Raw genomic sequence first — 136,911 nt, forward strand, 5'->3', positions numbered from 1 at the left:
AAGCCCCATCTTGTATCACCTCATTTAAAATTCAGAGCCACACTAAAAATTAGGACTCATCCTCAATTTATACACAGAGAACCAAGAGTCAGGTGAGTTACTTGCTGAAGATTTTATATATTCAGAAAGTTTTTATACCAGGTATCTGAACTTGGGTCATTTTGGCCCCAAAATGCCAGTTGAAATTCCCCAGTGGTTATAAAGGCAGGTCACAGCGAAAATCCAACTCACTCCACTCTATTTTGGGATGATGTACCTCTGAACTCAGATGGCAAATTCCCTATTTAAGTTGCAGAGATAACACGTGACTACTGTGGAAACCTGCAGTTTATTATTTCTGTCCTGCTCTAAAACACATGGTAGCCATATTAGCGGGAAACAAATGGGAGGTGATCTGGTCCTGGGAAAGTGAGCAGCCATGTAATTAGCAAAGTTAATATTGTGCAGTTTCCATAAAGAATGCACAGCTTACTTTTGTTATTAAAAGACATTTAATATGAAAAAGTGTAGGGGGGATCTGAAATAGCAAAATAAAGATGATCTGAGACATATGTTACGAGAGGAAAAAACTTATTCTAAGAAATTACATCTTTATTTTTGGATGACCTTTATATCCTTAATAATAAATCCTCCTTAGGGTTTCCCTCAAAGGTTGAGGACTTGATTATTTGTTGCATCGGTCATGCAAATGGTAGAGTAGGACTTCCACCTGAAACCTGCCTACAGAGAGGGCAGCTTTTTATTATTATCCAAGACAGGAAGTCTCATCAAGATTCCTCCCCATAGGGTCTGAGCTGTGGCAGAGGACTGAAGTATTGGATCATGCAGCAAGTCCCACCCAGGGTTCTTGGAAATGGCACAAACCATCCTTCAGCTAGACATTGAAGTCTTCCCATACTTGCTTCATTCCTAACTGCCTGGGTCAAATTCATTTTCTCCTTACCTACCTTTTCTGGGAATGCATTATTCAATAGTTCTGTTTTGGAAGTACTATCTTTCTCCACTCTGTGGCTTTGCTATCTAATTTCAAGCATAAATCTGCTAAGCAGGTTTGACATCTAATTCTAGGGTCTGTCCAGGGGACTATAGACATTCAATGAATGTTAAATCACGATGACAAAAACAATAGACTCAAATAGCAATGTGATCACAGCGAAACACTTTATTTTCCCAATGCACGAGCTCTGTAAAGTTTTGACCCCAAAACAGCTTTATACACACAAACACATGCACAAATGCACACACACACGTGTGTTTTTATGGTTTCTGTTTCCATAGGAAGGGTTTCCATTTTGTCCCATTATATGTTTATACAATACCTCATTGCTATGATCTCTAGAAACATTGCTTAAATTAAACGAATAGGAAATGTCATGGGAAAAGAAAAGGATTAAAATAAAGGAAGCTGAAAGAGAACAGAATTATAGAGGGTAAGAATGGGTGATGATTTTTAAAAGCAATTATTTTCTAAAAATAATTCTATTCTGACACAGTTCTTTAACAATACATATTTCATTGGGCATTGTGATTCTCTCCTTCCACTTTCACCCAACTCAGAGGTATAGAAAGGAAACTGTATTTCTTAGTCTTATGCTATTTCTTAGAAGGACATGGAGCCCAGACCAAATCATGCTATATATTTCTCAGCCCAAACACCATTGCACAAATGATACATGATTGAAGAACAACCTTGAAATAGAGAAATTTTCATGAAATGCATCCCCCTAAAACAATGATGCAAACCAAGTGAGTGTAGCTTCGATGAGAAGAGTAAACCACGCATACTGATTACGTAATTGCTGATCAGGAGCCTCAGCTCTTTAGCAGCATAAGCTGGTCATCCTGGTCCATAGACCCTGTCCCCTGCTTCTATCCCAGCTAGAATTCTTTGATTCTCTTCCTCAATTTCTAGGACCATTGCAGACTGTAAGCTAAAAGTTTCCCTAGTTCTCTAGCCCCACTTGCAGGAGCCTCCTTCAAGTCACACTTGGTACCAGCCCAGACCTGGTCTTCTACTTCAATTCTATAATCTTCTGATTTCCCTGGGCTGGAGTACCAGTCTGTACATCTGCTTAAGGCCATGTCCTTTATGACTGGGTCCTCACTTGTCTTTCCTCTTCTGATTTTCTTCTCTATCTGTGCCACGCCCATTTACACACCCCTCATTTCCCCATGACATGCATGAACACACACACACACACACACACACTGGTGGATTTCTGGCAGATCCTCCATCATTTAACACAATCACCAAATGTTTACAAATAGCATCATCCCATATTGCCTCATGGTGGGAGAAAATGTATTAGCACTAACCCTTCCTGCCTATTGTTGGAGATAATGTTCTGCCAAACTGAACTTCCTCCACTCCAGGGGAAGGATGCATTTCAGCTGCCAGCCCTTCCAACTTGGTCCAATCCTGCTGCAGGGAACTGAGCCTCTAGACTAGATATGAGACCATCTACCTCCTTGCCCAACAACAGCACAGACCTAGTTTGACCACATCCTCCATTTCTAGTCCAAAAGCAACTGGTTTGGACTAGAAATGGTTCTGCTCACTCATAATCTGAATCTGTTAAAAATTCATATTTTACTTTGACACATAAATATTTTGATATTCTGTTTACCTCATTAAAGGTTCACCACCTATCAAGATACTTTCCTAAGTACAAACAGAATCGCAACTTGGAATTCTGGTGATGGAGATGAGATCTAGGTTAATTCTCCCAGAAGGAATATCCCAGCTGAATCAGCACTTTCTACAGAGTGGTCCTGAGACTTACAGATCAGCAAGCTAGCTTTTTCAGAACACTCAAAGCTGCTTGGGTGATGGACTGCTCTGACCCAAATTCCCAGAAAAATGGCATCTAAATCAAATTTTAACTTTAATCTGTTGAAATATTATATCTTTGCAGTAGAGATACCTGTTAATATTAGCAGTAATGAAACAAGTTAGCATCATGTGCCTCCTGATGTGATGCACTGAGAAGAACACAACATTGCTTCAGTGTTATTCCTGCACAAAGTGCATACTTCAAACCAGTCATGAGGAAACAGCAGACAGGCTCAACACTGAAATATAGTTTGTAGCTGACTGATACTCTTTTAAAAATCATCAAAATGCAAAAAAGACAAAGATTGAAACTGTTCCGGACTAAAAGGGACTAAAGAGACATGATAACTAAATGCAACATGTCATCCTAGACTGGTCCCTAAACACCACCTCCCCGAATATTTTTATCAGGACAATTGGTGAAATATAAATAAAATCTATAAATTAGATATAAGCAATGAATCAGTATTAATTTCCTGGAGATTATGATGTAGTTCTGTAAGAGAATTTACTTCTTCTTAGAAAATATACACCAAAACACTTGATAAAGAGCCATTGTGTCTGAAATTTATTCCCAAATGGTTCATAAAATATTAAGTATCTATATGGAGAGAAAATGATTTTTTTTAAATGAGGTAAAATGTTAACAACTGGGGAAGTCTGGGTGAAGAGACGGGAGTGCTTTCTACTTTTCTTGTAGCCTTTTTGAGTGTCTAAATTATTTCAAATAAAAAATATCCCCCCAAAATCTAATCATCTATAGTGGAAGATTGTCCTTTTCTAGTTCTTGGAATGCCTGCATGGCCTACACACAACACTGTCCATTATTAACAAGGCACCTGAGAGGCAATTCAGTTCAATTCAGTTCAATTCAACAAGAGCCAATTGTGTGACTAAGAGTCCCTTAGTTCCACTGTTGGTAAAACTCCATGTTCTTCTTTCTACATTTAACCTTCTTTCTTCCCATTCTCCTCCTATCATCTCTATCATTCACTCAACCAAAGGTGTCATGTTCAAGGAACTGTACATTAATGTTATAGAGTTGGTGCAGTGCAGTGGATAAGAGCATGCTGTTAGAATGTAATTCCTGGCCGAGAAGCTTGTATTTTTAGTAGCAGTGTGTCCCATGGCAACTGTTTTTTTTTATCTCATCTCTAAACAGAAGGTGATAATAGTACTTACCTCATGAGGTTGTTATGATGATTAAATAAAATTAAAATGTAAGGTGCCTGCCACATAGGACATACTCAACAAATGTCACCTATTAGTCTTACTAGCTCAAATATACTGAGAAGCTTAAAGAAATAAGAAAATTTGAGTTTAATAAATAAATAAATTGGTACTATCCATGTGTTCACATCATTAGGATACCATGGAGCTAGAATTCAAAAGAGAATGTGAATTCAAGCAACTATACAGCCATGACGGAATTAAGAAATGCCCCAAATCCAAAATAACAGAAGACATGAGCATAAATAAGCAACTTAATTCCATTTTAGGGCTGTGACAAATCTAAAACAAAATGGAAATTAAAGGCAACAGCTTAAGGAAAAATGAAACCAGCAAAACAGTACTTTGCCTCCCAGTGGGGGACTTTTAAAAGATAGGGAAGAATATTTGATTATGAGACAAAAACATGTGTAACTTTCTCATTTCCTGCTCACGAGATGCTCTGGCTGCCACTATTTTAGCTGTGTTGAGTACATATAATAAGAGACTAAGCAGATATAAATGTTCAACAGGACGATTCTTTATGGCTCTTTGGCACCCCATGCCAAACATTAATAAGGTTTACGAGAAGCCAGTGAGCTCTGTAAATTGCTCTCCTTCTAATTTGAATCATGCTGCAGACTTCATTTAGTTCATGCATGCTGATCTGACAATGAGAGATAAATCTGATAAAGTTCTTTAACTTGGAAAGAGATTTGTTTTCTGTCCAGGGAATCTCTCTCTATGAAGAAAAGGCTATTGGGCCTGGAGCCACGGGCAATAATATGTGTACCTGAACCGCCCTTTTGATATTCACAGCGCTGTCACACAAGATCCTTTGCTTATTCAGCCTTTTTAAATGGTCCTGAAGGAATGTTTTTGTGCAACCCCTCAGCCGCAGACTAACCTGACGTGGTGATTTAGGACCGAAATGTCATTAAGCAAGCCGTATTTTATCAGCAAGGGCTGGGTGGCCATCATTTTAGATCCTCTGGCACCACCAATTCCATCGCTTATTTAAATTTTTTAGTATTTAGGGGGTAAAGAGTTCCAAGACACATACTCTAGTTCAATTTGTCAGGGTTTCCTGTAAACAGATCAAAGAAAAGAGAATGGACTTCACCTTGATTTTCGAATATTTCAGACTGCTTTACATGCTGCCTCTGAAGATAGTCTTCATTAAACAGTAGTGTGTTATAGTTGCACGTAAGCAAAGTCAACTGACAGCTGCTGGAAAGGAAATTTTCCATGGTGTGGAAAAAAAGTAGCAGGCGCTTCTTATACAGCACCTTAGTCTCATTTTTTCCAAAAAGCCTGGAATCACAAAAACTATTATTTCAGAATAACAAGAGATCCAAGTGACACTCTCCATCCAAACTAGTGAGGTTCTTTTAAAAGAAAAGAGTCTTTTTAATGGTTCTTTTAATGCAAGGAACTCAAAAAATACCCTGAAAAACTAAAGAAATGGCTAATTTAAATTACAATAAATTTTACATAGGACTATAGTTACATTGCCACTACAGAATCTGAATTTTAGCACAAAAGTAAACACTGTAGCAATTACTGATGTACCAACATAACTAATAATAATTAAAAATAAGTCATAACTGTTACTGAATATAGTAAATATGTCAGGACAGGGTGAAGAACTTGGTGTGGATGACCTCTTTGAATCCACACTTCTACCCTGAGAAATACGTACAGTTATGACCCCCACCCCCATTCTACAGATCAAGAGAGTGGAGCTAAGTGGGGAGATGAAGGGGAATATTTTACCCAAGGTGAAAGTGCTTTTAGGTATACATCTTAAAAGCACAGGTCTCACTCCAGAGCTCAGACTCGGCCACTTCGCCATACCCCTCCTATCTTCTAATTCTGACCTGTTTCTGTAACAGCAAAACTCTTTCCAAGACTGTAAGTACTCGTGATGCCATAAAGCTAGCAGTTTCTTAGAAGACCCATCTGGAGTTCCCAGGAGGAAAAACACTAGATACAACAATAAAGATGTCAACTGGATAAGAAACGGACATAGGGAAATTCCAACGTCCTAATAATGGCAAGTAGCCCACTTACTGGAAATACAACAAGTATGTATCAAGCAACTACTGCATGTCTGGCACTATTCTGGGCACTTGAGTTAATGGGGGTAACATACCTATGATTCTCTGTGTTCATTCAATGCTTGTATCAGAAACCCACATACCAGGTTCCATATATTAGGAGAAAGGCTTTCCAAGTCAGGTAAGATGCAACCCCTGGTTTCCAAGCCCTCAAAATCCAGTGCAAAAGTGGCAGACGAGAATCAGGAGAGCCTTGTTCTCTATTACTATCATGCTTTCTCTCCTTTCCTCTAAAAAATGAGATTTAACCACCCATACCCAAAATAGCACATCAAACCTTTCAGATTATCTTGGTTTTCCTAACTACACTTTAAAAGAAGTTGCACTCCAAGAAGCATCTCCAAAGAGTAGAATGTGTGAGGGCTAAAAGGAACTTCAAAGATTACCCATCTGCACCTGCGGGTGGGAAACTGAGGCCTGGGTATCACAGGAAACCACTGGCAGATCCATAGCTCTAACCCACGCTTTTCAGCTCCAGGGACTCTGTTCTTCCCCAGTGATCATGCCGAACTACCTCCCAGGTAATCAGCTCATGTCCCTTCTGCCTGCCAGAAGAAAATGAAAGGTTTTATTGTTCATAATTTGGGATAAGTTGAAATATTGAGGGTTCATATAAATTTGCACACAAATCATACTCAATAAACCCCAGTGAGCAATTTAAAGGCATGGTACCACCCCCACTCTTGCTGGGAGGGCAAGGTGATGATGGAGCAGAAGGGAGAATAGGGGAAAGCTCATAAATCATGGGAAGCCAAGGAGTGATTTCATGAAAGTGCCAAGCTCAGTCCATGGAATGTTTCAATTGTATAAAATTTATGGTTTTCTGAGGGGGATGATTTACGGACCCTAATTTTCCACAATAAACAGCTCAGTGGGGACTCTGTGAATGAAATATCTTTTTAAAAATAAATAAAAAATGTAATTTGAATGAGGGTCAATGGTGCCATGTCTGGAGAATAACTCCTTCTCGGATCAGCTCCAAAAATGAGTCATGGGAAACAGAACCCATAAAACATGTGTTATTTTAAAAGACATAGGAAGTTGTATAATAAATAAGTAATATGCAGAAAAGTGTGTCTGATCCCATTTATTCACTTGAAAGGATTATATCTTTATCATTAGGTTTTGGTGAAAAAAAGAAAAAGTGGATAGAAATCTAAGGATTTTAATGAAAACTAATGTGTTTAAAGAATAGAAGAAGAAGAGAAAAGAGAAATGTTATTAAAAATAGTAAAGGAGATGTGCCTTACATCCAGGGGAAAACAAAATGTAAATGTGTATTGCTTCCCACAAATGCATCAATATGGAATCAGAGCCTAGATTTCTTGAGATAACTGTCAGTCCCTTTCTTCAGTAGGGCCTTTCACAGGGAGTCTATTAAAAGCCTTCTCTCTGCCCATACAGGCAGCCAAACGCGAGTGAGACAGGGATGGGCCCACTGAGTCACAATCTGGCCTCAACCCCACCTCATGTTGATCCATTCTTCATAGTTGTGGACCCGTCTCAGCTTCCTGCTACCAACTGAATCTCTCACTAGGCTATATCCCTGCCCTGCCAGGCTGAGGTTTTGACAAACTACCCAGACCTTTCAAATTTATTTCTCTGAGACACTGAACGAACCCAGACCATAAAATACCCAGGTCTTTGCCACCCACTCCCAGTAGATGGCCTTGTATCTCAGGTCCAGGAAGAGTCAAGTTTGAGCTGACCAACTTACTTTGGACATTGACTTTTCACAGCAAGTTATCTCAACACGCACACCTAGTTGATACATCCCTGGGCTCTATCTCCACCAGCCATAACTTGCTGCATAGCCGAGGCTTTCTTACTATTTATGGAGATCATTTAGCACTTAGAACAAGAAGCTCAGAACTAGGTTTCTGAATTCTGTTTCAAGTACCACTATTGATTTGCTGAATGAATTTGATAGTTTCAGATATGTGTGCATTTCCTGTTTCTTTCTCTTTTGTGGTGGATAGACTCTAAGGTGGTCCTCTCTTGATCCCCTCTTGTTGTTTAAGCCCTTGTATAATTTCACTCCCTTGAGAGTAGGCAGGATGTGTGACTTGTGGATAACCGGTAGACTATGACAAAGATGACGGGATGTCACTTTCATGATTATGTCATACTATGATGGACTCCATCTCACTAACAGACTCATTCTGCAGACACTCAGCTGCTGGCTTTAAAGAGGAAAACTGCAATTTCGGAAGAAAGCATATGGGAGAGAAGCATGTGCCTGGAGCTGGGGATAGCCTCAAGGAGATGAGTGCAGCCTTCTGTGTGACAGCCAACAAGAAGCTAGAGCCCTCAGCTTCACATGAGGGCTCTCCATATGGAAATGACTTCTGTCAGCAATCTGAATCAGCTTGGAAGCAGATCCATCACCACTTGAGCCTCCAGATGGGAGCTAAGCCCTAGCTGCCACTTTAATTGCAATTTTGCGGAGGATCTAGTTAAGACATGCCCAACTCGTGACCCACAGAAATTGTAAGATAATACATGTGCGTTAAGCAGCAATAGATAGCCAACACAACTTTCATTCAAATAAACACAGAAGAATTGATTACAATGTGCACAGCAGTGGATGCTACAGAAGACTTACTTTTAATCCCGAAGACAAAGCCACCAACATGAAGGATTTTATAATCTGGATGGAAAGATAAAGCAAAGTTAGACAATATTGTATGATAAGTGGTAGTTATTCAGGGCAGTTCATGATCAATTGCCAAATAAATGAGGCAGGCATATGCATTCCAGGTGCTCTGTGGGACAAGCTGACTGGGTGCCAGGAAGAGCTTATGATGGGAATTGAGCCAGTCCCACAGTTCTTACAGGACGGATGGGGCTTGCTTCAGCAGAGATGAAGAGCAATACATCTGTGACACAGGTACGCCTCCATTAGAAAATGGTTAGTACACCGAACCTCTGTAGAATGAAAGTGCAATTTTCTGTGGTAATCAAGAAATTTGTGACCCTACAATTATATGACCTTGGCAAGTCATTTTATTTTCTAAACCTCGGTTCCCTCCACTGTAATAGAGGAATGAGAATCTTCCTCATTAGTTGTTTTGAAAGCAAAACAAGAAAAAATGATGTTGGCTCTAACAATAAGATTACTGATACTTGCTAGAAGAGAGTGCAGTTCAATAGAGTAAATTCCCTTTTCACCAAATCATTTAGCCAGCTCAGAGATAAGCTGAGCATCTCAGCCTCTGTCCCAGTATGGCACCATTCCAAAGAAATGCTGCCTCCTACTCCTGCTTCCTGATTTGCATTGTCAGGCACTTTGATGATGATAGAGATTACTTACACTAAACCATCAGTGACTTGAGGACAGAGGCCTGTCTAATTTACCTTCTTAACTCTAACCAGGTCCAAAACAAAGCTTTGCATGTAGTAAATCATTTTTGGTTTTGTGTTGTGTATTTGTTTTTCAATGATTAGGAGACATCTCTGGAGGCTGATGGGAGTGGGGAAGGGTTGGAGACATTTCTCAAAATTCTAGACTCTATCTAGTGTCCTTTGAAATATTTTGCTTGAGGCTTCAGCATTTAATCCCATCCCATCCAGCCCTAGGGGAATTTTCCTCACCTAGTTAGTATAAGTGGTTCAACCTTTCATGTATTTTAACATATCTGTTGCCTACCACTTGCACATTCTTCTCTTCTTTTCTTTCAGGATACATCTTGAGAAATGTTTCTTACTTGCAATTTTCTCCACAATAACCAAATGCTATGATCAATAATGACAGTAATAACCTGAGGCAGTCCGATCAATTTGTATTTTTGCAAGCTGTCACTGCCACCATGGAGAGAGCATGCAACAACTCTATCATACTAAAAAGTCAAATTTAGAATGCATTACATCTATTGGATATTTATAACTATGAGGCACATGTGAGTCTTCTGGTTAGCTGATGGAATTTACAGTCTTCCTGTTGTTTAGTGCTGACACTGGAACATAAGTCCCCAAGAGTTTACTGGAATATTCACATATGGTCAAATATTACACATACATTTGGAATCTTGGTTTATTTGAGAAGCAGTGTGTCTTCACACAGACAATTGGTATCTGGCTTAAATGTTGAAAAATATAGAGGTATCATCTGAAAACCCTAGGAGGCTTAAATAAGCCCAAGAAGAGGCTTATCTAACATTCAATCCAAAGCATGCAAAAAGCACCATCGGTTGGCATGGCCCCTGGAAAGAGGGGGAAATTGCTAAGCAGTGCTACCCCCTTAGCACCACACTCCACCCAGGCTGCCCAGACCTGCCAGGCACATACTCAGCCAGACCCTTCCCAAGTCCCCACTGCCCAACAGGCCCCATGCCCAGACGGGTGCATAAGTCCGTCTCTTCCAGATCCATAACCACATCTTTCTTTCCAATCCCAAAGCTCACCTCAGAAGTCTGATTGCTTTCCTTTTCAATAGTTTGGATTTTTTTTAAAAAAGGCTTATTCCACTTCTTTTCTTGATTCTGGAACTACCCATGTACCACCTTCTGTCATCCTACCTCTTTACCAGAGTAGCAACCTGCTCTGTCTTCCCTCATTGAAGTGTCTCTACTTTAAGCCTTAAGCCTAATTATCCTTCTGGAGAGCAGGAATTAGAAACTCCTCTTATGTCTTACATCTTGAGGCTTGTCGCCCTTCTAGACCATAAGCTCCTTGAAATATGGGAAAGGATTTTTAGTTTTCTTTATGTCAAACCATACCCACCACCACCACCATCCAATGCCTAGCAAAGTGCGAGGCCATATGCAGCTCTTAAACGTGTTTGTCAAATGTGGAACTGCATGAAATTCACCAAAGAAGAGAGCCTGTTTGGCTTGGCCATCCCTCCAGCAGTCTCCCAGATGATGCCATGTGGAGTTTGCTCTTCATGAACCGAGGTCAGCTCTCTTGTTGACCTGATAAAGGTATACGTTATGCGACCTCCCTTTGTTTTTTACAGAAGATGAGAACACAGAAGCATGAGGAAGCTGGTGTGTGGTGGACTCATGAACAGCCATATCTATTCACATGATTTTCAAGCAGAATTAGGAAGGACAACTTCTGTGCTTCCTTTTTGATAACATATTTTCATTCAGGTTTGACCCTCCATGTATCTATTTCATCCACTCTTCTTACCCAAGGAACTTTGTTACCATCTTATCTTTGGCCTTGGTGTCTTCACTGTAAGCAAAGAGCTTAAAATAAAAGATTGGATCATATAGACATAGACATAGACATAGGATTCTTTGGACCTGATGTAAAGTTTCCACATCATTTTACCTCTGTAAGTCATTACAGTTAAGCTTCAGAAGTGACAATTCTGGAACTTTAATATGAACATGAATATAAACCAAGCTTGCATTTTTCCTCTGAAACCAATCTTCAGAAATAAGAGAATCACTGTATACTGAAGTCCTTACATAGTCCTCATATTACAGAGCCCTTTCCCAGTGGTTTTAGTTTGAACAACAAAGTAACATTGACTGAAATTACATCAGATGATGTTTATACAGTTCATCCAAAAGAACTGATTTTTTAAGATGAGATAGGAGGCAAAGAAATTTAATACAGATTTAATATTATAAGCAGGCCTTTTGAAAATATAGTAAATGATTATAACACAAAATTACAAAAAGAATAAAATTCCCAGTGTCTCAGCATCAAACACAAAATCAAGCAATGTAACTCAAATAGGCAAAGGTAAAGATGATGTTCTTTGGAAAATTTGATCAGTCATTAAAAAGTTCTAGTAATAAGAAGGACACTAATGTTGAAGAAATGTGAGACACTTAAGTGAAATTGTCTCAAGAAATATAAGGGTGGAAAAAGGAGTAGTTCTGAATCAATATATTATTTTGCATATTATTTCATATAAATATATTGATTCTGAAATCAATATATTATTTTATCTCAAATATGTATACATAACTAATTAACCAATCACATCATATTATAGGCACAAATTACCTATTTTACCTATCCCTAAAAATCTTTATGTATTCAAATTGCCACAAAACTGCTTTTAGTATTTTCTCATTAGAGAAAAATGGTCTAATACTAGGGGCTGCTTCATATGCAGATATATACAGATTTAATAATACCTACATTTTTTTACTAAGGTCTAATCCCTGCCCTCTGAAGATGTGGGAGGCTTTTACAATCCTCAAAGTGTTTTCTTTTCTTTTTTTCTTCTTAAAATATACCCAGAAAAAATTCTCTTACTGTACACTTATGTCTCAGACACCAAAGAAGAATTTGATTTTTGTAACACTCTCAAATAAGTCTACTAGATTTGATTTATCATTATTAGTTAGTCTAAGTTTCCGTCTTTTAAAATGCAAAATAGGGAAAAATAAATGGAACCATCCTCCTAGGATTGGCATAGTATTAAATGAAATACTGCACATAAGAAGACCCAGCTCAGCTGACTTCAATAAATTCTAACTGCTGTCATCATAAAGAAAGTACAGGGATCCAACTTGCCATCCATGAAGTTAATCAGAATTATCTGGAAGATCTTGTATTAAGTCACAATTAGCAATACACAGAAAGTCAATCATCAATTCTCATGCATGTGGACAAGTTTTGAGTAATGCATAGAACTTATTTTCATCTTAACAGGGAATATGTAGAGTAAGAATCTAGACAGAGTTTTGATGAACAGGTGGTGTGATTGGATATAGAGACATGCAAGGGAAGCCAAGAGGTTTAGTATTAATGCTATGCCAAAGACTTCACTGAAATCTGGGGAAATTTTCCCTTGTGAATTCAAAACACAACACATTCAAAACAGCATACACTAATGCAATATATTCCTGAAGAGCAACCAAATGACAGACACTAATAATGACTAATTTAAGGATGCCATCAACTTTCTAGCAGTGAGAAGTAACTCTCAAGAGGGAAGTTGGGAAGCAACATCTTGGTAAATTTAATCCTATGTGAACAGCTGCCTACTTTATTTATATACTAAATGTGTCTGGCACATAGGAGGTAGTCAGTACATATTTGTGGGATGAATGAATGTTGAATGCCTACATTTTCTAAATTAATTAGTAGTTTAAGCCCATAATTTTAACCCATTCCTTTTAAAATAAATCCACTTTTTGGAAATGTCTTAAACTACTGAACCATGAAACAGCAAAATGGCATAGGCATCTGTTTACCTAAGCCCATGTGACAAACAGGGAAACTGATCATCATGGAATCACTAGAGTGAGGGACTGGCATCCTTAGTAGGCTTCGATTAGCTATACTGTTCTCCACCCTATAATGCCTCATCCCCTTCAACCTTATTTTGCAGATTTCTAACAAGAAAGATAAAAAAAGGAGGTTACTGCAACCACGTCTGGGGAAAGACATAGAATTACTGGTGGGAAGAGAAGGAGGTTGGGACAGGACTGGAAAAGAGCTGTGCAGTAAGTGTGGCTTATCTGGAGTGATACAAGTCACACTTTTAATAAGTTCAGACCCTATAGAATCCAAGGTAAACACCACTGATTTCCTTACATCACAAGAATGTATCAGAAACATACCTTTAATTGAAAGGCAAGTGTGTCTAAGAGAAGAGACATGATTCACACTGAAAAATTCTTTGAAATTTAAATAGCACCTGAGACAAAAAGAAGACAGACTGTAAAGAGGGTGAGGAAGTTCGGGGTGGGCAGGACTGGGAGTCGGCATTATGGAGAGAGCTTGCCACTGTGGGAACCAAAGGCAGGTGGCTCCAAGATGTGCCATTTTGGTATGAAGATTATTTTGAGCAGAAAACCATCAAGGCCCAAAAGACTCAGGAAGATACTTTTACTTTCTTTCCTATATAAGGAAGAGGTTGGAGGAACTGCTCTAGGAGGACAGGCATCACCATAGAAAACTATATTATAAATGTAAACCAGGGGAGATAGGTGGAAAGGAATGCGACAAACTCTGTTAAATTATCTCTCTGGGCTCCAATGTTCCTTTGTGGCCCATCAAGTATTTTGTTTACACAACATTTATTCTTTCATATTTGTGTAAATCATTTCTCTACACCCTTCTCCTTGGTTCAGATGACATATATACCTCATTCTCCCTGACTATTTTTGGAACCCATATCTAAGGCTTCCCCATAATTAAACTTGGGTTTTCTTCTGCTCTTAATATGTCTCACATCTATTTGATTTTTCAACCAGCTAGAAGAACCTCAAGGGAGAGAGGAAATTTCTTCCTCCCCAACACATAACCTTGTTAGGAACACCTGTCCAAGGGCTGCACCTGACTGAGGAAATGAGGGCAGAAGCAAAGAAGACATGGAGTGCAGCAGAGACAAAAAGTGAGCGGGCACCAAATGAGACAGGGACGGTGGGTGTAGTCAGAGTAGGGTGAGGGCCTCCGGGAAAAGCAGGGTGGAATATTTACAGTCAGAGCAATGTAACAATGGGCAAAGAAGTCCCCATTGAAACTCTGTTAAGCATTATGCAAAGTCAAGGTCACACTAATTCTCTAGGGAAAGATACCTAAGAATATAGACATCTTCAGTAAGATCAGTTAAAGGTCAAAAGGCCAAGAGCAACTTGGCCTGGAATGCTTGAGTGTTCTGCAAGGGTATCAGCATAATCCGTGACTCCCCTGTCAGCCCTGGCAATCAGACTGTGACCCAGCCCACCTTGAGGACAGGGCAGGTGATGCAAGTCCACACCCCTAAGATTTTTTCATGTTCTCGAAAAATCCTCAACTGCCTATAAAACCCCCTAGACAACACACCACTATGGGCTCTCTTGTCCCCTCCTAGCATGAGCCGGGAGCTCTGTCCTTTCACTTTATCTCTAAATAAAAGCCTGTACCTTGCTCTCCTACCTTGACTGTTTGTGAAGCTCATTCTTCAGCTTCGTGAACAAGAACCCCGGCATCACAAATACAATCAATAATTTCCTCAAAAGGGAACAGTGGGGGAAAAAAGAGCTATCTGGCTCTTCAATGAGAAGAAAGAAGGCCGTCTTCTCTGGGGTGGCCTGCCGAGTCTAGAGGTGTGACCTGTCCAGAAAAACTATTGGGAAACTCCACACTAGACCACACGCCCTTCCATTTAGTGTTCTGGAAGAAATTTTAAATAATTCCTCAGGTCATTAAAATCCAGGGAAAATTTCAGGGAAATTATCCTACCCAGCACTTTGTAAAACCACTTACCATAAGAATAAACAAAGAGTTTGGAGATGTTTCTTTAAAAGGGTAAGAGGCATTTTTAAGTGCTTTTCTCCACTTCCTCTCCTTCCTGCCCACACCCCCAAAAGCCCTTGCCCCAAGAACACACACATATTGAATTGTAAAGGAAAGAGTTCAGAAATAAAGAGCTTAAGCAAATTTTACTCTTTATAAGCCAACTAAATCTCTAGAGGCAAAAGAGGTAAAGATGAGATGAAGAAATCTTAGTTCAAGTTCAGATTTTTTTTATTTCAATTGATTAAAAAGGGTGAGAAAAACCAGGTTATAAAACACTTTTTTAAAGATTCCTGAATCATGCTTCAAAAACCATTAAAAATAAAGGGAAGTTTCACACTCAATATATGCATGCAATAAAATAAAAATTATGTCATATTTCCCAGACAAGCACCATAATATATTATTGCCATAAGGTAAGAAAAGTTAAAATTATGTAAAATGTTCCTTTTATTCATCAGCTCGTCACATTGAAATTATATTCTCTGGAAGTTTTCTTTCTCTTGAGTATTTGTGGGTAAAATTAGAGCATTTCCAGAATCTCTTGCCTGGCCTTAGTGCATCTCCGTATCAATAGGTGTTTCCAAGGGGTGGAGAGAAGTAGTCCATCTCCATATCGATAGGTGATTACAGGGTGGGGAGAGCAAGGGCACATCTGGACTGGAGAGGTTGGGTGCGGTCCCTTTCTGCAGCCAGGACACGAGAGACACAGCCAGCAGAAGTGGATGACTGCTTGTAAGAAATAAACAAATTTCTCCCACTTTATTTCTCCCTTTGATTTCGGCTTCAAAGGTAATTTTTCCCAGGCTGGGAACATATTTCCCCCCCAAGGAGTTACAGCATAATTTAAAATAATTAGCATTTATTACTATATGGTTTTCTTAATATAAAATGTAAGCCCTGTGATGTAAGCATTATTTATTGCTGCCTTTTAGCAGCTAGTGGGACACCAAGAGTGCTGACAAAGACAAGAGGCATAGGCGGGGAGATTACCTTCCCAAGAGATAAAGTCGTTTTCCAATCTAGGTATGCTATTAGAACCCTAAAGTTAATAACTTTTCCCCCCACAATACTATCAGAACATTGCTCTATTTCATAACCATCACCACGAAATCACACATTTGGGGAAAATATAAACTCACTAGTTATAGTAGGTGGATAGCCAGACGTGAGCAGGGAGGGGTTTGGGGACTTTGGCTGGTGTTTATATTCAGTTAGATGCATGTTTATATTCTAAACATTCCATGTAAACTGTTCTCATGGGATGTGGGGAGTGAGGGTATAGATACCAGACCTGCCAAAACTGATTGGTTCCAACATGGAGGAGTTGACCCTGACTTCACCTCAAAGTACATTATATCATGCTCTTTAGCATACTAAATATCACACCCCTTGGCACCATGATAGTTTTGAGGAAGACCATCTAAGGACAAAAAGAGGGTGTCACCCTATTTCCCAGAAATCCCCCCTATCCTGAGAAAACCCCATGTAACCTGATGAATATTCCATCCCTGCTTAGACTCCAGCTGTAAAACCACGCAACCTGAACCCCACTGCACTGCTCACCTCTGGAGCACACCAGCACTCCCTCCTTGAATGTGCACTTTGCTATATTAAACTACTATTTTGCTTGTACCTGTTCAACATGCTCATGAATTCTTTCTGTATCAGAGTCAAGAACCCTCCCAAGCATTGAGGTCTCATCTAGCAGGCAGGGAGATCTCCCCAGATTGGCCTGCCCAACAACACACTCATTTGTGATCTAGACATCTTGAGTTTTGATATATTAAAATCAAATAAAAATTATGCTGCTTGAGAGGAAAACAATGTCTGTAGGTTAGAAGAGTCTAATGAAACAAGTAACATGCCCTGTGATTACAAAGGATCCCAGCCTCTGACTGTGGTTATAAACCTCATGCATTTATCTGCAGCAGTGACTCACTGCCCTGAATTCTGTTCTCCAAAACATTTTAGCCTTTCATAGCTCTGATATAATAAGCTTCTTCATATGGAAATTCTCCAATAAAGTTGGATTGATTTAAATCAATTTCACATTAATAGATAACACAAAACAGCAAGAGACAGATGCCAGTTGCAACCAAACAATTATGGGAGAAATACGATTGTCAAATCATCATTCAGTGAAGAATGTTTTAGCTCCTATTACATGCACAAGACCAGTCTAGGCATGATGGAGGAATACAAAAATTAATGAAACCCATTCTGATTTACAGAGGTTTAAAGACCAGGCCACAAACAACAACAATGCCCTAATGCCCATGATCACCATGCATCTAAAGTATTTGATTCTTAGGAAGAAGAGAGTGAAATCTAATTTATCTGGACTTTTGAAATTAGAGGTAGCATGACCCAATGACATAAGCAATTGGCTATGACTAAGAGAATCTGGAGTCTTAATATCAACCTGCTGCCAACTGAGAGCTAGAGATAAGCTGTTTAAGGACACATAGGAAACATCACAAAGGTATCCAAATAATAGTATTCCATTGTGCATATACAGAAAATACAGTTTTCTGGAATTACCCAGAACTGATCAAACCCCAATAGAGACTGAAACTAGTAAGACTTAAAAGAGACTGAATGGTAAACTAGAATAGCACTTTGCCAGTTTGTACTGATGAATCAGGTAGTTTCCAGTGAACCTGAAATTCTATGGGTCTACTGGCTCAAAAGAAAGACTACACCAAAAACCAAAATACTCTCCTCTATAACTTTCAAGAGTATTAGAATTCCCCTACTAAGCAAACTCTTCTCCTTCCACTGGCTCATCATCCTGTGCAGAAAAGCCTTGGCCTAGTACTCAGTTGACATCAAGCTGACAACTGATGTCAGCTTGACTCCCTTTTTATCTCTTCTTCCTCCCGGGCATATCCATAAGTCCCCAGAACTCAAGCTCTAATCACACAAAATCTACTCCAATCAAAAAATTATTTCCTCAATAAGCCATGCATTTTTATACCTCAATGCCTTAGAAATGGCTAACCCAATGTAGAGAGTTCTCTCCTCATATGGCAAGACTTGGATTAAGTGTCACTTCCCACTAGAAGTTTTCTCATTCTTTCCTCTCCCCCACTTAAATTTGGACCCAGATGAGTTAGTTTCTCCCCTTACAATCTGGTCATATCTGCTGTAGTAGGTATCCCATTCTAAAATAACCTTTTCATACTTGGTTTCTCTTCCCCTTCTTCACCCCAAGGAGACCATGTACCCCAGGGACATGGACAAGCCACATTTCTCATTTCAGAATGTATAGACCTAGCACTTAAAAGACTCAGAATATGTTTGCTGACTGAATAAAATAAATCTAGATTGCAAGCCAAGTTGGTATCAGCAGGATATATGGCAAACAAAGGGAAAAAAGCAAGGGAATTAAATATTCCTAATAAAGAGGGTCATTCAGTAATTCTAGCATTATGCAGTCAACTCATTCTAGGAAATTATCTCCCACAAGGGCTCAATGGCCATAGCTTCCTCTCCCTTAGACTATGTTTAAAACCTTGAGAAATCCTACAAATAATTTAACTCTTGATCAGGCTTAACTGAAGAAATTGGTTTCCAGGTCTGTACTTCTCCGTGAAGACTTGATACTTAAAAGATCACACTGGAGGGCCAGTCTCATCCATTACATGTTGATTATTACTAATATCCATTTCCAAACTTTACTTGTATCTGACATTCCCAGCATGTTGTCCCTAAGTTATAGAGGTGAATGTTATGAACTTAGAGCCAGCCCTCACTCCAAGGAGAAGTGTGACTGTGAAGAAAGAACTTAACCTCCTGTGTTTTATGAGCTTATCTTTATGTAGAGTGGAAATAATCAGAGTCTCAGAGGCATCTCATTTTGAACATGAGGACCTTGAGGCCATAAAAGTAGTTACTAGAATCTAGATCTGATTCTCAATCCAGGCTTCCTTCACTGTTTCAAAAAACAGATCTCCACCTGCCTTACAAAATCATTGTGAGGGTAAAATGAAACTGAATGTGTTGGTGAAGTAAATACATGTGAAGGGTCTTTGAAAAGCCTCTGTATGACATACTTGTTATTAATCAAGTACAAAATAGACCACAGTTAATGTGACCTGCAATGTTCATCCCAAGAATGTTCTTGAACATTCAGCTCACACATTGTAATTAAAAGCTACAGAAAGGAACCATTGTCTTGTTACTTTCTACATTCAAACCCAGGCCAGGACTAGATGAGATCCCTGGTATTCTCCATGCTCACCAACCAGGGGATGAACTTTCCTCTGACGTGCCTATTGTATTCCATGGTTTGGGCAAAAAGCTATTGGAAGACACAACAGACCAGAGGTTTTCTATTTCTCTATGGCAAATTTGCAAGTATTGAATCCATGTGACCAGGGCATTAATATACATATATATATATATATTTAGATCCTTGAGACTATGTCAGCACTGACACATAAATTTACCAGTATATACATACATATATTTAAATAAAATAGTCCCATATAACATTGCAACAATTTTAAGGGAAAAAATTTCCCTCCCAAAGGAACTTCCCTCTCCATCCAATCGGATATAAGCTCTTCTTTGACAGAGGTTCTACCTCCACAAAGGAGGTAAGGACAAAACCATGCTCCGAGTGACACGTGAGATTTTATAACTCAGAAGCACAAATAAAATTAAAGGAATATGATCTACAGCATCTTAATATGCTGATGGACAGTGACTGCAATGGGGTGGGGGGGACTTGGTGATGGGGGGAGTCTAGTAAACATAATGTTCCTCTTGTAATTGTAGATTAATGATACCAAAATTAAAAAATTAAAAATTAAAGGAATATGAAAATGAGAATACTCTCCCCAGGCATATTTCACACACACACAAAAAAAAGTAAAGCCACACTCAATAAGACAGTTCTACTGGTTTGTGTAGTGACATCCCTTGTATACAATCACCTTCTCCATTCTGCCACTTGGCTTAGGTAACCATGGATCAAGGACCAGTGGCTCAAGAACACACCACTCGGAAAGTCAGCTTAAGAACACAGTTTCAGGAAGCATTTAGTCCTCCTGCTGCTCAGATCATACTTGGGAAGAACTCCAAGGGCTGAGTGAGCATCCTGGGTAAGTCTACCAACTCAGAAGAGGTACAATTAGCCATTGTCAGTATTTAGAAATGTAATTTATTTTTAAATATTGACTTTATGTCCTATGAACTTGCTAAATTAACTTACTAGCTTTAGGAGATATATCCATATCTATTACTCAAAGTGTTTGGTTAATTGTACTCTGGCTAACATGCTAATTTCATAATTTAACTTTCTAAGAGAGTTCATCTTATTATTTGTTTCTAATTTCTTGAGCGAGTCCTAGCACCCAACTAATCAATCAGTACTAGGAAGAAAATATGTTGTTTTACTTGCAGTAGGGGACCGCATGAAACAGTATTGGCCAGTGTACTGAAGACTGAAGCAGCAGCATCTCTAGCTTGTCTGGAACCCTGTTGCACACATAAGAAGAAAGCAGTTAAAGTCCCTTCTACTGGTCTCCAGACATCTCATCCTGCATACTTGTATTGGAACTAGTTATCCTTCTAGTCAATTTATCTTAACATACTATATATATAGCATATAGAGAGTGTTAGTATATAAATTAAGCAATGTGATGGAGTTGACATGTTAGGAGAAATTACTCATTTGTTATGTGTTTTTATCTTACTCAGATTTATGACCAGCCAAATGTGAAAATAACTCTTATAAAACTCTCAAAATTATGCTTGGACTTGTAAGGAAATAATTTAGTACCTTCCTAGGAAAATATTTCCTCTTCCCACCTTCATTAAATAAGCAATGTGGAAAATATTTCATAAGTAAGAAACAGTTCATGGGGTAGCTTAAAATATAAGAATCCTTTTCACACAGGCAAATTCCAGCACATGAGATTCAAATGAGGGGTCCAGAGTACACTGAGGCAAACTTAGAAGTTTTGCATGATTTCCAGACCTGCATCATTTGCCTCCACCAAGACTGGCAGAGCTCACATACTTTCTGAACCACAGATTAAGAATGTGTTCTTTTTGCTTATTTGTGAGAATTTCAGTATCCAATTGATCAGCTAGGAAGTAAATCTTTGGAAGCAGAACAACTGGATTGGTCAGATCTCCTGAAATTTCTAGAAATCACCAAGACCAATGCGGTTCACAGTCACCTTGGTCTCCAAACACAACAAAATGAACATATGAACCAACAACTAAGAAGAGCAAAAGGCCCCAGACTGTGTTCACTATGTTCTCCAGGTCCTCCTTCTGACAAAGTTAGAAAACCAGGTGTGGAATTTGAATTAAAATTAAAACTAAATCTTCACAGAGAACTTAACCACTATAAGCAAGCATTTATGATTGATCATACCAAATAAAGTCTTTATTAGACTAAACCTGAATTATCTGAATAATAAAAACTACCTTAATTGGCCATTTCATATTTCTTGCACAGCTTCTTAAATTTTGAAATCATATGATTGCATACAACTTATATGTTTCTTAGGACTCATAAATGTAGGTGATGAGTTATTTTCAACTCCTCCCTTCTGAGTAATTTGAACACATGGGATATGTATTTACAAGTTAAGAAGCCAGAATGTGAGCAAACTGAAAAGATCTCAAGAAATTGAATTAATTTCCATATGATCATTGTAAGGTCAGAAAACACTGAAGGAAAACAATTAGTATGCCATCAAAATGCACAACTTTTTTTACACTGAGAGATAACCATTTGAGTTTTTCCATTTCAACACAAAAGAAGGTAACTTATGCTCCCTAAGTTTTTATGTAAACAATCAAGTTGCCACTCCAGACCACCATGTTCTCTAGGGTTGAGGACCCTCTTAGTGCCAGGCAGATGGGACCTGGCCCGGTGCACCCAAGAGACATTGCCCCAAATATCCCTCTTCAATATGAGAAAGTGCATGTGTTTCAAAGAAAAGTCTTGAAGAAAAAGAATGGATTCAGATACTGTTTCCCATATTGACAAACTAAACCCACACCCCACATGGATGGATTAGTTCTCTCCCAGTGTGGTAATTTTAGTCACAGAAATCCCACAGATGAAAGTCAGGTTCAACCAGTCTTATGTACTAGCACCAACAGTGATATAAGGATGTCTTGATATATCAAATTTGAATATTACATAGAATATCAAATTTTCAAAAGAGATAACTGGCTACATGAGAGCAACACTTATAATCATCCATACCCACATACATAAACACTGCTACCAATGGCACTGTATATCAACTAACTGCTTTCAGAGAGGGCCTTATCTTTGCCCAAGAGTAAATGTGTTTGTTTCTATGGGTACACCTATGTTTCCCTTAAAACTTTTTGGGAGGCGACAGGTTTTCAAATGGAATAGAAATCTAATCAGATCAGGATGAACACTGTGCTCAACTTCCATAGAATGTTCTCTTAGGTAATTTCAATCTGTGCAAATCATAATACATTCAAAAATTCAATCAACAAACTATTGAGCACATACCACATACTAGGCACTGGGGATTAAGGATCAAGAAACAGTCCTGCCTCAATGAAGCTTCCCACCCTCACAGGAGAGACAAGTGAGAAAGGATTGTCATGGAAACTGTAGAAACTATAACAGAGCAAGCCAAAAGGGAGACAAAGAAAAGAAGTTATTTAGTGCCAACCCCCAACTTCCAGCAGGGAAGCGGCAGTAAAAAAAATTCAACAAAACAAAAAGATGCTCAAAGTGTTGTGTCTTGGAGGACTGGCTGGAATCTGACAAGCAGACGTGATCAAGAGGAGGGAGAGTATGCTAAGTAGAGAGAACAGCATGCACACATTCACTAAGGCATGAAGCAGCACAGCATGTTCTAGAACTGGTAGTTGGACTGTCATTGGATTCAACCATTAGAACGGTTGTATTAATACATTCTATAATTTCCTTATAAATCAACCATGCATAAAGGCACACTGCTGCCCTTTCCCCATCTTTTAATACTGGGGGGGAAAAAATCCCATGAATTTTCTTTGATATTTACAAGATCATCCAAACACATTCTAGTGGAAATTTACAAACACAATTACAGCAGACAGTAAAAACAAATTCATAAATGACTTACAGTTGAACTTAAATGAAGAGGAAACGCCTTACAATTTATTTCTTTTCCATCACCCTTGGACTTCAGGTTAAGTATCTCATTCAGTACTTTTCTCAGCAGCACCAGGTGGGAGAAGTTATTCCTGGAGCACATGTGCAGGTTAAGAACTTTGGACCTGCACAGACCAGGGTTGAATCTTGCCTTGGTTTTCCAGTAGCTATGAGACCCTGGGTGAGACTCTTGTCTTCTCAAGACTCAGTTTCCTTGTGTATCAAACAGTGTTATTGAAGCACAAGCCTCCAATAGTAGCCTGATAATTAAGAGCTTTGTTGAAAGTCTGACATGTAATAAGATGCAAACAAAACTAAGAGTTGATGGAATTATCCAAATAATTGAAAACTAATTCTCATTTTTTAGTAACAACTAGGTATTTTAGATTTTTAATATGATGTGGGTTTCAGATGAAATGGTTTGAGGTTGATTTTTCTAGGAAAATAATTCAATTCTCTTTTTTCCTATAAAACCAACCTAAACTTCTGTTCTCATCAAACACCCTGAACTACTTGGTCTTTGGTTGTCCCATTTTACTCACTAGTTAAAAGTTGCTTTTATTGTTTATTATAAATGTATGAGTGAAAGAAAAGTACCTACACACCAAAGAAGGTTAAGAAGCCCAAAAGCTCATAAACAGCATGACACACTTTAAATAGAAGAAGCCCAACAAGAGCAATTGCCAAGGATAGCCTTAATAGGTTAGTGCTGTCAGGTGACTGACTTGTCAGCTGATGGGAGAGCAAAGTGCTTTTCAACCCTGGCTGCATATTGAAATAACTTGGGACCTATTTAATGTCGCTTATGTCTTCTGGTTGAACTGGTCTAGGAGGCAGCCTTGGCATCTGTATTTTTTAAATCCCCCATGATTCAAATGTGAATCCAGGATTGAAGACTAGTGGTGTAACATAACGCCCACTTATAATTTGGAAAATAAGGAGAAAATGTTTGTTGTATACAGGGACCCTTGAAGATGGTCACATTCTGATTTTTGTTGCTGTTAATAATTTTGCAAGGGGAAAATAACATCATAAAATTGTCCTTGGCTTAATTTAATTCAACTTAACAATAATGTTTACTGAATGCTTGCTAGGTACACTGTACATTGTGCTAATAAATGTCAGGAATATTTTGAAAGTCAATGGCAATTCTTGGCAAAGGGAATAATTTGATTAGGGAGACAATATTTACACACAAAAACATAATTAGTGATAACTTTAACACAATAATATGAACAAATGAATAGTCTGATTTTAAAGCTTTCAGGGAGGTCAGGAGAAACGATCAAAGTGACCAGATCTTTGGGAGATTTTAAGGAAGCTGGGAGAAATTGAGACAGGTCTTAAAGTGGTAAGATTTGTAAAAACAGAGAGGAAAGGGGAAGGAATTTCAACATATCCTTTCGGGGATGGACATTAGGAAGAAACCAGTTTTCAAGTTATCTTTCTATCTGAGCCTATTTATCGATACCAAGTTAACAGCATGCACAGCCTGTGCCTGACCTCCTCTGAGGCTCACCTTCTGTCATAATTTTGTGCCTGTGTAGGATGTGAGCAAACACACACCATGATGAAATGATAGCTGTAGCTTCTTTCTGCCAAGGAAAAGTCTTGGAGATCAGCTTACAGGGAAAAACAAAACCAAATACTATGGAACAACCCTGCAGAAACTTAGTCATCTTAAAACTCCTAAATTTCATTTTCACTCATTGTCCACGTGGGCTTCCCGATATTTTAAGTTCTTGGTGAATGTTCTTTAGTTTGTCATTTGTCTTCATCCTACAGTCTTGATCCCTGGATTTGGCTGTGTCTTCCCTTTAAAAAGTCAGCAGTATTTACTTTAAAGTAGGTTTTAATATTGGTTGAGGAATTTTCTTCTTTAATTTGCAATTTGTGGTTGGGAAATGATCTGCTTTTTATTTCACTTTGTTTAATGTTTTCCAATATAATATTCTCTCTTGCACTCCAGAGGGTTCATTTACACAACATTTAATGTCATTTGTGTCTTTGAAGAACAGTGTCTTTAGCTAGAACAAAAGTGAGTTCCTGCACAGAGCTTGGGATGGATTATAATTGGAAAACTACTAATTTGACTAGGTTTGTGAACTAATAAAGATTAGGAAACTTTTGGATGTTTATTCTTTTCCTTTTGTTCATTAATTTGTCCACTCATCAAATGTTTATTGAAACCCTCTCTGTGTCAGGGACCATGGTAGACACAAATCAGGCTCAGTGTCTAACTCCAAATAACTTATAATTCTTTAAGGGGTAGGGAGGAGACAGCAGAGTAAAGAGAGAGCTAAAATACAATGTGACAAAGGTACGTACAGGGAGCTATGGAAGCCCAGAGGGAGGGTAATCCATCCCTAAGTGGTGTGTCAACTATTGTAAAAGCAAAAGGTTTTAGCTGCACAAGTAAGAAAGGTAACCTCAGGCAGAGGAAGCCATGTGTACAAAGGCCTAAAGTCATGAGATGCAATGAGACTTAGCATATGGGAGAAGTGACCCAAGATAAGACTAAGAGATGAATGAGAGCCATGTGTAGAGGATCTAGTATGTGACATCCGAGCATGAACTTCATTCTATAGATAATTGGAATACTTCAGGTAAAAAGATGAATGATCTGGCTTACCATGGCTGTGATGTGGAGAACGGTTGGAGGACAGCAAGAACAGATGAAGCAGATGCGGGTGTCTGAGTAAGAAATAATGAAACTATGAACCACGGTAGTGGAAATTCATATGTAGAAAAAAGGATGAGTTTAAGAGGCAGGAAGAAGTAGAACTGGCAGAATACATGGGATGATTTGATGACGATAGATACAAGAACAGAGAAAAGGCAGTCAAGCATGTCTAGGAGTCCAGCTTGAGCAGCTACGTGGATGTGATGTCACTAACTAAACATTTCTCTCTTACACTCATTGCGGCTTAAGTAAATTTTGCCCACAAATAAGCCCAACAAATGTACTGAATGCAATAATGGAAGTTTAAGTAATCCATTCACAATTCAATAAATAAAATGGGCAAAATTTCATTTGTGGTTATATTTGGGTGGTATCTGAATTGAGTACTTCTTAATTTGAATCTATTACTTTTAAATAAATCAGCACAGGAATTAGAAGTTAGAAAACGTACCCTTTATGGTGAGTAATAGACATCTTCTTCCAGTTACTAAAACCACTAACTTCTGATACCATTTCTCATTTATTTGTTTAAACTCTGAGTCTAAAAAAGAGATAACAGGCAGGCATCAGCTTGAACACAGTCAGGATGTCAACTGACTGAAGAACTCCATTCTGTCAAGGATTGGCCTGTTACAGCTTACAGATTCGACAGGCCTTCATGAGTACCTGGAGGACACTGAGTCACATTCAGGGGCACAGGAAGCAGCCTTCCTCATATTAAATATGTTATGCTACCTCACATTTCAAACATTAGAACATTTTTCTAACATTTGATATCTTTAGAAGATAAAGGAATTTGAAATGGCAGCAGACCAAATGAAAATGTTAAAAGGGCCTAGTCCTCATATGAAATAAGAACAGGTAACTATCCATTTCATGAATAACTAGTGAATCTAGAGCACTTCCTGACATATGTTAGCTGGTACCATATGTCAGGAACCAAATAAAATTTCCTGCCCTATGGAATGTGCAGGCTAGTGGAAGATAGATATTTAGACAATGATGAAAGTTTGCTGAAATTCAGAAAAGGAAGGTACAGAGTACTATGGGGGTAAACAGCAGAGGACTTCATTTTAAGGGATCAAATCTAGTACAAAGGGTCACAGAAATATCCCAGAACCAAAGATGTTCATGCTTAGACTTAGGTGAATGGGGGCCAGGGGAAAGGGAGAGTGCTCTAGGAAAAACCGAAACTACTGTTGGTAAGTTCAACAGTGGCACCTGGCATCACCTGATTGAGAGAAATGGTGATGGGCCATCAATTGGGCAAGGACTGAAAGTGTATCGCAGAAGTGCAGCTCTCCAAATAAGCTGAGGCTTCCAAAAATAATGCTTAGCAAAATCAGTGGCTAAAGGAAAAGTGAGATCAATGGATTAGGGTGAATCTTTGCCCCTGCTTCTGGATTATCTGCTGAAAACTGTGATCACTGAATTGAAACCTAGAGAATAATTTAAATAAGAGGATATGAAATTCCAAAATGGTAAAAACAAAAATGAAAAAAGTGTCCCCTCGCTCATTTCTAGAACACTGAGAAAGCTGATATAAAAACAGATAAAGTGGATAATAAGGAATTTCAGAGAATAGAGAACATGGCTTAAAACTAATTTTCAAAATAAAAAGCAAATTTGTATACAAAGTGAACATGATGATAATTTGGGGCAAGATTCTACAGGTTGCCAACCCAGTCTTCAAAGAGGAGAACACATAGTGAATGGTTAATTGATATTATGTTATTACACATAGGCCATGATACACAATTGATACTACATTATAATATACAGTATTGAAATTACAACAAAATACACAATAATATATTAATAATATATTACAATAAATTATATCACAATAATATCATCTACTGTAGAATATACATATATATATATATGAGTCATCCCTACATAGGGCTATGTTAAAGCTGTCCACTTTTGGTGGTATTGGCACAATATGCAAAACTATCTGCAAGCTAGGTTCAAGATTTTTCTTCCTGATTCAGTTGGTTGTAAGAACTGCAGCAGAGATCTTAGGAATGAACTGAGGGCGAGGAGGCAATGCAGTGGAGATCAGTTTCGAAAGAGACTGAATTTCCCGCTAGATCAACTTATTAGTAACTTTTAGGCCTGCCCAAGCTCAGGGTCTTATATATCATCTCCACTTGATGATAACTTGTGCTGTACACACCCAACCTTTTGGCTAGGTGGGTCAGAAAACATCCTGTGCATGATGGGAAGCTCAAGTCACCCAGTCACTTGGCGTTGTATGGTTAGACCTTCATTCTCTACATGGTGCATGAACAAGCCAGAATTATTACATTATAATATTCAAAAGAATAATTACATACAAAGGAAGGCATAGATTGGCTCCACAAGCCTAGAGATCAGCTTGCCAAAAGCTCCACACAGACACCACTTCTGTTTCCTGGGCGCACATTATCACTGGATCTGCTGGATCATAAGTCTCAGGTGGTGGAGCGGCAGGCACTGAGGCCGGATTGCTGCAGAGCCTTCTCTTGTCTGGTTCACATTTTAAAAAGGCAGCATTACAGCCACTCTGCACATACCTAGTGTAGCACACTCAACTTGGTATACATGACCTCAAAACATTCTTTAAAAACCGCATGCCAAGCACTGCACCTCCGTTATCCTGGTAGATGAATCAAGGTGCAGCAACTCATCTTTCATCTTACTCCAGACTCTTGAACCCCCAAAAACTTCACTGAGATGGTGGGCCCCTGAATTTTTGTGGGATTCATGTCTCACTCTCTTGTTTACATATTTCTTACTAAAGCATCTGATTTGCTATTTTCTGCTGATCAGATCCAATCAATAGAAAGGACCAATGTGATGTTTCACGCAATGTCACACAATCAATTTCTCTGCAAACTGTATTTTGCAGAGAGCAGAACTGACATAGCCTTGACTCAAAGAGTGTGCAGTTCTACTGTTAGCTGTGCCAGAGAAAAGCAAACTGCCTCTGGTGGTCCTTGCAAATTGGAGGAAAAGGTATTATTCACGTCAATAGCTGCATTCTAAGTTCCAAGGCCTTGTTTGTTTGTTCCAGTGAAGATATCATATTTTGGATAGCAGCTACAATTGCAGTTACCACCTGATTAAGTTTATGATTCACAGTCATTCTCCAAGATCCAGTCAATGTTTGTGCAGATCAAATAGTCAAGTTAAAATGGCATGTGATAGGTATCACTCTACATCTTTCAAGTCCTTGATAGTGGCACTAATCTCTGCAATTTCCCACAGGGATGTGATACTGCTTTTAGTGTACTATACTTGTAGGAACCAGAAATCCCAGGGGCTTGAACCTTGTCCCTCCTGCCATAATTGCCCTTACTCCATGGGTCAGAGAGCCAGTGTGGGGATTCTGACTGTTGTCAATTATTTATTCCAATTTTTCCACTTACACATTCAGGAGCCGGGGAAATAACCACAAGTCAATTGACTAACTGGGCTTACCACCAGTTAAACTTGGGCTCAGACTTCATCTACCTTCTGATCGCTAAAATACCCCTTTGTAACTGGTGGGCTACAGTGGGTAGTTTAGGTCATAGGAATTAACATAATCTCGAGTCACTATCTAGTAATTCCTAAAAGGGTATTTCCTTTTCGACAGTGCATAATCATCCATCCAAAGGCTGTAGGTCCCTTTGAGAAAAGACTTGCAGGAAGATTCATGGTGTTCACTTGACATAGTAACAGCATCCTTCCTCAAGGGCACCTAGCTGTTCGTTCAATCAAGAGCTTCTGAAGATGTAAATTAGTTTAGCTCAAGTGACTGGTAAGTGCCTCTTACTCTTACAGTGTGGCAACTCAAGTCAGGTTTTTCTCCATCCACCGGTTCTAGAGGTTTTCTATTGCACAGATCAAGCAGGACTTGAGTAAACTGTCCATCTTTCATTCCTGGGGACACTGTGGTCACTTAGCTACCACCAAAGATGTCTGCAGCACAATGCACTCTGATGATTGCTATGTACCTGTTGCCCTCTACATAAATTTACAGCTTCAGTGAAAAGAAACCCCATGTGATGGGGAGAAAAAACAAGGAGCTTACTTACCTTGTCCTGGGATTTTCATGGTAAAAATGATTCTCTCTGAAGAAATTGTTCTAACATAGGCCTACCTCATGCAGGTTTGTGGTTCTGGTTTATTCTACGTTATGGTGCAGGGATTCCCCAGTTGAGAAATTTACTAATAACTATTCCTTTCTAAGGTCATCCTTTGTTCATCTGAAAGATGTAAATAATAAGATTTACCTCATTCAAGGGGGTTTTGTGAGGATTAAATGGGACAATGCATAAAAGCACATTGCATAATGCAGAGCATGTAGAAAATTCTTGACAAATATTAACTGTTACTATTATTTTAAGGGAGAAGACTATTTATTACACATCAGTTCTATACACAAAAGTGCACCTCAGCCACTATGTACTGTCCAGAGTAGTAGGTCAAGAGCACACAAACTTCAAAATATTCCAGGGTCAGGATTTTGCCACTTGACTTTGCTGAAGCAGCTGCTCTCCCTCAAGCTGACTGAGCTGTATACCTCTGGTGACTCTGGCAGGGCTACGTGCGTACCCCGGTGCCGGCTGAGTCTGTCCTCCAAGCAGCTTGACTCTCTAACCTTAAGTAAACCCCACAATCCGGGGCCTATGACAAATGCACAGTTAGGGTGACATTACGACAGAGTAGCTGCTTGATTTATTGGGCCTTATGAAACAGAAACCTCTGCACATCATGGGAATTAGTGATGGAATTTTCAAAAGAATAACAAAATGAAATCAGGAACAGAAGAAAAAAAATGCCCAGGTCCGACTCAAAACGAAAAAAAAACTTTCTAATAAAAAATGCAAACCAGATGCACTTAGAGATGACTGATAATTAAGGATGATAAATGGCTAATGTTTTCTATTGAATTATCCAGTGCACACTATTGTTTCTACATGAGGGAACAATTTACATATGGCTGCTGGGCTATCTTCTTACCTAAATTTGATTTCACAGGCAATTCTCACAATCCCAATGTGCCCTCTCCATCACTGAGTCCTGTACTTCCCTCAGGAAAGTGACTGGCTTACCTTTCAAAGATGTCTTTTACAGGAATAAGAAAGAGTGGGATAGATTAGCAGTAAATATTCTTGCCAATGAACATAAAATTTGTTCCAACAACAAAGCCAGCATGAGGAGCGTATAAATGCTGTCTCTTTGGTGGGGATGATGCATTAGCACGGAGCTACCCATGTGCCCAAACCAGTCTATCTTATGACTAAGGGTGTATATTTTACAGGCACATCTAGAGGGTGAGGTGCACAGTCTGTAAGTAAACCTTTCTTAAATCCCAGAAAATCCCTTACTCTTGCTCTCATTTATCATGACTGCAGCCGGCTTTCTGATCTCCTAAAGAGTTTTAGTCTATATCACATATCATAGTGTTTTAAAGCTATGGTGCTTTTTTACTAATAACCATTGTTTGTGCTAAGAGTGGGATAGATTATAGGTCAATATTCTTGCCAATGAACATAAAATTTGTGCAACAAAGCCAGAATGAGGAGCATATTATCTCACCAACTAGATTGTGAATGAGTTAGGGACTTGATCTGCTGCCCCCATTGACTTAATACCATGTGAGCACAAGTATCCTCAAAAAATACTCAATGATCAGTTGACAAAGGAGGTTTGCTCCGTCATTAGGATTTTGTCTACATTCAACTGGAACAGCCCGCTTCAACCCAGACTTAGTTTATGTAACTTTAGGATTTTTTTAGACATGAGGTGATCATGTTAACCACACAAGAAGGAGGGTTTTAATGAAGAACAGGCTAACAGTCAAATGATCCACCTCTTTCTACCCCTAGAGAATCCTACTTAAAGTTTAACATTAGCCTTTCCCAAAGCTGCCATATATCAATTATTGTCATTTGAAATTGCCAACTGAGTTGTTAAATCTTCACTCTAACATAGAGAAGAAAATAGTGTTTACTTTATATATGTTGGAGGAAAAACAGCCCTAGTCTGGGAAGAAAGGAAATGTCTTCTAAGAGGAAACTCGGTTCCTCCCACTCAGCCCTCTAGGGCCAGTAACACTTTTTATCTAGCCAGTAAGAGGATTTTGCTTTAATTCACCTTATTGCCTAAGGACGTTCTATGGGGAGGGATTTAGGGGGTTTTTCATGTGGATTCTTATTCAGTTCATTTAATTATCTCGGATCATAAAACTTTCTTTACATTTGCTGTCTTGCTTGTGAAAGACAAGGAATCCTGCTTTCCAAATAGAGGTTTCCAGCAAACTTTGACAGAATCAGATGAAAAAAACTACACAAGAAAGGAAAATGATCTGTTGGAGCCTCTTATCTTGTTTTGGATGTCCACGTGTCTTGTTTGATTTCCTAATCACACTCTTCAAAGCCCAGATGTTACACATCTGGAACAGAGCAGGTTGGACACTGTGGTGATGACAATGTTAAAGAAAAGTCACTCTTCAGTTCCACGTCAGACAGCCAAATTGCTCTGTTAGTTTTAAATTTAAAAATTGGCCCCAGCTGCTCCAACTTCTTTTGGCTCCTGGTTTAGAACACTAAATAAAGACAAATAATTAATCAGCCTATTGGGAAGAAAGTAAGCAAATGTCATGAGATTTAGAGCGTGAGGTTACGACAGTTTGGGTCACCAGAAAGTTATTGCTTATCTTTCCCAAGTGTTGTGCCAAGTCCCCCGACACACACTGCCAAGCTTGGTTCTGGCTATGGGGCCAATACCCTCTTGGTGCCATGGCCACAGAGAACAGTAAGCTGATTTGCTTTAGGTATTTGCAAAACATTCTATAGATCAGTAACCTGATTTTTATAGACGTGATAAGGATGGAGGGGAATTTCTCAATATTCTTGAAGCTGATTTAAATATTTGATTTGCCACAAGAGGAGATGATTAACCAACGCTACCAAACCTATTTTGATTCAGATAGTAATCATCCCATGAGCAATTATGAGAACTGCTAATAATATTTCAGCTAGGATTAGAAGAAACACATAGGGACAGGTCACTCCTCATTTATATGGTATCTGCATTAGAAAAGCAACAATTATGCAATGTAAGTGTGTAGGTTATAATTATCAGTACCTTCTGAGGCAACTGCTAGTTATTTGAATTCCAAGACAAAGGAGTATAAGGATGTTGTTTTAAAGTTTTGTAGAGTGATACCTGCCAGTTCTTCTTTTTTAGTTACCAGATACTGAAACTCAACTCATCCTAATTCCAACTAAGGGAGTCCCTGGCTTGCATCACTGGGGATGTCAAGGCATAAACTGGCCCTGCTTGCCACAGGAGTCCTATCAATGTCATCCAGATTCTGTGTCTTTTCTCTTGGCTCTACAATTTCTTTCTTTGGCTCCATTTTCAAGCAAGCATACCCACCAGTGGCACAATGTTGGCATAGCTATTGGCATGGTAGGCAACAGAGACCTGAAGCTAGAGCGGCCTGCAGCAGGGCTCTCCCGTCTCGCGTCTGTCTCTGCTTGGTCAGGCGTGGGGCACATGCAAGCCCTGGAGGGGAAGGCAAGGTCAAGCCAGAATGATATGAGCTGATATTGGGAGACAGGTGGTTCTCATAAAGAAATGTGGGTTCTGCTCCCAGAGAAAATAGTAGATACCCACTACAGGTGTCCTCTTGTCTCATTTCCCCCCACCTTCTACTCCCCATCCCATCATCTTTGGTAGCTCACTAAGCAGGCAGGAAAAAGGAGGTGGGTAAAATTTGATTGCCCAAGGATATTGTGACAGAAGCAGTAAATGCTCACCAACCATCCATCTGCTCACATGCATGTCTCAGCCTCTCTTGCAGTTATCTGAGTCCCTGTGACCGGGTCTGGCCAAATAGACTCTGAACTATAGTGATAGTGTCACCTCTAGGCCAAGACAATTAAGGGCCATGTGCTTTCTCCATCTTCTTCCTCCTTTGCAACAATGAACTTGGAAACTGTGGTGCAAGCAGGATGGACCACATAGAGGAGGGCTCCCCAACCCAACTGGATTCCATGTAAGCAAGAAACAAAATTTATTGTATTAAGGTACTGAGACTTGGGGATGTGCCTGCTGCAGCACTAGGAGTAATCACCCTAATACATTCCCACATCTCAGCATCTCCCCACGGAGAGAGGAGAAATCACAGCTAAATAAAGTGTTACTTACTGATCTCACATAGTCATTTGCTCTCACAAAAGCCATCATTTCAAAGTGTCCTACATGTGTCTCCAAGAGCAATTTGCTGACAGTGTTTTCTTCATACAGAGCACTTAATTGGCATTTGGACTTACATTTAGGAACCTTGATTCTCTAAACAGAGTGTTCAGTTTACATTAAAATGACTTTTGAGATTTTATTGAGACCCTTTCTAAAATGTGTTATTCTGGATAGCCATTATTTTTAAGAAGTAAAGAAATGTTTGATGCTAGAACATCATCATGAAATTCAATTACTTTTATATACTTAAATAAATGAAGAAATGGATCAAATGAGAAAGTACTTTGGATTTTCCCTGGCAGCTAGTATTGAAAATAATTCTTTAACATTTTGCTCTTTGTATTTGCTTTTTTCCCTAAAGTCTGGTTCAGGAGTGATCCAGTTATTAAGGATTCTGCCTACTTAAGTTCCTACTTACCTATGTTTCATTGACATAAGACAATGAAAAAAGTTGTCATTTTGAATGCATTTTCCCTATAATTGAGGAAAAGAACAAGTAAAAAAAAATTAATTCTTAAGAAAAAGAATCAGTGAAAGACATTTTACTCTAACAGTAAAGATAAAGAGGCATTGCCCCAGGGGCATAACAACAAAAAATTAAGTGCTAACTCCTAAACTCTCATGTCTTTTCTCTCCAATATCATGTTCCTTCTGATAATTTCCTTTAGCCATAGGCAGTATTCAAAATATTTTAGCTTATGTATTCCTATCCCTACTCAAAGAAGTCTACTTTGATGAGAAAAATATATCATTTATTTTTCATGAGCAATGTATCATTTATTCAGTCAACAAATAGTGTGCTTGCATGATAAATAATGAAACCCATGGCCTGCGCTCAAGGAGCTTGCAATCCAAAGGAGCAGCAAGTGACAGGTGATTTTGGTGCACAAAGTCTGAAGTGATGTGTAAGCCATAAGCACAGGAGCACACGGAGCGGGAGTGGGGAGAGGGCTTTCCCAGGAAGAGATGTCTTAGCTTCATGAACTGTTTGAATACTAGGCAAGTAACTATTTCCAAAATGGTTTTATGTTGTGACTTACTTTGTCATTCATGTGCCCATTTGAGAATGGATAACAAAAGTGGGTCATTCATAATGTCCCATTAGAGGACTTTATTAACTAAAGAAAGAAACTGACTTGCCCTGACATTTAAAAATAGAAAATGCAATTATCAATATGTATTTGGTGTGCTGAGTCCAGCTATGCAGACTGTACTTTATGCAGAACAGCTTCCATAATGTCTCACTGTATTCCTCACAACGCTGGAGGCTCGGGGAGAGCACCCATCTTCCCAGGCTCAGAGCAGGCAAAGCTCCCTCTGAACTGGTACTCGGCTGGGGCTCACAGCATTTCTGCTACAATACAAAGCTGCATTTTCTACTATGTTTGGGAACAGGCCATCAGTGGCTCTGAGGAAAAAGCTTTCCAAAGAGGCATGAAGCAGAAAGTTACTTCTAGAAATCCTGGTTAGTGGCACACTAACACTCCTCATGTAGGATCCTCCACGGTCTGAGCTCCAAATGCTCTATTATTACATTCAACTTTTATAAAGACTGAAGAAGACAGGCAATTTGTGCTCCAAATTGTTTATAGATTCTAAGTCACACACAGTGTATAAAATTCTAATTATTTCTATCTACTCAAAGGATATTATTTTACAAATGAGCTCTTGGCACCAAGTTTAAATTTATAATTCAATGCTTCAACTCAATATGCATTTACTGAACACCTACCAAACTCAAGACATTCTATTAGATGCTGTGGAGTATACAAAGACAAGAACACAAGCACGTGATTTTCAGAAATAAGTGTTTTTTTCCAAAATATAAGTGCTGACAGTAATGATCAGGTTTCATGGCACTATGTTCAACATCTCAGCTTCCACATTCATCTGAGGATCAGACTCAGGGGCAGGCACTGCATGACCTTACACTGAAAAACAACATTAGTTCATCTTCAGAGCTCCCCAGAAACAGAAAATCCACCAACATTCCAAGCAAGGCAAATCCCAAACTGGGAGAAACAATGAAATAAATATTTTTATCAGCTGGGATCCCAGATGTTCCAAAACCTGCTCTAGACTAGGGACAGGTGATTCAAGGAAAAAGACACTAGGAAGTGCTCAGGTCATAGCTGGTTAACACTGAGCTGGGACTGGATGTCAGACTCTCAGAATTTGGTGCCTGCCCCAGCAGCCGCATCACCTGAGTGCTTGTGTGCCATGCAAATCTCAGAACCCACCCTACAGAGACCTACTGCATCAGAAACTCTGGCCTGGGACCCTACAATCTGTGCTGTGACAAACTCTCCAGATGATTCTGATGCATGCTGAAGTTTAAGAGGCACTGATATGCCAGGATATGGAGAAAACTTGAACTGAGACTTGATTTTTCCAGCTGTGGCCATTATGTTCTGAACCTGTTCTGACGCAACATCTTAATACTAAAGGCCAATTATAATGTGACTTCTAATCCCATATTTGTCTCCCTAGCTCTTGGAAGCATCCACTTTAGCTTCTGAGAAGAAAAAAACAAAACAAAACTTTTTTTCTCCCTCATGGATCAGGATGCCAGCTTTTATTCTTAGAACCAGGCCTGCACTGAATTATCTGCAAAGATCTCAAAGATCTTTAATATCCCACCAACACATGGGAAAATAAAACACTGACAATGTGTCATTGCTTGCTTTTTTATTTTGCTTTGCTTCCCTGAGCTCTGTGGACTTTCAGGAGATCTTGTACTAAAATGTCATAAAGTCAGATCTAGTTGGGAAAGGAAAATAAGAATTTAAGCTATCACACAAAGGCTCAAGTGGCTTATGATTAAAAGATGACGTCAACTTTCATGATTTTTACAGCTAATTAGAAAGATTTATTGGGCATCCAAAAGAAGTCTCCAGAGGAAACAGGGCTGCATGCAATGATTAATGATAACCAGTTTCTACTTAGAGTGGAAAACTACTAAAACTCCAAACACTCATGTATGGCAATGAGAATGACTATTCCTTCTGAAGGCAAATAACTGATCAGAATTGAGGGCATACTAAGGCCATAAATGACCTCACTTGCCCACTTCTTCCATATATTGTTGGCCAACTCAAGTCCCATCAACTCTACAAAGTTTCCCTCACTAGTATTTTATTTCCTTCTGTTACAACCCAAATTATTGGAGATTGTAAGGCACAGGGCAGGGCTGAATTATCAGAGTGACTGTAAATCACACTAGCTTGACCCCTCCACTTAGATGTGGGTTTCAGGCAAGCTCTTAATCTAAGCCTCAGCTTTCCATCTGCAGAAATGTGAATGTAACTGCTAGCATCACAGAATTGTTACAAGGATTAAATGTGATAAAGCATATAAGATGCTTGGCACATTGTTTAAGTAAATGCTGAATGGTACTATTTTGTTATAATTGTTGTTCAAATTCCATTTATGTGTGATGGTGTTGCCAACTAGAATGTAAATTCCTGGAAGACATGCACTAATTCCTGACTTCTGGGGGGAAAGAAGGGTGGAAGGGGAAAAGATAAGGAAAGAGAGAAACCCATGTAAACTCTCCCATCAATTGGCTGATTCCTGGAATTCTACCTTCAGACTTTCATTCCTTTATTTTAGGTTTCTGATCTCATGAATCCATCTGATTTTGCAAACATCCCTCCCTTTCTTGGAATGCTATTTGAAAGTCATTTTTTATTCAAATTTTGGAGAAAGACAACATTCTTGCATGCTTCCAAAGTTCTCTGGACTCCAAAAGTTAGCAGCAAACTGGAAACTACTATGGACACCAGCATATCTCTTGATTCTGATATGGGAAGCCTAGAGAGAAAGCAAAAGTTCTTTTTTCTCTGATAGGAAGGGCATCTTGATCACTGTCTCCAGAGACTGGTCTTTCTTCCCTAATTACACTTCTATCCAGGGAACTCAGAAAAAGAAAGAGAATCCGTAGCTATTACTCATGTGTCATCTTTGTGTTTGGTTTTATTTTGATTCACGTGGTTCTGATTTTGTAGGTCACCCAGAGGGACCAGTTTGGAAGTAGCTGTATCTTAACTCCTCTATAAGACTCTTCAAAAATAGAGATAATTTTAACGGAGCGGTTCTGACAATCCTTTTCTGATTCAATGAAACTGAGAAGAAACCTCTTTCATCTACAGAAACCAAAGACTATTGTCAGTCTCTCTCTTCAAGTCCACAGTTATGGCCTTCAAAAAACAAAAGAAAAACTGTTCCTTAAAAGTCTCCCGTAACCAGAGATGATGTCTCAAAATGCTGGCAGGTCCGGGATGACAGGTTCTGGAAACAGAGACACCGATGGCAGCAGCAGGGGGAGAGTTCCTAGCATGAATCTGTTAACAAAGAAGAGTCAGGACACAGCAGCTTCACAGCGTGATGCGTGCTCCCGACAGCAGAGCTCTGACAAGGACCCAAAGCAGCTAAGCCAGCAGGAACACCTGGGTGTAATTCAGTGTTGGCGTTTTGTTGTTTTAGTTAGAAGTTTGCTTCATTTGAAAAAGAAATAGGTAGAAACCAGAAACCCAAGTGATTATTGATTTGGGGATGTTTTCAGAATTCTTCCAGGAATAGTAAATGTAAAGCAAAACACAGTCAACACAAGTTTGGCATTTTAGTGGTTGCTCATGTGTCTTTGGCATCACAAACAATATGTCTGCTCGAAAGGAATTCCCTGTCTCTGATCACGGACTACCAAGCCATTGGTCTACTGCTTCTTTAGCATCATGTCTGACATTTACAGCTGGGTCCTGCTGTGTGCTCAGTTAAGCACAGCTTTACAGGTAGTTCAGGCAAAGCAAGGGGAGGGAAAAAGGTAACTCATGAGCATCTTCTATGACTTGGCATTGTTTTGGAGCCAATAGAAACCCTTCACTCTTTTAGTCATCATGGAACCAGAATGATTGGATTTCACTACCTCCCGTAATACGACACACCGTAATACCTTAAATTATAATGACTCCAAATTCTCCCCCCACATGTGAGCAGACTCTTGTCTTTTGCTGGAGTCCCCTTTCCACATAGGCAAGAATCTCCAGATATGCCGACTCACCTCCTAAATTAGTCCTGGCCTTCCCATAGGTCAGGAACTTGGAAGCCCTCGAGACAAGAGCACCTCACCTGCTGGCCCGGAGGTTGGTTCCTACAGAAGCCAGTGCCAGGCTGCTGTCACACCCATCCCAGCTGTCGTGTACCTGAACGTGGGAGGCCTGGAATAACTGTCACTCATAAGGTGAAAAGAAATAGTTCTCCTGGGACTCACGTGGTAAAAATAGAGACAAAAAAGAGGGAATGAAGAAAGTCTTCCAGTCAAAATTCTAACAGACATTTTTGTGGGACCTTAAGGCTGTTAAACAAATAATTAAGAGGTGGAACATAAGCCACTGGGCCTCCTAACTTCCATGATTTTTTTGGCCTACAGAAACCTTGTTTTGGATCTAGTGTTTGCTCTCAAAACAGAGTTTGCACTTTATGGCTTATTATTATTATCTTTTCAGAAGTTGTCACAGCTAACGAAATACACCATTTCAAAGGATTAATTTTAATTTTAACTTCTATTGTAATAAAAATTACAACTTTAATTCACTGAGCAAAACCTTTTATAGCCCTGGGCAGAAAGCTGAGAAGACTTGAGCCTTCTCAGTCTGGGACTTGAATGTAATTACAATTATAACTTTAATTGTAACTTTTATTATATCTTGGAGGCAAGTTAATTTTTTATGAGATTGCCTTTTCAGCTCCAGAATGCAAGTCAATTGGGAAATGAGATCTAGTAGTTCCTGCCTCGATTTCTCCTATACAGCCTCAATCCAGGAGCCCACAGCTTTGGGCTACTCTAGCAGCAGTATATTAAAGGTTCTCTAATTCCCATTTTGAGAAGAGAAAGTATTAATCCTTCTGGAACTGTAGACATGTTCTTAAAACAGGTCCATGGAGCTCTGGTTTAATCTGAAGTGTCTGTTGGCACACAGGCAGATTGTCAGAGACATACCAAAGGTCAAGGATCCCAACTTACTGCCTGGCCCCTCTCTTCCTCCACCAGACAGACCCACTTTTGTTCAGGAGTCAGCACCAACATTCAGACGTAAACACTACCTTCTCCCCCACCCCCATGTATCTTCCCCTAAAGGATCCTCTCCAGAGGCTGCCAACATCTCTCTCTTTCTAGTCCCCTGAGGGAAGGAGCCAGCACTGGCATCTTCAGGAAAATCATACCAATTAACATTGTAAGGAACAGCCGTGTCAGTGGTATGGTCTCCCTCCTCCTGAGGTCCCCCTTCCACCCACCTCCCTATGTCCTGATCCAACAGCCCATCCCTCACTCCACTCCTACACCTCTGACCTCAGCTCCACTCTGATGAAACATTCAAGTCCCAGGCCCAGAAGGCTCAAATCCTCCCAGCTTTCTGCCCTGGGCTGTAAAAGCTTTTGCTCAGTGATTGTTTATTTTTCCTTGGCTCAGAGTGATTTTCAACATCATTAAGAATGACAACTTCTATCTAGAGACCCTTGCCACTCAAAGCATGGTCCATGAACGAGCAGCACCCGGCTCCACCTGGAAGCATGATGGAAGTACAGACTCTCAAGCCTCATCCCAGACCAATCCGCATCTTTACAAGATCCCAGGGGATTCATCTGCACAGCAAAATTTGAGAAGTTCTGGTCTAGAGAACAGAAATGTCTGTTATGACACAAGTTTAATTTATTCTTTTTTCTTTTAATCCCCAAATGCAGGACATTTTTCCAAAATTAAACAAAACTGTTACAGACACATCTTAAGTTCCATTTATTTTGGTTAATTAAACATAATAACTAATAAGACTTTTCTCACATTCTCAGGAGTATTTAGTATTTTTCTATATAATTTCTACATGATTTAACAAGGTTTAGTCTAGATACCTAACCCTTGACCTATCTTCCTGTATGAATTTACGAAGTCACTGAATCCCTAATATCTTTTTAACTAAATATAATCTTTTACTTTTTCCATGTTTTAAATCAAAACATGTTTTTATAGAAAAATTGGGAAGTAAAATTGGAATGAAAATAAACCAACAAAATAAAGTAAGATAGAATAAAACTACCCAGAGATAACCACTGTAAGACATTGGAATACTTCCATTTATATGTAACATTATTATGAATAACAGATTATAAAATACAATCACATATATACCCTTTTTCCATTTCCCAGTATGAACACACATGCAACAAATATTAATCTACAATATTTTTTAATGGCTGAAGAGTATTGATTATTTATTTTGGACATTAAATCTACCTATATTTGGTCCAGGATTTCATTTTTTCTCTAAAAGAATTTTAAAAATACAGGTTACCTGTTAGTTATCTGCCAGGCTTGATTCAATTGATTATTTTATAAGCAGTATTATTTATTAATTTGACTAATCTGTGTCACTTTCAGTCCTTTGGGTGCACTAATAAAATTAAGAAATTTATTTATGGAAAAGGTATGTGAATTTCTATGCAGCTCTATGAATAGATAAAACTAAGATCTGTCAGCTAAGTAATATCCTTTGGTGGTCATTTAGTGGATTGGTCTGTACTAACACTACTGTTTACCATGTGGTAGACTGATAAATTACACATGTGTTCTTGTCCTCTGGTTAGTTTTTAACTTTGGATATACTGAGATCATCTGAAGACCAAAGTCCTAAGTTTAAAAACTAAAAAACACACTGAGGTTAAAGTTGAAGTTGCCACAAAAGTATCAACTACCTGTATCCTGATGATTATTGATGAACATCAGCCTTTTCAGACACACACATTTATTTAACAAACTACAGCAAGGTAAGGGAGAAAAATCACAACTAACATTTGAACAACTTAGAAGTCTTTTATACCTGGCTGTAGAGTACAACCCCATCAATGAAACAAAAGTGGAAAGTTTCAGTGATTAAGTGCTTTCTCTCCTTGTTAAGAACAAAATTGGTTTTCCTCACCATGAACTACATTTAGATTTCTTTGCTCTGCTCTTTGGTTTGAATAAGTAGAAAAGAATTCTGGCTACCTTAGGCAAATAAAAATGAACTGAACTGTAAGAATACAGAATCACTGTAGAAGAAAGAGCTGAACACCCAGGCTTCAGGCAGGACAGCAATCAAGAAGCTCTGGGATCTAGGCAGAGTGGTCCTTCTGCCTATTCCAACAGAATGAATGAGCTTCATTCAGTCTCACAATCAGAGAGCATCTGTCATGGTCACATGCTAACCCCTGGCCACTGGAGGGGAGGGGACCTTGACTGACAGCCCCTCTAACCCACAGACACAGGACAGTGCTACAGGAAATGAGGGGAATAGGTGTCTGGGCAGGACACCTGCATATTCAAAGGTTGGAAACGCTTACAGACATCAATGGCTAGAAGAACTGACCAATCCTTAGTTCATTCTAAGAATTGTGCAGCATGTTGAAAAAAATTTTAAATGCCTGTGATTTACTGATGCACAATAAATGGCTTGAGAGAAGGCAGGCCATTTCATTTTAAATAAACAAATGATTAACCTTGATAACAAAAGTAACAACTATGTTAATGACTTTAGTAATCTTCTCTGCTAGCAGACAAGAGTTGCAACATATGTGGTATTAATGGAAATTTGTTTTGAGTTTGGAGCAGTGCTTATCAAATTTTAATTCCATATAAATCATGCAGGGATCTAGCTAAGATGCAGTTTCTGATTTGGTGGGTCTGGCACGGGGCCTGAGATTCAGCATTTCTACAAACTCTGGGTCCAAGCTGATTAATAGCCAAGTACCAGAAGACTGAGCCTCCCCATACTTTGCAAAGACCTGTGGCTATGATTCTCCTGTCACATCACACAGTCCCTTATTAGCCTCTGCACTTCTCACTAGCCCTTTTGGTCATAAGAGGCCACTCACTCTTTGGCAACTTTTAGAAGATCTGGTTGGGAAAGAGACTAAAACTTCCCACTCACATGAATCTTGCAGATTTCATTCAGCCCATTTCACACAGTATAATGGACTAAATGTTTGTGTCCCCTCAAAATTCAGAAGTTGAAATGCTAACCCCAGTATGATGGTATTGGAAGGTGGTGCCTTTGGGAAGTTCATAGGATTAGTACCCTTATAAAAGAGACCCCAGAGAGCTCCCTTGCCCCTTCTGCCATGTGAGTACACAGCAAAAAGACAACCATTTATGAAACAGGAAGGGGCTCTCACCAGACACTGAGTCTGCCAGAGCCTTGATCTTGAACTTCTCAGACTCCAGAACTATGAGAAATAAATTTCTGTTGGTTATAAGCTACCCAGTTATGGTATTCTGTTATAGGAGCCCAAAAAGACTAAGACACCAAGTGATCCCATTTCCCTGAGCACAGAAACTACACAAACAATGCATTTGTCCTCTGATCTGAGGACAACAAGCAGTCTATTTTGTGTTCTCAAAATGCTGCTCAACTCAGAAATCTAATATACCGACTTCCCCCAGCCCTTAAAAATGGGGCATTGTCTGTCATTAGAGTCAGGGGCTTCATTTCCCAATCAAAAGAAAAAAGGGAAACTTTGAAATGAACCTATTGTGGGCTTGCTGGACAGAGCCCAGGACTTGTCCTCACCTCCAGCAGTGACTGGCCACATCCTGTGAGCAGGGCCAACCCAGACCTGCTGGGTGCTGTGAGGGGCTTTATCTGCACCTTGTCACAGATGCACTGAGTGACTGGAGCACAGAGTGAATGGCCTATTCTCTCTCTTTAGAGACTCAAAGTCAACAGCATTCTTATACTGCACTTGGCCTTACTTGCCTGAAGGAGAGGTGGGGGCACCACACACACCCTCTCTGGCATTTCACTTCCCTTGGTGGACAGCTTCAGTTGGAGAGCCAGTGATAAGATAAAAGCAAAACAGAACAGTGGATGTCAGGTTCTGAGGTGAAGCATTATTTTTAGAGCCTATAGGTAATGGAGTAGCTAACCCTGAGGGTAAAACAACTTCTCAATTTTTAAATCTGAGTTCTTGACCTAAGGTTCTGAATTTAAGAACTATAATAAAATCCTGCAACCAGGTCTAGGTTGGGTCCATGGCATGAAGACAGGAAGAAGAAAACAGAACCTGTTCCTGAAGAGTAAAAGTTACAATGCATTTGAAATAAATGCATAGGGTTTACATAATCTTTAAATATATTATATATATGTTATACAATCTTTCTCTGGTTCTTGGTGGTCCTTGTCTGCTCCTTTTCCCTAGGATGCTGGTTAGTGAAGACATTATGGTCAGCAGAAACAGTTCTCTCCCCCACTTCCATTGACCATGACTTTTTTTTTCCTTCCTTTCTTCCAGATAAACATTTTCTGAACATTTTCTCAGAGCTGCCTTTCGACAGTATGCTATTCCATGTCAGTGGAGGACTTGTAGTTTTGTGAAAGGAGGATTTAATTCCATATAGCCAAGATACTATGTTCAGGCAGTGAGAACACCAAGAGGAATGGGCCAAGGCCTTACCCTGGAGAAACCTACAGTCTATGGGAGACAGGAACTAATGTCCATTGGTAGCAACACAAACTGGTCAGAAGTACAGATCTTACCAAACCCCACCAGGTTCAAATCCCACCTCTAACATTATTCACTATGAACTTGTTCACTTCCTTTAAAATCTATAAATTTCAGTTTCCTTATCTGTAAAATGGGTATAATTCCTAGAGCATAGATTGGTTATGAAGATTAGGTATTATACAAGGCACCTATCACAATGTCAGCCTATTAAATATTTAGTATGTACTAGTAATTATACAAGTAATTATTATCATCAGTATTGTAGCTCACTGAATTCCCTCACTCACAGCCTCTGCCTACTAGTCACTAACTGCTTTTCCTACTGTCCATGTTTTGGTTCTGTTTATAAGAGCTGTCGATACTCATTTTAGCCACATGATGCCTGGTCCAAAATATACTGAGAGAGTAAGAGGGGTACCCCAAACAGTGCAATATACTTCTGGCTTGCCCGCCTCTGGGATCTTTCTGGGTCTAGAATATTAGAAGTGAACAGAAACTTAGAAATCCAGTAAATAATCCAATTTAGAGTAGAGCTGTTATCTGCCCCATGTTCGTCCATCAAGAAGGAGAAAGAGTGGCCATCAGTAGAGAGCAGAGTACAAGGGGACAGACCCACAGCAGGATCTTAGGCCTGTCGGAGGTGCAGTAAGAAAACCAGCCAGCACGGTCACCTGCACTGGCCCCATCCTTTTGAAACACGAGCTGCAGAGCTAAGTCTCCCAATCCCCACCTGCCCTTTAGCAAAGAGGCTCTGGTAGAAGACTTTGAAGACAACCAAGGCAATAAGGAGGTAATCTCTTAGGCCAGCAGGTCTTGACCTAGGTTCCCGGAGTCCCACTGCAGTCATAAAGCTAAAACCACCCAGCACACAGATGGTGGGTGGTGTAAATGACACCTTTTCTTTGTTTTTCTTAAAGACTAATTGCTGCCTGGGCAGAAACATTCTAACTATCTATTTTAATTATTACCAAACCCATTTCAAAGTTTTTGGTGTCTGTGCATTTTAAGGGACTTACTTAACCAAGCCTGTTTTGTTCCTTGGTCACTGTGATTTATCCTAGAATTAGAATTACAGCGTTCACAGTTCTGATTTATATTCAACACTGACCAAAAAGCCACCAATCCCTTCCAATCATTAGGGTCTCCAAATTTCTCCAGAGATGCCCTAATAGAACAACAGAATCAGTGACCACCCAGACATTCCCATGTAATTCACCAAAACACTCTGAAAAGTATCAGCTATTTCCCTAATACATGGAAGATAAGTAACTTCCAAGATAACCAAAGACTTAAGACTTCAGTTCCCAGTATCCGGAAGTCAAGACAAGCATAGACCCATCGGACTGTCATCGGTGAAGGAAATTTAATTCTTTCCCCAGAGGAATGGAGAAGAAAAAAAGAGGGAGAGAGGAGACAGCAAAGGCTCGCCAACCTTGGACACTCTCCCAGGCATCCTGGGCCTTGCCTAGGCTGCTCTGAAAAGGAAAAATGCACTCAAAACAAAGTTACGTTTACTGAGTCTATGGAAATTAATACTTGTCTCTTAAAAAAGAAAGAAACTTACAAAGGGCATAAGCTTAGGGTTCCTTTGATAGAACTGCCCAAGTCACCAACCAGAGGACGCTGGTCCCCTCCACCTCACTGCAGGGCTCTCTGGCACGACACAAGACCCAGCGGGCTGACCCGGGGTTCCTATCTGCACGAGACACAGCCCTTTGGGGGCCAGGTGCAGGCACACACAAGTGAAAGCCTGCCTTATCTCCACTCTCCGCTTCCTATCTCCTATGGATAAACAAGGGCTCCAGCCCTGCTATCAGGCCAGTCCCCCCTTCACACGTGCACATTTAACTGCACACTGGAGTCTGCATTCCTTCCCCAAGTGCAGCTTCCTCTGAAGTAAACGGCAAGCTTTGCCTCAGGGAGAATGGTGCCATCAGGCTGAAGTAAGAGCCCTCCAGCAGTCTGTATTTTCTCCCAACTCACATATTTTTCACACTGACCATATCTTCCATGACTGGAAATCACTCTACAAGCTACAAAGAAATCAAGCAGCCCACGAAATAAGGCTTTGCTGACCCCAAAGGCAGCTGGATCAGCAGCTACAAAAGAGTCACACTCTTTGCTTAGTAATGCATCCAAAAGAGGCCATCGGCCTGCTCAGAGACGGGAGAACTTGAGAGGATTTGAAAACTGACAGGAAGTAAATCCACCTTTTATGCTTCCCTGTTGGGCCCAACAGCCTGTTCACATGCATGTCTTCACTGGAAGCTTTGAAATCAAATGAGTTTCTTGGGCAATACCCTGGACGATTCAACTCCTTCCTCTGACAAACCTGCCTGACGGGTTTAGCTTTAGGCTCTGGGTTTTCTCTTCCTTTATAAAAGTTTTTTCAAAATGCATTTGTATGCATAGTCTCGGTGGATTCTCAGTCCAAGGGAGACAGTAAGGACACACTATTATTATTTGTATGTTAACAGCGAGAAATAAGCACAGATGAACACAGTGCTGTCCTGATGGGACCCTGGAACTCCAGGTCCTTTGTTCTTGCCATTGTTCCACAAGGGTGTTGCAATTATGGCTTCACATCTGAACGACCCTGTGCCGTTTGACATTGAGCTAAGCCATCTGTGACAGTGGTTGTCTCCAAGGCAAGGAGCTGGGCAGCTGAGAGATCCGCTGGGAGGGAAAAAAGGGGAGAGAGAAACTGTTCACTGGGCATACCCTTTTGAACTGTTTTGAATTTTTAAACCATGTAATTTATTGCCTATTCAAAAAACTTACATTAAAAATCTTAAAAAGGATTACAGCACTTTATAGAGGAAGCATGAAAAAAGATGGCTGTAGCACTTTATAAGAGGAAATATGGATACTTAAATGAAAATGGTTAAGGCATAAAAAGAAGTAATATATGCTAAAGGAGAAAAATTTTCGATTCCTTTCAGATTGACCATATTACCCCTCCCCTTCCTCCCTACCATTCAACCTCACTAGTACTTCACCCAGACTCTAGTATACTGAAAGTGGTAGTCTTGTTTTTTATTTTTTTTTTAAGTATGAGAATTTGGGATCCAGAAAAGTATGATTTTTTAATAATTTAACAAAAGTCAGTTGAAACAAAGACAACGTATATAGCCTTTCAGCCTAAGAAATGCACCTTGCACCGTCTCTGTGTCCAATGTGGTTGGGACACATCGGGTGTGCAGCAAGTGTTGAAGCAGGCTGGGAACAGGGAGGAAAGGATGGGCTGTAAGGATTCCATCTGCCCTCCCTCTCTTCCACTTCACTGATGGGTTTTTAAAAGGCCAGCAGAATATGGTGACCAAAATAAAAAAGGGCTAGATGTTCTTGGTAGGCTACTTCAAGATGTGAGAGACAGATTCCAGGGTTCTGAGCCACCTTCTTCCAGGGAACACTCCACATCTTAGACACAGAACAATGGACCCCCAAGTAAAGTTCTGAAATAAGTGTTGGAATCACAAATGGTTTTTTTATTTATGACAGAGTCCTTGGGGTTGATCAGTAAAATATCCTTTATTTTATATTGTTAGGATTTCATAATCATGACACTTCAACAGCTCACTTGTCTTGGACTAGAGAAACAGCTCTCAGAGACAGGGTTTGTTTGTCCCTAGAAATAAGGACAAACACAAGCTGGCAACCCACGATCTTTACTTTCATCAGCTTGTTCTTCTGCAGGCCCACACTGCTAGCACTGCGATGAGCAAAATCAATAAAAATCATCTCCTTCATTTCAGGAGGCCAACTTGAAGCTGTTTCTTGGCTCTGGAGCCATTATCTGTCAGTCAGGGTCAGGGAGGTTTCTGTTGCATTTATCCAGAAAATCTCTTACACAGTGTAATTGGGAAGTTAAGAAATCTTTAAGATGAAGACACTGAGACTGAGGTGGGAAGGCTTTGCTTCAGGCAGCCTTAGGAGTGTGCCTCACCCAACTCAGAGGTCATTAACTGAAACACAGAACCAAGACATAAACAGACTTTCATGCAGTGGTAAAGCCACAGACCTCAGAAACCCTCTGTCCAGGAAGTCAAGCATGTTAACCACGGGGCACCATTTTGTAAGAAGCTAAAACTTCCTTAATAGCCTTGACATTATCTTAAGGAAACTTCTCCCAGACTCCATCCAGTCCACACTCTGTAGCAAGGCATGTTAAGTCTGGCCCTCATTTCTTCTCCAGCTTCATTTCTTCTCTTCATTCAACACATTGAACTCCACGCACAGGAATTTTGAATTGTTTCTCCAATGTGCTTTTCCAGATGCTGATCCTTTCACCCAGAATGCCCTTCCCACCCTCACACTTCACAGCACTGGCCACTTCCACTCTTTCTTCAAGAGTCTCTTAGATGTCATCCTCTCCCATCCCTGTTTTAAAATGTTCATTTTGATTGTTCAGGTATAGTGAGACCAAAAGATCAGAAGACAATTGCCTTTGAAAAGACAGTTTGCTCCTTGAAGTTCCCAAAGGAAGAGGACATGCCTTTGCCATGCAGGGCTACACAGAGTTGGTCAGGAGGCAGAGGGGAGCAAGGGGATACTGTGTGCCAGAGCCTTTATGGGGGTTCCCATAGGAAGGAACAGGCAAGGCGTGGCAAGCAGACTTGGGGTTAGCTAGTTTGAAGTGCCAGTGGGCTCTGGGGTGTCTGGCCCTGAAGTGGTTAGGAGGATAGTGGCCCAGTGCCTAAGAGCTAGAGAGAGAAGATAGTGGAGTATACAGTCTCTGGACTGCAGTTTGCATATGAAAGGCATATTTGCAGGCCAGTCCTCTACTCCCTTTAGAAATTGGCTCACCCTGTAAGGAGCCATCTCTCCAGGTTTTCTCCTGAAAACCAAAATATCTGAAATGCATGATTTATACACCCTACCACAGAAGTGATTAAGAGCTCCTCTCACGCTCATCCTGGGCTGTCCCTCTGGAAAGACTGACCACTCTTTTATTGACCACTTACCTCTCTGTTAACCTTGCCCACCCCAGCACCTGATCTATACACTGCATTAAGGACAGGCTGTATCTTATTCATTGTTGAGAATGACGGCCAGGTTCACAGAGACCAATTTGATAGGCATCAACATTCAGCTTCGGGTTCTGATACACAGCTCTTGGTTCTGACATCACTGGCTGTAGGGTTGAGTATCCTGAACCATTTACTGCCAGGAGAGAAATGTCATGTCTTTGCCAGAAGCCTTATTCATCACATAGCCCTGGTTTTCCCCTTCTTTCCTTAGGAACCCACTTAACATCATGAAAGATCTTCTCTTCAGGCTGAGAAAGCCAGAGTGAAGGAGAAAATGAAGTTCTATTGTGTTCGGGCTCTTGATGTGTTTCTCCATAACTAAGAAAGAAAAAAGCTGACAAAAGCAGAATCAAAAAAATAAATTTTTATTAATTTATTTTGCTATAAAAGATAAGGGTGTTTGCTGAATTAAATGTCAAGGGACCTTATGACATTTCCTGGCAGAATTTATGCATGAAGCTTTCAACCAGTCAGTTTAATCCAAATTAGTAGGAGCTTCAGAAAAGGCTTTTGGACTGTCCACAGCTGGAAAGAGGTTTTGTCATGAACTCTGCCAAATGCATAAGGACACATAAAAAGGGGGTAAGGGAAAATTGGGATTTTTGGCCTAACATTTTTTAATAAATGAAAAACCCCCCAATTTAATTAAAATTTCCCCCATATTCTGACCTACCCTGTAATTTTCATGTTGCTGCCCAAAAGCTATTATATAGTTACTTAAATGAGAAAGGAAGGGGAAGTATTTTTAATTTTAAAGAAGGCAAAGAGAAAAAATACTCTTCTGAGTTTTTCTTTTTCCACATCCTGAGTCCAAACATTGGTGCCCTGGGTGTTTTTCTTTAGCAGGATTTTCTTAGTGGTACTAACAGGTCATCAAGTTTACACCAACTCACACAACAAATGGAGTCAATCGACCAGCCCAGTTCAGGCAGGCACTGATCACCCAAGGCCGGTGCTGCTCTCTGCTGCTTCTGGCAGCACAACGGAGTAGTGTTACCTTCTCGGTAATGCGAGTACAACTCTCTTGTGAGAAACTTGGAGCTGCCGGATCCAGGCTCCTGAGCATTGGGTCATACCGATTCCATTTGCTGAACACACGTATCACGCAGGTGCACAGGGCTTCTTAACTCCGTGGTTATTTATCCCTTACAGGGATCTTTTGCTCCTCACATATGCAATCACTGTCTAGCCCAACAGCCTGCTGTGCGGTTCGTGCCCATTCCACAGGCTTCTCGCATTCAGGACCAAAACACATTCTCTTTCCGCCATTTCCTATTCCATTTTGTGTTGTGCCATCCACAGAGCCACCCACCTGGAACCCTGGACATCACTCCTCACTCCTCATCCCTGTGTCCAGTCAGTTCCCAGGACCTGCTCATTTCACCTTCTAAATATTCTCCACTCAGCCCCTGCAGCACTGCTCTTGTGATCCTTACACCCCTAACCTGGATGACTGCATCAACATTCGGACTAGCATTCCAGCTTCTCGCTCTCTCTCCATTCCAAACCACTGCCAACAAGGTGACAGTCAGACCGAGCCTGCTACCGCCTTCCCACTGAAAATCCTGAGGTAGCTCCCCTTGGTCCCCCAGAGCAGGAAGAGGGTAGATAGAAGCCTTCTAGCCATACTCTCCAGTCTTATTTTGTTGATTACCTGTTCACTCTTCCCACTTCTGCGATTCTGAAAGATATGTAGTTCTGCTACACACCAGGCTCTTTCTTGGCCTCTGAATCAACCAATCATCAACAAGCAAGCATTAGAACATGTGTAACAAGAAAAGTAGAGTAACACATACGACTTGTATAGGGAACAGAGGTTACCATTAAAATAAGAAAGAACACATTTTTTTCAACATGTTTTGGGATATGGAGGAAAATGTAAAGAAAAGAAAATTAAAGATAATATATCAGCTAGAATGTTGACTTTCTTGCTTCAACATCAGCAATAAAGCATACCAGGTAGAGTCCTTTAGGACCACATTGCCACAGCTCCCTCTTTGGTGCTGTTTTGGAAAATCTTCACAGCTTGAGACTCAAGCTATTAGCTATTAATCATCAATTGTCTCTGAGTTGATATCCACACCAATTAAGACTTTGGTGCCTTGCCAAAGACAAAACACTGCAGTACTCACAGTTAATTTGAAGCAATGTATTGAGCCTTTCTGAGGGGGCTTGGTAAAGGACTGCCAGAGAAAACACAGAACAAATGCAGAGAAAATTTCCAAAGCTCAAAAATTACAGCTGCCTGTGGATGGTAAGGGAGCATGGGAAGTCTATCCAATACCTTGACTATCAGCCCATGGTTGAGCGGCTTTTGCAATAAAAGGGATAATACCATTATCATACCAAATGGTCCTGAAAGCCAAACACTTGACCCAGATTAGTTTCAAGGGCCAAAGTGGTGTGGCTGGAGTTAACTGATCAGACTGGAACAGCAACACTGTAACCCGAGAAACTGTCAAAGCAGTGACACACAGTGTCTGAGTGGGGGCAAAGACCTGAAGTGATCAATCTGCAAGAAGCAAGCTGGACCACACCCCACGCAATGTGGTCTCCTTCACCACAAGGCAACCAGGTCAGCTTTTGGCAAGAGTCCTAGGTTTGGAACCAAATGGCAGTCAGCACCAGAAACCCAGTCCTTCACATTATGTCCTGTCTACGGGTAAATGTACTGCCATGTCTGGGACAACGGATCCAGGCAACAGTGACGACAACCTGGGTGGTGCCAGCTCAATTAGCAGCTTTATTCTTCTAGTTGGGCACATCAGAGACTGACCCAGACAGTTCTGTCAGCAGCCACAATCTGTTTCCACTGTCTGTAACCACTAAGGATGGGTGTCTTCAATCTGCCAATCTGTAGTTTTCCAAGTGACAGACCAAACCATAGGTCATTAGCAATACCCTGAGAGTCAGTAAAAGTATAACAAGGTTCAGCAAGGAAGGTATTAGCTGGAATTATGAAAATGGCTTTTGAGTTCAGCCCATTGACCAGGCCAACCACATCCACTTTCAGTTCTGTATACCTGGTGCTGAGATCGGGCAGCTTTAGCAGCCCACTGAACACCACTGGGTTTTAGTTTAGCCAACCCACCAGTGAAGGAGGCAGCAGGCATTTAGAGCAATCTTCTAAATACAACCCAAATGTATTCTTAAACCTCTGAAATGTAACCTTCAGAAATCCAGGGTTCCACTGAGTCCATGCCTTTGTTTCAGGCAATGAATGAGGGATAAAGTTTTCCCCAGACAGCTGCCCATTTTTCATGTAATCCAAGATGCAGTGGGGTTAAGCCAGCTAAATTCTTAGATATACCAATTCCATCCGACAAGCGAGGCTTTCTGGGCTCTTCTCACCGTGGTAGTCCTGAGTGTTTGATCCACCCTACAAGGGAAGTATCAGGTCAGATGGCTCAAGTGTTCAGTTTTGACAAGGGTCCAGTAGTTTGCTAATAGTTGTTTTTCAGAAGGGGTTGGGGGTAGGGGAGGTAGAGGCACTCTTTCTTTCAGTGGGGCTTACACATCCCCAAAAAGACAGTCTAGGCCACAGTGGGTCAGCAACTCCTCAGAAACACAGAAATGCAAGACATCCATGGAGAATTGTTTCCCAACAGGTGTAAATTGTAGAAAAATGAAATAATGCCGAAACATTTTACTTGTTGTGCTGGAAGCACTCAGACTTGTGGTGAGATACTCCAGGCTATGATTTATAAACAAATAAATATTAAGGCATTTTTACAGGTTTCTAAAGCTCACCAATACCAGCTCTGACCATCTTGATCCACTTCACAAACTTATGACACATTAGATGAAATAACTGGGCAATCTATCAAAGCCCAACTCAAATACCATTTCAATTTTCAATTTTAATTTTCTCCTCAGTACAACCCCCCCTTTTTTTATTTAACTAACTTCACACATAAGCCCAGATAATCTTTACTGCTGGATGTTAGACGAAACAGAGTTCTTCCGATAAGCCCTCAGGGGAGCCAGGAAAGCTTGATTAAAGGAGAGAATTTAAAATCATAGAGGTCAAAGCTGATTCCTTTTTAGGCAATTCAGTTTGGCATCACTGCAGTGTGATTATCTTAGGGAGAACATTCAAATTCTAGAACAAAAAATATACTAAGCACATCCTAAAATCCTAAGAAATAGGGCAAGTAGTTACATAAAGTGAAACTGGCTTATCTTAACATTCATCTATTAAGCCCCATTTTGTTCCATGACCTAGGCTTCTTAAGAAATGGCACGACAATTTAGCTTCCATCCCTCTAAGAGCCTGTCTACAATGGCTTATGAAGGAAGGGATAAGAGCCAAATTCCAGGTTGGTCTCAGTTGTGTCTAAATGTCAATTTGCTTATCCCACACAGTGAAACATACGAACATCCTGAGGCAGACCTCTTTTAAGGGATAGGGTCAGGTTCCCTAGTAAGTTCTTTCATCCCGAAGGACAGACAAGAATGTGCTGTCTCTATGATTCTATGGCTAGATAGGATCACAGATATGTTTATCATTCCATTACAATTCTTCACACTCTAGACTTTATGTTCTCAAACCACTCTGTTTTAGAGAAGATCTCAATGTTTTAGTAAAGTACAAACATCATCAGTCTAGTGTTATTGTGTTCATGTACATGTTCTGGATTAAGGCACTTTTTTTGTTTGGATTACAAGCCACATTACTTGATAAATATCTGAGAAAAATGGCAGTGGGTGAGTTGCAAATGAAAGTAGACTTCACTTATTCTATGAATACAATCCTTCTAAGAAAAAAGATTCTTACAAATGTTTAGTTTTCTAAATAACTTTATAATGGAGCAAAACCATACTCTTGTAAAAAGAGCCAAGGTCCTTATTCTGGTATAATTTATTCCCCTTTGGTAAAACAGGAAAATCAACAATAAGGTCATCAATTTTCTAAGCCACACCCACCTCCATTTCCACCCCTATGCTCCATTAATGAAATTATTTATTGATGCCCTGCTTTATCTACAAATAGCTTTGTTTTCTTTTTTCTGTTAGAACCATTAACATCAGCTTAGTTCCACTGTGCTTTTTCAAGGGAGATTTATTAAAATGATGTAGAAAGTTCATTTCCCAAAAAAAGTCACCTTCAATTTTGAACGCATAAACATTACATTCTATTCCATATCTCTTTGGATTAGCAGTACTTGATAATACTACCAGCAGAGGATGTCAGCAGTTCTTCTAACCCCAAACAACTAAGGCCTTTGATTCAAGAGCCAGACAGATTTGCTTATACTGGCATCTAGATAACAAAACCTTAACATCTAATTTCTAATATTAAAAAAAGTCAAATCATTGCTTCTTTAAATTACAAAAAGAGCATAAAGCATATTACATAAAAAGCTATTTCTGTATCTCCAATTTTCAAGGCACATTTTTCATCCAATAATATAAACACATTCACTACAGTGCATCTGGCATGTCCACTCATATCTACTTTCCCCTACCACACTTGAAATAAGGTTCTGTTAGTTGTAATCATCACTCTTCTTAAACATGTAGGGAAACTCAAATTTTTCTCCATAAGGAAATGGTGGTAACACAGACTTACCTCCCAGGATTTAAATAGCTTAAAATGTTTTATTTGCTCAATCTTTGTATTTAAAGAATTAGTCATAAGGAAGTTAGTGGTGAGCTACCCCAACATAGGTCACTCTGGGCAGGAAGTGGCTGAGAAATTAAAATTTTTTAGAACTGCTGGCCACTTTGCCTAAATACACCAAAGACCACCTACTCTACTATTCCCTCCCAGCTATCACAGCAAAAAAATATCCCACCAGAATGGCTAGGAAGGAGGTTACTTCTGATGCAATACCAGCAAGATAACTACCCAGACTTTATGGATATTTAATATATGCCTAAAACAAAATGATAGATTTTGTCATATTATAAACATTTAAGACACCAGCCAAGGGACCATCCAGGGTCCACTCACAGATTATACTGTTAATTCATACTATAGGGCCATCCAAAATGCAGGCATTCCACTAGATAATATTCCTGCTGGAACATGTATGAGGAACATACATAAAACTAAAGCAAACCTGGAAGTGATCTGCTAAAACTTAATGCAGAAAGTACTATGATCCTGATGCCAGAAATTAAAGTCTCTTTTTTTAAATTAAGAGGATTTGAGACTTCTGTGCTAAAATCGAAATTGGCTAAAAGTGTTCAGGTTTCTTTTTCACATCTGAGTACCAACTTTAAAATATCCAAACAAACTGACACTCTCGGCCTAGTGACATTTCAGGAATGGGAGACTGAACTTACCAGTAAATACGAAATACGCTTCAAAATAATGAAGAAGAATTAAAGATTAGAAGACCTCAATTAGTGGTAATAATAAATAATCAGAATTTATTTTTAATGCTGGATAATTTTTAAGGGCAAAGTGATTAAAATTAATGTTGTAACTTTCCCAGAACTCTTCGGACTACCTTTTGTGACAACGAAAAAATGGGGCAAGGCTAAAATCTCAAATTCCAAATTCAGTCAGCTACAAAGTTCCAAATTCACCCCCATATAACCTCAAAAAAATTTAAATAAGATGGTTTATGATGGAAATACTGAAAATAAATCATCCTTGAATACTTTTAGATTTTCCCCCAGAGTACCACAAATCACATCCAGAAACCCAAACAAAACAATCACTGAAACATTTGAGAACTACACCGAAATTCAGAGCTACAGGACAAGAAGAGGGGAGAAAACTAAGCAGATGGTTGGTTCCCTCTTGGCTCGGGCAGCACTGGTCTTTGGAGGTCCTAAGCCATGCACATTCAAACGGTGAGTCTATAAAAGCCAGCCGTAACACTAAAATAATAATAATAGCATAAATAAAAATAGGCTCTGGTCAGAGGGAGAGGATACGTTTACTCCCACCCTGCTGAGGTCTGTCTGACCGCTGAAAGCAAGAAAGCAAGCTACTAGCATCCTGAACTAATGGGTAAACTGGTTTTCTGACAAGAGACATTTTCATGATGGACACAGTGAAGACTCGGCAAAGCTTCTCCTTCAAGAAAAATATAGTTCCTATTTCAAAGAGCTCTGATTAGGCTTAATACCATTAAGGGAACCATCAAGGATTTGTGTTGTTACTTGCTAAACCAAAACTTGTGGGTAGTTAACTTGACCAACAGTCAAGGTTTAGGAATGCGGGAGCCAATCCAGGATGCAGGCGAGCTCTAGGCGTGGACAGGCCTCAGGGGGCCTCGGGGTCTTTGCAGGTTGGCAGCTCTTTGCTTTCTCATCATCACTGTTATCACTGTTATCACTTACTTATCTGGAATTCATAAATAAAAATTCAGTTATTTCATCACATCCCCCAGGAAAAACACTGAATACTACATGAATTTAGGAAACCTCAGTGAGTTTTATTAGTGACAGTATAAATCAATTACAATCAAAAACCAAATTAAAGAAATCTACTGAATGAATAAATTCCCAAAAACGATTAACCTCCTAAACATATCCAGCCATTATCTGTTTAAAAAGACAATATTGGTTCCTTTGTAAATTAATTATCAAAAATATAACTGTCTCATTTCCATAATACTTGAAAGTACAAATATAAATTAAATAAGGTTCAAAAGACCACATACAACAAAAGTCTATAAAACAAAGCTAACTGTAAAAGAATTGCTTGATTTACTTGGCAGCATTTATTTTGTTACATAAAATTATTTAAAACAGTACATGTTTTCTTTATCATACATGAAAGGTCACATCCAGATGTATTTTCTGTCATATCCTTATTCCTTCTCCATTGTCAAAATCTTAATTTTCACTCCTGGCTAGATTTTTCTTCCTTGGCAATTCTTTTTGTTACCCCACTGAAATATTTCTCACGGAAGGAATTATGACCTTGGTATGGCAGAAAGTAATCATTTAGCAGATGTGAATACTGGTCCCGGTTCTGGTTGTTGGAAAATAGAGAAAATAAAGATGTTTGAGTTATTTCTTCAGTTAGTTTGCAATCAAAAGACCAGTCATTTACTATAAGCAAAATCTCACCCTCTGGTGCATTTTTTTCCTTATTATCTGAATTTGAAATATACCACTGCTTTATATCTGAATCATGTTTGGGTATCCAAAGTGTTTTCACCAGCTTCACCTCATTTGATCCACACGACAATCCTCTGCAGAGAGGACAAATACTTTACTGGGAAGATACAGACCCAGAGAGGGCAAAGATAAATACCTCAGGCAGTACAAGTGAAGACAACATGTGCATCTCCTCATTCCTAGTTCAGCACAAACTGAGATCCCCACTGACAATGAGAATTATCAAACCAGTAAGCATCTACTCCAAAGATAAAGGGCACCAAAGCACTGCATGCAGGTGACATCTACAGCTACATAAAACTGCGGGTATATCCACACACAGATGATGAAATAAACTGTTCCGGCAACTTTAACCACAGCAGATGAAGATACAGTCTAAACAAGTGACTTCCACACTTTTAGATTTCAGAGACAGGTAAAGAATAGTGCTCAGACTGACGTCTGGACATTGGATATGTATATCAATCTGGATTAAAATATTTTAATTTCAGCTTAGTAAATTGAGGGATAAGAAAACTGACATAAAGCACTGAAACATCGATCAGCTTCTCATCCAATTTCACCAGATGTTTCAAACCCTAAAAAAAAAAATCTAATTAGAAATAAAATCTCATTTCCCATGTACTTCTGTAAATTCATATGCAATTGCATTTAGATTAATGTGTTTTGAGTATAGGTGTGGAAACACACTTAGAAAAGATGCAGCCTAACTTTTTATCCTGGTTTCATTACCAAAATGGCAACTACAAATATATCTGGAATTTAACAATCCTCAAAATATTTTTTATCTTCCCTTATTCCTGTATGAGATGAGCATCTTCATCTTTTCCCTCCTATCTACCACTAATAAAAGTCTAGGTTTAGCCAAAATACAACTGTTGGCTGATTTGTTTATTCAGAAACTATTTTATCACAGAGCATTTTTCGAAAATCACACAAAAAACAAATTTTCAAACATGCCCACCACTTTGATTCTCTCTTTCTCTCTCACACAAGTAAGTTCGTTACTTAAATTTTATGACAGTAAGTATATTAAAGTTCCAAATTCCCTGAAAAGCATGAAAACATGCTAATGGGGATATATAATCCCCAGAAGATAAAAGATAAACTTTACCTAGTTAACTTGTAGATATACAACTAAGGAATACCAAACAAAAGGTAATATTTACCTAGTATTTATTATGGACCAAAAACTATACTAAACAGTTTATATGCACTAGCTATTATAAACTCATCCGCTCTAAGAGATAAGCAGACCACCTACAGATGAGGAATTATTTAAGAGGAGAGACCCAAGATAACACAGCTGATAAGTGACAGAGCAAGGATCCGAACACAGGTCTATTTAAACCTAGAGACTATACTCTTAAGTACAACATAATGAGGTTCGCTCTAAAACAGCTAACCTTTTCCCCAACTCAAGAAGCAGGAGTATGACTCTGAGAATAAACAGGTGATGGACTAAGGCTTTCACAGCTGAGCTAGGTTATCCATCCAGAAAGGAACACAATTGGATCAGAAGTACTATTAATTTAGTTCTAATAAGAGGATTACTTTCAATGACATGGAATTTTCATACCAGGAGGAAATATGAGGAGCCACAGGGATGCCTGAGGGATACTACAACCCCAGGAGTAGTTGACTTTAGAGGACTCGAATCTGGTCTACATCTCAAGAATGTACCTGGACAGCAATAATACAGAACAATGTTCCAGCATTTAACCTTGGCTTATGCACTTCAACTTTTATCAAACATCTGACTGAAGAGTCATAGGAAAGGAAGGGACATGCCATCATCTACTCCTCCAGGTGCTGCAGATCCTGTCCTTGTATCAGATATCATGTCTAGAAAACTTCTCCACTTCTTGAACTAACATAATCCTGGCAAAAATGTAAGGCTATATTTTAAAGCTACATCCAGATGCTGACATCTTTCCTACTACTTTACTTCCCACAGCTTTCTGCATCCTTCTCCACCCAGTCATCAAAATCAGGAACATGGACACAAAACTAAACTCAAAATTGATCGAAGATCTAAATGTTAAGACATGAAACAATAGGCAAAAATCTCTTGAATGAGCAATTTTTTCCTGGACACATCTCCTCAAGCAAGGGAAACAAAATAAAAAATGAACAAGTGGATAACATTAAAGAGCTTCTGTACAGCAAAGAACGCCATCAGCAGAATAAAAATGGAACATACAGTATGGGAGAATATATTCATAAACAATTTACCTGATAAGGAGTTAACATCCAAAATATATAAAGAACTCATACGCCTCAACACCAAAAAACAAATAACCCAGTTAAAAAATGGGTGGAGGACCTAAACAGACATTTTTCCAAAGAGGAAATATAGATGGCTAACAGGCACATGAAAAGATGGTCCACATCGCTAATTATGAGGGAAATGCAAATCAAAACCATAATGAGGTTATCACCTCACACCAGTTAGGATGGTCACTATCCAAAAGACAATAATAAGCATTGACAAAGATGTGGAGAAAGGGGACCATCCAACACTGTTAGTGGGAATGTTAATTGGTACAGCCACTGTGGAAGGCAGTATGGAGGTCCCTCAAAAAACTAAAAACAGAAATACCATATGACCCACTAATCCCACTTCTAGAATTTACCTGATTTGAAAAGATATATGCACCCCTAATGTTTATAGCTGCATTATTTACAATAGCCAAGATATGGAAGCAATCTAAGTGTCCATCAAGAGATGAATGGATAAAGAAGTGGTACATATAAAAAATGGATTATTATCCAGCCATAAAAACGAAGAAATCCTCCTATTTGCAACAACATGGATGGACCTAGAGGGTACTGTGGTAAGTGAAATAAGTCAGGCAGAAAAAGACAAATACCTTAAGACTTCATTTACTTGTGGAATATCAAAACAAACAAAACAGAATGAACAGAATAGCAGTAGACTCACAGATACTGAGAAGTGACTGGTGGTTACCATGGAGAAGGGACTGAAGTGAGAGGGTGAGGGGGATAAAGGCGCACAAAAATTCTCAGTCATAATATAAGTTGGTCACAGGGATAGGAGTACAGCATGGAGAATATAGCCAGTGATTCTGTAACATCTTCCTATGTTGAGAGATGGTAAATGCACTAGCTGGGGTGAGGATTTAGTAATGTGGCTAACTGTTTAACCACTGTGTTGTATTCTTGAAACCAATATAAGATTGTGTATCAATGGTACTTTTAACAAAAAAAAATGGATCATATTCCTCTCCCTCTTCTTCTGACATTTAATCAGTCCTAAAATCTTAGACTCTGCATCCTAAATATCTAAAATACCCTTCTCTTCACCCTTAACTCCAGTACTAGTTTAAGTCTTCCTCATCGCTCCTTGTTTTCTCCCTAAACAACTAATTGCTCTGCCTTTAGTGGCTACCTCTTCAGTCTCTTCTCCATACTGAGACCAAACTCATCTTATTAAAATGCAAATCTAGTAGGTCACCATTCCTGACTAAAATCCAAATGGGTTCAAGCTTTCCCCAATTCTGAGGCTTTTCCCTTAGCGTGTGGAGTTAGAGTCTATTGCACCTCTTCTTGCGGAATGTCCTCTCACTTTCCTCTCTTATATAAGAGGGATCAGAACACAGTCAGGCGATAAGGTTCTTCCCAGCTCGCCCTCTGTCATCTTTTCTTCCTGTGACTCCTCTGGGCCATGCAAGAGCACCTCTATGTTGAAAAGTACTGTGGCCTACTTCAGGGAATGCCCTGGAGCTGCAGCGGTGAGGAGGAGAAGATGGGGCAGAAATGTGGGATTCCAGAGTGCAAGCTCAGAAGGTGGAGTCACAGTAAGGCAGCCGAGAACAGGCTGGCAACTCTCTCAGGCTCAGCTGCTGGCGTGCCTACCCCACCTAAGCTGCCAAGTCTGCACCTCACCAGGGGAAGCAGGCGACAAAAGCAGAAGTCCAGTGGAAGACAAGTTCTCTCTTTCATTTATGAGGAAACCAACAAAATAGCTTGTCTTTGGCCGGAAGGACATAGATAGGGCAAACAAGTGACAAAGAAAAGAGAACATAAAGATCAGAGAGACTGGTAATGAACAGAAGGTACTAATTACAGTAATGATTAAAGTAATGATTAAAACCTATGCTAATTAATGGTTACTATTAATTACTATTAATTACATAGTTACTAACAGGAAACTATGTTACTACCTATGACATTCTTCATCTGAATCATTTACCTCAAGATTCCCTCAGAATAAAGTAAAAGCAAAATAAGCCTCTAACAGACTATGTGTTCAGGACTACAGAGACTTAGAGGCAGAGAAATACATGCTACTGGAAAGTTGGGAAAGACTAGTAACCTTAGAAATGCAACCTCCGTAGGGAGATTCCTATTTTCTTTATCTCTCAGGAGGAGAGAAGAATCAATGTGGTGTATGTATTTGGGTCCTCTGCTGGACCCAACAAGACTGACTGCCCTGATTATGAAATAAGATGTGCATAACACACACTCCTGGAGAACCCAAAAGCTCCAGACCCTTCGTGCAGCCAGGGTTCTGGCAGAGCCATTCCACTACCGGGCGGCCTAAGTGCTGCTTCAAGGGAAATCAGGCCCTCCAGAGAGTCTGGCTACCATTTTCATCTGAGTGGCAAAGTCACAGTTCATAAAATGTTCCACATGAGGCAGTCAGTATATTTTTGGTCCACCACACATTTATCACATCCATATCATGCATATAAATATCATATATCTGTGAACAATACACAGTTAAAATATACCCTAGCCCATATAAAATATATTGTTGCCCTATTCAGAATTTATGTTACCTTGATGCTGAAGATAAGGACAAAGGATATTTCCTCTCTTTTCTTCTTTCCCCCTATCTTTAGCTCACCAGGGACCACCTGAGATGATGACACTCAACTCTACATACTTTCATCACTTTTCTATGACTCTTCTCTATTCACATTCTCTGGCCATTTCAACCAAGAATATATGCAGATTTTTTTTTTCAACCCAGTATCTCAAAAGCCAAAGTGTTTACTTAAAAGGAGAAGTGTCCTTAAGCAACACAACCCTTAATGTCCCTCTTTAACTCAAGCTTGTCCCAATGTTTGACTTTCGGTTTCTCTAACACTCCCAAATCTATCACTATCAGTCATGAGTCATGATATCATCTATGTATCATAAAACCTGAATTCCATCAATATATAATAAGTAAGAAATAGTTCATAAAAATAATAACATACAAATAACTAGGAAACACCAAGAACCATGGCGATGAAAGATTACATGCTACCTTACCCAAATTTCAAAACCACTGGTTAAATTTTGGAAGAAAGTGGTTAAGAAGATATGAATAAAATATTAATAATAACACTTTTATCATCATTTTTATAATCAGGAATTAAGAGTTTTGGTAGGAAAATCTGTGCTAGCTACAGATGGCTACATAATGGAAATATACAGTTTTCAGACCTATCACTTAACCTTGTAAATCAAACAAAATTGTAAATATGACAAGAAATATACAAGTTCTAATTCAAGAAAATAACTAATATATATTTAAAACTATGGGTTTTACTAAGTCAATTATTTAATTTTCTGCATCCTCTCCTAAATTATTAGATGGCTACCTAAATTTTGCAGATAAGGGTTTAAATAATCTGCCACCAGGGTCACACAACTAGTAAGTAGCATTGCCTAAATTGTAACCTAGCTCAGACTTCAAAGGTTATGCTTTTCCCATCACATTTTTTTTTTAGTAGGAATTACATCAAGACAAGAGTTAAAGAGTTAACTTCCCACATGGTAGATTAATAGGTCATTCAAAATAGAGCCTGACATTTAGAGGACATTCCTCACTGAACAGCAACATTATGGTAGCACATATTTCAGATCTAAACTTCTAGACAGAACTTTAACCACTGTCCCACCCAGCCTATTTCCTGTCCTATCAGTACTGCTAATTCTAAACATAAACCACTTGAGGAATTCTAACACACTTGCCAAAGAAACCAAAGGAAGCCTAACAATTGGTAGTGTACTTTAATGTGCACACTGCCCTCTGCTGACTAAGGCAGATAAATCCTTCTTTACAGTATTTCCTGATGAGGAAAAAAGTTTAAAGCTGAATTGACCGTGCATCTGACAGAGAGCACTGTTTTCCTCACAGTTTGTGAGTCCTGATTGCTGTAAACATCTAGAGTCACAGAGCACCAGCGTGCCCAGGATAGCCATTTTTCTGTAAGAGGGAGCATTTTAGCATTTATCTAGACCATTTCATTTTTTAAAGAATGATGTGCAAATATACATATTCACCTTGGTAATTCTAAAGTGTATCACTGTCATGTATATCCAACCTAGAATTGCAAATTACTCTCTAGAAAAACAAGTACATAAATTAGACCTTGAATTAACATGAATAGGTTAATCCTTAATTATTTTTACAACTAACTCAATATCAAAAATAGAGTATCATGAACAAAAAAGACCTTAAAAGGAAAATACTTCAGACACTTACAATTTAATGTATTTTAACCTAAAGGAGAACAAATTCTCAAGAAAGAAACAAAACTGTATGTTTTGTGCTAACACTTGAAACTGGCACTTTTAAATGGAATGAAAGACACTCTGGATTATACCACGGGAACACATACATGTCAGAATGTTTCTCAAAACTAAGCATTAAACTGCAGACTTTTAAGGGTGCTAGACTCTTCACTGAGAACTCCCTTAGATGAAATTATGCTTCTAATCACCGCCTTGTCTCAGAGATTTGCCATTCTTTACTATCATCTCCTTAAAGAGAGGAAGGTGTCATGATTTTCCACAGTATGGCAATTCAGCTACTTTTTGGTTTGCTTCTTATGAAAAATGAGGTCTAGTTATCACAGGATTAAAACATTTATGTTACACCGATTTTTGAAAAGTGATAGGGTAATTCAATTGTTCTCAATTCTAAAAGGGCCTCAAATAATCACTGTATTCTTTTCATAATATTTATTGACTGGTGAGTAAAACGGTTCAGGTCTATGAACTCACAGAGCATATATACTAGTGAGAGCTAGATGTTAGACAATATATACCCAAACATATATTTGCAAGCTGTGACTGAACACTGGAAAGAAAAGAGGCCCACAAGAATGCAAGGAAACACCTGGTCAGATGGGATGAAAAGAATGGGCAAGAAAGATTTCCCCTAAAGAAGTAACATTTATCTGAGACCAAAAGGATGAATTAAACTAACTCATAAAAAGAGAGGGGAAAAAAACATTCTAGGGCACACAGTAAGAGAGGACACACAATGCGAGACCATGACAGAAGATGTTCAGTTCATTCTGGGAACTGAAAGCAGGCCAGTGTGGCTAAGCTTGGTAAACAAAAGGAATGGTGGCACAGAATAAAATCGGAGAGATAGGCCAGGAACAGATCAAGCTGGCCTTGAAGGCTATGTAAAAGACTTCAAATTTTATTCTAATGCATAGAAAATCAATGATGACTTTTAAGCAGTGGAGTCTCATTATCTATTTACATTCTGAAAGATACTCTGGCTACTGTATAGAAAATGTAATGGCAGGAGAAACTGCAGAAGCAGGAAAACCAGACAGGAGATGACCGCAGTAACACAGAATTCAGCATTGCGCCATGTCCTCCAGGGGAAGGTTAACAATGCGTACAATACAACAACCTCCATGCAATTATCTCAAGCCAGATTTCTGAAAATCTCTAACTCCTGTCTTCTTCACCCCAATTATCCAATGAGTCAAGTCCTGCCATGTCTACCTCCCCAAAGAACTCTCAATTCCATCACTTCCTCTACCATCTCCAATTCCACCTGTCTTAGTTTACAGCCTTACCATCTTTGCAGGACTACACCAGGCGCCTCTACTCTGGTATCATAAGTACCTTTCCACATCTCAAATTTGCCTGCATATTAAAGACCAGGTGAACACCTTCAACACGAGGCATCCCTTTGGTGTTCCACTTCATCTCCAACCATTCCTCCCCCAAATCATATTTCAGTTGTGCTAAAATGTCTAAATGCACCACTCTCACGCCTCATTTCCTCTAGTAGGTGCTCTCTGGTGTCCACAGAGCACTTTGCACAGAGCACTAAGAAACCAAACACATTACGCTTCTCCCACTGTGTAAGTTCTCTAAGGATAAGGGCTGTGCCATTTTAATATGTTTAGCCTTATCACCTTACAGAAATGGTCCAATAAAGACATGCTGAGTGACAAAAGCCATGGCTTTCCCCTCAAGGAACATATAATCAAGTCAGGGAAAGAGAACATACAAAAATGTGAAAAGTACATGAATGCAAAAATCATTAAAACAGTTCTAGTTTCTTATAGCACCTTTTCCAAAAATTCACCTGTCCTCAAGAGTTTAATATGTTTATTCACTCTCAGCAAAAACTAACATCCTTCTTTATAGAGATAAAAGGAGTGATCAGGTACGAATTTCCTCAACTTCCTTGCCTTCACCCCATCCTCTGCTACGAACAGGATCCCCTGCTTAACTCCACAGCCTCATTGCTCACACCAGTCCCTTCCCACGTTCTGACCAAAGCCTAAGTTATTTCTCATTATGTCCCTTTACTATCCAGTTACTTTTATAGAATCCCCCAAACTTTGGTGAAAATACCTAATGATATTCAATTTCTAAAATTACTGTTTAAAACAGTTTTCCCCTAGAAAGTCAGGGACTGAAGTTACAGAACTCTATAGCCATTCAGAAGAAAACCAAATGGCTTCTATTTAATTATAGGTCAGGTTTAAGTTGTTCTTTTACTTACTGACAGCTCCTGATAATGAGATAATGATTTCTTCTACCTCACTAGTATTAACCTTAAGTCATTTATATTCTCAAAGTGACGGTAGTTTATACAAAACAGCAGTTTCATTGCAAACACTTGAATACAAATGGCTTATGAAACTTATTCTATGATAAGTGCAAACGAATGATGCTGTCATCATAGTGAAAGCCACCAAACTGACTCCATCTGATTTTGTCAAGATAGACTTTTAGATTCACAAAACAAATTAAAGCTATGATATACCTTATTAAATAAGGTGAGACAAGGAAGGCAAAGAGATGGAAGAGTCAAACAGTGGGTAGGTTCTCTCTCTTGTAATCAGCTAAGAGTGAACTGAAACGTAAATGACAGTTCTGAATATAATGGGCCTCGGTTCAGCTTCAGGGTAATTACCCATGTCCGGCTTTTGTTTAAAAATCCTGCTCCCCTTATCAAAGCTTCCCACTGTTCTACATCTGGTTCGGGACAGTAGCTATAGAAACCACTTGTGCTAAAGTTATACAACTATAAACAGCACTGGGCCATTCCCAAAGTAAGGACAGGCAGGTCAAAAGTCTGGCATCCAATACTATTAAGAGAAACCTCTAGCATTATTCTTAATGGGAACAAGGTAATGTTGGAAATCTTCATCCCTAAATTAGGTATTCATGTAATCTGTACTTTTAAAAGATTTCATTACTCTTCAAGACGTTAAGTTACCTAACATCTATTAAAATATTTAAAAATATATTAAAATCTTATCTAAAGTTCTGAAAATGAATGACATTTAATGAATGAACTTTGACATCTGGCACTCAGCACATAATTTCTTTTTAACTGTAAGAAGACTATCATGGATACTCATGGTGTCCTGATGATAGAGAACTATGAGTATTTACTATATGTTCCAGACTAAAATCTGTAGCTTTAAAAAATTCAAAACTTAAACTCAAATATTAAAATAATACAGGGCCAACACACCAGACAAAAGTATAATGACAACTTATTTGTTACTATATCCAATATTTAATTGAAACCAAGAGGAATTTTACCTTCTTAAGCAGCAAAGGATGAGGAATAGACCAAAATGTGCCCAGGCAAGCACACACATACTCTCTCACTTTAATTTGGAGACTATTCATCTCCGTGGTACTTTTTTAAAGTCACAATTCATTAAAAGAAAAAAGATCAATAAAAATACACACACATTTATATAAAGATCAAAACAAGCACAATTTTTTTAAGGATTAATACAATAGTGGTAATATTACAAAGGAAAGCAAGAAAATAATCACCATAAAAGTCAAGATTAGTGTGGCTACACCTGCAGTGGGAGGTGTTTATGATCATAAATAGCCACCCAAAGGAGTGCCTCTGGAGTCTGCATTACTCCGTGATCGTAACCTTGGGGGCAGTCACACAGAGATTCACTTTATAATATTCACCAAACAGTGTGCTTATGTTTGGAGCAAAAAAATACTTGTTAAAATCTCAAGTATGGATTTTTGGTGGACCATGGAATGTGAAGACGATGTAAGAGTTCATGTTTGTATTTGAAAAACACTAGAAAGAACTAAGTTAAATAACCATATGATAAACAAAGAAAAATACAAAAAACTATACAAAATAGAAATTTTGTCATTTGTGAATAACTTAAAAAGCTCCAGAGGATTATGCTGACTCCATACATAAACTTCCATTTCCCTAAACCATTCATTCATTCATACCTTGGACTCCCAGATCATACTTTCTTTACTACTGACTCCCTGCCTAAAATTCTATAGCATCAGTATATTAAAGACTGTTTCACTGTCACAGCTTGAAAATACGAACATAAGAGCTAAAGCATAAAGACAGATGCTCTCTTTGCCTTCAGAGAACTACTTTTTTCTGCAAATAAGTCATATCCAAATATCACCATAAGTAGAAGGATCCAGATATCTTAAGTGATTGCCTTCCTGCAGCTGGTAAGGGATAGACTTTTGCTTTTCTTGGTTTAGAAGAATCAATAATTTAAAACTATTATGACGGCAGTAACAAAAACTCCAGTTTGGCAGAAACATTTAGTTTCAGAAGTAAGAAGAAAATCAAATGATGACCCCCTAAGATTCAAGGAAAAATAACATTAAACAGCAAAAGCAATTCATTCAAAGATGACATGATCCTTAAAACTGAATTCATGCAACATGATATGTAGCACCACCAGACTTCTGTTTTTATATGCCTTTTTCAAACCTCTCAAGTTAAAATATAATTCATAGATAATGCAAATAGTTACCTCTGACTTACTATGTAAAATAATTTTTAAAAAGGTTCTCTTCTCTCTTTTTCTGTGTCTCATACAACACAGTTTGATGGTAATGAATATTTTACTGTATTAAAACTCAGACTGAATTCATATTCAATTACCATGTTCTTAGTGTCACTCTGTCTTATTTTTCTCACTGATAAATGAAGTAGTATCTCTTTCCCATCAGGCAAGTTATATGATTAAAATACTTTCCTAATCCTAATCTTTCATAGCTCTAATACAAAGGAAAATATCCACCAGCCTGGCAAGAAATATGTAAAAAACAAAATAATTCAGAAAGAAAAGTCAGCCAGAAGGAACCAGCTTTAATTCAAATAGCTGCCAAAGAAAAAACAACTAACAACATGAATCCTAAGAAAGGATGATGCATAATGGAAATACGCACAAGCGTTATATAAGCAAACACCACAGTTTATGATTAGCAACACTACTTTACTATCATTTTAACATGTAAACTACTTATCACAAAGACTAGTTACTACCACTTTAAAACCATCCGTAAGTCATTTTCTCGAACAAGTGATCTTGGTGTCTCTTCTCTCCCTTCCTCATTTTAAACATGTTGCTATAATTGTTAATGATTCTTTCTCCCACCACCATGTCAAAATCTCTTAGTCAAATACCTCAGTCAAATACTTTAGTCAAATATCTAGTCAAATACCTCAATTTTTGGCTACTTTCCATTATGATTAATGAAGCATTCATCAGCTTCATGTTTCTGGACTCTCATTCAATTAAAAAATTTTTTAAAAACCCATTAACTTTCATCACCTGCTACTATGACCTCCCAATATTCTCTATTTTAATCATCTGTAAAAAATAATTACAACTCATTACACATTATAACTTTAGTCTAAATTAATGTCCATATAATATCTAGAATTAAACTTACCTGTACTTCAGTACTTCTCAAATCACTAAGAATATAAGGATGTAAGGTAAACAAACCACAAAACAAACAGGGCACATGATGACCTATTAGTGTAATGGCAATTTAAAATAATTTTTTATATTTTAACAAGTACTACAGACTCTAAAAGTTGCATGAGTGTCTAAAAAAGATTTCAAGGAAGACTTGAAAACAGCTACTCTGCATAGGAAAGGTTGAGAGACTACTGTTTTAGGTGATTTTCACTAAAGACACAGATATTACACCCACATTCTGATCAGTTCTGGACAACTCTGGAGATCAGCATTTTTCTCCAATGAATTTTATCTGAGAAAAAATGTTTTATATGAGTAACTACTGTGACCAAACTATATACATAGTAACATGGACTATGTATCAACAGGAAAAATGAGTCCTAGTAAAACAAATCACATTTTACCCACAGATACATGAGTGATGAGGAAAGACAATCTTTAAAAGAAACTAGTAATATGACACCTAAGAGTATTTGCCTCCTAATCACGGTATATTCTAAGGTAGACATGCATTCTGGTAAGGAGGCAATATAACATACAAAAATGACACAGAATTTCAAGTACAAAGAGGAATTTTGGTCTCAACTCCGCAACTTTCCATTTAAGTGGCCTGGGCTAGGCTAGGCCACTTCCTCATCTCTAAAATGGGCAAACAGTAAGGTCTGCTGTATATGAAAGATTTGTAAACAATAAAGAATTATAAAAGTGTTATTTATCATTCACTTATAGCTTTCAGACTATATCAATGTGGAATAATGACAAAAAAAAAACTGTCTCCTATTATCAGAAGTCTTTGTAATTTTAATGTTATTAAGAATTTTTTTCTTACTACTAATTCACAGTAAGCAGGTCTAAAAACTATAGCCAATAATGTAAGATACAGATTTTTATAAAATATCCATATTCTTTAGTTTTTATATTTAAAACTTACATTTACATTTTAAAAGGGGGAGAGGCAGAACACTCTGGAACAACATATCAAGTGAGCGGAAAGTTTTACTGAAGTTAAACCAAACAAGTGACAAATCAAAAATGAAGAGGTACAGTATACAAAAGTGTAAAAATCTAAAATTAACAGTCTTCCACTGCCAAAATCCACAATGCTGAACAAGCCCAAGAATAATTTGTTAGACATGTAAGAGAACTGTTTGACAATTTTATGTCATCACTTGCATTATAAAGCACTGGGAGTTTGCTGCAATTATATACACTCCTCTCCATACAAACAGAAGGTAGAAATGAAGTAATTAAAAAACAAACATGATTAATTTAACATAACAAAGTATTTTCAATTACAGTAAACTCCATACTAGTTAAAATTCACTGGTTAAATTTGATCTTATAAAGTGAAGACCCTTTCAAAAAATTACTTGAACATTAAGCTTTCCTTGTTTTTTAAAATCAATTTGAAAAGGACAAAAGTAAAATGATAAAAGCACCCAAAATTAACCTTTATAAGTTTCAAAAATCTAAGGTGAATGTCCTTATTTATCATTTTTGTTGTAAGAAAAATTCTCAGAAGCATCCTTAGATCATTCTCTACTTCTTATGCATATCAAATAAATTGCTCAGAGTAACACTATAAACCTGGAAAAAAATACTAGACGTCTTTAAACAAATTAAACTTAAGAGAAAGTAAATAAAAGTCCACAGCAAGTCTTACTATTTTGCTATTAAGTAGAAATGACTGTTTTACTATGTGGCTCCATTAATTATTAGTCATTTCTCTTAATCTTCATCCTTCTAATTCTTTGGAACAGTGTTTCAAACTGTCATAAATAACTATCATATGGTGCAAGTATTGTTTATGGAGACATAAAATAAAGAATGTTGATTTACTCATTTCACTTTCTATTATCAATACTTAAAACTACAAAATGACAGGTAATACTTCTGTTTTTCACATGTGATACTCATGTGCTTGGCGTACAAATGGTAGCTACTATGACTATTATTGCTAACTCAAATAATTACATTAAATGCTAATCTGAAAATTTCAATGTTACTACTTGAATTATCAAATGCCTTACTTCCCTTAAAATATTGAAAATATATATATATATATATGAGAAGTAACTGAGAAAAGATGAATAAAGCATACTCAAACATACAACAGAAGCCTCTTACTCGTGATAGATATTGGTAATCATTGGTGTTACGGACTGAATTGAGTCCTCCCAAATTTATATGTTGAACTCCTGACCTCCAATATGACTGTACTTGGAGACAGGGCCTTAAAGGAGGTGATTAAAATTAAATGAGGCCAAAAGGGCAGAACTCTAATCCAACAAGACTAGTGTCCTTGTAAGAGGAAAATACAGCAGGAGTGTGTAAGCACAGAGGACACAGCAAAAAGGCCACTGTTTGCAACCCAGGAAGAAAGATCACATCAGAAACTAAACATGTCAGCACCCTGATCTTGGGCTTCCAGCCTCCAGAACTGTGAGAAGTAAATCTCTGTTATTTAAGCTACTCAGTCTGTGGTATTCTGTTACCACAGCCCAAGCAGACACATACCACAATTGGTTCATGGAAAAGTCAGCAAAGCAGAAAAAAATTTAAATGTTTTGAAAATACAGTAAGCATCTTAGTTATCTTAAAAAAATATATTAATTTATCCACCTTTTGATAAAGAATCAAGACCTATAAAGATTTCCAGATTTGGCTTCTGTAAAGTTACATAAGAACTTAAAAGACTCTTACAAAGAAGTTTGGGTACAGAAATCAAGACTGCATTAACTTTTGGCCAGCCTTTTATAGTCATCTCACCCATTCCCAGATCCAAGAGTCTTTTTTTAGTAACTCACTTTATCCTATCTCTCTGCAATAGTCAACTTAGTTTTCATAGAAATGACAACTTTATTCTTATATACTCCCATTTTATTGGTCTAACAAGTATTTAATTTGATTACATAATCACCATTAAAAAACTGGCATAAACAGCTCACAGAACAAACCCAACAGACTCATGGTAAACAGACAATTCAATTGGTAGATGCAGAAGTGAAGAAATATAGTAGAGATCAAGCAACTCACCAGCTGAAAATACCTGACATATAGGCATCAGACATTGTGTTTTAGAGCAGGAATGGCCAGTACTGATGAATCAACTGAGTGTGAAATGAAGGTTAGTTAAGAGAGTTTCTACTGTATATCCAAATAAATGTTGGCTGTTCAAATTTGTCCCTGTGGAATGTTGTCACTGTATCAAACAATTTGGAAACCCCTCTTGTACTGTTTTAAATGTTGAATGATAAATCATCATTCTTGGATCAGAACCTAAAAAACAATCATTAAGTGACCTGTCTGGTATAAATGTGAGCAGCAAAGTCCACTAATACAATTTGAAGAAAAGCAAAGTGTTACCATAAAGCAAAATAATCTGCTTAACATTTTTCCTTAAATATAAATATAGAAGTTTCAAGGACATGCTGAGTAACTATGACATAAATGTGTACAAGAAGCCATCCCAAGGGTATCTGTCATTGAATACTATAAACTTCTTCATTTGTCTTAAAAATGACTACTAGGGATTCTCATTTTAAGTACATCACATATACCTGTACATAAACACATACACAGATTGGACACCAAGCAACTACTTATATTACATTTAACTTAGCTTTCTGAAATGCCCTGATATTGGAGCCTACTAAGGAAAGTTTACTATTACATAGAAAACTCTGAACTTTATTCAGTAATAAAAATAAATCACTAAATTTCTTGCACAAAGAAGTAACATAAATACAGTATTTTAGGAAGATTAGGTTAAGAAATAAGAACTAGAGGTGTGAAAAATGAATAGGAGATAATTTAGGAGACTACCAGCATAAACTAAGGTATATGGTAATAAGGGTCTAAATTAGAGACAGATAGCAAATGGAAATCAAAAGAACAAACCCAAAAACTTATAAAATACATGCAAAAAGCACTGTACAAACATCAGTTTTCATTTCTATGAAAGAATCTACTAGCTGTGAATTAGATGAAAAAAAAATCAAATGCAGAGTAAAGGTGGATATGACAAAATCATCAGGCAGAAACATCTTTTCTGCTCATCCTATAGATTCAAAGCAAAGATGGGGCTCACACAAGTTTTTAGTGAATTTGGAAATGCTTTGTCACTCCATACAAGTACAACTCAAGGAGCATTCTGTAGATTTAATTAAGCTCCATTACCAGGCATTATTCATATCAATTCCAATCTGGATTTTTCATGTTATTACATGAAATAACAGATGTTTTGTTCTTTCTTCTCAAGTTTAAATTAATTGTGTGGGTGTGTGTCAGAGAAAGAACTCATGCTGGGCCTGAACAGCTGGTAGAAATTACTTTCTCCCTTATATCAAGTGACATTTCTGATTCAGTAGTCTACAGTCAAGTAGGTTCTGCTTTTGGAGAAAAATGTTAACTAGTAGATTACTAATTAGACAACAGTTTTTAATTAGTGCTGTCTTTATAACTGAGTTGGTGACAAGGATGTCAAGTAAAGTCTGAGAGTTAAGGTCAACTTCTGTTTCTATTCTTCATTTTCTTCATCCTACTCCTACCCTCTAAGCTGCACCAAATGGGGCAAACCTCTTGAATTTCTGCCTCTTCTTGAATTCATATTTTTCTTTTCAAATCAAGGACTAACATTATCAAGCTCCATTACAGGAAAACTAGAAAACTCTATTTATGATTCTCCCAGAATTTATCTGAAAAATACTAGGATAATTTACCTCAAATTTCTTCACCTTTTCCATTGTTATCAAGCGCCTTGATGTGTGACTGGAAAGCTTCTGCTCACAGTTGCTAATGAGTTTCAGGCAAGGGTGCCAGGGTACCAATTCTTCAGTGTATCTGAAGAAAAAAGAGCTGACTGTTATGAACACTCAGATGTGCACCCCACACAGGATCTTCATGGGGGCTATCCAGGCAGGCATGGGATGTCCTCCCACCACATGCTGCACCATTTTATTTCACATGTTAACTGTCCACAGAATCCATTAGACAATCAGTAATTTTAAAAAGCAAAGTATTTTAATATTACCACATCTAAAAAAAGTAGTTTAATTTTTTTTACCTGTAGAATGAGAATGAGAGAACACAAGTATGTTTCATTGAAGAATGTCAAACTTCAAACCACAAAAATTCAAGACAACGATTCCACCCTAAAGCATCCCACAAGAGCACATAAGACAGACAGAAATGCATTCAACAAAAACCCCTTGACATCCATGAGGGACTGATTCATCTGGAGACTTTTATAAATTCCCAAAGTGTAAAGTCCACCACGGCATATAATCTCCACTATAAAGTGCCCTTACAAAATTTTAATGTCATCCTAAGACCCCTATTAACTTAAATAAAGGGCTAAAGTTATTTATAAGATTATTTTTAAAAAACTACCACTAAAACACTACAGATAACATCAGCCCTCTGGTCACCTTAACCATGAAATAAAACTGAAGCTGTGATCATAAGCAGTGGTGACTGCTCCATGTAGCACACGTACTATGTGAATGCAGATGATGACACTTAGAAAGCAGGACAGTCAGGCTGCAGTAGTAGTTCAGAACCTGATGTCTGACAGGTTGTTGGCATCAGTCTTGGCAGAGAAAACAGGTGACAGATGTGGCAGAAATAGCAGAGAAAGAGGCACGCTAGAATGGGTGCCATTCAGAACACTGTGATAACCAGGTTCTATTTTTCCTCTGCAATTCTTTATTCCTTTCTAGATAGTCTCTGCAAACATTATATGGGAAATTTTAAAGACCCAATCCAAAATGAGAAAGGTGCCCATTAGCACTTCATGTAAAGGACCACCATCTCTGCTAACCTGTTCTAACACGTAAAAATTGTCTACACCACTGCTCTTTTACTGACATCTCCAAGTCTCTCTGACCTTAAACAAGCTCTCCCTCACTACTTCAACCACATACTCAAAACCTTCATCACCCACTTACCAAGCAACATTCATAATGCACTTAACTTTATTATCAGTGGAAAGAATTCTCTTGAAGTCATTCTCTGCCTCCTTCCTTTGGGCTTCCCAACAAGTAATGACCATTTCAGATTTCACCTTATCTAATAATTTTCTAATGTTCACTATATAGTCAGAAATGTTGTACTACTTCTTATAAGTATTAGTTGATGTCAAATTTGGAATGTTCGTACAAAACATTTTTGATATGAAGGAACACATTCTGTATCATGCTTGACAGACCAAAATAAAAAGTGGTAACAGAAAGATACAGCCTTGACCTTAAGCCTAAAACAACAGAGTTTGTAGATGTCTGAAACAGTGTTTGTCAAACTTTTTCTAAAAGGAAAAAAAAATTATTTCTTGGCAGAATTGACAAAGTATTTTTATTAAAATGTAACTTAAAAATATATATACAAATAAAGATTCCTCAAGGGAGGAACAACCTAAGACAGGCACAGTCGCAGGGGGGCCATCAGGTGAGAAAATGGGGATCAACAGAGGTGAGGCTTAGAACCTCACCCCCCCGTTCTGAGAGAAATCTTCTGCATACGTGGATGTTTTATTGCCCTTGTCTAGCTCGGATTAACACATAGTCTACAGGCACACACTTGATCATCTACATTTGCTCTCTTACAACACTAAACTATGTTTTCTACCTTTATCTTGTATCTACCTACCACTTCAGCATTTTATTAAAAATAATAATAATATAGAGAGAAATGTGGTATCCACATATAAATCAAGTATAAAAATCAAATGAGTATTCATATTTGAACTGACTTTTTCATAGTTCATAATGCATGAGCAAAACCGAAAGCTTCTGTGATGACTGCCCTTGTAATGTTCACCATGTAACTTATTCACTATGTAAGAATTTGTTCTCCATGTAAGAACTTGTTCGTTATGCTTCAGAAGATTGGAGACTGACGAAAATTAGGCTTGGGGTGGATTAATGATTGTGCATTGAGCATTGACCCCCCTATACAGAATTTTATTGTTGTTAACAACCATTTGATCAATAAATATGAGATGCCCTCACACAAAAAAATATATATATACACACTTCCAATTGTAAAATAAATAAGTAACCGGGATGTAATGTATAGCATAAGGAATATAGTCAAAATATTGTAACAACTTGGTATGGTGATAGCTGGTACCTAGAATTATCATGTATATAAATGTTGAATCACTGTGTTGTACACCTGAAACTAATGAAATACTGTGTGTCAACTACCCTTCAATAAAAAATAATTATCTAAAAAAAAATATATATATATAAAATATAAATTCCTTAGGCTTATATCCTTTACATAACTATAAAACCAAAAACAAATGTATAAACCAAATCTAAATGTACAAAACCAATACAGTTTTAATTGATATTTATGTAAACTGCTGAAACTAAGTCACCAGGCATTTAGCTTCAGAGAAAAACATGTCTTTATATGTTTTAGATCATCTTTACAACTTGAGCTTTGAGTTTAAGCATGAAGTAATATTGTTTGGGTAATCATTATCATTAACCAACTTGTTTTAAACCACTATTCTACTATACTAGAACCAACCAATTTAACAGTATACTCCCAAAATGCCATACTAAAACTTTAAAAACAGCAGTTAACAAAAAATTCTTTACTGTGTATGTACTAATATATTTCAGTGTACTGGTTGCAGGCTGTTATAGAAGCTATAAATCTGTACTATGCTTGGGCTATTCTGATGGCATGATATGCTTGCTATCTTAATTCCATTTTTACTACTATCCTCCTACAATTTAAAACCTCAATCAGCCAGAATAGACAAATTCTCATAGATAGATAAGTAGCTGCTGGAGGCAGAAACAGTGGTAATTGCTTATGTGCATGGGGTTTCTTTCTAGGGTGATGAAAATGTTGTGGAATTAGATAGTGGTTGACAGTTGCACATCTTTGTGCACGTACTAAAAATCATGGAGTTGTACACTTTGAAAGGGTGACTTTCATGCTATATAAACTAAATTTCAATTTTTTAAAAAGTGGAAAAATAACTGTGTGTATAGGTCCGTAACTTTTCCATGAATCAGTTTTGACAGTTACTCATGTCCCTGTCAATCTTCACACATCAAGCTATTTCCAAATGTCACCAGTTTCACCTCCCATTTGAGAAACAGATTTTGCACTGACTTCACTTACTGAAAACAGTTTAAGGAATCACTTTTTCCTGTTTCCTAAATAAGAGATGAAAAAACATCTTGTCACTGCTCTGAGCATTTTACATTTTACTACAATTAAACGTTATTCCCAATGTAAATCAAAGCATTATGTTGTACACACCTTAAAATGATGCAGTGATGAATGTCAATTATTTCTCAATAAAACTGGAAATAAACTTATCCCCAAATTCTACTTTGGGGCAGACTTGGTTATTATTTTTATCATGAGCAGTAAGCAGCTAGATTTCTAAAGGACATCTTTCACAAAGAACCAGTTTGTAATCACTTTGAAAGAGTTATCTGTAATGACAATTAGAAAACACTACCACATGGGTATCTGGAACCTGGCCAAACAGCTACACTCACTCAGTAGCTCAGTAATTCCTGTAACATCAAACACAAGTTGTTATCCCGTACAAATGAATATTATAAAGACCTTCAGGGTCACCTGCATGTACCTGATATTGTGAATAATAAGCCCATAAATACAGAGTAGAGTAACTTTATGTCATCAGTCTCATGAGTGACAAGAATAAGCTACTGTGGCAACACAGATGAAGAACTTATTCTGCTGAGAAGCACTGAAAAAGTATCACAGAGGTTGTGACAATTAAGCCAGGTCTTGAGAGATGACTAGAATTTTACTAACTGAGGAAAGAAGAAAGAGTATATACCAAGCAATTGGGACAAAATAAACAAAGGTGAAAAGATTTAAAATGTAGAGTATCCTGATGCTGACAAAAAAAATCTAATATACTAGAGTCTGGGGAATCCAGACTAAAAGAAGAAAAACAGAAGTTTGTTGAGCAGCAGTTCCTTCAACATAATTTAATATGCCAAACAGTGTGAAAATCATTTTTCAATCATCACCCTCTGACAATTCTTCACAACTAAGCTTTCAGGTAGTATTTTAATTATGTCTTATACTTCTCAAAATATCCTGGGTTTAAAGAATAATACCTGAACTTATAATGGTTACTTTTAAACTTGAATCATATAATAGGACTTGGTTAAGTAAATTAATTCACTATAATGGGACTAAAAGCCTGTTTTCACTATACCAAAAATTTTAAAGTCTTAAAATTAAGCTTTTCTAAGGTATAATTTTAAAAAGAATTCTGTATTCCTAGTCCAATAAAAAGCTACATTTTCAGTACATAAACTAATTCTAAATTATTTAATTCAGAAACAAGAACATTACTTCAAACTTTTACAGATGACTTTAGTCTTAAATTCATTGTAATACTGTCATTTTAAAAAGCATAAAGACTTTGGATGATGCCTGCTGCAGAAGTGAAAACAGTTCATTTCCTAACAAACTCAAGACAAACTAGTTCATTATTAAGATAATACTTAGTAATAATAATTAATAATTTATTAAGATCACTTTAGGCTGAAAGGAAGAAGCCACAACAGAAGATCAGTAATGAACATCAGAGAACCTGGAAATAACTCTCTAGGGAAGAGTAAGTCAAGGAAGTAAATGCTGCAGTAGTTGTCCAATGTGCATGCCAGTCACATACCTAGATGAAATCTGTCCCTTGAAAAAATATCTAAATTTAAAAAAGGTGATAAAAAACATGTCTCCCTTTTCTACTTCTAAAATATTCTTTGGTTAAATGCATTTGGAAATTTCCCCTCATTGAAAATTATTCAAGTTAAGAAGTCACTGAAGAGATATCTGTGGTCATGTGGCCAGTTTTAAGGTCTTTAAAATACTAAAATTATAAAATTAGAAGGGACTCCAACTTTTTATAGAGAAAGGAATAAATAAAAGAACTACAAAAGATATTCTTAACCACATTTAATTTCAATTATAATTAAATAATCATCTACAAAATAGCAGGCAGTCAGAAATGCCAGAAAGTTAAGATACACAAAAACTAATGGGGCTATTTCAAAAGGACAAAGGATCACCTCAAAGAGACTCCCATTGATCCAATCTGGGAAAATCTAAGCAATGAAATAAATAATGATGGTAATAAATTGTAGCCCAATGAGCAACACAGGAATCCATGACTCCATACCAAAATAAATTGAAAAATAAATGGGAAAGAGAGGAAACTCCTCCTTACAGCAGAATAGCAACTTACAAATGCAGAAGAAATGATGGACCAGGAAAGTCATCATCATGGTGGTTGTCAACAATGGTGTTGTCAGTGTGAGTAGTGGTTTGATGAAGAAAAAGATACTGATATAATTTTATGGGTATAATCCCCCATAAAATACTAATCAGAGGAGAAAATGATGACTCACAGTAGAGGAACCCAAGAGAACAACATGACCAGACGATGTAGTTTAAGATCTCCAGCAGGGGCTGTGTGTGCCCCGCAATGCAGAGCACATACAACACAGCATCTGTGGTATTCTGTGGTATTCTGCCTAAGAGCGCTACCTGCACCTGGTCATAGAAGAAACACCAGATGGACCCTGGCTGAGGGTCAACCTTCAGAGTATAAGCCATGTACTCTATAAAACTGTCAAGAACACAAAAGATAAGGGAAGATTTAGGACATATTCCAGACTGAAGAGAATGACATGCTGGATTAATGCGGCACATTTTCCTGGATGGACTGCAATTGGTAAAACTTGAATGGGGTCTATGAGCTGGACAGCACTGTTATCAATGCTGATTTACTCATTTCCAGACTTTGGTGGGGGGAGGGAAAAGAGGGCTGTTAATGGTAGTTTGACAAGAATGCTCTTGTTTCTGAGAAATACAATGAAGTATGTAGTGGGGATGGGGCATCATTTCTGCAACTTCTCAAATAGTTACAAAAAAGATTAATGGTAATGGGTATATGATTAATATAATGGGTACGGTAAGGAAGGTGAAATAGGTACATGTTAATAGTTGGATAATTTGAATGAGGGGCGAGACAGAATTTTTTGTACTGTATTTGAAACTTTTCTGTAAGTTTGAAATTATTTCAAAATAGATTTTTTTAAATTTAGCATTAACCTTGAATTAAAAAGTAAGCCTGCTGCTGGAATTCAGTTTGGTTAAGGAAGGAACCACTTTTGTATAGAAATAAATGTGCTCTTCCCTGAAAATATAAGTAAATCCCACGCATCACTTCACATACCAGGTACCTGAGATCTAGCAGGATGTTACATTAAATAAACATTGCATTGGGAACATAGAAACCAATTAGCTAGCTAGCTTTTAACTTTAAGACAATTCATTTTACTCCTTGGAATTAGTTTCCCTTATTTCTAAAGTGAAGAGGTTAAATGAGATTATCACTGGTAACAAAACGTAAGGCTAAGATACTATAAGGTATTAAGGGGTCTGGGCCTAAATGTATACAGTCTTATAGCTGATAAACAAATGTGTGACTAAATTTAGGCCATGGTAAGTTCCGATACAATGTTCGTAAAATGAACAACAAACACAGCACAACTTCCTAGGCTGAGGGACCACCCACTCACATGAAAAGACAGATAAATTAACACTGTTCTAAAATGCTTTTTGTACAATTATGTATAGTAAGTTCAGAAATGAGTAAGAGATTTCTGTCATTGAAGAAACTGCCAAATTTTGAGCATGACACTATCTTCCAAATCAAAAGATCTTTTCTTGCTTAAGACAGCTTGCCTTTCATTGTTGATGTACATGGCTCTGTTTATAATTAATACTTACTGAATAATAAAACCCAAATCAATAATGTTGAACATAATCATGGCTTTAAATATAAGTACATAGTTTTTATTTTAGTATTATCTTTTAAAAAAGATTTACTGCATTTAAGGTGATCATAATAGCCAATATATATATTAAAGCTAGTTAGTAGTAGATAGATCAATTAGTCAACTAAGTTGTTAAAAGTTAACATATGTTTGTGACCTGGCAAAATAGCTAATGAATAGCTATAATATATCAGGCACTGAGCTAAGTGTGGTGTACAACAGGGGCTGGCAAACCTTACCTCTAAAGGGCCAAACAGTAAATATTTTAGTCTTTGTGGGCCACATGTGTTTCTGTCACATACTCTTCTTAGTTTTTTTTCTTTTTTAACAACCCTTTAAAAATGTAAAATCCAGTCGTAGCTCAAGTGTCTTACAAAAACAGGCTGAGGACCATATTTGGCCCACAGACTGTAGTTTGCCAACCCCTGATGTAAAATAAAAAAGTAATAGCAATTCAATCAATAAAAGGAAAGGGCCTGTTTTATACACATTGTAAGTAAATGAAGACGATCCATAAAGATTAAATACAAAGAAATTTTCCCTGAACACAATTACAGATAGGGAAAAAATTATGCTAGATATACAAATACCATAATAAAAAGGGAATTAAAAATAAAATAAAATTATTTAATATTACATACTCTGGTGTGTACACTGGTAACCAGTAGACGAGTCTTCCACCTAATACAAGGGTCTCTGCTGCAAAGTTTAACAGGTCCAAAAACATATCACTCAGATGGTAACTCAAGGAAACAGGCACATGGCTTTCTGGACTAGACAAAGAAATCAAAATTTCAAAATCAGTAAAAAACTTTTAAGATTGTTAAGTGAATTTAGAAAAGGACATGCTTCTTCTCTAAGTAGTAACACATCACATTTAACTTTTACTTACCATTTTTCTATTACCTTTGGTATTTCCTTCTGTGAACCTGTTCTTCTTGTAGATTCTCTAATACCATATGGGGCTAGACAGAAAACACAGGTAATACAGATAGTCAAAAGTCACCTAATCATCAGTGAGGAGCAGATGGACATCACGTGCCTTCAGATATGACAGCCTAAGGACAGAACATCATCTATGTAATGTTCCAGCTAAGGATGCATAACATGAGGATCGTTCTATTTAAAACACTGGGAAGGCAGGCAGGTCACTGTGTTCTTCAAAAATGTCAATGTCATAAAAGACAGAAGGGTTGTAAAAGTGTTACAAATTAAAAGAGCCCTAAAAGATATGATTACTAAAGGCAATGACTCATACTAGACTGGATACTGTACTAGAGGGGAACAAATAAAGAGAGGGTATTACTGGGTCAACTGACAAAACTGGATACCAAACTACAGATTAAACTATTGTACTGATTTATCAAAACTGATTAACAGTACTTCAGTTATTTAAGAGACTATCCATATTCTTAGGAAACAGACATTGAAGTATAGAGGTAAAGAGTCACAATGCATACAACTTACTCTAAAATGATTGCAAAACTAAATTACATATTTTATATATACATATAGGATCAGAGCAAATAATAAGTAGATTGTTAATAGAAGTTACCAAATTTTCATAAAGTATATTCATGCTGCCATTGTAATGTCTTGATAATTTTTCTTTTGTTAGATCTGAAGCCATCTAAGCTATGAAAGAACTGAAGGGGGCTGAGATGGAAGGGTTGAGATACACTTGCCACTGTTTAAAGATTTCCTGCCAAATACTATAGAAAAGGCAGATCTACTCCTAGATAGGGTGCCTGAGAAGCCCAAGAACTCACAAGGCATGGATAACAAGTTCTCATGCACATTCCTCAAGTTCAGTGGGTTCACAAGCCCAGTGGTTCATACAATGCCAAATTTCTTGTAACTCTAGAAAGGAGATGCCAGTGAAAACAAGCATTACAAAAACAAAAGTTTACACATGGAGAAATGTGTGACATCTAAGACTATTTCTTTCTTTGAAATCTGATACCATAATTGCAAATGACATTTCAGCTCCAGTTGGTATACTAATAACCAATTACAGTAAAAAAATTAAGCAAACATAAAAATATATGCCTCAAGAAATAAGCTGAAGAGAAAAAGGGCTAACAATATATATATATATATATATAGTTGAAAAAAACAAAACAAACTCTTAGCTACTTAACTTGGTATCCTGCCCTATATTCATAATTTTTTTCCTTCTCACTATGTGAAGAGGTCGAGGTGGGGGAAATACTAGTACAATTGGCATTTTTTGTGTGTTGATAAATTTAAATGCAAATGACTTCAGGAAACTAATCCTACTCCTACTTTTACATATAAATAACTTACGATCAGTGATTATTGCATCAAAATATGTGCCCTTCCTCCAGGAAGGTTTAGATGCATCTGAAACCAGGACATCAAGGTAATACTTCTCTAAACCATACTGACGAAGATTTGCCCTAATGTTTTCATCCGGTCCTCTCCATTTCTGGTTTTTCCTACTAGCCTTTCCTGAAGAAAAAGAAAAAGAAAGAAAATACTAAATCAAACAGAGCATTCTTATGTCCTATTACTGAGCTAAAACTAATGTTTAACTCATCTACACCTACATTTATACAAATAAAACTTGCTTTCACTTAAAATCTTGATCTTCTTTATACAAATAAACTTGTTTTTATTTCAACTTGCTATAAAAATTATAACAAAAAAATATTTTAAACAGTAAAATGTACTGATGGCTAATCTTGTTCTGTCACCTTCTAAGCCTTAAAACATTCACCCAATACTTAACTGAGTTCAAAGCATATACAGAAGATAAAGAGTTGAACATAAAAATGTTCCTTTGCCTCCAGCCACAAACCGTCCTCTGTAGAAATAGTGATGAATCAGATGAAACAGAAATGAAGAGAGTTAACATGGGAAAATGTAGGCCTGTAACCATGGAGAGGGGAGGCAAAATGGAGACATTACAGATGAAAAGTTATAGTGAAGGTTGAAGGAAGATAGTCAAAAGATCTAGTTTAGGAGATACAAGTGGTTGATGATACCATCAAGTAAGATGAGAGAACAGGAAGAAAACAAGCTTAGGAGAAAAATGAAATTTATTTGAGAATATCAGTCTTGTTCGTGAAGTAACTACAGAACATTCAGAAAGAGATATTCAGTGAGTAGTTGGATGCCAGAATTTATACACTCAGGGGGTATCAGTATATGAACTTAAGTTACATTTCTAAGAATGAATGACATTTTTTCTTAACCTAGGTGGCAGTTTCACAAATATTCTATTTTTATATACTCTCGTGTATTATGATCTACTCACAACAAAAACAAAACTTAAAAATCAAAAGGAGAAGAATAATATAACTCTGACAACATGCAGTGATAGGAGGTGTCAAAGAGAGATGCCCAGAAAAAAGCAACATGTAAATACAGGTCAAACAAAATTGCAGGTCCTTACGGAGACTGAGGTGAAACAAAGAAATAAAAGTACCATCCATGAGACACTGTCTAGGAAAACAAGGAGGCTTTACAAAGGTCAACACTGACAAGGGCCATAGATCTATGGCCTTAATAAGAGTTTTCAGTAGGTGTGGAAGTGAGAAAATAACAGGCAGAAGAGAGTTTGGCAAAAGGAAGAGGAAAACAAAGTGGTAGCTAGAGGGCCCTAGGATTGACAGAAAAAGGTTTGTATTTTTAAAGTAGGAGAAACGTGAGAATATTTGAAAATACAGTAAGAGATTAGAAGCATAGGAAATGGAGGACACATCTACCAGCATTTGGATAAGCCCTGAGGAAATCCTACCTCAATTAGAATTCTACTCAAGTCCTCTGACAGGTTTAACATAACTTTCATAAACAAAAATACAAACAAATTAATATAGGTCAATTTCCTTAAAGCAAACATACTGCTACTAAAAGCAAGCAGCAATAATTCTTCCTAGCACTTTGTCTACTCTAGCATATTGCAGACAAATACTATCTTTTTCTGGTTAGCCCACTGAGGTGAACTTGATAAAATGTAACTCATTTTCCTTATGATACATTTTACTAAATTTTTGTAGTCAAGGTAGGTCATCAAGTACAATATAGCAAATTGCATCAGCAAAAAGAAGAAAATAAAGTATAATAAATTCTCACCTATAAGTAACATACACTGTGTGAGAAAAAGGAAGAGTGCGTTAGGCACTGATTCAAGTTACAGTAACAGATACCAAGATAAATATAATGTCAATATCATCAATTAAACTTGGAATTTTTAATACTAGTCTGCTATAAGAAAATATTTTTTCAGTTTGATTCAATTCCATCTAACCTCACATTCTAGATTTTAAAATATTTTCCAAAATTGCCTCAAAAGCAAGCAGAAGTTTATCTCAAGTTACCCTTAGTCTAATGCAGAAGCTTTAAAGTTATTGCCACCTTAACTGTTTCAAAGATGTTCTGGTTGGTTACGAATTTAAAAATGTATACGGCACTCAAGGACTAGAAATTAATCCAGTGTACACTCAATGTCTGATTACTGAATAAAAGAATGTTGATATTCGTTAAATAGAAGTTGTATGTTTTATTAACATGGACATGCTGATTACAAAAGGGCTAGTCCCTTTCTCTTCTTTCCCAGTCCTAAAATTCAAAACCTTCAAGATTGCCTCACTTTTTAAATATCTCTGTTACAAAAACCACAAACACCTCTGAGAGGAGGGCTTTTCTTACTCATCTTTGTGTTCCCCTAGATCTCTGCACATATTGGATCACTCTGTAAAAAGCAGATACCCAATGAAGTTTATTGTTGTAAAAATAAGTAAAACTATATCACAACTCTGCATTTTGACATTAAAAATAGATGTTTAATGCCATATAAAAATATTCTATTATTTTAAAGGCACCTTTGATAAAAGATCTAAGACTGTAACACTATCTAGAGCGTCTACTCACCCAAACCATGAACTGTGTTGTAGTCTATGTCTGTCCCATATACATACGCACCAAAATGAGCAGATGCTATCAGAAGGCCACCTGAAAAAAATCACACAATTATGATCTGTAAATCAGAAAATCCTAGACTCTTATTTCTTCCCCTATTTAAACTGACCCAGATTCTTATAAACTAGTTGCAAGCAGGAGTGCCTGAGAACTATACTGGTCCTGGCCATAATCAGCAGGCATCAGAACTGAAAAACAACCCCCTAAGCTGTGCTCATCACATCACCCATAAAGCAGAGAATTAATGCATGCACTGGCATCATTACTTTAAACAGCACAACTTAGGGAAAATTATCTTTTTTGGTCAAAATAACGTATATTTAGACATGCTCATCTTATTTTGACAGGTCTATACAAAGCATCCTTCTCCTTCCTTGGAAATAAGCATATAAGGCTGTTATACAAAGAACCAGCAATAAATAAATCCTGACAAATGGGCTCAATTCCCATTGAAGTCACAGAGTTTCAAAGAACTAAAGGGGACATAAATAACATGTAAGACATTAATTCTTACAAAAATGAAAATATTAGGACAAGAAATAATTACTCCTGTAACTAGTGAAGAAATTATCTCATTTTAAACTGTAAATATGAATTTCTGAATAACTGTTATCAAACCTACACAAAAATAATCAATACAATGTTTACACAGTGCTGTGATCAAAGTAAGAACAAATTCCCAACACAGTTTGACTGGACTAAGTAAGTAATCTGTTAGGTGTGACCAGTTCATATATTAAGAAAAATCTTAATTAAAGATTTAGAAATTAATGAAATCCTTTAACAGAAAAGGTAATAATATCTTTTAACTGCTTAAGGAAAAAAATTCACAAAATTAAATATTTTAATAATTGCAGTTTTCACTGAACTTCACTTTTTTTAGTCATCCAAATTAAAATACTCTTAATGCTTGGGCAAGTCCTAATAGCTATACCGTAGAAAGACTTGTCAAACTGAAATAAATACATTCTTTGACTATGCAAAGACTCAGACAAGGGAAAAATAACCCCAGCTCTTTTCCTTATATCCTTTTAAAATGTAATCTCTAAAATTAAGATGGGTAGTACCTCCAGAGGGCCAAGATCTTTACATAAATTACAGGTGTTCCTTCCATAGCCATTTAAAACACTCTAGTAACATGTACTTAAAAAAATACTCTGCTCATGAGAAATAATGTACCTGACTACTTCTCAGTGGATCCAAGAAGAAGAGAAATGGAGGAATAAAAGAGAGCAGAAACCAAAACCTTGGTTCCCTCATACTAACTACAAAAGACATATATTTGTGTGAAAGGTAAGACCTCATAATTCTTACAGTATAAATGGAACAGTCCATATTTAGGAAAGGTACCATATGTGATCACTTGAACTACTCAAAATCACTTCACCCAAATTATGAGGAATTACTACAATTCTGCCAATTACAGCAGATACTCACCTAGAAGAACTAGTTGTCAAGGGGAACAGAAAAGCTTTCCTGGGCTTCCTTAAACAGAACCTTATCCGTTTGGTTAGACTGAGTTTTGAGAAGACCCAGTTTAGAATACACTGCTGAAAGGAGATGAACAATCTGTTAGACTGCATCTGTTAGTTAACTTTGTGCCCTAAGCTTTTCAAATTTTAAATAAAACCAGCATAAATTAGCATCTCTGAACTGGTCAATGAGTAATAACTGTTAATCATCTAGTTGTTTTTTCATTAAATGGAAGCATTATTTGTATTTAGTTATACCTCAGTTGGAGTTTTCCTGGAAGCTTTTGGGTAGAAGAAGGGGGTGATAAAAAAGGAGGGGTGAAGTGTTGAGGGGGTAGGTAATTATGACTCACCAAATTTCTTATTACACTATCAAGTGTGAAAATAGCACAAACTCAGTGTTTTAATTTCTCGTTAAATAGTAACCACTTTAAGGTTTGGGTGATATAGGCAAAAGGGCATAATATGTGGAATTTACTTATGATATGGAAACTAATTTATGATTTTCATCTCTAGAGATTTAAGTAGAAAGCTTTATGAAAGTGTGAAAAGGAGAGACTGCACTTTTGTTTTGCTGAAAGAAAAGGAGAAAAGGGGAAAAATGGAGATACTATTATATCTATTTTATTCCTTTTAAAAAGGAATTCAAATAAATTAATTTAGGAACCTAAGCAAAAAGATGTTGCTAGAAAATAGAAAGTTTAGTAGACAAACTGTGAAATTCAGGAAAAGCGGACGACAAAGAGTTGTGGATAAATGGGAAACATAGACTCACACAGACCTACAAGGATCAACTGTCTCTCTCCTAACTTTCTTTTCATCGCCCGAAGTCTCCAGGACACTTTCCCAACACCTGGCTTCTAGATCTATCATTTTGTAATGATAAAATTTCAAAAGGAGCTATGCTCCTTTCCTTACACCTGTGATTCATCTGAAGGTAGAAGAGGCCAAGGAGTATGTAATAGTCTCCTGAGTGTATTCTCATTTACTGACGGAACTGACTCAAAGAAGAGAAGGGGAGAAAGAAACAAAGCTCTATCTACAGAGCTATATCATAAAATAATACCACAACTACCTACAGCTACTGGCAAACACTTATACCAATTATTTTCACTATAAACAAATAATTAGAAGTTTACAATTTTAACCCTCAATTTCCTTGAATGCTGCCATAACTTGCCTACAGTTACAAATTATGAATATCTTGGAAATTAGCCAAAGAAGGGAGTAGAAAAAGAGTTCATGGCCAAATTGTTCATCATCCACATTTCAATATGCTATATCTAACATCTTTCACCAAAATATATCATCTAAGTTCTTAGCAAAAGAATAATTAAAAAATGATAACAATTAGTTTACTGAATGTCTACCATGTGCCATGCAATTTCCTAAGAATTTCATATGCATATATAACTTCACTTAATCCTCACAATATATATTATTATCATTTTACAAAAGATGGAGCTGAGGCCCAAACTAGTTAAGAATCTTGCCCAAAGTGACAAATTAAGTGATAGAGTAAGAATTTAAAACTCACTCTATTTGTTCTTGTCTCTCTACCATACTACCTCCTCCTCTGGCGTCAGCCCTAATGAATCAAATATACATTTAGCTTACTAATTAGATAAACAAAAGTAAAACTTATCATTAAATTAAGTAAGGAAAGCTACACATCCAGTTAATAAAAGCTGTATACCATTCACAAGTCTTGTATCATAGCACAGGAAGGCCCGTGCCATTATAGGTATTCAGTATATTCATGCTGATCGTTCCTTTAGCCACACTCATATTGGAACTGGTACCTATTGAGAGATGACCCAAAGATATGCATGTTCTCCCTCAGGAAACCAGATATACACGATTTAAGAAAAACTTATTAAAACAAGAGTCAACATATTTGCTAAAATGGAAAGGATAGTATGTTTCTGCTAATAATGTCATTCTAGATAACAGTAACAGACTTTCCAAAACAAAAAGGAAAGGTATTTAGGTAGGGAAAGATACCTCTCCTTTAAGTTTCCTAGAAGCTTTCTACTCTATTACCCTGAGAAAATCACAGGTCATGAGTAGTCAGGGGTTAAAACATTTGGGAATGTAATTCGATTTTACACCTATAAACTAGAAAAGAGACTGGGTACACTTGATTTCAAAAAAGAAAAATACTAAAAAGGGAAAAGAAAAAGATGTTGTCATATACTTTGTGAAAAACTATGGCCATGGAAGAGGACACAAGGCTACTTACTTCTCCAATCCTTTAGAAGGTACTACCCATCAATGAGATAAAGGCCCAAGAAAGAGGACAAATTATACTTAAGAACTGTGTCTATTCACCATTACTAGCTACTATAAATTTCAAAACAAAAGCACTAAAAACTGGCTGAAGTACTAAAAATATGCTTAAACTATAACATAAATTTTAAATTTCAGCCACATCTTTGCAAAGATTCTCCTCTTTGCAGTATTCCATCAATTGTACTATGTAAAGTCAAATGACCAAAATATGCTGCCTACTCTAAGATGCCCTACAGCTAATTAGGGGCAGATCTTCCTATCCTTGCCACACTGACGGTAGTCAGTATCTTGATTGCTGTAGTAATCAGCATTTCATAATATAACCACCCTCATATACCAAGGAAAGAAATTTTACCTATATAAGCAACTCTTATTTTTAAACTTTATGGTCTGATTTACATGTATATGTGCACATTAAACATTACATACATATATGTATCTTAAATAATTCTCATTTCACAAAAAGTTTCTAAAGCCCAAGAATAAGATGAAGGATTAAAAAAGGGTTTAGCATATGAAAAAAGATAAATTAAATCCATTCCTCACAGCACAGACACACAGGCAAAAAAACCTTCAAATGGACTAAAGATCTAAAAGGAAAAAAATTAAAACTACAAAAGTACTAAAAGAAGACATCTGAATCCTTCTAAAACTTGTATATTGGTAAAATTTTTGCATGGTAAAAGACAAACTGCATGCAATTTGAAAGATAAATGGCATACTGGGAGAAAATGTTACACACACATACACACACACACACACACACTTTTTTTTTTAAATGGGAAAGGAGGGGGTGCTAATGTCCCTAACAAAGTATTTTAAAAATAAAATGGGGACCAAAAACTCTATAGAAAAAACAGGCAAAAGACATGAAAAATAATTTTTAAAAAGTTATAAAAATGATTCTTAAAATACAGTAAGTTATTAAATTTCACTCACAATAAGAGAAATACAAATTAACACTACATTGAGATAATATTTTCACACAGTGGGTTGGGAAAATTCCAAAAATTTTACAATATACTCTGCTGGTGAGGCTGTGGGGACTCTCATAAATTACTGGCAAGAATGCAAAACGGTATAATGGAGAGGAATCTGTCAACACTTAACAAAACTTCATATGCATACACTCTTCAACCCAGCAATCAACCCTACTTATAGGAATTTACCTTAGAGCTAAATATCATGAAAGTATATGTGCAAAAGACTATTCACTACAAACATCATTCGTAACTGCAAAATACTGGAAAGTCCAAGTACAGGAAACTGTTTGAATAAACTACAGTACATACACCCATGGAGTACAACTATAAAAAAAAATGGAGGCCGGTGAGGCCAAGATTGCAGTGTGAGTAGGGCAGCGGAAATTTCCTCCCAAAACCATATATATTTTTGAAAATACAACAAATACAACTATACCTAAAAGAGAGACCTAAAAGATACAGTACAACAGCCAGGCTACATCTACATCTGCGAGAACTCAGCACCTCACAAACTGGTTAAGACACAAGTCACGACCCGGCAAGACCTGAGAGCCCCACCCCCACCCCAGCTCCTCGGTGGGAGGAAAGGAGTCAGAGCGGGGAGGGAGAGGGAGCCCAGGACTGCTAAATATGCAGCCCTAGTCATCCACACCGGGAGCGCAGATACACAGCGTGTGGTGTGCAGGATATTAGGGAAACAGAACAGTAAAATCTGCAAGCGGGTCCCGAGAGCCGGTGCCCCTGGGACAAAAGAAAAGTGAGTGCTTTTTGAAAGTCTTAAAGTGACAGGGGCCTCAACGCTGGACGGAAGCATCCCGGCACATTCAGCTCAGCTTCTGGGAAACCCAGGGAACTCCAGGCGCCCTAACCCTCTGGGAGGCAGCACAACTCTGAGGCCCCTCACAGCAATAAACAGCCTCCCGTCCATTCCCCCTCTGGTGTGGCGCCGCCATACAAGGGGCACAGCCTGAGAGCGGCCGCGCCCACAGTAGCCACCCAGAGCCTCCTCCGCAGCTGCCCAGGCCAGACTCAGAGGCCCCATCAGCATGCACCTGCCCAGCACAAGCCGCTAGGGGTCGCCATTCTCACAGGAGAGGAAGGCAACCAGCAAGCAACAAGAGACTTTGTTCTCCCAGCTGACACACGTGCCAACTGCCCATGACTACTTCTATCACCAGGAAAAGGCAGAAAAATTTGATTTGGACCAGAATAACCCACATAACTTCTGAGAAAGAGCCTGGGGAGATAGATTTAACAAATCTTACTGAAAAAGAATTCAAAATAAAGGTCATAACCATGCTGATGCAGCTGCAGAGAAATATGCAAGAGCTAACAGATAAAGTTGGAAGGGAGAATACAGAAATAAAACAATCTCTGAAAGGACTTAAGAGGAGACTGGATGAGGTGCAAGAGGCCATTGATGGAATAGAAATCAGAGAACAGGAGCACAGAGAAGCTGAGGCAGAGAGAGATAAAAGGATCTCAAGGAATGAAAGAACATTAAGAGAACTGTGTGACCAATCCAAATGGAACAATATCCTCATTGTAGGGGTACTAGAAGAAGAAGAAGAGAGTAAAAGGGATAGAAAGTGTATTTGAAGAAATAATTGCTGAAAACTTCCCCAAACTGGGGGAGGAAATAGTCTCTCAGACCACAGAAGCATACAGACTCCCAACAGAAAGGACCCAAGGAGGACAACACCAAGATATATAATAATTAAAATGGCAAAGATCAAGAACAAGAATAGAGTATTAAAAGCATCCAGAGAGAGAAAAAGGTCACCTACAAAGGAAAACCCATCAGGCTATCAACAGACTTCTCAACAGAAACCTTACAGGCCAGAAGAGACTGGCATAATATATTTAATGCAATGAAACAGAAAGACCTTGAACCAAGGATACTGTATCCAGCATGATTATCATTTAAATATGAAGGAGGGATTAAACAATTCCCAGACAAGCAAAAGTTAAGGGAATTTGCCTCCCACAAACCATCTCTACAGAGTATATTAGAGGGACTGCTCTAGATGGAAGCACTCCTAAGGCTAAATACATGTCACCAGAGAAAATTAAATCACATCAAAGAAAGCAGACCAACCAAATACTAACTAAAGGCAAAAAATAAAATCAACTACTCACAAAAGCAGTCAAAGGAAACACAAAAGAGCTCAGAAGAAAACACCTTACACATGAAGAATAGAGGAGGAGGAATAAGAAGAGAGAGAAATAAAGAAACATCAGACTGTGTTTATAATAGCTTAATAAGCAAGTTAAGTTAGACAGTTACATAGTAAAGAAGCTAACCTTGAAACTTTGGTAACCACGAATCTATAGCCTGCAATGGCAATAAGTACATATCTTTCAATAATCACCCTAAATGTAAATGGACTGAATGCACCAATCAAAAGACGCAGAGTAACAGAATGGATAGAAAAGCAAGATCCATCTATAAGCTGCTTACAAGAGACGCACCTCAAACCCAAAGACATGCACATATTAAAAGTCAAGGGATGGAAAAAGATATTTCATGCAAACAACAGCGAGAAAAAAGCAGGTGATGCGATACTAGTATCAGACAAAACAGACTTCAAAACAAAGAAAGTAACAAGAGATAAAGAAGGACATTACATAATGATAAAGGGCTCAGTCCAACCAGAGGATATAATCATTATAAATATATATGCACCCAATACATGAGCACCAACTGTGAAACAAATACTAACAGAATTAAAGGAGGAAACAGAATGCAATGCATTCGTTCTTGGAGACTTCAACACACCACTCACTCCAAAGGACAGATCCAGCAGACAGAAAATAAGTAAAGACACAGAGGCACTGAACAACACACTAGAACAGATGGACCTAATAGACATCTACAGAACTCTACACCCAAAAGCAGCAGGATACACATTCTTCTCAAGTTCACATGGAACATTTTCCAGAATAGACCACATACTAGGACACAAAGAGAGCCTCAGTAAATTAAAAAAGATTGAAATTCTAACAACCAACTTCTCAGACCACAAAGGGATAAAACTAGAAATAAATGGTATAAAGAAAGCAAAAAGGCTCACAAACACATGCAGGCTTAACAACATGTTCCTAAATCATCAATGGATCAATGACCAAATTAAAATAGAGATCAAACAATATATGGAGACAAATGACAACAACACAAAGCCCCAACTTCTGCTGGACGCAGCAAAGGCAGTTCTAAGAGGAAAGTATATAGCAATCCAGGCATATTTAAAGAAGTAAGAACAATCCCAAATGAATAGTCTTAAGTCACAATTATTGAAATTGGAAAAAGAAGAACAAATGAGGCCTAAAGGCAGCACAAAGAGGGACATAATAAAGATCAGAGAAGACATAAGTAAAATTGAGAATAATAAAACAATCAATGAAAAAATCAATAAGAAATCAATAAGAAAAAAAAATCAATGAAACCAAGAGCTGGTTCTTTGAGAAAATTAACGAAACAGATAAGCCTATAGCCAGACTTAATAAGAGAAAAAGAGAATCAACACACATCAGAAAAATCAGAAACGAGAAAGGAAAAATCACAACAGACTCCAGAGAAATACAAAGAATTATTAGAGAATACTATGAAAACCTATATGCTAACAAGCTGGAAAACCCAGGAGAAATGGACAACTTCCTAGAAAAATACAACCTTCCAAGACTGACCCAGAAAGAAACAGAAAATCTAAACAGACCAATTACCAGCAAAGAACTGAAGCGGTAATCAAAAAACTACCCAAGAACAAAATTCCCGGGCCAGACGGATTAACCTCGGAATTTTATCAGACATACAGAGAACACATAATACCCATTCTCCTTAAAGTTTTCCAAAAAATAGAAGAGGAGGGAATACTCCCAAACTCATTCTATGAAGCCAACATCACCCTAATACCAAAACCAGGCAAAGACACCACCAAAAAAGAAAATTACAGACCAATATCCCTGATGAACACAGATGCAAAAATATTCAACAAAATATTAGCAAACCGAATTCAAAAATATATCAAGAGGATCATACACCATGACCAAGTGGTATTCATCCCAGGGATGCAAGGATTGTGCAACATTTGAAAATCCATTAACATCATACACCACATAAACAAAAAGAAGGACAAAAACCACATGATCATCTCCATAGACACTGAAAAAGCATTCAACAAAATTCAACATGCATTCATGATAAAAACTCTCAACAAAATGGGTATAGAGAGCAAGTACCTCAACATAATAAAGGCCAAATATGATAAACCCACAGCCAACATTATACTGAACAGCGAAAAGCTGAAAGCTTTTCCTCTAAGATTGGGAACAAGACAGGGATGCCCACTCTCCCCACTGTTATTCAACATAGTACTGGAGGTCCTAGCCACAGCAATCAGACAAAACAAAGAAATACAAGGAATCCAGACTGGTAACAAAGTCAAACTGTCACTACTTGCATATGACATGATATTGTACATAAAAAACCCTAAAGACTCCACTCCAAAACTAATATAGAATTAGAACTAATATCAGAATTCAGCAAAGTGCAGGATACAAAATTAATACACAGAAATCTGGGGCTTTCCTATACACTAACAATGAACTAACAGAAAGAGAAATCAGGAAAAGAATTCCATTCACAATAGTATCAAAAAGAATAAAACACCTAGGAATAAACCTAACCAAGGAAGTGAAACCCCTATACCCTGAAAACTACAAGACACTCTTAAGAGAAATTAAAGAGGACACTAAGAAATGGAAACTCATCCCATGCTCTTGACTAGGAAGAATTAATATAGTCAAAATGGCCATCCTGCCTAAAGCAATCTACAGACTCAATGCAATCCCTATCAAATTACCAACAGCATTCTTCAATGAACTGGAACAAATAGTTCAAAAATTCATATGGAACCACCAAAGACCCGAATAGCCAAAGCAATCCTGAGAAGGAAGAATAAAGTGGGGGGGATCTCGCTCCCCAACTTCAAGCTCTACTACAAAGCCACAGTAATCAAGACAATTTGGTACTGACACAAGAATAGAGCCACAGACCAGTGGAACAGAACAGACACTCCAGACATTAACCCAAACATATATGGTCAATTAATATACAATAAAGGAGCCATGGACATACAATGGGGAAATGACAGCCTCTTTAACAGCTGGTGTTGGAAAAACTGGACAGCTACATGTAAGAGAATGAAACTGGATCATTGTCTAACCCCATACACAAAAGTAAATTCAAAATGGATCAAAGACCTGAATGTAAATCATGAAACCATAAAACTCTTAGAAAAAAACAGGCAAAAATCTCTTGGACATAAACATGAGCGACTTCTTCATGAACACATCACCCCAGACAAGGGAAACAAAAGCAAAAATGAACAAGTGGGATTATACCAAACTGAAAAGCTTCTGTACAGCAAAGGATACCACCAATAGAACAAAAAGGCATCCTATAGTTTGGGAGGATATATTCATAAATGACAGATCCAATAAAGGGTTGACATCCAAAATATATAAAGAACCTCATGCACCTCAACAAACAAAAAGCAAATAATCCAATTAAAAAATGGGCAGAGGAGCTGAACAGACACTTCTTCAAAGAAGAAATTCAGATGGCCAACAGGCACATGAAAAGATGCCCCACATCGCTAGTCATCAGAGAAATGCAAATTAAAACCACAATGAGATATCACCTCACACCAGTAAGGATTGCCACCATCTAAAAGACAAACAACAACAAATGTTGGCGAGGTTGTGGAGAAAGGGAAACCCTCCTACACTGCTGGTGGGAATGTAAATTAGTTCAACCATTGTGGAAAGCAGTATGGAGATTCCTCAAAAAGCTCAAAATAGACAAACCATTTGACCAGGAATTCCACTTCTAGGAATTTGCCCTAAGAATGCAGGAGCCCAGTTTGAAAAAGACAGATGCACCCCTATGTTTATTGCAGCACTGTTTACAATAGCCAAGAAATGGAAGCAACATAAGTGCCCATCAGTAGATGAATGGATAAAGAAGATGTGGTACATATACACAATGAAATATTATTCAGCCCTAAAAAGAAAACAAATCCTACCATTTGCAACAACATGGATGGAGCTAGAGGGTATTATACTCAGTGAAATAAGCCAGGTGGAGAAAGACAAGTACCAAATGATTTCACTCATATGTGGAGTATAAGAACAAAGAAAAAACTGAAGGAACAAAACAGCAGCAGAATCACAGAACCCAAGAATGGACCAACAGTTACCAAAGGGAAAGGGACTGGGGAGTATGGGTGGGAAGGGAGGGATGAGGAGGGAGGGGAAAGAAAGGAGGCAATAGGATTAGCATGTATAATGTGGGGGGAGGCACGGGGAGGGCTGTGCAACACAAAGACAAGTAATGATTCTACAGCATCTTACTACACTGATGGACAGTGACTGTAATGGGGTTTGTGCAGGGGACTTGGTGGAGGGGGGAGTCTAGTAAACATAATGTTCCTCATGTAATTGTAGATTAATGATACCAAAATTAAAAAATTAAAAAAAAAAAAGAATGGAGACAATCTCTATGAACAGAAAGTGATTTCCAGGAAATCCCATTAAGTGAAAAAAGCAAAGTTAAAAGCAACATATATTCTACCTTTTGTAAAAGAAAGTAGAAAAGAGAAAACATACATATATCTGCTTTTCGTCATTTAAAAAACCAGGATAAATCAATTAGAAAACAAATAAGTTCATTACCTACAAGGAATGGGGAGCAGGATGGAAAGGATATGGAAGGGAGTGATACTTCTCTGAGTATATCTTCTTCTACAGTTCTGACCTTTGGAAGCAAATAATCTACATATTTAAAAATAAAGGTAACCCAACAAGAATGGGAAGGAATCGAACTTTAAAATTGAAGAAAACTGGATAAAATGAACTCAAACTGAACTTTAAATGAAGGGGAAGAAGAAAATACAATATTTGACTTTATTGCCCCTAAGACAGGGTAGAGAACTGAATGTATATCCTAAAAACACATATCCTGAAAATATCCTTTAAGTAGAATCTTTTTTTTTTCTTTTTTAGTGTATAGACAAAGCAATTTTGAAACTACTTTAGCTGTATTGTAAGAATAAACAAAAGAGTAAATGTGTTGATGTTGATAGGAATCAGCATTCTCACTGCAGAGAAGGTACATATAAATATGTAATGGGAATAGGCAAGAAAGGTATCTGTCAGGATAGACTGGAATTTACAACAGAAGTCAAAATACAAAATTTCTAAAATGACATACATGTATGTCTATATGCATACAGTATGTATGTAGGATTATGTGCATTTGCATATGCATTTATATGCATGTTATATATATTCACACATATGTTTCCTAGTTTATCTGCTGAAAGGGTCTGGAACAAAGATACCCAGCACTCAGATCTTGATCTCTAATACCATTCCCCACTAAAGGAAACAGGGTTATGAGAAATGACTGATTCCATGGTTTGGGTAAGTAGGAGATGAGCCAGAAAGTAAGGAAGCACACACAAAAAAAAGAATATAGGAACATGTATGTCCGGAAGGTCCAATGCAAAAGGGCTCTTACCAGGCAAATCTGGGACAATCTGAGTAACAAAATAATTAAGGGAAGTAACAAATTATAGACCATCAGGAGGAAAAATTGGGAAATCTACTAGTTCATATTAATAAAAGATAAATACATAGGAGAGCAGAATGGGTGTCACCTGGTAAACATGGAGGGAGTGTTGGAGTTAGAAAATCATCCATTTGTAACTATCACAGTCAAGACTGATTCAGGCAAGAAGCATCAATGGATGCTAAATTTGACAACCTGACAGGGTTAAGGGGGATTTAGATACAGAACAGAATATTTACAGGTCTTAACATGTTTCGTCACAGAATACCTGTTAACTGAAAGGGGAAAAAAATAATAATCATACCATTAAAAAAATTAAATACCATCTTAACAAGCTGATCAAAATTAACATACCAGTAGGGGCAGATAGCTATCATGTTGGATGTAATTCACTAATGTAGAAATTCAGCCAGGAATGTATAACCTAAATCTGATCATGAGGATACACAGAATGACCCAAACTGAAGAACTTTCTAGATAAAAAAAATAAAGGCAGGAGGGATAGTGTAAAAATGCAAATTTTACAAAAGAAAAAGAAAGGCTTCAAATATGTTTCATATCAAAGGTATCAAAAAAACTTTGACAACAAAATACAATATCTGATGTTAGACTGGAAAGGAAAAAAGATGGTAAAAAGGACATTAGGGGTCAATTACCAAAACTGGAATATGAACATAAAAGTACTTTATTAACAGTACATGAACTAACATTGAAAACCGTACGATGGCTATGGAAGGAATTATCCTTATTCTTAAGAAATACATACTGAAGTATTTGAGGGGTAAAGGGATGTAATGGCTACACCCTACTTCTTAAATGGTGCAGAAGAAAATACTATGTATATAAACATAAAAGAGAAAACAAATGATAAAAAGCAAATGAGGCCAAGTGTTAAGAGAAGAGACTCACTAGCAGATTAATTCAACAACAAATACAGAAAACCATCCCATCAGTTAGAAATCTCTTGACCTTGATACTATTTCTTCCTTATCACATGTGGTCATATTCCTCAAGTTAAGATATGGTGTAATAGCTGGCTGGCAGACCCTAATGCAGAGAGACAGCTCTATCATAGTAATTAAGAGCATGAGCTCTGGAGTTAGAGGCTTGAATTTGAATCCTATAAAATTCATACACTGTATAACCTTGGACAAGTCATTTAGCCTCTCTCTGTGCCACACTCTCCTTAGGAGAATTTTAAAACATATCCCCATGTTAGTTGTAAGAACTAAATTGGAGAATAAGATTAGCCTGCATAGCTCAGTACCTGATTTGTTTCCTATTCAACAAATGTTAGCTACTGCGTCATCACTACTTACAAAGTTTCTGATGGAAGAAGATGGCTACAGGGAGAAACTCCAAGCACAAGCATAATTTGTTCCTACACAATCTGAATCACAATGAATTTATACAGACAAATCTGAATATGAATAATCCCTAGGAATGGGCAAGATCAAGCAAAACTGGATTAAAGCAGGAAAATGTCTTTAGAGTGAGATGAAGTAATTTTAGGCATTTTAGGACTTCCACACAAAGTTAATTATGAGGACATCCAATCAAGTTGTACACAGAACCCACGTAGTAGTCTCAGCGACCAGACTCCAGCCAACTGATAGCAATCATTTTTCTTATTTTTAGACTTACTAAACTTCCACAAACCAAATCAAAGACAAGCACATTAACCATTTTTCTCTACGTTAAGTATATGGTTTTCAATTTTAACAGATGAACATGTATTTTTTTATCTGGTCACAAGTCTTTTTTCTCCCAAGTTTTACTACTTAAATAAACTATATAGCTTTACATTATTTCCACAATGCATGGTATCACAATGTATTGTATGCTCCCCCTAGTGCTTTACTCAAGAGAAAAAAACCCCACAAAACTCTATCAGCGTTCACCTCTGAAGTAGCAAAAGTGTTATACACTGGTTATTACACAAATGTGTTATTGTCTTTCAGCCACTACCTAATGAAAATTAGAAGATTATTCTGTCCATTCTTTTAGCAAAAATATTATTATGACCATGAATAATATAAACAAGTAACAGCTCTACTTAACAGTAAAATAAAAATACCTGTTCCAACAAATGGATCAAAGACAATATCATTTTCCTTCACTTTTCCATGGTTAGTCATAATAAATGATAAACCAGCATCCATGCTTGTATTTCCAATAAAGTGTCTCTTTTTGACACTGTATGACTCAATAAGCTCTCTCTGTCCATCTGCAATCTAGATCAGAAATATTTTCAAATTAGTGTAACTATACAGAACAGACGTAAGATAGTTACAATAAAACCACAGTATCCTGATGATGAGAACTTCTTTCCACTTACCTCTGCTATAAACTTGTTCCTTAAAAAAAACATGTGATAGGTAAGTTATTTCTTAGTGGGTTGCCATTTACTTTGACTTTTCAAACTGAATCAATGAATTGAATTTGAATGCAATTAGCCTAGGAGTTGGTGTTAAGCTTTACCCACGTCTCCTTTCTCCTGTATAACAATATTCTGTAGCATAAGCCACAGCTTCCACTCACCCATTCACAGTCTCAGGTAAGGGGGCAGAACTGCTCTGCAGTAATTTGACCTCCTTTCAGAATGAAAACCTAGACTGGAGAGCTCCACAAGTGAGCACAGCACTCTGCCTTTTTTCTGCTTTACTAGAAAAGCAGTTCAGACTTTATGACAAGCCTCGTGTTAATGTTTCCAGGTATACCACCTCCTACTGAGGTCCTATCTAACAAGCCTCTTGCACTTCACAGGAATCTCTAGATAAACAACAGAACATAACCACATATTTTTCACTGATTTTAATTCACACATTAGTTCTGACTCTGTCAGCTGCCTAAGTTTTACATATAAAAAGCTAAATACAATTACCTAACATTTAGCTTTTAAAGAAACAAACTGAAATAGGTCAGTAGAACACTTGCTTACCCATCTACCAAAATAAATATTATGTGGATTCTCAGGGATGAAGTTTGGGTCCAAACCATAATCTTCCAAAATAGAGAATATATGCTGTGGCTTCTTTAAATTCACTTTTCCTTCAAATGGCAGAAACTCAAGTGCCTAAAAAAATTAAAAGTAACTCTAATGTCCTATAAATATCCAAGAAAATTTTTTCTAAAATGTAAAAGGAAAAATAGTGCTTTATAATAATACCTATCTTGAAGTTTGGTATCAGCATTCAATTAATACAAAACATGAAAAGTACTTAGTCACAGTGTGCTACAAATATGCATTAAACAGACATTCGATATTATATATCAGCAGAAGCTAGGCTGCGTTATCTCATGGGTATTTTTGCTAAATTGACTTACATCTATTCGTTTGACTTTTTCCTCTTGTGTCAATGTTTTATTAAATGTATGAATCTTTATTTTATAGGTGGAATCTGAATGTAGAAATGGAACCTAAAATAAAAGCAGATAAATTCTTTAAGCTTAGTATTTCTACAGAATCTGCAGATATGCCTACACAAATCATAGTTCACTACGCACCATCTTCTCCACAGGGTAGTTTTTAAGAGAATTATACAGCTCCTCTGGAGATTTTCCATGACCCCATAATTCAAATATGGACCTAGGAAATAAATGATTAGTACTAACCTCAGTAAATAAATTAGTTCATGCAGTAACATGTAATAATTATTTCACTTTTTCTTTATGCTTGCTCCCCTAAAACAATCATTATTTATGTTTTCTAAGCTATAAATGAGACATATGCATCTGGGAAAGAGATACACCTTAAGTCCAAATCACACATAGGAGTTGAACTCCATACAGAAGGAGGGAAACAATATAAATCAAGATTTTTCCAAGTTTTCATTATTAAATTCTATACTAGAAAACAAATGATGCAATAAAATCACTTATTTTTGTAAAATGGTTAAAAAGCTACAAGAAAGCCAATTTTTCCCAATGTCTTCTCTATAAAACAAAAAGAAAAATGACCAAATAAAAATGTTATTATTATTAATACTTAGCAATTACTTAATAGCATTTAGAACCCAATAGTTACTGTTAGAACTATTACAAAAACAACTCTAACTGTAAAAAAAATATTCTCAAGTTCCATTGACTTCAAGGAGTATTTAAACAATTACAAGGAAAATTTCATTGCAGTCAATTACTCAGTTCTTAGAATTAGCTGTAACAGGACTCTACAGATAAGTACAGTTTTGTGCATCTAAACTCAAACTATAATTGTAATTAATGCTGCCATTAGTATTGTGAATATCATCCTTTGAAAATGAATTCCTCCTTTCTTTTCTATTACATTTATAAACAGAGGGTGTCTACAGCAATTCTACTCATCACTTCAGACCTCAGCTACACAAAACAGAGAATAAAAGGCAACAATAACAAAAAAAATTAAATGAATATCCCAAAATTGTTTTTTTCTTAATGTTTAAAAATTATAATAAGCTCAGTCAAATTCATTAATTCAACAAATATTTACTATGGATTTCTATATGATGAATTGTTCTAGCACTAGGGCACAAGAGAAAAAGCTCACTTGCCCTCATGAAACTTAGAGGAGAAAAAAGACTCCTGGAAACTTTAATTGAGGGAAAGTGTAGGTAACTGAACCTCTGGCAAGGGAAAACCTTGATAAGCAAAAACAATAAACTTAATAGCTAACACTTAGTACGTGGGACTATTCTAAGGCCATTTAGCATGAACTCACTTATTCCTCATAGGAAGCCTATGAAGTAAGTAGCTGAGAAAACTGAGGCACAAAGAGATTAAATAACTATCACATCATACAGCAATTGATGAAGATGGGATTCAAATGTAATCCATCTGACTCCACACTCCATACTCTTTACCACTATGATATACTGCAGCTCAGAAATAAAAATGCAAACAGGAATTCCAAGCCATTCAGAAATGGTGACAACCGTTTCATAGATATTTATCCCTAATAAACTGCTATACAGTGTAACATAGGATCTATACTGTAAAGATAACTTAGAACAAAACATGAAATAATTGGGACATTATAGTATTACCTTTTATAACAGATTTTTAGAATAAATAGTTTTCATATATCTGACTTAACTATCATGATCCCTATTTTAGAAATTATAAAAATTATTTAGATTGCCACATTTCTCACAGGTTCTGTATAAATAAGCAAGGATATCAACTTAATATAAAATCCACAATGATCTGAAATATTTCACTGATTGCAGCAGTAGCAATGAAACCTTTCTGACAAAATGCTTTAAGAAACTATCTTTTGAGGGAAGGAGGGGAATGTAATTGAGAAAGGGACACTGGGATATTTGTCATAGCTTTTTTTTTTTAAGGAAAAAAGTGGTTTACAGAATAAATGATGAACATCATTACATTTCCATACCAAGATATGATAATTGGAATTCCTCTAACAAATTAAACAGTAAAACATATTTCATGGCAGTCCTCACTTTTTGTCATCTTATACTTGACCAATCTGCTCATCTACTAAAAACCACCTATCAGAAAAAACATTTTCAGATTTTCAACACTTTGGTTATATTTAAATGTGGCATTTATCCAATAACATTTACATCTTTTATACCATATTCCTGCTTAACACAGAAGAAAAAACATAGCATTTACACCTTTTATACCATACTCCTGCTTAATATAGAAGTTTTTTAAAATTACCGAAAATAAATATTCCTGCTTTTCACCACTGAGATTCTCACCCTCAGTTTTCAGTAGTTAACTCTCCTCTGTTCTCCCACCACCATCCAGTGGTAAATGCAGTAACTGCAAGCTACACTGTGCTTCCCCTCAACAACCAACCTTTCTATTTTTTACCAATATAACAAAAAGTAGAACAAAGTAGTTACAAGAAGTATGGGGTACACTCTGCAGGCGAACACTGTAAGTTTCTCTTACTTGGCACACACTGTCCGTTTCATTAAGTTTCTGGCAATATCTTCAGAGGGAATGGTAAGAATCCAAAAAGGAGACTGAAAGAAATAACAATATACAACTTATTTCTAAGTGTTTTTATGGCCTCATATGCTTTTATTCAAAAAGTCAGTAAGGAGAGGTTCCTATTTGCTACTTTAATGAAAAAGTACCCAATCTGACTCTAACCAAAATAAAATTGTTCCAGTAGTAAGAAAGTAAATTGTTTTTACTAGGCAACCTGTTAGGATAATACAGTATGATGTCAGAACTCTTTTATAAATGACTCTATAAGTGAAAACATCAGCAAACATAAGGTTATTTAAAATTAATTTTGTATTTGCTCCCTTATGTTTGTTTGACCAAGAGAATTAATGCACATTATACCCCAAAGTATAATCTCAGAATTTATGATTGTTAATCATTCCTTATAACATAGTTATTTTACTTTTAACTTCTAAGTAATATATTTCTTTGATCCTTCTTTTTCTAGATAGTTGTGGCTAGCTGGGAGGGGTGGGGAAGGGACTCTGAAATAATTATGATGGAAAACCATAGGGTTTATTATTAAATTATTATTAATTTTTATTATTTTTCTAAGGAAAAACATTCCAGGTGCATTGGGTGGGAGAGAGGGATCACGCCACAATCCCCTGTCTCAACACCCAAATTACAGGCACTTTTAATCTCCACCCAATAGACCCTTGTCAGATACAGCAGAACCCTGACCTCAATCCATCACCCTCATCCAATTATATCCACACTCTCCCTCTTTACTCCTCTCTCAGTAAGTAAAAGTCACTCAGGAGTATAAATCCAACATCAAGGGATTTTCAAGTTAAATTCTCTCATCTTTTGCCAAGAAATCCTCCATGCCACACACACCCAGTCCTTCTTCTTCCAGTATTTACATTACTCTACAGAAAAATCCAAAATAATCCAAAGAGGAAAAAGATGGTCAGTTTAGTACTACTTTTATTAGAAAATTTTAACAGCAATCTGAATGAAATGAAATTGTTAGATAAATTATGATGGAGCTCATTTATGGACAATGTTATACATAGCCCACTTAGTGATGAAAGCTGTGTAGCGATATGTGTCTATATTAATACTATCAAATGAAAAATAAACTGCAGAAGTTCATAAATAGTATTATACCTGAGGGGAAAAAAAGACTGGATGGCAGCATCCCCAAATTACAAGTCATATCAAAGAGGAAGAATTGTGAATAATGTTTTTCTTTTTCTATTTTCCAAACTTCTCTAAAACACTGATAAACTATCAAATACAGAATAAAAATTTACTTGTATTATACATGCACAATTTGAAATTCTAAAATAATTCTAATATAAGACTGAAATCTACTAAATTCTAAATTCTAATTCTAATTCTACCTCATCAGTGGAAGAGAGCCCTTTTTCAATGAAGAGATAGATACAAATTATGGTATAACTGTTAAATGAAAAATTAAAACTAACAGACTAAGTGAACACTGGAAATAAGCCTAAATGATTTTCTCAAACCATAACCTTTCCCCCAAATATCCTTTTTATTTCATTGCCCTTAGAAACAGATGAAAATAACTATACAAATATAAATGTGAGATTTAGTTCTCTTGAAACCCAAGGCTCTATTTGTAAGTATACTTCATAGTGGTCTCATGAAAAAATGTGAACTCAACTTACCTTTCCATAAGTGTCCTGGCTACTGGTGAACTGACCGCCAAAAAGTGAAAGCAAAGACTTTATTTCCTATATTGAAAATATTATAGAGAAAACACATTTTAACACAGAGAACTCAAAGTCTATTAATACAGGTATAAGATTTTTTTTTGAAGTGAGCTGATGATCTACCAAGGTATTTAAATTCAACATCAGATTACAACTCTGGGGTCTGAAAAAATTTTACATGGTAAGTAATTTCTGAACAATTTTAGACAACAGGAGAGCTGCCAAAAGACTAGGTCAGAAAATGCTCTGATTCTGAAAAGGAAAAAACAAATGACAAAAACTACAAATTAAATCTAACATTTGACTGACAAAAATGAATAATGAAAGATAATTTGAGGATTTTAGAGAAGAAATAAGTGATTAACTAGGGAGCATCACTGTGGAATCTTAAATATAAGTTATGGTTAAGTTAACCCCCTCTTCTTTCTGGATAAAGTTACAGAACTAGAAAGAGAAGACAATAGTTAATTTTAAAGCATTAGGTATGCAAAGTTGAAATCTGTTCAGATAATACGTATATTCTATGAAGCAGTTACTTTGTAGTAAATATAAAATGACTATACAAATTTTATGATTTGTACTACTAACAAGTTTTGTCTCCTCAACAACACAGGCAGAATCCCACTCCTCTGTACAGTTCTTATGGAAGAGCTAATCTAATTAGACACAAGGGTCCCCACTGCTGGGTGCCTACAGTCCCCTTTGCTCCAAACTAGAAAAAGGGGCCTTTGACATTAGGAGTCACAGTCACTAGAAAAAGTATACTCAGACTATGAACATCCTCTACTCAAGACCAAAAGAATAGGAGGTTAGTACCATTTCTGTTTTTCCTCTTGTCTATGCAACAAACCCTTTTTGTTTTTAATCGCTGATATCTACAGGACTAAATTCAGTTGAATTATACAGACAGACCAAGAACTAGCATAGATAGTAAATCACTGAAGCTAGCCCCAAAATCATTTTGCAAGGTGGGTGACACAAATTAATTTGGAGGCACCATTGGACCTGGGAGTCAAACAGACCACAATTTGATTTTCAGCTCTTCCAAACAGTAGCTATGTGGATTATACAAGACACTTAGCTCTATATGGATTTATACAAGACAGTTAACTCTCAGTTCCCTCATCTGTAAAATCTCTTTCATGAGGTAGGGGATCTATAAACAAGTCCAGAACCCACACTGTTAGCAAGGGAATCAAGATGATGGTGGATGGTGGCCACAACATGGTCCTTGAAGTCCAATGGCTCAAGAAATCAAGCAAGATTAACAGTTATAATAGTTAAAAGAAAAAATGCAATTACAGATTAGGTCACTTGGTCTAGAATGATTGCTCATTCTATGTTAAAGCATGCTGTGAAATCGACTTGTTAAAAATCATAAACATGCTTATAAAAAAGGCTCTATAAGTTTTTTAAAAAGTAATGGATTATTGGAAATTATATGGCATAGCATTAGCCTAAAACTTAAGCAACAACTTAACATTGAAAATAAATGTGACTAACTCAAGTTTCAAATTTAAAAGAAAAATATGTATTAAACTACATCATCACTCTACTTGGAAAAAGCAAAACACAAAATACTTACTTAGCTATGGCAAATTCATTTTCTAGTTGAGACTCTTTCCACATTAGGAACAAAATAATTTATACTGGATATAAAAATATGTCTGATTAACTCACATGAGCATTTCAGTGCTTTTAGCCTCTCACTTTTTCATCCATTTAGTTTGCTTCAGAACCAGCAATAAAACCCAGGGATCTGAACTTCACTTTTAGTACAATAAGGCAGCTGCCACCTAAAACTGGCCCCGATTAACTCTACAGAAGTAAAACTGGACCAAACTTACATTCCTGCTCTCTCATTTGAAATCATAAAGACAGCTGCTCTTCACAGCTTGCCTGCCCAGCAGTTCCAATACAACAGATGGCCCAGCAGTGGTGGTGGTCCTGTTTTCGTCTCTGAAGCCATCTTTCACCCAATTCAATATTTATTGAAAAATTCATATGTGCAAGTCACTGAGCTATATAAAGATAAATACATACTTGTTCTCAGACAGCTTAAAGTCTAGTAGAACAAACAAAACATTTAACCTAGTAACCAAAATGTGGGGTGTAAAACAGTGAGTGGTCTTAAAGAGGTAAAAGCAAAAAAAGTATTACATCAGAGTACAAGGGAGGAAAAAAATTACCTATTTTATAAGAAATGTCTCAATGAAAACTGACTTCAGCCTTGAAACACAGGGAGAATCTACACAGATGAAAGAAGACTTCCACTTTCAGGGATGGCAAACCAGGTAATTCAGATTAAGCCTCCTGCTAAGAAGATCTAGAAAAACCTGACATTTGCTCGAAGACATGGAGAGATTCAAGAACTATCAAAGCAAGAACCACGAGAGGACAGAAATCTAAGCTGCAGCCACTAGCTTGCTGGGACATTTACCAACTCCCAAAAGAAGCCATGAGGATGGAGAGCCCTTTTGATAGCTTGATAGGAGACAGACAAAAATTAGGGCCATCCATTATGGGGAGGAAAGTAGGCTTGATAAACAACCCAGTTTAGACTGGGATCTCAAAAAGCTACACACCCTAGAAGTATGTGTGAATCAGAACAGAATCAGAACTGAACACCTGAAAATGAGTTCAAGTGATTCTAGATTGCTAATGCTCCTATGCGGTTCTTTCCTCTTCAAGAGGATTTACATCATCCTAGGCCTCATGTTGTTTCTTCAATTTTCAGATACCTCTGACACATATGTAAAGAATAATCCATCACACATATAAAAGAACCAAGAGAAACAATACACAAAATAAATAGACTCACAGGACTCTTTTTATCATATTCAACACATTAACTGTGCTTTCTACATTCTATATTTTACCATAGACAACATAACTATTCTTTCTGTATTAAAGGGGATAAAAGACACAATTGAGGATTTTGGCAGAGGATGAAAAACTATTAAACAAATCGCAGAGTTGAAAAAGAATCACATAAAAAATAAAAATCTAAAATCAAATAAATGTGTAAATAAATCTAAATGAATATTGACTATATAAAATCAACATAGAGGATTAAAATGGCGGCATGACAGGTGAGACAGAAACCTCCTCCCAAAACCAGATATAATATGAAAATATAGCAAATATATCAAAATTCTGAAAGAGCAGCAGTAAAGAAGGCTGCAGCAGACTGTCTACACCTGGTGAAAACAGCAGACCTCAAGGAAAAGGGTAAAGTACCAATGCCATGATCAGGAGGAACCCAAGCCCTTCCCCCACCCTATCTCACCAGAGGGAGGAAGAGAAACAGAGCGGGGAGGTAGTGAACGCCTAGGAATGCTGAACACGCAGCCTTGGAGATCCGCTCTGGGAGCACAAACCTACATTACATGGTGCCCAGGACATTAGTGGGGTTGGAAAGCTAAGACAGGCAGAATATTTAGAGAGACTGAGATTGCAGCCGCTTGTGGAAAAAAGGGATCTACATCCAACCGCTCTGGGACAAAAGAAAGGCGGGCAGTCTGAGAGACTTCCTAACAAGGAAGCCCTTAGCAAGGGGCAAGGATTGCATAGAGCTTACTGCTCAGGAGAAAGGACAGGTAGACAAAATTGTCTAGACACACTCTGCCCAGGAGGTTGGGAACTTTCAGGAGCTTCAGGCGCTCCATGACCATGGCTGGCACGCAGCTCTGAGGACCATGATACTCAGCTTGCTGCACCTTCTTCCTGGTTGGCACTGGCTCACAAACCGGCTGACCCCATCATTGTGCCAGGTCAGTCAGAGGACAGCCCTGCCTACGGCAGCTACAAGTGCAAAGCACAGAGATTTCTCCCTGAGAACTCGGCCCACTGGCCCTGGCAGTGGAGACAGGCATTGCAGTGGGGAAGCAGGAAAGGCCTCTTTCCTCCTGACAGATAGGAGCACTGCTCACCTGTGGTCCCTGTCATTGCTTCAGGTACTGAGCAGCTCTAGAGAGTAGAGCTTCTGGGCACTACAGGGCAACACCTACAAATATGAAATGTCAAAGGAAACTGGTTCAAAACAAAATCCCACAAACACCCGAAAGAGGGCCAAGTGAAACTGAACTCATCAATCTTCCTGAAAGAGATTTCAAAATAAAAATCATTAAAATGCTCATGGAGCTACAGAAATATATTCAAGAACTCAGGGAGGAATTCAAGAATGAGATACAATCATTGAAGAATACAGTATCTGAAATGAAACATACAATGGAGGAATTTAAAAGCAGATTACATGAAGTATAGAAGATGGTAAATGAAGTAGAAATTGGAGAACAGGAATATAAGGAAGCTGAGGCACGAAGAGAACAAATGATCTCTAGGAATGAAAGAACATTGAGAAAACTGTGTGATCAATCTAAATGGAACAATATTCACATTATAGGAGTACCAGAAGAAGAAAAGGGATAGAAAGTGTCTTTGAGGAAGTAATTGCTGAAAACTTCTGCAATCTGGGGAAAGAGATAGTCTCTCAGGCCATGGAAGGTGCACAGATCTCCCAACAAAAGGGACCAAGGAAGAAAGGACTAAGACATATAATAATTAAAATGGCAAAGATCAAGGATAGAGACAGAGTATCAAAAGCAGCCAGAGAAAGAAAAAAACACTACATATGATGGAAAACCCATCAAGCTATCATCAGACTCCTCAGCAGAAACCTTACAGGCCGACCAGAAGGGAGTGGCATGATATATTTAATGCAATGAAGCAACAGAGGCCTTGAACCAAGAATACTCGACCCAGTTAGATTATCATTTAAATTTGAAGGAGGGATTAAACAATTTCCAGATAAGCAAACAGTGAGAGAATTTACCCCCCCAAAAACCGTCTCTACAGTGTATATTGGAGGGACTGATAGAGATGGAAGTGTTCCTAAGGCTAAATAGCTATCACCAGAGAAAATAAAACCACAGTAAAGAAAGTAGACCAATTAATTACTAAGCAGATGCAAAATCAAATCAACCACCCAAAAGTCAGTGAAGGGATAGACAAGAGTACAGAATATGATACCTAATATATAAAGAATAGAGGAGGGAGAAAAAAAAAAAGAACCTTTAGATTGTGTTTGTAATAGCATACTTGGTGAGTTAAATTAGACTTCTGGATAGTAAGGCAGTTACCCTTAAACTTCTGGTAACCAAGAATCTAAAACCTGCAAAAACAATAAGTACATACCTATAAATAATCACCCTAAATGCAAATGTTCGGGATAGACCAAACAAAAGACACAGAGTCACTGAATGGATTAAAAAACGAAACTGTCTATATGCTGCCTAAAAGAGACTCACTTCAAGCCCAAAGACATACACAATTTAAAAGTGAAGGGGTGGAAAAAGATAATTCATACAATAGGGAGAAAAAAGCAGGAGTTACACTACTTGTATATCAGACAAAATAGACTTCAAAACAAAGAAAGTAACAAGAGAAAAAGAAGGACATTACATAATGATAAAGGGGTCAGTCCAACAAGAGGATATAACCATTATAAATATCCATGCACCCAACACAGGAGCACTTACATATGTGAAACAAATACTAACAGAATTAAAAGGGGAAATACAATGCAATGCATTCATTCTAGGAGACTTCAAGACTCCACTCACTCCAAAGGACAGATCAAACAGACAGAAAATAAGTAAGGAGACAGAGGCACTGAACAACACATTAGAACAGATGGACCTAACAGACATCTACAGAACTCTACACCCAAAAGCAGCAGAAGACACATTCTTCTCAAATGAACTTGGAACATTTTCAAGAATAGATCATATACTTGGAAACAAAAACAGCCTCAGAAAATTCAAAAAGACTGAAATTGTACCAACCAGCTCTCAGAACACAAAGGTATGAAACTAGACAGACATAAATTACACAAAGAAAACAAAGTCCACAAACACATGGAGGCTTAACAACATGCTCCTAAATAATGAATGGATCAATGAACAAATAAAAACAGAGATCAAAGGCCTATATCCTCAAAACTAGAGGACACTCTTAAGAGAAATTAAAGGACACTAACAAATGGAATCTCATCCCATGCTCGTGGCTAGGAGGAATTAATATCGTCAAAATGGTCATCCTGCCCAAAGCAATATACAGATTTAATGCAATCCCTATCGAAATACCAACAGCATTCTTTAATGAACTGGAACAAATAGTTCAAAAGTTCATATGGAAGCACCAAAGACCCTGAATAGCCAAAGCAATCCTGAGAAGGAAGAATAAAGTTGGGGGGGATCTCGCTCCCCAACTTCAAGCACTACTACAAAGCCACAGTAATCAAGACAATTTGGTACTGGCACAAGAACAGAGCCACAGACCAGTGGAACAGAACAGAGGCTCCAGACATTAACCCAAACATATATGGTCAATTAATATACAATAAAGGAGCCATGGACATACAGTGGGGAAATGACAGCCTCTTCAACAGTTGCTGTTGGAAAAAACTGGACAGCTACATGTAAGAGAATGAAACTGGATCATTGTCTAACCCCATACACAAAAGTAAATTCAAAATGGATCAAAGACCTGAATGTAAGTCATGAAACCATAAAACTCTTAGAAAAAAACAGAGGCAAAAATCTCTTGGACATAAACATGAGCGACTTCTTCATAAACATATCTCCCTGGGCAAGGGAAACAAAAGCAAAAATGAACAAGTGGGATTATATCAAACTGAAAAATTTCTGTACAGCAAAGGACACCACCAATAGAACAAAAAGGCATCCTACAGTTTGGGAGAATATATTCATAAATGACAGATCCAATAAAGGGTTGACATCCAAAATATATAAAGAACCTCATGCACCTCAACAAACAAAAAGCAAATAATCCAATTAAAAAATGGGCAGAGGAGCTGAACAGACACTTCTCCAAAGAAGAAATTCAGATGGCCAACAGGCACATGAAAAGATGCTCCACAACACTATTCATCAGAGAAATGCAAATTAAAACACAATGAGATATCACCTCACACCAGTAAGGATCGCCACCATCTGAAAGACAAACAACAACAAATGTTGGCAAGATTGTGGAGAAAGGGGAACCCTCCTACACTGCTGGTGGGAATGTAAGCTAGTTCAACCATTGTGGAAAGCAGTATGGAGGTTCCTCAAAAAGTTCAAAATAGAAATACCATTTGACCCAGGAATTCCACTTCTAGGAATCTGCCCTAAGAATTCAGGAGCCCAGTTTGAAAAAGACAGATGCACCCCTATGTTTATTGCAGCACTATTTACAATAGCCAAGAAACGGAAGCAACCTAAGTGTCCATCAGTAGAAGAATGGATAAAGAAGATGTGGTACATATACACAATGGAATATTATTCAGCCATAAGAAGAAAACAAATCCTACCATTTGCAACAACATGGATGGAGCTAGAGGGTATTATGCTCAGTGAAATAAGCCAGGTGGAGAAAGACAAGTACCAAATGATTTCACTCATATGTGGAGTATAAGAACAAAGAAAAAACTGAAGGAACAAAACAGCAGCAGAAACACAGAACCCAAGAAGGGACTAACAGTTACCAAAGGGAAAGGGACTGGGGAAAATGGGTGGGAAGGGAGGGATAATGGGTGGGGGGAAAAAGGGGCCATTACAATTAGCATGTATAATGTGGGGGGGGCACAGGGAGGGCTGTGCAACACAGAGAAGACAAGTAGTGATTCTACAGCATCTGACTACGCTGATGGACAGTGACTGTAGTGGGTTTTGTGGGGGGGACTTCGTGATGGGGGAGTCTAGTAAACATAATGTTCCTCATGTAACTGTAGATTAATGATACCAAAAAAAAAAAAAAAAAGAGATCAAGGAATATATGGAGACAAATGACAAAAATAACTCAACACCATACAACGTGCAGGTCACAGTGAAGGCCGTGCTATCAGGAAAGTATGTTGCAATACAGGCATACCTCAGGAAAGAAGAATCCCATATGAACAGTCTAAACTCACAATTAATAAAACTAGAAAAAGAAGAACAAATGAGGCCCAAAGTCAGTAGATGGAGGGACTTAATAAAGATTAGAGTAGAAATAATAAATTTCTAAATGACATCGAGAAGAATAAAACAATAGAAAGAATCAATGAAAGCAGTAGTGGGTTCTTCAACAAAATAAACAAAATAGATAAAACCCTAGCCAGAATGATCAAGAAAAAAAGAGAGTCTACACGCATAAACAGAATGAAAAATGAGAAAGGAAAAATCATTATAGACACCACAGAAATACAAAGACTTATTAGAGAATACAATGAAAAGTTATATGCTAACAAATTGGATTACCTAGAAGAAATGGACAACTTTCTAGAAAAATAGAACCTTCCAAGGCTGACCCAGGAAGAAACAGAAAATCTGAACAGACCAATTACCAGCAATGAAATTGAATTGGTAATCAAAAAACTACCCAAGAACAAAACCCCAGACTGCATGGCTTCACCACTGAATTTAATCAGACATTTAGAGAAGACATGATAACCATTCTCCCTAAAGTTTTCCAGAAAATAGAAGAGTAGGGAATACTTCCAACTCATTCCTTGAAGTCAGGCAAAGACACCACAAAAAAAACAAAACTACAGACCAATATCCTTGATGAACATAGAGGCAAAAATACTCAACAAAATATTAGCAAACCAAATCCAAAAATACATCAAGAGGATAATACATCATGATCAAGTGGGATTTATCCCAGGGATTCAAGGATGCTACAACATTCAAAAATCCATCAACATCATCCACTGCATCAATACAAAGGACAAAAATCAAATGATCTCCCCCATAGATGCTGAAAAAGCATCTGACAAAATTCAACACTCATTCATGATACAAACTCTCAACAACATGGGTATAGAGGGCAAGTACCTCAACTAAATAAAGGCCATATTTAAGGGGGCGACAAACCCACAGCCAACATCATACTTAACAGTAAAAAGCTGAAAGCTTTTCCTCTAAGATCAGGAACAAGACAAGGATGCCCACTCTCCCCACTTTTATTCAACATAGTACTGGAGGTCCTAGCCATGGCAATCAGACAACACAAAGAAATAAAAGGCATCCAGATTGCTAAGGAAAAGGTTAAACTGTCATTGTTTGCACATGACATGATATTGTACATAAAAAACCCTGAAGAATCTACTCCAAAGCTTCTAGAACTAATATGTGAATTCAGCAAAGTTGCCAGATACAAAATTTATACACAGAAGTCTGCTGCATTCCTATACACTAACAATGAACTAGCAGAAAGAGAAATCAGGAAAACAATTCCATTCACAACTACATCAAAAAGAATAAAATACCTAGGAATAAACCTAACCAAAGAAGTGAAAGATCTATACCCTTAAAACTACAAGAGAGGACACTAATAAATGGAAATACATCCCATGCTCTTGGGTAGGAAGAATTAATATTATCAAAATGGCCATCCCGTGTAAAGCAATCTACAGATTCCATGCAATCCCTATCAAAATACCAATGGCATTCTTCAACGAACTACAGCAAATTGTTCTAAAATTCATATGGAACCAGAAAAGACCCCAAATAGCCAAAGCAATCGATGGAAGAACAAAACTGGGGGGATTACGCTCCCTGACTTTAAGTTCTACTACAAAGTCACAGTAATTATGTCGATTTGCTACTGGCACAAGAACAGACCCATAGATCAATGGAACAGAATAAAGAGTCTAGAAATTAACCCAAGCATATATGGTCAATCAATATACAATAAAGGAGCCATGGATATACAATGGGGAAATGACAGCCTCTTCAACAGCTGATGTTGGCAAAACTGGACAGCTACACATAAAAGAATGAAACTGGATTATTGTCTAACTCCATACACAAAAGTAAACTCAAAATGGATCAAAGACCTGAAAGGAAGTCATGAAACCATAAAACTCTCAGAAGAAAACATAGGCAAAATCTCCTGAATATAAACATGAGCAACTTTTTCCTGAATGCATCTCCTCGGGCAAGGGAAACAAAAGCAAAAATGAACAAATGGGACTACATCAAACTAAAAAGCTTCTGTACAGCAAAGGACACCATCAATAGAACAAAAACGCATCCTACAGTATGGGAAAATATATTTGTAAATGACATATCCGTCAAGGGGTTAACATCCAAAATATATAAAGAACTCACACACCTCAAAATAACCTGATTAAAAAATGGGCTGAGGATATGAACAGACAATTCTCCAAAGAAGAAATTCAGAGGCAAAGAAAGACAAGTATCAAATGATTTCACTCATCTGTGGAGTATCAGAACAAAGAAAAAACTGAAGGAACAAAACAGTAGCAGACTCACAGAACCCAAGAATGGACTAACAGTTACCAAAGGGAAAGGGACTGGGAAGGAGGGGTTGGAAGGGAGGGAAGGGGAAAAAGGGGCATTACAATTACTGCACATAATGTAGGGGGTTGGCATGGGAAAGGCAGCATAGCACAGAGAAGACAAGTAGTGACTCTATAGCATCTTACTACACTGATGGACAGTGACTGCAATGGTGTAGGTGGTGGGGACTTGATAATGGAGGGAATCCAGTAACCACAATGTTGCTCATGTAAGTGTATATTACTGATGCCAAAAATAAAAATAAAAGAAATTCAGATTGCCAACAGGCACAGGAAAAGATGCTCTACATCACTAATTATCAGGGAAATGCATATTAAACCACAATGAGATATCACCTCACACCAGTTAGGATGGCCAGCATCCAAAAGACAAACAACAAATGTTGGTGAGGTTGTGGAGAAAGGGAAACTCTCCTACACTGCTGGTGGGAATGTAAATTAGTTCAACCACTATGGAAAACAGTATGCAGGTTCCTCCAAAAACTCAAAATAGAAATACCATTTGACCCAGGAATTCCACTCCTAGGAATTTACTGGAAGAAAACAAGATCCCTGATTCAAAAAGACATATGCAGCCCTATGTTTATTGCAGCACTATTTACAGTAGCCAAGATAAGGAAGCCACCTAGGTGTCCATCACTGGATAAATGGATAAAGATGTGGTAGATATACACAATGGAATACTACTCAGCCACAAGAAGAAAACAAATCCCACCATCTGCAACAACATGGATGGAGCTAGAGGGTATTATGCTCAGTGAAACAAGCCAGGCAGAGAAAGACAAGTACCAAATGATTTCCTTCATTTGTGGAGTATAACAATGAAGCAAAAATGAAGGGACAAAAACAGCAGCAGACTCACAGACTCTAAGAAAGGACTAGCGGTTACCAAAGGCGAGGGGTGGGAGAGGGTGGATGGGGAGGGCGGAAGAAGAGAATTGAGGGGTATTATGATTAGTACACATGGTGTGTAAGGGGTCACGGTGAGGACAGTGTAGCACAGAGAAGACAAGTAGTGACTGTGGCATCTTGCTACACTGATGGTATGGGGGGAGTTGATAATATGGGTGACTGTAGTAACCACAATGTTTTTCATGTGACACCTTCATAAGAGGGTATATCAATCATATCTGAATTAAAAAAATAATAATAATAATTACAAAAAGAAAAAAAAGAAAGGCTAAGCAATGCTTTCCAACTCGTGGTTTCTGTCAAGTCAATGGTCAGTGCTTGGGATGTTACCAAAAAGAACACAGTATCAGTTGCAAAAATATGGTTTTAATTTCTGTTAATTTTAAAGGTCTTTAGACAAAGTATAATAAAAAATAAAAAATAAATAAAATGAACAGACTGAAGACTGAAATAGGACAGATGCAAATGAGACATAAGGGAGTAGAGGCCAAGACAGGAAATGAAAGCATCATTCAAGGAATCATGGGAGTCAGTTTTTGCTGCACTGGTTGGTGGAGGGGTGGAGAGACAGGAGAGAACCATGCAGTGGTGGAACCTTGAATACTAAACTAAAGAGACTCAGCCCTGGGTCAATAAGGATGTATGGAACTGAGCTTTTGGGAGATTCAACAGGCACCAGGGTACAACAGTGACTAAGAAGAAATTAAGAAGGCAGAAAAAGTTAGTATCACCGAGTAGAAAGGATGTTTTTCTTAAATCTGAAGCCTCATCATTCCATTCTCACGGCACTGCCTGATCATAGACACTCTTGGCCTTCCTCTAGTTCCACTCCAGCATCATCTAAGTAGTATCCTTTCTCTGGAACTCCAGAATTACCTTTCTAAAACATAAATGATTACTAGTCACTTCTAGTTTACAAAGGAAAAAAGAATGATTCCCTATTAAGACTAAAATAGAATCCAAACTCCTTGCAATGGTTTCAAAACACTCTAAAATCTGTATCCTACCCACCTCTCTAGCCTCATGCCCACTGCTTCATTCTCCCTCCCCACACATCCCACACCACCATAATGAACCATCCCTCTGCACCTTTACACTTGCTTGTTTCTCAGTGAAGAGTTCTTTCCAGTCATCTTTACCAACAGAAGATATCCTTTATCAATTAAGGTCTATGCATGCCAGTCTTCATAATTCTCGAGATCAGTGAGTTGAGCACAGCTGAAGATCACAGAATATTGGTACAATTATAAACACATAATCTTCACCTTCAGCTGAGTTTTCAGCACTACTCTTAACACCTGTGTTCTTCTCTATACAATTGTTTATCTTGTCAGCTCCCTCCTTTGCTCTCAACGACTATTTCAAATTTTACTACTCTTCTCAATTCCTCCATTCAACTATTTGGTCCCCCATCTCCCAAGAAATAACCTTGACTCATTCACTACCTAGAGAGCAGGCCCTCAGGCAGCTACCCCTCACCCGTCCTAATTCTCCTTAGCCCACTCTCTCCTTCAATTATTGAAAAGCCAACACCTCTCACTGTGCGTTTATATCCATTCTCCCCTTCTCTTCAGTCCACAAATACGCCAATCTCTCCAAGGCCAAGGTTCTCCCTTTACAGTAGGTCCCCTTCAAACTGTTAAACAATCTCTTGCTTTCCCTTCTGATGCTCTAGTTTAGAGCAGTCTATTCTCTCTCCTCTTCCTCATTTTCCAGTGACAACTAAACCATGTAATCTAGCTCCACCTCTCCAAAACTCCACAACAGCTCTAACAAAATTCCAAAAACTTCACCCCCCTGACTTCTGTGGCCTCACACCCTTCCTGTTCTGACACTTGTCTGTCTTCTTCATGACCTCCTCTTTTCTCACATCTCCTTACTATCAATGCTTCCAAGCACCAGTATTTGGCCCACTACTCTTCTGATGCAATGCTTTCTCTGAATACCACCATGTGCTCTCCTAGAGTTTATATGAAGAGGATTTCCAAATATTTATTATGAGTCCAGACCACTCTATCATGCTCTAGGTATATTCATATATTCACTGCCTCATGGTCAGTCATCTCCACTTAATGCTACACCAGCACATCAAATACACCATAACCAAAATTTAAATCCTATACCTGCCTGTGCTCTCTACTTTAAATGGAGACACCCTTAGAGCCATCCCAGGAGTCATCCTTGACTGGTCCCTCTTCTCCCCACGTTCAATCAGTTATCAAGCCCTGATGACTTTTATCACCTAAAATCTTCCCAGTCTATCCCAACCTCTTACGCCTTGCCACAGTTCAGTTCTTCCTAATCTATTAGTAATTCCAACAGACTCCTACTGGTCTATTCTAGACTTAGTCTTCTCCAATTTATCCTCTATATAACTGCCTACGTGATTTTAAAAGAAAAATCTGGTTCTGTCACTTCCTTAAAACTCTTCAATAAATTTCCCTTCCAAGCTGCTGGGCATTCATTGTTTTGCGTTGTCTGGCCCCTATCACCTCTCCTGTTCTCCTCTTGTTTCTCTCTGCTAACATATTTCGTAACCTAGTAATAATGAATGGCTTGCAATTCTAATTTACTTATTTCTCTTCTTGCCCGGCTATCCTTCTCATTCTTTACAGTTTAGGTGTCATACCCTCGTTGAAGCCACCTTAAAGGCCAACATCCCCGACCCCTCAGGTGGATTAGGTTTCCCTTACTGCTCTCGTATTTTCCGGCGCATCTCCCTGTCACCACACTTTTCAAGGTTATTTCATAATGCTACGTCCATGCCTCTGCTCACCCCTTAGCCTAAACACTAAGCACCTTGAAGACATAAACTTGTCTTAGTCGTCGTTATATCCCCAGTGTCCAGCACATGCAACTACAGGTACTCTGAAAATGTTTCTTAAATGAATAAATCATTTTCCCAACGTCTCCATCATCTAACCCCTACCACCCTCCCCCACGGAGTTTGACCAGCATATCTGACACTGAAGACACTGAAGACACTGCAACTGAGCGGATGTCTATTCTCTGCGAGACGAAGAGCTCCTTCCTGGAGGAAGAGAACTAACTGGTCGTACTCACCCGCTTAACTCGGAACCGGGCTCGTGGGCAGAGCAACAAAGGAAAAGGCTTAGCAAGGCTGCGAGCTGGTCCCTAACTTCTCTCTCACACACCCTCCGCGGAGCTCGTCCCTGTCCCAGGCGCGGCGGGACCGGAGATGCGCGCTGTCCCAGACCAGCGCACACCCCGGACGCCCGCACGCTCAGGTGCCCCGACCGCCTCCACCCGCACACCAACCCGTACCGCGCCGCCCTCTGCCTTCCGATGCGGGGGAGGGTGCCGCGGGCTCACCGGCAGGCGGAACTCCAGGTGCTCCTGAGCCATGAGCAGCAGGTACCTGTTCAGGACGCACGGCAGCGCCATTACAGCCGGCCACGGTGCGCCTGCGCGGCGGGCGCGGTGTCCCACCTCTTCGCCCCCTGACAGAACCGTTTCCGCTGAGGCGGAGCCTGAAGGGCCGGAAACAGAGGCTCGGGAGGCGAAGTCCCGGAGCTCCTCGCTCGGAAGCATAGACGGTGGCCGCTGCGGTACCCCAGCTCCGCTGCGAATCGGTTACAGGCTGAGGTTCCGTCAAGAGCGGGTTGCGATGAAACAGTGTAGTTCCCTTCGGTCCTCTCACCGGAAAGTATTTCCGACTTTCTCTACAACTCCTCAAATCCTAGTTCTTCAAAACTAGTCTGAAATGTCACCTTTACTGTGAAAAAGGAATTTCTCTGACCTTTGCCAGGCTTTGGTAACTGATTAACCTGGACCTCTTATTTAACGTTTAGTATACCTTTTGTTTTTTTGCAATATGTAAATCCAGGGAGAGGAAATCCTGGGGCAAAATACCTCTAAAAACCGAAATCAGTCAAAGGGAGAAATAAAGTTTAAAATCCGTTTATTGCTTACAAACTGTAGTCCGGGGCCTTCTCTCTTTCCTGCTCCAGCAGAAGCGAAACAGGCCCTCCCCTCGCCTCTCAGGTACAGATAAGCCCTCCATCGCGCAGGTAATTACTCATTGATATGGAGATGAACTTCTCGCCACCCCCGAGGAATGATGCAAATGCACAAATGCACTAAAGCCATACCTCTTTCCACCTCTGAACGCCTATTGATACACAGATGTACTAAAGCCAGGCGAGATATTCTGAAAATATTATAATTTTACCGACAAAATAACTTTTCAGGGATTGCATGCTTAATAATCCAATTAAAATAAGCACTTGAGGACCTAGATCATCTCTTTACAGCTGATTGTATACCTCACAGAAAACAAAACGTTCTCAGAGTAAGTGCTCAATAATTATTACAGTGATGTTAGATTCACAACGACCAGTCACAGCCAACTGTATATTAAAACAATGACAGAAGTTGCTTTTTAACTATTCACACTGGCACAGACTTCATAGTAGCACATAAAATAGCATATTCATAAATTTTAATAATTTGCATATTCTATGTATATATGTTGTTGCTTTTGAGGGTACTGAATCTTTTGCTTTGAGAGCTATTTCTTTTGCCTCCTGCCCTAATGTTGCAAATAGCACATAACAGTACTAAGCTTACATATTCTGAGCATCATGTGCTAGGAACCTTGTTGAAGCTTAGTTGTGGTTAACAAGTTGGGTTGTGGTGTCAGTCTTAGGTTCAAATCTCAGTTCCACTCCTCACCATCTAAGTGCTCTTAAGTAAATTTCTCAGCCTCCCTGAGCCACAGTTTTATCTAAATGGAATAGTATTGCCTCCCTCAAGATACTGTTGTGATTAAGTGGAAAAATGTACATAAAGTGTTTAATATGTGGCATGTTGTATGGGGCCAATAAGTGGTATCTAAGGAGATTTTTCTTCTCTTAAAGAGAATGAGAATTCCTCTTTAACAAGCAAATTGCCTTTGTTAGGAAAATGTCTTGAGAGGTCCCCTTGAGGTGAGTCTCTCAGGAACATAGATGTCTCTTGGCCCCAAGCCTTCAAAGAATAGGATAAGATACTCTATGAGACAAGAAAAATTGTTTACACTTTGAGAAGAGGGGCCAAGGTGGGACAGAGAACTACAGAAATGTTAGGGGAATGGTGTGCAGTTCTTGATATGCCCCAGCCCCAAAACTTGTCATAATTAGCAAACACAAAGAATACTGATGGAGCAACATTTTAGGGATGTTACAGAGTTGCTGATTTTCATGCCTAGATTAATATGAAGCTGTGCAGAGACACCAAATGAGAATACAGGGCCTAGGAGAACCCAGATGATTTCAAATTTCACTGATTTTTCACATGAGATCCTTTGAGCAAAGGTTTATAACTAAATCCCATTAATTCTGTACTCCATAAATGAGAAGAAAAGAATCTACATCATGAATCTCAAACTGTTGGATGTATGGTCAGTGAAAGTAGAAATTGACTGCACAAACCAACAGGGATAGTGTGGTGTTCATCTTGAGATCAAACTGTCTTTGGGGGACTCACGGGCAGACCTGTTCAGTGTTTTCAAGCTTAACTAGATAGTTAAGGGGCAGCAGGAAAATAAGGGCTTTGGAAATTGGTGTTCAAACTACCATTGGAGACTTTTTTTTTTTTTTACACTGGAAGGGGCAAGGAAGTTCATAGTCTGTCTTCTGGGAAGTGATCCAAAGCTCCATTTGTGCTTCATTACCAGAGAAGACCCCTCAGAGACTGGCCTCTCCTGTGAGATTACTAGTGTGCATCATTGGAGCATCTGGAATAGGCTGCCGATTTTTAAAAAACCGGAGGCATTCTGAGAATATGTCTGTCTTGCCTGAGAGTTTCAGCCCCAGGCAAATTCGCTCTGGATTCAGTGAGACTGAAAAGTGACAACAAAACGTTTTGGGGGTAAAAAAATGTTTTAGACCAAGCTTTATTCTCATGGTAGCAGGTTGAGTGCTAAAATCACGTCTGCCCCTGGGGCAGTCTGCATGCAGCAAACTGATGTCTGCCTCTGGACCTCTCCACCACTGCAGCAGTGGGTGAGAAGCCCAGGGTCAGGTGAGAATCCTGGCCATGGAACTTCCATTTTCTCTACAAAGCCTCAGAGAAGGGAGGACAAGGAATTGGAGAGGAAAATATTAAATTATGTTTATAACAGGCCACTACAGTGTTGAGAGAAGTAGGACAGAGTCAGGAAGAAAGGAAATGGAGAGGGTTAATAGGTCCCAGTAGCAGAGGCCCAGAGGATGGCTGTGCAGGATGGCTGTGTGGACAGAGGGGCCCAGAGGCAGAGACTGGCTTGCTGTATGCAGACTCTCTCTGAGTGAACGGGATTTTAGTGACTGACCTGCCACTGTGAGAATAAAGTTGGGTATAATCCTTTCACCCCAAGAACATTTTGCTGTCATTTTCTTTGGTCACATTGAATTCATAGCAAACTTGCCCCGGGCTGAAACCCATTGGCAAGACAATTTGCAAAAATTGGCAGGGTTCATTGTTGACCAAGGAAAAAGACAGGTTGCCCTTATGGGAGAGATGCTTCAGCAGGCTGCCCCTGTGAATGAGGAGACAGTGGATCATCCCCCAATGGGTATGTGGTCTGAGGTGGCTTGCCTCCTAGAGGACTGGGCCCCACCCCAGGACTGGAGGCAAATGGAGGTGACATCTGAGGCTGTAGGGGTGGCCCTTGGTATAGTAAGCAGATCCTTTGAGAAGCAGAGTGCCCGTGAGGCAGCAGGGACTATGGGTTGGCTGCTTCTCACAGTCTTTAAAAGGTCTACAGAGGAGACCCAAGAAATGGCGGCATGAGAACGCAAGCTGCAAACGTCTGTGGATTCCCTGAGGAAGGAGATGGCATTGATGTGGGAGGGGATAGATTTCAGGCCTCATATTTTTAAAAACTCCAATGTGCAGCCAAGTTTAATGTGCCCTGTGAAATTGAGTGTCTTGCCAATGGGTTTCAGCCCCAGGCAAGTTCGCTATGGATTCAGTGTGACCAAAGAAATTGACAGCAAAACGTCCTGGGGTGAAAGGGATACACCCAACTTTATTTCCAGGTGGCAGGTCAGTCACTAAAATCCCGTTCACTCAGAGTGAGTCTGCATGCAGCAAGCTCGTCTCTCCCCTTGCCTCTGGGCCCCTTTGTCTGCAGAGCTGTCCTCTGGGCCTCTCTGCACAGTCATCCCACACAGCCATCCTCTGGGCCTCTGTCCTCAGTGCTGCCACCACTCTAGCCTCTGCTCTGCTCTCCTGCAGCCTTGCAGCCCTGCCACCGTGTCATGCCCAGAGCACTGGGCGGAGCTCTTTATATGGAGTCAACAGCCATGTATTGCCCACAGGTGTGCAGTGAGCTAGTCAACCAGGGCCAGGTGAGAATCCTGGCCACAGGAACTCTCATTTTATCCACACCCAGGAATTCAAATCTAGTTTGCCTGGGGTGTGACTGGAACATAGACTTTTTTAAAAGCTCCTTGGTTGTGAATTTTAATGACCACCAGCAATATCATTATCATTAGAAATATTTAGAAATGCAAAATCCTGCCCTAACTGCTGAATCAGAAACTCAGGGTGAGGCCCAGCAATCTGTTTTAAACAAGCCTACAGGGTGGCATACTGAGGTATGAGAATCTCTGCTTGGGAGAGATGTGGATGGATAGATGGGCTTTGAGCCCCAGGTACCACAGATAAATAGCATGTTTTGCCTTTTTGTTACTCACCTTTAGAGAGAGAATTTATGTGATAAATTTGAAAAATACTGTAAATATTTTTCTCAGTTGTAACGAGAAGGAAATATTCTTTTCTTACCAGCTAGATTGAGGATCTTGAGAGAATCTCCTTAGCTCAAAAAATATGTAGAACAGCATGTTTGGGTTAGGTAATTTCCTCTGGGCCAGACATGTTGGCTAGAACTAAGGTGTCAGAGAAAGTTTTAAAAATTCTAATGCAAAAAGAAAAGAAATGTATTCCAAAGGCAAGGGAGAGAGAAGTAGAGGGAGAGAGTTAGCAAGATGGCAGAAACTAGATGACACTCTGCAGTTGCCCTGCAAAAGCTTGGTTATTAAATGCTTGAAACACTTGCTGTGGGTGGATTCTTTAGAAACCTAAAGAGGCTTTGCAGCTGGGTTATGCTGGTCATGGACACTGCCATGAAGACCACAGAGATCCAGCTGACATCCAGGTCATACTCTTGATTTTTGGAAAGTTGCCTGAAAAAAAGGGTTATCATGGACTCAAATCAAAATTTGGCTTCTTATGGTAGCATTTTAAGGGACTCAGAGACTAAAATACAGTATTTACTGACCAGTAATATGAATTTCACTGGATAAGGCAATGAGGATACAACAATAAATAAAAAATTAGATTCCCCAGCTTGAAAAAAAATTCAATATTCAGTGGCAAGAGATACCCCATTATTTCCTGGTTACGTGTGTCAGGTCTATGCTAGGAAAATAAATGGACCACAGCTGAGGAAACAGTTCATACTGCTGTGGTTGGAGATAGGAAGTATCAGGGAATACTTCCCATAAGAGGTAACATTTTAATATGGCCTTTAAAAGTGAACAGATTTTCAAAGGTGTGCTCAATTTTCTTGGGATGGAAAAAATGGCTGGTACATGGGATACAGGAGGTAAAGCTGAAATGGCTGATGAATCATTTTGAGGGTAAACGGGTTTTCATAAGCAAAAACATTGCATGATCAAGTCAGTAATTTAGAAAGAAATCTGATGGAAGCTGTGTTAGAAAGAAAACTACTGGAGACATGGAGCCCAGTCAAGCGATTCTAGCAATATTCAAGGCAAGAGAGGATGAGTGTAATTAGGCAAAGACACTGGGCACTGAGAGGAATGGATTGGTTTTTAAGTGCCCTCAAGGAAACATCTTGCCAGAACTTTTTGTGTCTTTGAAGACAATTTGGGAACTGTGGGCCTGAGAGAACACTCAGACATGCATGTTACATTTATTGATATACAAATGTGTTGAGAAAAGACTGTAGGGTGGGCAAGGACAGAAGCAGGGAGATAGTGTGGAGGCTAACTGTAATAATCTAGACAAGAAAGGATGAGAACTTGGCCAAGATGACAACTATAGAAGTGGTGAGAAGTGGTCAAATTCTGAATATATTTTGAAGGTACTGCTGAGATGGCTAGCTAATGGGTTAGATGTGAAGTGTGAGAGAGGAATCAGGGATAACTGCAATATTTTTGGACTGAGCAATTTAAAGATTGCAGTTGCCATTAACGAAGATGAGGAAAACTGAGGACTGTGTACGGGAGGGGGAACATTTTAAGCTTGAGGTGCCTGTTCTATATCAGTAGAAAATATGTTTACCTGAAAAATATTTGACTTAGCAATTGGTTTAATAAATGGATGATTATTGACTGTGGATCCATTTCTACCTATGTGGCTTTAAATAGGCAAACAATGAAGCTCTGATTCTTCTTAATCAGAGGTGGGCTTAACAATTTTAATTAAGATTATTTAAACTTAGTTAAAGTTAAAAAAAAACAGAATCAGAGATCTGTTTTTTCTGTTTATATTGTTGACTAAAGCTGATTCTTAAATAGATGAACCAACAGGTATCAGCTTCATTTATTTTTTTTGAGAGGGCATCTCTCATATTTATTGATCAAATGATTGTTAACAACAATAACATTCTGTATAGGGGACTCAATGCTCAATGCACAAACATTAATCCACCCCAAGCCTAATTCTCGTCAGTCTCCGATCTTCTGAAGCTTAACGAACAAGTTCTCACATGGTGAACAAATTCTTACACATAGTAAATAAGTTCTTACATGGTGAACAGTACAAGGGCAGTCATCACAGAAACTTTCGGTTTTGATCACACATTATGAGCTATAAACAATCAGGTCAAATATGAATATTCGTTTGATTTTTATATTTGATTTATATGTGGATCCCACATTTCTCCCTTTATTATTATTATTATTATTATTATTATTATTTTAATAAAATGCTGAAGTGGTAGGTAGATGCAAGATAAAGGTAGAAAACATAGTTTAGTGTTGTAAGAAAGCAAATGAAGATGATCAGGTGTGTGCCTGTAGACTATGTGTTAATCCAAGCTAGACAAGGGCAATAAAACATAAACGGATACAGAAGATTTCTCTCAAAACAGGGGGGGTGAGGTTCTAAGCCTCACCTCTGTTGATCCCCAATTTCTCACCTGATGGGCCCCCTGCGACTGTGCCTGTCTTAGGTTGTTCCTCCCTTGAGGAATCTTACCCGTCTCTGGCTAACCAGCCATCTTCTGGGGCCATACAGGGAAATGTTAAGTTGGTAAGTGAGAGAGAAGCCATATTGTTTGAAAAGGTTAGCTTTTTACTTCTTTGCAGATTTATGCCCTGTGGCTTCTATGCCCAGCATTTGTCTTGAGGTATCTGTACCACTTGGAGGAATTATGATACTCGGTAAATTCGATATGAGGTACGAAATCTATTTAAGGGTTGTAATTAGGAAGGAAGAAGAAAAGCTATAGAAGTAGCAGGTGGAAGAAAACATGGGAAGATTGATTATTTCTTTGACATATCTTCTTGAAGAGTAACTTAAGCATGTATAGGTTTTAAACTACAAATTAAATTGCACACACACATTAACATAATAGGAATACAGTTACATAACCAAAGCAGATCTATAATTACCAGCCCTCTCCAGTGAAACCAAGAAAACCAGTTAGGCATCCTAGGCATTTGTGAAAATTTATCTATGATATGATGGATATTGTCCAACTGTACTTGAACAGTCTGAGAGAAATCAGACAAATTAAAACAACCCATTCCTGGGAACTGTTCACATCCCATATGTTCTTTTAACAGTAGATAGTCTGTAGTTGTAAGATATTGGAGCGCTACAACTTGCACTTCTCCTAATTCTTGGTTGAGTTCCAACAGTATAGATCCAGTCAAATTTGTTGTTTTACTGTATGCATAGGCCAGCTTAGATATCTCCTTCTTCATTCCCATGGCAAGTCCAGGAACCAGTGGGATGAATGCAGCTACAGCTGTAGCAGTGCGTGGATCTTTGTTGAGGTTTTTTGATGATCATCTTCTGGTATGAGTCTTCCAGAGAGTGCTGATGTTGGAAGTTCTTCTTCATATCATATCTTAGTTCATTTTCGGGGTAGCCAAATTAGGCTTTGATCCTCTGCATAAACACAAACAGACCCTTTCCCCACACTTTGATATGCCCTTTATACCATTGTGTAGAACTCGTTGGAGGTCACCACACAGGAACTGCTTTTTTTTTTTTAAGAGAAAAGAATATTATCAGAAAAATGTACCTCCATAGCCGATCATCTGACACCCTTTAAGTGATCAAAGTTAAGGATATTTAAAGCATACATTAATAATTGATTTACAGTTTTATCCTATCAGGGAGTACTCCCCCTTTTCTTTCTTTCTTTTTTTTTTTGTTATCATTAATCTACACTTACATGAAGAATATTATGTTTACTAGGCTCTCCCCTATACCAGGTCCCCCCTATAAACCCCTTTACAGTCACTGTCCATCAGCATAGCAAAATGTTGTAGAATCACTACTTGTCTTCTCTGTGTTGTACAGCCCTCCCCTTTCCTCCACCCCCCCATTATGCATGCTAATCTTAATACCTCCCTTCTTCTCCCTCCCCTTATCCCTCCCTACCCACCCATCCTCCCCAGTTCCCCAGTTCCTTTCCCTTCGGTACCTCTTAGTCCATTCTTGGGTTCTGTGATTCCGCTGCTATTTTGTTCCTTCAGTTTTTCCTTTGTTCTTATATTCCACAGATGAGTGAAATCATTTGGTATTTCTCTTTCTCCACTTGGCTTATTTCATTGAGCATAATACCCTCCAGCTCCATCCATGTTGCTGCAGATAGTAGGATTTGCCCTCTTCTTATGGCTGAGTAGTATTCCATTGTGTATATGTACCACTTCTTCTTTATCCATTCATCTACCAATGGACATTTAGGTTGCTTCCAATTCTTGGCTATTGTAAATAGTGCTGCGATAAACATAGGGGTGCATCTGTCTTTCTCAAACTGGATTGCTGCATTCTTAGGGTAAATTTCTAGGGGTGGAATTCCTGGGTCAAATAGTAAGTCTGTTTTGAGCATTTTGATGAACCTCCATACTGCTTTCCACAATGGTTGAACTAATTTACATTCCCACCAGCAGTGTAGGTGGGTTCCCCTTTCTCCACAGCCTCGCCAACATTTGTGGTTGTTTGTCTTTTGGATGGCAGTCATCCTTACTGGTGTGAGGTGATACCTCATTGTAGTTTTAATTTGCATTTCTCTGATAATTAGCAATGTGGAGCATCTTTTCATGTGTCTGTTGGCCATCTGTATTTCTTTTTTGGAGAACTGTCCAGTTCCTCTGCCTGTTTTTTAATTGGGTTATTTGTTTTTGTTTGTTGAGGTATGTGAGCTCTTTATATATTTTGGACATCAAGCCTTTATCGGATCTGTCATTTACAAATATATTCTCCCATACTGTAGGGTTCCTTTTTGTTCTATTGATGGTGTCTTTTGCTGTACAGAAGCTTTTCAGCTTAATATAGTCCCACTTGTTCATTTTTGCTGTTCTTTTCCTTGCCTGGGGAGATATGTTCAAGAAGAGGTCACTCATGTTTATGTCTAAGAGGTTTTTGCCTATGTTTTTTTCCAAGAGTTTAATGGTTTCATGACTTACATTCAGGTCTTTGATCCATTTTGAGTTTACTTTTGTATATGGGGTTAGAGAATGGCCCAGTTTCATTCTCCTACATGTAGCTGCCTAGTTTTGCCAGCACCATCTGTTGAAGAGACTGTCATTTTGCCAATGTATGTCCATGGATCCTTTATCAAATATTAATTGACCATATATGTTTGGGTTAATGTCTGGAGTCTCTAGTCTGTTCCATTGGTCTGTGGCTCTGTTCTTGTGCCAGTACCAAATTGTCTTCATTACTATGGCTTTATAGTAGAGCTTGAAGTTGGGGAGTGAGATCCTCCCTACTTTATTCTTCCTTCTCAGGATTGCTTTAGCTATTCGGGGTCTTTGGTGTTTCCATATGAATTTTTGAATTATTTGTTCCAGTTCATTGAAGAATGTTGCTGGTAGTTTCATAGGGATTGCATCAAATCTGTTTATTGCTTTGGGCAGGATGGCCATTTTGACGATATTAATTCTTCCTAGCCAAGAGCATGGGATGAGTTTCCATTTGTTAGTGTCCCCTTTAATTTCTCTTAAGAGTGACTTGTAGTTTTCAGAGTATAAGTCTTTCACTTCTTTGGTTAGGTTCATTCCTAGGTATTTTATTCTTTTTGATGCAATTGTGAATGGAGTTGTTTTCCTGATTTCTCTTTCTGTTGGTTCATTGTTAGTGTATAGGAAAGCCACAGATTTCTGTGTGTTAATTTTGTATCCTGCAACTTTGCTGTATTCCGATATTAGTTCTAGTAGTTTTGGGGTGAAGTCTTTAGGGTTTTTTATGTACAGTATCATGTCTTCTGCAAATAGTGACAGTTTAACTTCTTCTTTACCAATCTGGATTCCTTGTATTTCTTTGTTTTGTCTTATTGCCATGACTAGGACCTCCAGTACTATGTTAAATAACAGTGGGGAGAGTGGGCATCCCTGTCTAGTTCCCGATCTCAGAGGAAAAGCTTTCAGCTTCTCGCTGTTCAGTATAATGTTGGCTGTGGGTTTATCATAAATGGCCTTTATTATGTTGAGGTACTTGCCCTCTATTCCCATTTTGCTGAGAGTTTTTATCATGAATGGATGTTGAATTTTGTCAAATGCTTTTTCAGTATCTATGGAGATGATCATGTGGTTTTTGTCTTTCTTTTTGTTGATGTGGTGGATGATGATGATGGATTTTCGAATATTGTACCATCCTTGCATCCCTGGGATGAATCCCACTTGGTCATGGTGTGCGATCCTTTTGATGTATTTTTGAATTCGGTTTGCTAATATTTTGTTGAGTATTTTTGCATCTACATTCATCAGGGATATTGGTCTGTAGTTTTCTTTTTTGGTGGGGACTTTGCCTGGTTTTGGTATTAGGGTGATGTTGGCTTCATAGAATGAGTTTGGGAGTATTCCCTCCTCTTCTATTTTTTGGAAAACTTTAAGGAGAATGGGTATTATGTCTTCCCTGTATGTCTGATAAAATTCGGAGGTAAATTCATCTGGCCCAGGGGTTTTGTTCTTTGGTAGTTTTTTGATTACCGCTTCAATTTTGTTGCTGGTAATTGGTCTGTTTAGATTTTCTGTTTCTTTCTGGGTCAGTCTTGGAAGCTTGTATTTTTCTAGGAAGTTGTCCATTTCTCCTAGGTTTCCCAGCTTGTTAGCATATAGGTTTTCATAGTACTCTCTAATAATTCTTTGTATTTCTGTGGGGTCCGTCGTGATTTTTCCTTTCTCGTTTCTGATTCTGTTGATTTTTGTTGACTCTCTTTTCCTCTTAATAAGTCTGGCTCGAGGCTTATCTATTTTGTTTATTTTCTCGAAGAACCAGCTCTTGGTTTCATTGATTTTTGCTTTTGTTTTATTCTCAATTTTATTTATTTCTTCTCTGATCTTTATTATGTCCCTCCTTCTGCTGACCTTAGGCCTCATTTGTTCTTCTTTTTCCAATTTCGATAATTGTGACATTAGCCCTTTCATTTGGGATTGTTCTTCCTTCTTTAAATATGCCTGGATTGCTATGTACTTTCCTCTTAAGACTGCTTTTGCTGTATCCCACAGTAGTTGGGGCTTTGTGTTGTTGTTGTCATTTGTTTCCATATATTGCTGGATCTCCATTTTGACTTGGTCATTGATCCATTGATTATTTAGGAGCGTGTTGTTAAGCCTCCATGTGTTTGTTAGCCTTTTTGCTTTCTTTGTACAGTTTATTTCTAGTTTTATGCCTTTGTGCTCTGAAAAGTTGGTTGGTAGGGTTTCAATCTTTTGGAATTTAGTGAGGCTCTTTTTGTGGCCTAGTATGTGGTCTATTCTGGAGAATGTTCCATGTGCACTGGAGATGAATGTGTATCCTGTTGCGTTTGGATGTAGAGTTCTATAGGTGTCTATTAGGTCCATCTGTTCTAGTGTGTTGTTTGGTGCCTCTGTGTCCTTACTTATTTTCTGTCTGGTGGATCTGTCCTTTGGAGTGAGTGGTGTGTTGAAGTCTCCCAGAATGAATGCATTGCATTCTATTTCCTCCTTTATTTCTGTTAGTATTTGTTTCAGGTATGTTGGTGCTCCTGTATTGGGTGCATATATATTTATAATGGTTATATCCTCTTGTTGGACTGCACCCTTTATCATTATGTAATGTCCTTCTTTATCTTTTGTTACTTTCTTTATTTTGAAGTCTGTTTTGTCTGATACTAGTATTGCAACACCTGCTTTTTTCTCTCTGTTGTTTCCATGAAATATCTTTTTCCATCCCTTGACTTTAAGTCTGTGCATGTCTTTGGGTTTGAGGTGAGTCTCTTGTAAGCAGCATATGGATGGATCTTGCTTTTTTATCCATTCTATTACTCTGTGTCTTTTGATTGGTGCATTCAGTCCATTTACATTTAGGGTGATTATTGAAAGGTATGTACTTATTGCCACTGAAGGCTTTAAGTTTGTGGCTACCAAAGGTTCAGGGTTAGCTTCTTTACTATCTTACTGTCTAACTTAACTCACTTGTTGAGCTATTATAAACACAGTCTGATGATTCTTTATTTCTCTCCCTTCTTATTCCTCCTCCTCCCTTCTTCATATGTTGGGTGTTTTGTTCTGTGCTCTTTCTAGGAGTGCTCCCATCTAGAGCAGTCCCTGTAAGATGCCCTGTAGAGGTGGTTTGTGGGAGGCAAATTCCTTCAACTTTTGCTTGTCTGGGAATTGTTTAATCCCTCCTTCATATTTAAATGATAATCGTGCTGGATACAGTATTCTTGCTTCAAGGCCCTTCTGTTTCATTGCATTAAGTATATCATGCCATCCTCTTCTGGCCTGTAGGGTTTCTGTTGAGAAGTTTGATGATAGCCTGATGTGTTTTCCTTTGTAGGTGACCTTTTTTTCTCTCTGGCTGCCTTTAATACTTTGTCCTTGTCTTTGATCTTTGCCATTTTAATTATTATGTGTCTTGGTGTTGCCCTCCTTGGATCCCTTGTCATGGGAGTTCTGTGTACCTCTGTGGCCTGAGAGGCCATTTCCTCCCCTAGTTTGGGGAAGTTTTCAGCAATTATTTCTTCAAAGACACTTTCTATCCCTTTTTCTCTCTCTTCTTCTTCTGGTACCCCTATAATGCGGATATTGTTCCATTTCGTTTGGTCACTCAGCTCTCTTAGAATTCTTTCATTCCTGGAGATCCTTTTATCTCTCTCTGCATCAGCTTCTCTGCATTCCTGTTCTCTGTTTTCTAGTCCATTAATGGTCTCTTGCATCTCGTCCATTCTGTTTTGAAGTCCTTCCAGAGCTTGTTTTATTTCTGTATTCTCCTTCCTTAGTTCTTGCATATTTCTCTGCAAGTTCATCCGCATGGTTATGACTTTTGTTTTGAATTCTTTTTCAGGAAGACTGGTTAAATCTATCTCCCCAGGTTCCTTCTCAGGGGAAGATGTAGTAGATGCCAAAGCTGTCTCGGTTATTCTTGTCTGGATCAAATTTTTTTGCCTTTTCATGTTGATAGGTGCTATTGACTGTCAGCTGGGAGGGCCAAACTTTCCACTTGTTACTGGCCTTTCTTTACTGGGACAACTTCGACCCCTAGTGGCTTGTGTTGGGTTATTGCATGTAGACTGGGTCTTTGTGTCTTGCCCAGCCTGTATGGAGGAAGCTCCTTTGCTGGGGGCATGGCCAGCCTTAGGCTGCTTTTCTGCTTTTGCCGCGCCCCAAGGGGTAATGGACGGGGCTATTTGGCTGTTTACCTCTGTGAGGGGTCTCAGAGCTGTTGCCCAGGGGGTTAGTGCACCCGGTTTTCCCCTGGACTTTCCAGCTGCTGGACTGTGACCTGTGTTGTTTCTGTCCAGCTGTTGCATCCCTGTCCCTTTGTTTCAAAAAGCACTCGCTTTTCTTTGTCACAGGGGCATCAGCTTCAGAACCTGCTCAGAGGTCTTGCTGCCCTGTTTCCCTAGTTTCCAGCACCCCATGCATGCACTGTGTCTGCGCTCTGGTGCGGATGGCTGGGGCTGGGTGTTCAGCAGTCCTGGGCTCCCTCTCCCTCCCCGCTCCGACTCCTCTCCTCCCGCCGGGAGCTGGGGTGAGGGTCACTCGGGTCCCGCCGGGCCGGGGCTTGAATCTTACCCCTATCACCAGGCGCTGGGCTCTTGCACGTGTGGATGTAGTCTGGCTGTTGTCCTGTGTCTTCTGGTCTCTCTTTTAGGATTAGTTGTATTTGTTGTATTTTCAAAAATATATATGTTTTTGGGAGGAGATTCCCACTGTCCTACTCACGCCGCCATGTTGGCTCTGCCCTTCGGTATCACCTTCATTTTAATGAACTGGAGTTGTGAACACTTAATTAAAGTGTGGGCATCAAATTTTGTAGATGACTATTTGACATCTAAATCTAGAATTGTATGAGATTTGCAATAATAAAGCTTTGCTCTTGACTTTGGATTCTTATATAAAAAAAGAAGTATGTCTAAATCTCTACCAGTGAACTTTTCATTAGAATCAACCAATGTATAAAGCAAATTTCATTTGAAATTTAGTACTATTAAAAAAGCTCAAATGACCAAGTGGCCTTATCCCAGGTTTGCAAGGCTTGTTCAAAAATTAATTAATGTAATCCATCACATCAATAAGTTAAAAAGAAAAATCACGAAATCATATCAAAATATGCAGAAGAAACATTTAACAAAATCTAACATCCATTTATGATTAAAATTCTCAGTTAACTCAGAATAGAGGGGAACTTCTTCAACTTTGATAAAGGATTTCTACAAGAAAAACCTGTAGCTAACATCACACCCAATGGTGAGAAACTCAAAGCTTTCCCACTAAGATCAGGTACAAAGTAGGGACGTCCTCTCTCATCGCTCCTTTTTAACATATTGGGAGGTTTTGCTAATGCAATAAGATAATAAAAGGAAACAAAAGGTATACATATTGGGAAGAAAGACATAAAACTTTGTTCACAGATAACATAATTGTCTAGATAGAAAATCCAAAAGAATCAATTTTAAAAAACCCTGAAACTAATAAGCAATTTTAGCAAGGTTACAGGATATGAAGTTAATATGCAAAAGCCAATTTGCCTTCCTCTATACCAGCAATGTATAAGTGGAACTGGAGATTAAAAAATAAAAGCACAATATAATTTACATTAGCACCCCCAAAAATAAAATGTTTAGGTATCAATCTAACAAAATAGATGCAAGATCTATAAAAGGAAAACTAAAATTCTGATGAAAAAAATTAAAGAAGAAATAAACAAAGGGAGAGATATTCTATGTCCATTGATAGGAAGACTCGATATATTAGATGTCTGTTCTCTCCAACTTGATCTATAAATTAAATGCAATCCCAATCAAAATCAGAGCAAGTAGATATCAACAAATTGATCTAGTTTAGATAGAGAAGAAAAAGGCCCAGAATAGCCAACACAATATTGAATGAGAATAATTATAATAATAATAATAATGCAGAACTGACACTACCCAACTTCCAGACTTACTATAATGCTTACATTAATCAAGACAGTGGTATTGATTTTAACCAAAAGATCAAAGGAACAGAACAGAAAGCCCAGCAGTAGACCCATGTAAATATGGTCAATTGATTTTTGGAAAA

At 38.1% G+C, this 136,911-nt stretch overlaps 1 protein-coding gene across 1 annotated transcript; it reads right to left on the reverse strand.

Annotated features, from left to right (window-relative positions):
- Positions 1-57,363: 57,363 nt before the first annotated feature.
- On the reverse strand, positions 57,364-121,640 carry TRMT11 (tRNA methyltransferase 11 homolog). Its single transcript, XM_036903882.2, has 13 exons — positions 121,523-121,640; positions 106,864-106,929; positions 105,164-105,237; positions 102,773-102,854; positions 102,593-102,685; positions 102,207-102,341; positions 101,343-101,499; positions 86,838-86,918; positions 84,249-84,413; positions 82,834-82,906; positions 82,583-82,714; positions 74,811-74,931; positions 57,364-57,926 (listed from the first exon to the last, which is right to left on the reverse strand). The coding sequence occupies exons 1-13, from the start codon at positions 121,592-121,594 to the stop codon at positions 57,795-57,797; spliced, it is 1,383 nt and encodes a 460-aa protein (XP_036759777.1). The 5' UTR covers positions 121,595-121,640; the 3' UTR covers positions 57,364-57,794.
- Positions 121,641-136,911: the final 15,271 nt, after the last annotated feature.

This window comes from Manis pentadactyla, chromosome 12 (genome assembly GCF_030020395.1).
Source record: "Manis pentadactyla isolate mManPen7 chromosome 12, mManPen7.hap1, whole genome shotgun sequence".
NCBI classification, from domain to species: Eukaryota; Metazoa; Chordata; class Mammalia; order Pholidota; family Manidae; genus Manis; species Manis pentadactyla.

Excerpts from the sequence above, each read along its gene's own strand:
- TRMT11 (XM_036903882.2), bottom strand. The coding sequence starts at position 121,594 with ATGGCGCTGCCGTGCGTCCTGAACAGGTACCTGCTGCTCATGGCTCAG. Across the intron at positions 102,855-105,163 it reads AAACGGACAGTGTGTGCCAA|GTCCATATTTGAATTATGGG; the intron begins GTAAGAGAAACT and ends TTTATTTCCTAG. Across the intron at positions 101,500-102,206 it reads ATATTTATTTTGGTAGATGG|ATTGCAGATGGACAGAGAGA; the intron begins GTAAGCAAGTGT and ends TTTCTGATCTAG.